General features: G+C 56.9%; 1 protein-coding gene and 1 long non-coding RNA gene across 2 annotated transcripts; one reads left to right on the forward strand and one right to left on the reverse strand.

Moving 5' to 3' along the window:
• Window positions 1-664: 664 nt before the first annotated feature.
• On the reverse strand, window positions 665-57,424 carry LOC141408703 (uncharacterized). The gene is made up of 5 exons (XM_074018069.1): window positions 57,282-57,424; window positions 45,156-45,324; window positions 44,385-44,868; window positions 30,010-30,044; window positions 665-1,065 (listed from the first exon to the last, which is right to left on the reverse strand). The coding sequence occupies exons 1-5, from the start codon at window positions 57,422-57,424 to the stop codon at window positions 880-882; spliced, it is 1,017 nt and encodes a 338-aa protein (XP_073874170.1). The 3' UTR covers window positions 665-879.
• LOC141408569 (uncharacterized) lies at window positions 16,624-17,748 on the forward strand. The gene is made up of 2 exons (XR_012423998.1): window positions 16,624-16,709; window positions 17,340-17,748. It is a non-coding gene; the product is annotated as an uncharacterized lncRNA (long non-coding RNA).
• Window positions 57,425-130,434: the final 73,010 nt, after the last annotated feature.

The following is a 130,434-nucleotide window of genomic DNA, read 5'->3' on the forward strand; positions in this document are numbered from 1 at the left end:
TAATGGTGAAATTTTAAAATTACTTTTGTACTTAAACACGTCCCCGAAGTGAAGCACAGCGGTTAACATCCATCATGGTGCCCAGCAGAGCGACCCGCCCTACTATGGCCGACACCCTGATTCCCGAGGGCTGCATCCCGGGGCTGTACTCGTGCAGAGAACGTTCAGGAAACAGACCAGGTGGCAGGAGGGGGTCTTGTCCTCAAGGAACCTCATGAGTCTTGCTAGGGGGACAAACAGCGAGAGAATGAAACCGGCAGCCACGGAATCTGGACAGCGATGCCCAGGCCCCGCCATGCATAACCCCTGGCTGGCACCTCCCTGAGACCCGTCTGGCACAGGCAGCGGCAGGGTCCGGCCCTTGGAGCGCAGGGATGGCAGAGCAGGGCCATCAAAGCGGGTGGCATGCCGACAGCGGCTTCTCCGCAAGAGCTCCTGGCTCTCAGGGAGCTGAGGGCTCCTCAATGGGAAATTCTGGCTGAGCTCCAGGGGAAAGCGGGTGGGAGGCCTGTCTCCTCTGCCCCCATCTCCTCTGCCCCAACCCTGGAAGAGGGTCAGATATCAATGCTAACTCTTGTGCTGACTCAATTAAATCAAACAATTCAGAAAACAAACTTGCTTTAAGTATTAATTTCCTAAAAAGAACTAACATGAATTCAAATAATTCACATAATTAAAATGATTTTAATTGTTAATTTAATTAAAACATCTCCGTTTTCACAGCATCATGTACCCTGGTACTTTCTCCTTATTGCATTTCCCATCTTCCAGGGCAGGTTTCCTTCCACCCAGGGCAGCAGCGACTCTGGTGTCTCGGGTATTCCCAGGCTTCCGTCAGCCCCTGGGGGGCTTACAGTTCTGCAGCGGTCTCCATCCTCATTAATCTGCATAAGAACATCCGTCCGCAGGGATGTCCTGTGGCCCCGTGGCCACATCTGACGTGCAGCTAAACGCTGGGCGTGTCGCCTGGTGACAGCAGATGACACAACTGTGGGCAAGGTAGCACCTCTGGGCGCCGACACTCTCGATGAGTTTTTTACAAGACCATTCTTTAATGGGTGAACCCTGAAAGGAAACACTAAAGATTGTTTTTAACTATTTTTATATCGAGACAAATCTTTGTCAAACGTTCACTCAATGCTAAATGTCACTTCTCCAGCCAACCCCTTTAAGAATACCTAAAACTTAAGACTGGAATGACGCTTTCAAACACATACTCTACTCATGCATTCCCGGGAGCAGAGAGCAGCTTAATGTTTTCACGCTACACAGGCATGAAGTTTGGCGAAGGCATTTTAATATTTTTACCTGAATATTTTAATAAAATCAAAAGATCATTTTCACTCTAATACTCTACTTAGAATCTAATTTTCCATTAAATAAACAGTCAATGTTCAGTAACCCACATGCTGATAAACTTTTGAAAACTTTAGAAAGTGTTAAGTATAATCAAAGATTACTTTTAATTTTCGAGCTGGTAAGAGCCTGTGTCAGGGAACAGAGTTGAGATTGAAGAGATAAAAGCACGATGATTTTCTTAAAGAAAAGCGAAATTCGTAAAAGAGACCAGGTGATTATATAAAGAAACACAGAATCCGTTTTCAGAAATGGCAAACATTGACCACAGAACACCAGTGTTGCCCGTGATGAGAGAAACAGTTAAAAGGAAGAATTCACGGTGGCCCAGCATAGATCAGGTGTGGGAGGACAGAGACGTGATGAAATGATCCTCCTTCTAACTTCCCAGAAAGGCACAAATGGCCAGCACTGTAACTGAAGACCACGCAGGCACCAGTGTGAACTCAGACTCCATGGCCAGCACCGTAACTGGAGACCACATGGGCAATGGTGTGAACTCAGACCCCACGGCCCGCACCGTAACTGGAGACCACACGGGCACCAGTGTGAACTTAGACCCGACGGCACGTGCCTGGGCTGCTCCAGCCACCACCAGAACCTGTTCTGCAGCTGAACTGGAAGCTGATTCTGGAAGGAACTGAGGAGCATGAGGACGAGATCCTTCTACCTCAACAGGGATCAATTTTTTAATGATTTCTTTCTTTTAGAAAACTGTTAATAAAATACTTTGTTCTAAAATGACCAGGATTTCAGCAGCCTCTACATTCCTTCATGTCAATCAAAGCTTAGGCACGTGGGTTACTTCACTGTTCGCGACACCCTTTTGAAATAAAACCCGGGGCCGCCTGTGTACCCAAGAGCCTGGGCACTGAACATTCAGACAAAACGTCCAGGGCGAGAATGTTCACGTCCCAGCGGTGCGGTAGAGTGGATGGGGGGAGTTCGAGCCACAGGTGGCCACGCCTCCCCTGCCTCCGGCCAGTGCCCACTGCTCACGCACTCCTTCCTCGGCCCATCCTGAGCCACGGGGCCCTCGCGTAACCAAGGCCACTGCGGTACCTCCAGGAACAAACTGGTTACAGGTGGACTGCTCTCTACGCAACGTACAAAGATTGTTTTTAAAACTGCTCGTCTCTGGAACTTATCCCAGTAACAGGCTAGATTAAGAAAACTGACTAAAAACAGTAGGTAGAAAAACTCACTCTACCCGTTGAGGCAAGAGAAATGCACACAGCCTCTGAAATAACTGCAGAGGAGTTTTCCTGGGTTAGGTACGCGGTGGGGTGACCCTACCCCATAGCGGGGCGATGGCACATGGTGGGAACCAAGGAACATCTCCGAGTAAATGTAGGAAAATGCACTCAACTCCCAAACAGAGAGAGAAACTGCCTTTTTCCTTAAAAGCTTCTCTCTTTTATTCTCAGAAAGACTCTCTTTGGTGTCTTGACTGCTGAAGGGACAAGCCTGTCATCCCCAGAAAGCAGCCCTGGACAGTCTCCAGATCCTATGGCCCTCAGGCCCACCTTGCCTACTGATGATCCCACATTACGAAACCTAATAATCAGAAAAAGCCTCCCAGTCCGCAGCTCACAAGTGACATTTTATTCAGGGAAATGCTAATAAAAACCTGGGGCTCTGTGTAAACGCTGTCCCCTAGGTACTGAGGCTCCACACAGATGGCACACAGGGAGACAGGCCTCACCCCTTCCTGGTGTCCCATGTCTCTCCTCACATTTTATTAGCTGAGTTTTGTGACGGTTTGTTACTTTTAACCTGACTGTCCAAGGCAGCTGCACTAAACTAATTGTCCAGGGCAGATCCACTCATAATGACCATCAGCTCAGAGTTGGAAGTAGCACTGGAGAATGAGGTGGTGTCAGGGCACTATGCTTCCCTGCCCTCTTTTCCAGGGATGCCAAGTAAGTTTCTGCCATGGCTGATGATGTCAGCACTACACTAACATTACTTCAACGGCAGGCCACCAATTAATACTTAATGAACAATGCCCTTAAGAGCAAAACCCCATCTCTGCCAAAAATACAAAAAATTAGCTGGACGTGGTGGTGAGCGCCTATAATCTCAGCTACTGGGGGACTGAGGCAGGAGAATTGTTTGAACCCAGGAGGCAGAGTTTGCAGTGAGCCGAGATTGCACCATTGCACTCCAGCCTGGGCAACAAGAGTGAGACTCCATCTCAAAAAAAAGAAAAAAAAAAAAAAAAAAAAAGAAAAGAAAGAAAGAAAGAAAGAAACGATTCTCATGACCCTGTCAACATCTTCAGTTTTTCCCAAGGATAGTGTAAAATTATCACACAAAACGTAAACCCAATTAGATCAACGTTCTCTCCTCACCAATCCATACCTAAATCCATATTTCAAAATGGTCCTCAATTGTTCACAATTTAAGAAGACTGAGAGGAATAACCATGAACAAGCAAGGTTTACACAGACGTCAGTCTTCCCAACTCTCGCTCAGGAGCTCACCCCAAACTCCTCCTGTGGAATCAGCCCGGATAACAGTTCCTGGTGGCCGCACAAGAACAGAGGGTCCCACGAACCCATGACAGACCCCACCATTCAGCCCCAGGCAGAGGAGGGAGGTGGACGGTCACGAAAGACAGAAAAGCAGGGAACTGTGATTCTTCTGAGTTAATGCAGGTGATTGGGCCAAAAAACAAGGCACATCCACCTGTGAATGGGGTGAGCTCCCAGCTGGCTGTGCAGAGGCTGTAGATATGAAGGAACTCACTTCCCTGCACACTGAAGTGCATGAGCATCTCCACATCGACCGCACCTGGGCTCTGCTCGCCCCTCACAAACTAAGATGACAGTGGCTGCTTCTGGACAGAATGTCAAGGACAGATGGACAGACATCCTGGACAGACACTGTACAGAGACCAGGGGCTGGGAAGGGGGAAGCGGCACAGCCTTGGGGCCAGCAGGGGCGAGGCCAGGAAGCCTCGGTGAAGGCCTGCATCTCCTCATCCAACAGAAGCAGGAGGGGCCACCCAGTGAGGGCTGCAGCTGCGGTGAAGTGGCCAGTGGGACATAGCAGGAGGCCGTGGCCAGCCTTACCCCCAGCCCAGGAGGAGGGGCCCAGCTGCGGGCACTGCCCCGGGAGCCAGAATCCTGAGCCCCCAGGGAAGGTGGGAAATTGCCCCTGGGCACTGGGTGCTCAGGCTGGAGGTGGTGAGACCTCGAGGCCCTGCAGTCGGGGAGGTGAGGGCAGAGATGGCCAAACTGCAGCTCAGTGAAGGGCTTTGTCAGGAAAGGCCCTCAGAGGCTGCCTCACCAGCCAGGGGGAGGTTACTTCCAGCCCAGAGGCTCAACAGGGCCCTCGGTGGTGATGCTTAACCTTGTCCTCTGACAGAGGACCATCGAGACAGAGTCACTCAAACCTCTGCCAAGCTCTGCACCCAAATGAAGCTGTTACCACAGACGCTGAGGCAGGTAGTGCTCATCTCAACTCTGTACAAGTGGTTTATTTAGCCAGTTCTCCAAATTCTTAATGACAAACCACACTAAACGTGTGTTTTCAGTATCACCTATGCTCATAGCTATGTATAAAATAACTACCACAAGGAAAACTAGGTGGTGAACCCAGGAGGAGGAAATCCCCACGACGAGTCGAGAGAACACCAACGGACCGTTGGCTCTTCCCGGCTGAACCCAAGAGCACTTGGCTGGGCTCACTTCCGTTCTAATTTCCAGATTTATTTTTACTTTCCCACATTTTCATTATGAAAATGTTCAAACATATTTAAAAAGTGGAAGAACAGTACAACGAGTGGTCAAGTTTTCTCCACGTGGAGCTCCAACAACTGCTAACATTTCGTTAGATTTGCTTTCTCACTCTCTCTGTAGATCAGACAGAGAGACAGATTTGTTTCTTCTCTGGAGCCACTTGAAGGTGAGAGGCTCCTGCTGCCTCACCGAGTCCTCAGGCACACGTTCCCTAGGAATAAAGGCCCCTCTGCAGCCGGAGTACCATCATCGGCAGACAAGAATGATTTCAGAGCATCGTTGTCCAGGTTATGTTCAGGTAGCACAATCGTTCCGAAAACGTCTTTTCTATCCGGGCCACACACTGTGCTGAGTGACTCTCCTTCCCCGTCTTAGTCAGGGACAGCCTCGCACCCCTTTTATCTGTGATCTTCACTTTTCGAGAAGATCATTGCATTGTCCTGCAGAATATCCCCTACCCCAGAGGCATCTGTTTCTAGGGCCATCATGAAATTCCCTGCTATGCACCTCCATTCCCTGTAAACAGGAAGTTTCAGTCTCGAGGCGCGATCACCTTCTGTCAAATGCTTCTCGGCAGCTTCCGGGTGAGGCTGCTGCTTCACGAGGGGCGCGAGCTCCTACTCCTGGTCACTGACGGCACGGCCGCGACCAGCACCACACCCCGAATCAGAAACGTCTGGAGGGGCCGCGGGCAGCCGAGACACCTGGAGGTGCGAACGGCACAGGCGTGGGGCAAGAACAAGGTCAAATCATAACGGAACGTCTGATTCCAGACACTTCCACCTGGGTAAGATGGTGACATCTCCCTAGCAAGTATCTGAAGCCAGAAAGCATGACAGAAAATTCACGACCTGCCTTCGTTCACCCAGGCTGCTCTAACAACACACCACAGGCTGGGCAGGGGCTGGCAAATGACACAAGTTCATTTCTCACAGCTCTCAGTCTCAGTCTCAGGCTGGGAAGTCCATAGTCAAGGCCTGACAGGTTTGCCTGGTGAGGGCTTCCTGGTTCATAGACGGCGCTTCTCACTGGGTCCGCACACCATGGAAGGAGCGAGGGAGCTCTCTGTAGTCCCTTTTCTGAGGGCACAAATCCCATTTATGAGACCCTCACGACCTCCTCACCGCCCAAAGCTCCCCCTCCTAGCACTATCTCCTCGCGGGTGAGGATTCCAACTTGTGAATCTTGGGGAGACACAAACATTACAAAAGCCCATCATTTAATTTTTTTTAAAGGCATTTTTGCTTCTGCAAAGTCTCAAGATAAAATCAAAAGAAAGAGGTCTGAGTCAATCCACACAGTTCTCCCAAAAAGGGAAGTGATCAATTGCCACCACTTTTTATCCGAGACCTGCTGGGTGCCCCGGTCTGCATGACTGATTCTAAAACGCCATCCTCTCCTCTGCCACTCAGAGGTCAGAGTCAGTCCAGAGCTTAACACCAAGGCAGAGCTGACTGAATGACACCAGCTAATCCAGTAAGACAAGCCAAGACTCCTGCCCAAGGCCTAATCCTTCCCCCAGGGAAACATGGAAGGGCCAGACACCTGGCAGCCCTTCCTTCCTGCTCTAAAGCCCCAGAGACACAGCGCCGGCCAGGTGTGTGCCTGGGGCAATGCACAGTAACGTCAGCTGGGCACCGAGTCTGAGAACATGTTATCAAGTAAAAATGAAAACAAGACTGCTGAGAAAAGTTCATGCTTAATCACCTCTGGGCTAAATTCTAAATACAATGTTATTTCAGAGCTAGGTGGAAGTAATTCCTTAAAAATATATATGAACAGTGACTAGCAACCAGGGTGATAAGTACTCAATATGTGTTTGATGAATAGATGAATTTTTAAAATTTATGAAAAGAGCACGCTCTATTTAGGAGAATTCTATTTAATTGGATGTCCTAACTAGACAGTGGTTCCTTCGTGCTGACAGCAGAGTTTGTTTCAGTTAACTCAAAAAATGGTAAGTCACTCTAACAGAAAACCAAAAGGCTTTACAGAGAGTCAAATTATGGTGCCAATTCAACCGTGCATGGCAATTTCACCTTAATATTTAAATTCTCGAAGCACCATACTCAGAAAACAAGACATAACATACATAAATGCATCGACTAAAGCACCATCATCTAGAATTTGACAAAGTTTGACTGTGAGTTTCAAGAAAAGGGCTGATGAGGCCAAGAAGTTCCTTCCCCTCTCCCCTTACCTCCCATTTTGGTGACCAACTTAACGCAGAGAAATTCCTGTTTCAGGTTTGCACACATTGGAACAATCCTGGTATCTATTCCCCCAAGACACCAACAGGCTGAAGTCTGCAGGGTGCACATATTGAAAAATCACAGGAGCACTAGAGTGGCGGAAAGAGGTGCCCGTGAAGACGTCATCCTTTCTAAGACAGGGTCTGATTCCGCCTCCGGGCCCTTTTGCAAAAAGCCATTGGTACAAATTCATAGCCACCAGGAGGAAACACGCAAAAGACCCCACTGCCCTCCTGGCTTCCCAGAAGGCCTCAGAAGGATGAGACATGGAGCCTGCGTGCAATCCTGGACCCTCCTCCCTGCATTCAGTTTGACATGTGTCACTTGTTTGACTGACGGAGGTCCCACAATGGGCACAAGGAGACCCGTCAGGTCAAGAGGGTGCTGCCCGGCTCATGGTCCACACATGCGGACCTGTCAGGTCAGGATGCCCGGCTCATGGCCCACACGTGGGGATGCGTCAGGTCGGGAGGGTGCTGCCCGGCTCACGGTCCACACATGGGCATGCGTCAGGTCAGGAGGGTGCTGCGCAGCTCTCAGTATCAGCCACATATGCACATTCTCCACTGAAGCCACTGCATGAAACCACTGCATGAAGCCACGCTGGAAGCACTTTCTGGCAGGTTTAGGAGGCTCGTGTCCAAGGTCATTAAACACATGGCAAGCTCGCCTTGGAGGCATTTTACTTTGCTTATGACAATGAAGCATTCTCATTGCACTGAATAGAGCACGCTTTCTTGTTCAGTGCCTCGTTGAAATAGGCATTTTGTACCTGTCTTACAGATTACATCAAGGCCCTAATACATTTAGACCCTTGTCTCAGGTACACACAAAGCAGCGGCATCTCTAGAACATGTTTTGGACCACGGGAGGAAACCAAATCGCAGCATTATCCATTGATGTTGCTTAAAGTGTATTTCCAAATGTGTCTCCCGAGCCCGGCCTGTGTTCACGGCTTCCGCTGACCACACGCCATCTGCTGGGCACTCTGTGCACTTTCTCTCACACCCGCCACGTCTGTGGTCCTGTGCCTATCCCGCCACACGTCCCCACGTGGCTAAATCTCCCACACTCACCACGCCTGTGGGCCTGTGCCTATCCCTCCAGGCGTCCGCACCTACCACGTGGCTAACGCACACTTCCTACAGGCGGCAAGTGCCTGAACATCCCCACGGCTGGAGGGGCTTTGGGTAGGTTCTACAGAACCCACACACAGGCATGGCCACCCCGCCCACGGCCACCAGAGGCTTTGCTTTGTCTCTAGAGGTGCCCTTCGATGAGGCGACATGGCAGATGACCCAGTGTTAGGTAATTAAGACTCAGGAAATCACGGCCGTCTTACCTTTAGAACTCACCTCTCTCCCCAGCACTATATCGCGAAGGGTGGGTCGCCAGAGTTGGGGAAGAGATGCCCAAGGCTCCCTCCTGCCCTGACAAGCTGGGACACTGCTCCCCTCTGTTGGTTTCTCACCGCACCTCAATAAACTGAGCTCACAGCAAGAGGCAGGCATGGGCTGAGTAGAAACACACAGCAGACCCCGGGTGGGCAGGACAGAGGACGAGGGTGCTCGCGGAGACGAGGGTGTGCCCCAGGAAGAACGTGCACGCGGGGTAGAGGGTGCGCGCGGGGAAGAGGGTGCACAGGCCCCGAGAACCTGGTGGCAGCAAGGCCGGTCAAGGCTGAACTCCAACAGAGGCAGCAGCAACGGTGTTGGGCAAGTCACAGAGAAAGCACCACCCAGAGGGGCTGCATGAACCAGCAGCGACCCCAACCCAACGTGCTCATCGGACTGGGCACACGCACACGCTGTGGACACGTGTGAATATGTTCCACTTAACGTGATGTTACATAATAATCAACAATGTTAAACCCACGACTTCATTACATGGCATCTGGCACATTGAGACTTTTTAGTCTGTCTCTCTTCCTATACAAAGAAGTGGAAAATAGGTCCAAGATCATTCACAACAAATTATTGCTAATTGAAACAAAAAAAAAAATTCCTACCCTCACCTTGGAGGATCTCAAGGCAACACCTCTTTCTTTGAGGTCATGGTTGGGACCCTCTCCGGACCCCTAGATGGGTCTGAAACTGCAAGGAATCCCCAAATGGGCAGTTTTGGGGCCAGCACAGATGCCAGCCACACATCCAGGCAGGTCTTGGCAGGTTGCTCCGTGACTTCGGCTGGGTCACTAACCTTTTCTTGCACTCAGAACCTGCCAGGAACGAGGGCACTGGCCCGCACGTCTCTGCTCCCAAGGATACATCCCCTATGTTCCGCTGCACTCTGGGTTCCATGCCTTAGATCCCAGGCACCTTAAAGTTGACGTTTCCCCACCAGCCCTCATGAAGTTGATACTCAGATAACGTCCTTCCTCTCCCACCTGGTCAGTACCCGGGGAGAAAGGAACCCGGGTCTCAGATTGATTTTCTGCCAGTCCATCGAAAAAACAACTGGCCAGCAGCACTGGTGCACAGCACTGCCAGGTTACCCGTGACGAAAACAAAGCAAAACGAGATATACTCAAGTCAGCTGCGGCAAGTGCTTCTACATCCCTGCTCCAACAAGGAAAGACAGGAGGCCAGGAGTGTGGCTCACGCCTCTTGTCATTCCTTGTTGGGTCAGGGGTACAGAAGCATTTTGGGAGACTGAGGCAGGACAAATGCTTGAATTTGAGACCACCCTGGGCAACATAGCAAGACTCGTCTCTACAAAAAAAAAAAAAAAAAAAAAAAATAGCCAGGTATGGTATCGTGCCTGTAGTCCCAGATACTCAGGGGGCTGAGGTGAGACGATCACCTGAGTCCAGGAGGCAGAGGTTGCAGGGAGCCAAGATTGCACCACTGCACTCCAGCCTGGGCATCAGGGTGAGACCCTGTATCAAAATAAAGAAAAAACAAAAAAAAAAGATAAGAAATACAGGAGACCACTAATAATTCCAAATAGTGCCTGCTAATTTGAAATCTTTTCCAGATATGGTGAAGGAAATCATTTTTCTTCCTACGCCCATTCTAAGGAAACGTTTCTATTTTTCTGCTATACAATGTGGTAACCTGCCATTTCAGATCCTGGCCTCTTTAAGCAGGACTTGCTGGAGTGCCAACAAAGCAGGGCTCTGAAACCTCAGCATCCTCAGCATCACCCTGGAGGGCAGGTGAAGGATGCTGGGCCTCCATCTCCAAAAGTCACACTGGGGTGGGGCAGATCTGGGGTGAGGCAGGGTTTGCATTTCTAGTCTAGGGCCACACCACCCTAAACACGCCCATCTCATCTAACACATACCAGAGGGAGAAGCCACGTAGGGCAAGTCACAGAGCAAGCGTCCAGGCACCAGGTCACCAGTTGTCTATTTAAATGCAAACCCGTCAAACAGCTTAAGTCAAACAGGTTCACCCTCCTAACACATTGGCCAACACAGCTAGTGATAAATATCACTGCTGTTAGACCTTCTGCTCACTGATGACCAGAGCAATGGCCTGAAACATCAAAGCTGAAGGGTGTGTGCCACGGTCAGGGCTCTGAACACCCCCATCCCAGGCCATCTCACACGGGTGCCTTCACTGGCACCGGGGTCTCACAGACCAGCTCCACGCTCACACTTACTGGGACGCAACCACCCTTTCAGCCTTTCATGCATCTGTACCCTACAGCAGTGTTCAAGGGAGGCTAATTTAAGTAAGAAATGTAATACGGACATCTGTGAACTCTTCCTCCATATCCACTGAGTGGCCGTCCAGAAACAGAAATATTAAAAAGAAAAAGAAGATTTAAGAGTCAAACACAGGGCCGGGTGCAGTGGCCCATGCCTGTAATCTCAGCACTTTGGGAGGCCAAGGCGGGTGGATCACATGGGGCCAACAGTTTAAGACCAGCCGACCAACATGGCAAAATCCTGTCTCTACTAAAAATACAAAAATCAGCCAGGCATGGTGGCACATGCCTGTAATCCCAGCTACTAGGGGGGCTGAGGCAAGAGAATTGCTCGAACTGAAAGGCAGAGGTTGCAGTGAGTGGAGGTTGCAGTGAGCCTAGATCATGACACTGCACTTCAATCTGGATGACAGAGCAAGACTCCGTCTCAAAAAAACAAAAACAGGCCAGGCACGGTGGCTCACGCCTGCAATCCCAGCACTTCAGGAGGCCAAGGCGGGTGGATCACAATGTCAGGAGATCGAGACCATCCTGGTTAACACTGTGAAACCTCGTCTCTACTAAAAATACAAAAAATTTAGCAGGGCGTGGTGTGGGCACCTGTAGTCCCAGCTACTCGGGAGGCTGAGGCAGGAGAATGGTGTGAACACGGGAGGTGGAGCTTTCAGTGAGCCTGGATCGCGCCACTGCACTCCAGCCTGAGTGACAGAGAGAGACTCCATCTCAAAAAAAATAACAACAACAACAACAACAAAAACAAAAACACAGAAACTCGTGGAACAAGCCCTTGCCCCACTCCATGTCAGCTGTGCTGTGCCACCCAGGAGCATGCCAAGCTCAAAGAGTCATCCACCTGCCTTGCGTAAACGATGTCAAAACTCAAATCACAGAGACTGAGATTCCCTAGCCCTCGCCATGTGCATGTCACTCACAAGCAGGCATGAGGACCCCCGCAATTCACAGGGAATCCCTCTGGCCATCTGATGACCATCCATTCATAAATAAAAAGCATTAATTCCAGCGGGGTTGCAGAGGTGTATACATCAATACTTGTTAGTGTTCACAAATGTTCCACTTGCGGATAGAGTGACGTTACAGAATTGGGAAGAACTTCACAGACATACGAGGGGTGCATTTAAGGAAAAAGTGTAAGGAAAAGGTGAGAAAATGGAATATGCTAACCTCTGTCTTTTCATCACCCTCTAAATCTTATGATTCCAGTTCTGTTCATTCTGCAGTGAAAAATAACAAGTGATTCACACTCAGACACAAGGTGGCTTAGGAAACTATGGCTGTTTTACAAAGATGAAACAATTTCGAAGATCAGGATTCCATGAACGTACTTACTTAAAGAGAGAAGAGACTGGGAGTTACACATCAACTTACCAAGGCTGTCCCGAAGTCCAGGAGCCCCTTAGGAGAACAGAGAATGTGCAGTCTCCACAGACCAATGCAGGTGGCTGGGCCCAAGAGTGGGGACGGGTAGGCTGCAGGAGGCTTGAAGAGGGAGCTGTACCACCAGCCTCTCGCAGAAATTCCTAATTAAACCCTGACAGCAACTCTGTTTAGTGAATTGTCTCCTGGTAACTAAGAAGAGTGAAGCTGTTGAAAGCCTACAGCCAACCCTCTGGATAACAGTTGAGATGTATTTTAGAGAAGGAAATGATCCTGTCACAATCCCAGTCCTGCCCACAGCTGCAAGCACGTCCTGGGAGTGCGGCTTCTTGCTCTGTCAGCACCAGAGCCCACTGTAGTGCCACACGGGTTCTGCCCGACCTTCCCACTTCAGGGAGTCTGGGCAGGTGCAGCTGAAACACCCAGGGGGCAACCCCCACCCTCACTTCTCAAAAGTACATGCAGAGGCAGACAGAATGAAACACGGCCCCCAAACCTCAGACGTACGGTTCAGCGGCACGGCCCACCATAGAGCCACATGGGATTTGCCCGACGCCCCCAATTCACAGAGTCTGGGCAGGTCCAGCTGAAACAGCACCTGGGGGGCAACCTCCAACCCCACTTCTCAAAAGTACATGCAGAGGCAGACAGAATAAAACACGGCCCTCGAGCCCCAGACATAAAGTTTGGCACGGGCATCTGTGAAACAAGAACAAAAGTCGCATGGGAAAGTGAGCACAAAAATGAAAAAAAATGACAGAATTACAGTGAAGATGGATGAGATGGGGAGGATTGCGAGGAAGTTGAGAAAGGGACTGAGGACCTGAAGGGGGACATAAGGGCTGGACATTCCCGACAAGGTAACAAACACACCTCTGGATGAGGTTGGACATCATCTTCATTATGGAAATAAAGGGGAAAAGCCTGAAAACATCAGTTTCCTACCAAGAAGCAAAAATCAAACTGGCTTCAGATTTCTCCTCTACAACACTGGGTTCCAAAAGATGAGGATGTGGCATCCGTGGGGTCTTGAGGGAGAGCTGGCACAAACGTCCCAGACCTGCCGTCTCCAGAAGCAGCTGAAACAGCCTCAGATCCAGCAAACTCTTGTCTTGAAAAATCTATCAGAGTACACCCCCTTATCAAAGGGACGCGTGGCTGCAGGGGTTGTGGTGTAAGGCAATTTAGAAATCTTACTCCGTGCAGACCCTAAACTTGGGAGGCTGCTGGTCACACCCTGGGAGGACCTCAGCCAGCGGGAAGCCCTGTGCCTCCTCTCTGCTCCATCTCTAATGCCAAGAAACATTTTATGCATAATATTACGTTATTTCCAATTTGTTAAATTGTATCTATTAAGTCCATAAAGAGACCAAGAAAATGTATAAAAACATTGATGACTTCACGGTGGTATTATAATTAATTTTTAAACAAAACATGTTGTCTAAATTTTCCAGACTGAAAAAATACTCTTTTTAGCAAGAAAGGTGCTTTTAAAGTCACCATAAACAATTATATATCCATCCTACGAACGTGGTCTTAAAACAAAAAGTGAAGAGCAAAAACAGCAGAAGGAAGGGCATGAATATGTTGATAACGTTTATCTCTGAATGGGGGCGCTGTTTTGCCTTCCATTTCCCTATGCTTGAAGTGTCACCTCTGTAATGTAATAATAGAGCAAACACCATAGTTGAGGAAACACTGCTGCCCACTAGGACATAAACCAAGTCTCCTCCACAATGCTGCGACCCCAACCTCTGATTTTATCTTTTAAATCAGCTAGGTTTTCTCCCCTAAAAAGAAGCATATTGTATCATTACTTTTTAAAGTTAGGTGACTTAACAGGCATACAGACTTAAACACCTTCTGGAAAGGTGATGTGTCAAGTTTAACTAAGATTTCTTTTGTTCTGAAAAGAGCAGGGGCACGTTCCCAGGTGAGGGGACTCCAGGAAACACTGGCTGTGTCCGATGGGCCCTCACCTGGAGAAACAAGCGCTCGACGCCTCCACTCTCCACCCGGACTCAGCAGGAAAGGGATGCAGAGCTGAAGACAGACTCATCTATAAAAACCCCAACGGCTGTTTCCAGGAGCTACTCACTGTCCCGTGCCGCTGCACCCTGCTCCCCTGTGCAGGTACCGGAGCTGCTGTCCAGGCTTCCCCAGGCTCTCCACGCCTCCTTCCACCCCACGTCAACCTGCACCACCCAACTACCCACCGTCTCTTACTGACCACCGGCCTCAATTCCCGCATAGCCTGGAAACTGCAAAGCTGCCTGGCAGCAAGAGGGGACGGGCAGCGAACGCACCAGCCAGGTGGCACCTGCTCCCACCAGACTGCAGGGTCACAGCCCCTGCCTCATGGAGCCGTTGTTATGCACAACTACACTGGGAAATCAATGCAGCTTTAGCTTTCCTTTGGTGCTAAATTAACTTTATAACACTTGGTTATAACATACATTAATTTTTACAGCAATTACTAAAATAACAACTCATAATGCATTCATTTACCATATTCAGAAAAGCAACTGAAAAACCAAACACACAGCAGAATTTTATAGGACTGTAGTAGTTTTTGTTAGGTTGTCAAATTATTTTAAGCTCAAAATTAAAGTAATTAAATCTGTGACTCTCAACTGGGGGAGGTGGGCACACACAGAGAGGGGAAGTTAAAATCCTTTTTTTCTTCCAAACCTCACACAGACCCACTCGGCTGGTCATTCCCATTGCTGGAATTATGTCCTGTTCCTTAGGTTAAAAACAACTGCCTTCATGCCTATTAAAAATAATGTTTCTTCCTTTCCTGAGTGATTGTGAAATGAGCCATGGTGGCAAGGTAGGCACGAACCGAGGGAAACTGAGTCCATGCCCACATTTGATGGTGGGCAAGAACAGAAGGAAATTGGGTCCATACCCACATTTGATGGTGGGTGAGAACAGAAGGTAACTAGGTCCACATCTATATTTGATGGTGGGCAAGAACAGAGGGAAACTGAATCCGTGTCCACATTTGATGGTGGGCAAGAACAGAGGGAAAGTGTGTCCAAGTCCACATTTGATGGTTAGCAAGAACAGGGGGAAGCTGGGTCCACGTCCACATTTGATGGTGGGAAAGAACGGGGGAAACTGGGTCCACGTCCACGTTTGATGATGGGCGAGAACACGGGGAAACTGGGTCAAAGTCCACATTTGATGATGGGCGAGACCAGGGGGAAACTGAGTCTACATCCACATTTGATGGTGGGAGAGAACAGGGGAAAACTCGGTCCACGTCCACATTTGATGGTGGCTTTTAATGCACTGCAGCCTGTGTCCCCTTGACCTTCACGAATTTTCAGGTAGTAAGAAAGCAATTTTTCTTACTGGAAAGGAGAAAACTAAGTGGCTGCAAAGTAATATAATTTCCTTAAAGCAAAACAACAGAGAACCAACTTTGACTTTTTCCACATTACCCAGTAATTCTAAGACTAAGGGTTTTGTCATGTTACAGCAAATGCCGTTCATTAGGGGGAAATTGGAAGTCAGAACAGTGTGTGCTATTCAAATTCTCAATGAATAATTAACTCAAATGGGTTCAGAGTGCTACAAAATGAAATTAATTTGTTTTTAGTTTAACCCCAAATCCCCAATCCCTTGCCAAATGATCCGCTATGTATCCTACATAAAGGACAGGGTCTTTCTGGCAGAAAACCATTAAAAGCTTTTATTTGCAGTAAGAGAAGCATGCCTTCTTATCAAACAGGTGCATGGCCCCCTTGCGGGGGGGTCACCCATCACCTGCATCCCCGTGTGTCACGGTGTTGCCGCACACCATTAACGCATCAAAATGGAAAAGGAAATGTAAGCAGTGTTTGCTGTCCAAAGTTCACGTCAACAACTCCTTATTATGAAGGCACTTCTGAGCCTTTCCTCCTGCATCTGGGAGCTGCCAGCAACCCAGTTCCAGGAGAGAAAATAGCTCGACACCTCCTGCAGCCCATGGAGTCCTCTTGTTGGGACAAGGTCCCCCCAGGAGAGAGGAGCCCCCAGCAGGGTCAACACTGGAGGTCCTGGGGGTGGGTGGTGCTGGGGAGGCCATGCGGGGAGGGCTGTTCCCTGTTCCCTTCCCCTCAGGAGACAGCTGGCCCAAGGTGACACAGGACCGGATGGGATTTCAGGGTCAGGGACCACGGAGCCCGGGGCTGTGGACCACACCAGCCCAAAGCCACTGCATGTCCCAGACCGGGGCTGTGGACCACACCAGCCCACGGCCACTGTATGCCCCAGACCAACACGAGAAGAGTGCAGACCAACAACATCTTCGTCTACGGTAGGTGTCACGGTTATCGTTCCTAAGAGAGTCCACGGCCACTTCTACCAGGTGCCCTCCACTCTTCCCCTGCCCCAGCTGGTCCCCCTGTGACAGCCGTGTCTTTGAGAACGGGGTGTGGAGCCAGGGGGAAAACACAAAATAAACCACCTGCTACTAGAAACAGCCTCGCTGTCCTCAGGGAGCCGGTCCCGGGGCCAGCCTCGCTGTCCTCAAGGAGTCGATCCCGGGGCCAGCCTCGCTGGACTCAGGGAGTCGGTTCCAGGACCCCATGGACACCAAATCCAGGCACATTCAAGCCCCACAGGTGGACCTGCCGAACCTGCGTGTACAAAGAGTCGGCCCTCCGACACGCGTTTCACATGGCAGGAACACTGTATTTTCTGCGTGTACAAAGAATCAGCCCTCCGACATGCGTTTCACGTGGCAGAACACTGTATTTTCTCCCTGAGTTTGGTTGAAAAAATCCACCTATAAGTTGACCCGCAAAGCTCAAGCTTGTGTTGGACAATAGTCAACTGTACGCAATTGACACTGATTCCTACCAACAATATCCAAATCTTACCATGACCAGCACGATAAAGAGAATGAGCAAAATTTAAAAACTAAAGCAGAGTTTTTTCCTGCTAGTTGGGGCACTGCGTATCCCCTGTGGGAAAGACAACACTGGCTGCTGACCAAACTCCATCGGCCTCTTCCTCCGTCCTGAGGGCATCTTCCTCCATCCTGACAGCAGCCTGGGCTTACCTCAGTCCCAGGGCGGGGGAGGAGGACGCACTGTGCACCCTCCCAGCTCTCCTCCGCCCCTTCCCTCAGGCTGGCCCAAGAGCAGCCTGAACAGTCAGGTGCTGGGAACACCGAGCTGCCCCTCCTCGGCCCACAACCTCAGGCCACCTGTCTCATTTGTGACGGAGAAACAGAGCTGCAGCTGCAGGCGGGAGGCGGGACACGCTGGGATCTACCCATGGCCAGGCCGAGCTACTCTGATCACTCAAGCTTCACTTTCATCACTTGCTCTACCAAATAAACTAGAATAAAATATGCCACTTCCTCCTTTGCACACACTCCCAAGCCTCCCATCCCACTTCCCGGCGCTGACCCCATAAGAACACTTTCTGTGCCTTTCCAGGTATTTTCTATCCTCCTCAAGCACAGAACCACATTCAGAGTGAATTTTTTTTTTTTTTTTTTTTTTTTTTTTTTTTTTTTTACAGAAATGGCACCAGGGCAGATGATTTTTTTTGTACCATTTCTTTGGTTTCTTGGGCATTTTCCGCACCAGGACAGATGGGCTCTGCTCTCCTTCCTCCCCACCGAAGGCTGCCTCACAGCAGCCACACACAGAGCCGTAAGCCCTCGCAAGACTGTGGGTGTCTCGGGGTGCCCCACGTCCCCAAAGACCAAGGGGTCACAGATCCACACTGTCCAACAACACTTCAGACATGGCCTCGAGCCTGGGAACCCTGCTGGCCAGCCCAGGCCAGCAACAGAATAGAGGTGTGAGAGGTAACATTTGCACTTCTTAAAAAAAAAAAAAAAAGGCAGATATTCAGTGCCACATTTAAAATGATCATGGCGGCCAGGCACAGTGGCTCATGTGTGTAATGTAAGCACTTTGGGAGGCCAAGGTTGGCAGATCCCTTGAGGTCAGGAGTTCAAGACCAGCCTGGCCAACACGGTGAGACCCCTGTCTCTACTAAAAATACAAAAATTAGCTGGGCATGGTGGCAGGCACATGTAATCCCAGCTACTTGGGAGGCTGAGACACAAGATTCTCTTGAACCCTGGAAGCAGAGGTTACAGTGAGCTGAGATTATGCCACTGCAATCCAGCCTGGGTGACAGAGCAAGACTCTGTCTCAAAAATAAAAATAATAAATAATAACAAAAGAAAAAATATATATGCATTCCTAGTCCCTTGGAGCTGCAGCAACAAAGCTGGTGATATATTTTGGGTGTTTCTAATCAATGTTTTCCATGAGCTACACTGCAAGTCTCAACCTTGACCCTGCTACAGTAATCATCTATTACAAATTAAAACAAGAGCCATAACTCTGTCTCCTACTAAAATATTCTAACTGAGACATGTTAACAGAATACATTTCTTTGGGTGAGAAAGTATCCACCAGGGTGGGGAACAGACGGCCCACCGATTGTGCTGTGGCCCTAACCACCAAGGACTCATGAATCATCCACAGCAAGGCTGGTGACTCAAAAAGAACACTAAATTGCTCTTTGACATCAATTCTTAAACCTTGAGAAACCAAAGTTCTCTTTGTAACAGACTTTAAAAAGGATGAAGTCAGAAGTAGCTCAGCAGAGATGCACCAACTCTTACCTGGGAGAGACACTCCTTGCTAATCACGTCTGGATTAACGGATGTGCTAAAAGCATCTCTTCCAACAGAGACACAAACTGAAAACAGGAATGCCATGAACACCTTCCCCAGATAACCCAGTCCTCACCCATCCACCCCTCAGGAGGTCCCCAGACAAGTCCAATAAGGAAATGACCCCACAGCAGATTCAGGTGCAGGCAGTGAGGGTAGTGGCGTCAGGGAATTCCGCCGTAAACCTTGGCAGCACGCAGGGAGGTGTACCCAGCTGGACAGGTGAAGTCAGAAGTGCAGGATGATCTGGCCATTCCAAATAAGCAGGGCATAACAATTTTGTTAAAATGAAACCCAGCCTTTGAAAAGGCCCGGACTTCCCACAATGTGTGGTATTTATAGTGTGGAGGGCACTGTAGAGAAGTTATCAGAGGGTTCACGACGGCAAGATCCACGGAGGCTCTGCCATGTGCCAGGCATGAGACAACAATTCACACAAAACACCTCATTTCACCCTACACAGAGTCCACAGACTGCTCCACAGTCTCCCAGGTAAGAGTTGGTGCATCTCTGCTGAGCTACTTCTGACTTCATCCTTTCTCAACTGCTTCATGTTTCACCCTACACAGAGTCCACAGACTGCTCCACATTTCACCCTACACAGAGTCCACAGACTGCTCCACATTTCACCCTACACAGAGTACAGAGACTGCTTCACAGAATACTACCAAAGGGGACCATCAAATGATCCCCAAGAAGTAATGAGCGCCTTAAAAGTAAGAAAGCCAACCTCCTCCCCCTCTATTAACTTCCTCTCCTCATTTCCGCAGAACCAAAGAAATATGAAGGGCCAGTGACGCCCCACTGAAGAACGCTCTCCTGGTGGTTACACTCTGTACATAGGGAGAACAACACTGCTCCGTGCTGCATGAGGCTACTATTCTATACTACACTAGTACGATCTGTTTGTTCTATTCTATACTATTCCATTCTCTATGATAGAATACTACAGCTTCACTCCATACTATAAAACGCTGTACTATCTGTTCTATTCTATTCTATTTTCTTCTATACAGAAAGGAGTTAGCCAGCTTGCTTTAGGCAGACAGTAAGGGAAGGGTCCCAGAGAGCCTCCAGCCCATGTTTTGTGCAGATAGGGGGACTTGCACGGGGGGGCCCTCCTAAACATGCTCACAGCAGACTAAAGGTCCCCATGCACACGAGGGAATGGGGTGGAACCACCAGATATTTGCTCCTTAGACAGCGAGACCAGCCCCATCAGCTTCTATATAAAAGCCCTTGTAGTCAACTGGGAAGGGGGCGACCAGCAATCTGCTCTCAGGACCCCTCTTTTCGCTGAGAGCTTAACTTTTAGCTTAACGAGTTCCACTGCACTCACTCTTCGATGTCCCCGTGCCTGTTTCTTCCTGGTCATTAGACAAGAACCTGGACCCAGCTGAGCTAAAGAGCAAAACTCCTGCATCAGTGCTACAGAACACTATCCTCTCTGTTCTGTGCCATGCGACTCTACTATTCCACACCACACTACGTAATATTAATACTATGCTGTGTGTTCTAATCTAGATTGTATTATGCTATGCAATACTACGTCATTAGTTCAACTGTATACTCTACAATACTATCCCACTTGTTCTATTCTAGACCATGTAATACGATTTTTCCTATTGTATACTATACTACATAATGTTACACTGTTTCTTCTGTTCTATGCTACCCTATATAACATTATGCTATTTGTTCTATTCTGCGCTACTCTATATAATTATATTCTGTTTGTTCCATTCTATACAACACCTTGCATCATTTTACCATGTTCTACGATACAAGAGTAGAGTCAGTTATACTTTCATAATCTTTTCCAAGCTCTTACCCAGTAAGAAATGTGATGTTTTACTATGCCTCACATAAATGCACATTTCATGATAATCAATGCCACTTCCTATGGTTGTAGAATTCTGTCTCTATGATTCTACTGATACGGCTTCTTTGGGCTTTTCTTTAAGTCCTTTGCAGTGTCTGGTTTCCTAGTGAAAAGATGACTAAGGTCCCGATAAGATCCTACAAAACCAGCATTCACACAGGCTCACCTGTGTGCACTCTGCTGGACTCCGTGTTGAAGGAGTGACAGGAAGACAGACGGCTGTCGGTGGATGGAAGGCAACAAGCACAGAGTAGATTCCAGAACTGAGACATGTACCAAGGCTCTGGCACAGCTGAGGGTCGATCCCAATTCTAGCCTCTCACAGAAAGGCAGAGGGGACTTAGCACAAAGAGCACGGAACTTTGCTTTAATAAAGCAAATGCTTACCATCCACTGTGAGGAGCTCAAGGAGAAATGGCAGTAGGCTCTACTAATGATACTGCTTTAAAAAATGGAAGGGAGAGGGTACATTTTCACATGGGCCATGTGGAAAGTTGGCTGGACCTGCCGCTGGACCTGACACTGGACCTGCTGCTGGACCTGCCCCTGGACCTGTCGCTGGACCTGCCGCTGAACCTGTTCCTGGACCTGATGCTGGACCTGCCGCTGGACCTGATGCTGGACCTGACGCTGGACCTGCCCCTGGACCTGCCACTCGGTCTGCTACTGGACTGCTAACAAATGCTGCAGATTTTTATGTAGAAAAAAGTACAATGCGTCTGAGAGCAGCTGTCCCAGCTCTGGATGAAGCCGGCAGAAAAAGGAAGCAGCAGAGACGCTGGTATCATTCAGTGGGCAGAGTCAATGACCCTCCTCTAAGTCCAGCAAAGCTCAACCTGCATGTCTGCAACTAGAAATACCAATCATAAGCCAGACCTCCTGGCAAATACCATTGACCTGCTGTAATTCTGTGTGGTGTATTATGTCCCATGTACAGGAAATCTTTCACAAAGCCTTTAACCAGGAAGTACTAACATGACTTTTAATGCAATATAACAGCTTTGCACCCATTTAACATATATTTAACCCCAGTGGTATATTTAAATATATATTTTATAGAACATCAGGCATGTTTACCTAATGGCTCGAACTTTCACAATGTCTCTCTCCCTGAGAGGACAGCGGAGGATCCCATGCACTGTCTCCAGGAACATGCCCCTCCCAGAGAGGATTCACAAATCAAATGTGCACATGCATGCATGCACAGACACATATCACACACACACACACACACATGGACACGCACACCTATATGCAATACATACATTCACACATGCACACACGTTCACATAATCACATAATACCACCACATAACAGACGCGTACACATACACACAACACTCAAACACACGCACACAAACATACAACACTCAAACACACACGCACAAGCATACACACAACACTCAAACACACATGCATATACATACACATTCTGACACACATACATACGTAAGTGTGTAGACATAACATGCACAAATATACATGTATAACTATATACACATGAGCATCCATGCATGCCTACTTGCACATATGTGCAGTCGTGCCTAAACACGTAACACATGCACACACATACATGCAACACAAATACACATGCACACATATACACATGCATGCACATGTACATTACACACAAAGGCACACATACATGCACAACACATATACATGCAATACACACTTTCATACACATAAATGCAAACACACATACATATATACATCCCTCAAAGACCCCATTATTCAATTCTAAACAAAGTGGTTTATCCCCCAAATGTACCTTCCCGTAATTAATAAGCTCTACTGCACATTTCTTGTTTCAAATAATGAGGTCTCACACACAGCACACACACATTTATACTCCAATACGTGTGAACATATAAATAGAAATAGGCACACGGGCACGAAGACCCTCTTCTGTAAAGGTATTCTCAAACTTGAACTGAACGAATTCTGCTAATTATAGTCAGAGTCAGCAAAGATATATATTTGACCTCGGAATGAATATACTCGTTCTTTTCGTTACCCCTGGCAACAGCAAGAATGTAAAACAGTTGTGCGATATCATGTCACTTATTCAATCCCACTTCCTGGGATCTGACCCACTTGGAATAGCGTTTCTGTCTGAGTGATTTCCTTCTGACTAAAATCATGAGACGATTCCTTCTCTTCCTGCTTTCTCTTTCCCAGGCCTTTTCACTGCCCTTTCATCATCTCAGAAATAAATCATACTTGTCAAAATGGAACGCAAAGAAACAGCCTTAGGAGAGAATCCCACAATGGAATGGACCCAAGAGAGGAAAAAATATTCTTTTTGAAAATGTACAAAAGGAAAAGTCAAGAGGCCTGGGTTCCCTCTCATGACAGAAACAGACGTCAGCATAGCAGGTCGCTCAGCACAGTTCAGCTCTGTGTATGAAACAGAGATTCTAGTCCTTGTCCCTGTTTCAAGCTCTGTGTATGAAATAGATTCTAGCCCTTGTCCCTGTTTCATGATGTTGCAGTGAAGGTAACAAAACAGACAAAGGGCACAGGCTGCAGAAAAGGATTTTAAAAGGATGACTTTTAAAATGTGAGCCTGCTTTTCAAGGGCACAATGAGGACATTTTCAAGTATATTAAAGCTGATTTATAAGAGATAGGTATAAAGACTCTACAAGGTCGTTAGACTTTAGACTTACAAAGAAAACAAATCACATTCTCCTAGCATCACCAGTCAGGTGTTCCACAAATACTAAGAATAGCCACTGCAACGGGGTCCACTATGAGGGGTCAAAACATAACCCATGAAGCATGGCCGAGAGCTCCTATAACCTGATTTCTAGGAATCTAATTTTAAACATCCTCACAGCTAGCACATCACAAAAATACAGAGCTCCAAATGCTGTAACACAAGTGCTAACAACACCTAGCCAAAAATATACGAGGCATTTCAGGCAAAAATCCCAGAATCAGAAGAACACAAGTTTCTAAGTTCTTCAAAAGCCGGTGCTGGTTGAGGCTCCTCTGCAGACTTCAACAAAAGTCACGCTAGAATTAGCCATTGACGGTAACCCTGAGTCAACACGCACAGTGTTCGGAAAAGCACAAGGCCTGCTCCGGCTTGAGACCCCTGGGAACTTTCTCTGGACCGCACCGAGTGGACGACTATGAGAACTCAAAATAACCAACAACCAGTCCATGAACAGAGAAAGAAGACTGCAGCCTCCCTGGGGACCTGGCTCCATGCCTGCCCCCTTTCTTCCGGATACCTTTGCCCTTCCTGGCTCCCTCCTCCACCTGGAGATGCTCTGGGTTCAGGCCCCTCTCCAGTTGTGTCTCGGTCCACAGCTGGCTACCTGTGTGAAGCACCAGGCCTTGAAGGACCATCTCCACCTGCTTCCTGCACTTCCCACCCACTTCCACCATGACACCCAGGCTCTGGCTGCTCTCAGGGATCAGGGCCGCTAGGCTCCCCCACAGGCTCCAACTGGAGTCCTGCCCCCTGGTTTTCAGCAACACTTGGGACTTTCTCCTGGAAACTCTCGGCTCTGGGCTTTAGTGAACTGCGCCATCCAGCTCTTCTCTGGATTCTAAGCAGGGCCTTCTCTGGGTCTTCCAACCCTTCCTCCATTTCCAAATGTGGGCTTTCCTTTGGCCTCCTCTCTCCAGACATGCACGCCTCACACTCTGGCTACTTGACCTGCACTTCTACCTAAGAGGCTCCCAAATGCTCCCTGCTCCAGATTTTCCCCAAGCCTCCTCCTGTATTTCCAAACTTGCAGCTTGCAGTGGTGTCTCTAAGTATCTCTGAGTCAGGTCCACACTTGCTTCTCCTGATTTCCGGCAAAGCGCAACGGCGACCTCGGGGTGCAGACTCGCAGCTTCATCCGCCTTCCTGTACTCCCTCTTCCCCTCCTGACCGAGGCACCGAATTGCTCAGCTCACTGGCTGCCTTCTCTCCTCCTCCGGCCACGGCGAGTGCCCTGCATGAGCCTGCCCTGTCACCCCCCGGCTCCACGGCATGCCGCACATCAGAGACACGATTCTCTCCGAAACCCTCAGTGGTTCCCTAGTATCCCACAGGTAAGGACTTCCACATTCTGGCCCCAATCTAACTTTCTGGCCTCAGATATGCACATGCATATTTTATCTGTGCAAAGAGAGTACAGGCCTCACACCCGCTCTCATTCCTGGGCTCCTAGTTCCTCTTAAAGGTGCTGTATGAGGTACCTATGCACTTTCCAAACACTAACTGAATATGCGCTTGGAGAACACTTACTTGATAATTTTGTGGCATTGCCGGATAACGTGGACAAAGTGAGAACTACGCAGGTGTGTGGACGCTGCCTTGCCCAGACCTCACTTACCCAGACACTCCCAGATGCTCAAGGTGACCAGCCCTATTGGCGCACAGGCAGGCGCAGGCTGCACCCCCACAGCTGGGCCCCGCGAGCTGAACTATAATTACGAAGCAGTTGTTTGCTCCTAAATCTGTTTATGCTGGTGCATTTGTTACACATTACTGAAACCAACAAAGTATGACTCCAAAGAGAGAATAATTGTATGAAAACTAAGTTGGATGCCTTTCAAAGACTTAATATAGGGGAATTTTTTTTTCATTTTAATCTTTTTAAAATTGCTATCAAATTAGGTATGGGCAAAAAATATATACAATGTTTGAGGAAATAATTTTTAACGGTTTCATATCTAACATACCTTGCTTCTCTTGTGTTGCCTATTCTCTTCTAGAAGAATAAAAACTGTGGCAGGCCTGCGATGGCTGTGGTTGAGGAAAGAGGCCACAGCCACAGCCAGCAGAACCATGCTCAGCAGCAGCCTAGCCCCGCGTGGAAGAGGCGTGAACACTCTCGGGAGAGGTGGATGTGAACTAACGGTTCCCAGCTCTGACCTCTTTATCTGAATGCGGTGATTGGTTTTATCTGAATGTCAGACAAAAGGGTGTCTACGTCCAGGAAAGACTCTAAACACTCTGGACGCTGCTGCGGCAGATGGTGACCGTGACCCAGTGATACCACTCTCCAGTGGGCAGCCAACCCAGTCTCCTAACCGTAAAGGACATTCATAGCAACACTACGAAAAAGAAACACTACTGTTCTGACCCAGAAAAGTGAAATGTAAAACATAAAATACACAGGTTCTAACTAAGAGGCAGACAGACCGGGCACGGTGGCTCACGCCTGTAATCCCAACCCCTTGGAAGGCCAAGGCGGGTGGATCACTTGAGGTCACGAGTTTGAGACCAGCCTGGTCAACATGGTGAAACCCCATCTCTACTAAAAATGCAAAAATTACCCGGATGTGGTGGCGGGCACCTGTAATCCCAGCTACTTAGGAGGCTGAAGCAGGAGAATTGCTTAAACCTGGGAGGTGGAGGTTGCAGTGAGCCGAGATCACGCCACCGCACTCTAGCCTGGGCAACTCCTTCTCAAATAAAATAAAATAAAATAAAATAAAATAAAATAAAATAAAATAAAAGGCAGAGAAACAAAGGAGATTTCCTCTGATCTTAAAAACAGAAGTATTTGTTTCACAGCGTGGATAATTGAAGATCTGCATAGAAATCACCTAGGGTCCCGCCCTCCCTCACAACAGACTGGGATAGAGGGAAGGAGGGCAGGAGGTGGGCCCCTTGTCCACGAGAGCCTCCTCCCACCCCATCCCCTTCCTCAGGAGGGCGGCCTGCCCAGTGCAGGCTCCCTTCTCCCCAGGTAAGACCCTGGCGTCTCTACAGGAACACCCACCTCCCTTCCCTGCAATCCACTCCAGCTGCTCACGGCCAGTCAAGGGGGGCGCTCTTCAGAGAGGAGCAAACGGTTTGGAGGACAGCCTGAACTCCAACGTCCCAGGTGTGGCTTGCCAGGAAGCACAGAGGAAGGATGCAGGTCCCCAGAAGGAGGAGGCGCAGGAGGACGATGAGAGAGAAGAGAGAGAGACAAGAGAGGCAGACTGCCCAGCCGGGGGCTGAGCACAGGATCTGGCTGAGGCCCCCTGGGGAGGGGCAGAGGCAAACAGGCTGCTGCTTCTAGGCTGCTCGGGAAGATACAAGCTTGAAGGGGCTGCAAGGCAGGACTCACTGAGGAGCAGTCATGTGGATGCCACGCCTCTCACATGGCACACACTGACAACATGCAACTCACATGCAACACAACACAACACGCATGTACAATGGGCTTATACAACACTGACAACACACACTGCACACAAACACACACAACCTATACAACACATACCCAATACATGTGACTCACAACACAATGTGCATTTATAACACACTCATACGACACATAACCAATACATGCAACTCACAACACAACATGTGCGTACAACACACTCATACACACATACAGCACACGTAACTTACATACAACACAACACGCACGTACAATGCACTCATACAGCACACACAACACACAACTCACATACAACACGCACATGCAACACACTCATACAACACACAACACTCATACAACACACAACACACGTAACTCACAACACAACATGCACACACAACACTCATACAACATACATACAATACATGCAACTCACAACATACACACACAACACACTCATACAGCTCACGTACAACACATGCAACTCACGTTCAACACAACATGCACGTACAACACACACAACACACGCAACTCAACACAACATTCACGTACAACACACTCATACAACACAACACTCATACAACGTACACACAATACATGCAACTCATAACACAACATACACATACAATACACTCATACAACACATACAACACATGCAACTCACGCATAACACAGCATGCACGTACAACACACTCATACAACATATAACACATACAACATGCACACAACACACGCAACTCAACACAAATACATGTACAATTCACTCACAACACACAACACTCATACAACACACAACACATGCAACCCATAAACACATGTACAACACACTCATACAACACACAACACTCATACATCACACACAATACATGCAACTCATATACGACATACACATACACACATACAACACACAACACTCATACAACATACAAAGCATGCAACTCACAAATACACGCACAACACACTCATACAACACACAACACTCAAACGTACAATAAGTGCAACTCAACACAATATGCACATACAACACACATACAACCCATGCAACTCACATACAACACAACACACTCATACAACACATTCATACAACACACACTATACAGATTCTAAGTATGAAATAGAAAACAGCACACTCACAGTTTCTAAATTTGATGAAAACTTTTTTCAAGAAAGTCGTCCAACATCCAAACTGGTACCATGTCCTCATTTTCAGTTGCTGTTCAGATTCAAGCATTTTTATCATCTACTCTATGAATTATAATAATACAGCATAAACCCATTTTTCATTTTACACCCACTTTGCTGTGGGGTGCTCCAAAACAGGGGCCAGGAGCCTCAGAGTCGTCCCTCGGAACAAAACACAACCGACACTCAGAGGCCAGGAAGGGAACTCGGGGGGTGACACACACTCTCTCATCTGCAGAGCTCTGCTTCAAATACTTTACACGTAACCAGGCTGGAACGGGTTGGTGAGGGTACAGACATGGCAAACTGAGAAGAAACTGGCAGGTGGAGAAAGATCAGTCAAAATCCAAGGAAAAATGCTGAACATTTTCCACAAATAGTTCACACAACAGATGATACTCAGGCTACTGAAAGTTTATTGAGAGGGGTCTTGCTCCAAAGAAAAAGTTCTCTCCCAAAGTTATCAAAGATTCACAGCAGGCACCTGCCCCCAACACACCATCTTCCGAGGGCCTAGGAGTCAAAAAGAAGGTAAGACAGTAGTAAGGGTACAGGGAGAGGAGAGCGGGAGGGGACCGAGAACTCGGAACCAAGAGATGGGCGGACACTGAATGCCTGACTCCAAGGTTATCACCCCAGAAAACAAGTCTGTTTAAGTCCGTAGTAACAGTGTTAGTACTTTCACTGAACCTGCACTCAACACTGGAGAACCTCCCTGTGTTATAAAGACGATCTGAAAAATAACATTAATTCACAATGTAGAGTGATGATTCAGCCACAGAAAATAAAACTGACATAATCCACTACAAGTCACACTATGTCTGTCTTTAAGACTGGTTTATGATGCAGAAAAGAGGCAGTTTGAGATCTAAAATACTTAAACTGGCAAACACCTTGTTTCCCTGAATTCTCACAACCGTGGCACCAGCTAGAGTAAGACAGAGTGGTTTTCAGAGCTTCCAGAACAGCAGAACAGATCAATCATAAATATGCAAAAGTGATCTGAAAACAGAATTAATTAATATTCCACGTTTTGGCTTAAACTAGTCATGTGATTTCCAATAAGTGGGAAACATTCACACCGATTTTTATAAGAAAGTTCAATGTGAACACATAGTACAGAACATTGCCTTTGTTTTGGAATTTATTTATTTAATATGATAATTTCATTTGTATTTAGTTATTCTTGATGTTGAATGCTCATCTTTATTAATGATGAGCTACCCATTTTCTGACTGAGGAAACAGAAAGTTGTCACTGCCTAACAGCAATACTCAAAACAGCCTGTATGAAAGGAAAAGGTATATCTGTGTGCACACAGATGCATACACATGCATACACGTACCTATACATGTACACACGCGTGTACATATGTGCATACACATACACACATACACATGTGTGCATGAGCACACATGCATGCACACATATACACATACATGCATACACACGCATATGCACATACACGTACACTCATATACACACGTACACATGCACACACATACATGCATATACACGTGCACATGGACACGTGGACACGCACATACACACGCATACACACATGCACACACATGCATGCGTACATGCATACGTAAGTATCATCTCAGGTACGTGGATTCAAAATTCTGATGCAAACAAGAATAATTACAAAACAAGGTAGGGTGTCAACAAGTGAGAATTGAGATGAAAGTTCTGATATGTTCCAGAGACGATACGGGAGGTCGTCACATCACATAAATATCTTACCCATTTTAAACGTGACAATTCCTGCCAACATCGGCCTGGATTAAGATGATTTCATTGACATAAGGAACAGAAAATATAGTATTTATTCTAATGAGATTCTGTAATCATTACATTATTTTCACAATTATAAGTAATCACTAAATAACTTCCTCCCAAGGGTCTAAAAATAAAAATAAGATAACAAAAGAAAGTCACAGTCCTGAGAGCTTTATCATGCAAATCACAACTGTGAAAATCAAGCATGTTTTTGAGACTATGCCCTCCTCAAATATCCTTCCTGGAATTTTGTACCAGTAATGGCTGGTAATTAATTGTTATACCAGCTGGAAAGTATATCATTGGGGGTACGTGAAGTAAACATGTAAAGAGAAATGAACACACACACTTGAACCCAGGCCTCATTTCACAACTGTTTCCTACTTTCGATTTGCTTAGTTTACCTCATGAGGTACCTCGAGGAGAGAAAGCAGAGCTGGGATCTGCCCCGAGGCTGCTTCGGGAAGAGCTGGGTGGGCACCAAGACCCTCAGACCGAGGGCTGAGCTGCGTGGCTATGACCCCATCACTGCAGCTCCCCAAGCGTGTGTCCCTGTGTGTCACGCAAACCCCTGCCACACAGGTGACACACGCCACACGCCTGACACAGGCTCAGCACACAGGGAGCGATCAGTAAGTGGTGACTAGAGAGAAGTGACGGCCTTCAGCGTGGATGGAGAAAACAGGCCACAGACTCACAGAGGAAACGCCACAGATCCACAGACGGAGAAAACACCACAGACGCACGGACGGAGGAAACACCACAGACGCATGGAGGGAAGAAAAGTGCCACAGACGCACGGAGGGAGGAAAAGTGCCACAGACGCAGGGACGAAAGAAACGCCACTGACGCACGGATGGAAGAAACGCCACAGACGCATGGACGGAGAAAACGTGCCACAGAGGCACACACGGAGAAAACAGTCCACAGATGCACGAACAGAGGAAACGCCACAGACGCACGGACGGAGGAAACAGGGCAGAGACGCCTATACACCAGTGTGGAACGTCGGACAGGAACGTCCCGGCCATGCACTGTCCACTCCCCCTAGAGACTTCCCACCCCAGAGCACTCAGGATGGCTGTGGAGCGCCTGCCACGCACCCCAGAGGCGAAGCTGGGGAGCCAGAGATGAGCAGGTTCACGTCCATCAAATGCAGCTGCAATCCCTGTAATAACTGGAGGTCACTATTAAACAGAAGGGCACTTCACTTGGAATAAAAGCACTCTGCATAAAAGAACTAAAGATTGGCTGGAGACAGCTTAGAAACCGTCACCATTATTCTTGTTAGTGACAGCGAAGCTTCAAGAGTGGTCACTTTTCCTGTAGAAATCCCACAGAGGTGATTCCTGGAACTCATTTAGAATATTTCTTTCCCAGAAACCACACAACCAAGAACTTAATAGTGCCGTCTCTTGACCAGAAAGATTCAGATTTCTGATGAAACTAAACCCTGTCCAGCCTCCTGATTCTAGAAGATGCTGTACAGAAAAGCTAACTCAAAGGGGTCTCATTTCTTTTGTCATCCACGACACATAAAAAATTTTTTTAAATATACAAAAAATGTAGGAATTGTACAGTGAATACCCATGTGTCTACCCCCTGGATCACAGACTAGATTTAAATGTAAAGTTCTAAAGGTTCCCAGCTAAGGAAATGTGCAGTGTAAGCCTCTACCTGGTTAGAACCAAGGGGAATGGAATGAGCTTTCCCCAGCCTTGCTGCTCAGCTGGGAGGGGCTGCCACAGCTCAGCCACCCCACCCCAGAGCACCCAGGATGGCTGTGGAGTTCCTGCCACCCACCCCAGAGGTGAGGCTGGATCCCCATTCGCGGTGTTAAGAATGAGCCAGCCTTTAGAGGCCATGTGGTCTATACTTGAATAGAAAATGTTCCAGGAAACTAAAGATTCCAATGCGTGCACTGAATTCCTAACCATTTGAAACCCAGGCTCCTCATCTATACACGAAGAACAACGCTCTCTCCTGGGAAAGCATTTCAGAAGGACGAAAAAGGATCCACATGAGAGCAGCTGAAAACTACAAGGCATCATGCAATTATAAGCCTTTTTCTATATCTTTGTTTCAAGGAATGTCAGCATTCTAAATATTGCAGTTCATCCCACATCACCTTTCAGGAGCAAATCATAACGATCAAAAGTATCAGCAGAATCACTACCAGCTCAGTCGCCATGTGCTTCTTCTTCCTGCATGACAATTCCTGCAGAACGATGGGACCATCCAAGAATGGCTCCCTGCCATCATGTGCCCATTCTCCTTCCCCAGGGGGCTATTCCTGTACTCACGGGGCATGGGAAACCTGTATAACGCCACCAGAAAGTCCTTGTTTGACTTACACACTTCCCAGAAGGGCTGATTTTATCCAGAATCCTAACTGTGTCAAACACTAAACCTAAGAAATCATCAAGAAACCAAGGAAATGTAAGGCCATGTCCTGCCCCGGGTGCATGGCTACTAGGGGAGAAATAGAAAATGAGACATGAAAGGAAACTTTTAAGATATTCAGACCATCACTGGATGATTCCAGGAACCCATTACAGATCATTGCTGTTCCTAATAACAGGAAAGAAATTCTAAAATCCCAACAGGCATGGTGAGTCCCTCACTTGCATGAAGTCAAAATAATAATCCATCACTCTCTTCAAAAGGACAAAAGAAAAACTCTACTTCCTCTTCATATTAATTTGTGTACAAGCGACTTAAGTGAGAAAATCTTAATGTCTGGACTGTGATATCAATAGCAAAATAATCCCAAGATTCCCAATTAAAAGATAGAGACGGCCTGAATGAATTTAAAACAAGAAAAACCGACTATATGCTGCCTACAAAAAACACAGTTCAGCTGCAAAGACACACATAGACTAAATGTGAAGGGATGGAAAAACACATTCCACATTAATGGAAATCAAAAGTAAGCAAGAGTAGCCATATTTATTTCAGATCAATCACAATTTAAGTCAAAAACTGTAAAAAGGAGAAAAAAAGGTAATTATATAATAAAGAGATCAAAATAGCAAAAGGATATAACAATTACGAGTATATGTGCACCCAACAACAAAGCACTCAGATATATAAAGCAAATATTAGTAGATCTAAATGGAGAGAGAGGTCGGGCGCGGTGCCTCACGCCCATAATCCCAGCATTTTGGGAGGGATGTGGAGGCAGGTGGATCACCTGAGGTCAGGAGTTTAAGACCAGCCTGGCCAATATGGTGAAACCCTGTCTCTACTAATACAAAAAATTAGCCCAGCATGGTGGCACATGCCTGTAATCCCAGCTACTTGGGAGGCTGAGGCAGGAGAATCACTTGAACTCAGGAGGTGGAGGTTGCAATGAGTTGAGATTGCACCTCTGCCCTCCAGCCTAGGCAACAAGAGCAAAACTCTGTCTCAAATAAATTTATATATACATATATATGTATAGAGAGAGACAGGGAGACACCAACACAACAATAGTAGGAGCTTCAAAATCCCACTGTCAGTACTGGAGGTCATCTAGACAAAAAATAACAACAAAACATCAAATTTAAAGTCCCGTGTAGACCAAATGGACCTAACAGACATTTACAGAACATTTCATCCAACAGATACAAAATGCACATTCTTCTCAGCACATGGAATATTCTCTAGAATCCACCACATGTTAGGCTACAAAAGAATTCTCAATACATTTTTTCTAAAATTGAAATAACATCTAGGATATTCTCAGACTCTAACAGAATAAAGCTATAAATCAACAACAAGGAACAGACACTTCTCAAAAGAAGACATTTATGCAGCCAATAGAGACATGAAAAAATGCTCATAATATAGAATGAGACCACCACTTCTCCTGTTGTCTTTCCCAGCTTTTCCCCGTCTCCCCTTTTCCCTAGTTTATAAGACAGGAGAAGGGGGAGAAAACAAAAAGTTAGAAAGAAACAGAAGGAAGATAAATAGCTAGAGGACCTTGGCACCACCACCTGGCCCTGGTGGTTAAAATAATAATAATAATATTAACCCCTGACCAAAACTACTAGTGTTATCTGTAAATTCCAGACATTGTTTGAGAAAGCAGTGTAAAACGTTTTGTTCTGTTAGCTGATACATGTAGCCTCCCATCATGTTTTGTCTGAGGCTAGTCCTGCTACAATAATCACTCGCCATCAGAGAAATGCAAATCAAAACCACAATGAGATACCATCTCACACCAGTTAGAATGGTGATCATTAAAAAGTCAGGAAACAACAGGTGCTGGAGAGGATGTGGAGAAATAGGAACACTTTTACACTGTTAGTGGGACGGTAAACTAGTTCAACCATTGTGGAAGACAGTGTGGTCATTCCTCAAGGATCTAGTACTAGAAATACCATTTGACCCAGCCATCCCAATACTGGGTATATACCCAAAGGATTATAAATCATGCTGCTATAAAGACACATGCACACGTATGTTTATTGCGGCACTATTCACAACAGCAAAGACTTGGAACTAACCCAAATGTCCATCAATGACAGACTGGATTAAGAAAATGTGGCACATATACACCATGGTATACTATGCAGCCATAAAAAAGGATGAGTTCATGTCCTTTGTAGGGACATGGATGCAGCTGGAAACCATCATTCTCAGCAAACTATCGCAAGGACAGAAAACTAAACACCGCATGTTCTCACTCATAGGTGGGAAATGAACAGTGAGATCACTTGGACACAGGAAAGGAAACATCACACACTGGGGCCTGTTGTGGGGAGGGGGGAGGAGGGAGGGGGGAGGGATAACATTAGGAGATATACCTAATGTAAATGATGCGTTAATGCGTGCAGCATACCAACTTGGCACGCGAATACATATGTAATAAACCCGCACATTGTGAACATGTACCCTAGAACACAAAGTTTAATTTTAAAAAAAATCAACAACGAGGAGAACTTTCAAAACTGTATGAATACATAGAAATTAAACAATATGCCCTTGAATAGCCAATGGGTCAATGAAGAAATGAAGAAGGAAATTTAAAAATTTCTTGAAATAAATGAAAACAGAAACACAACATATCAAAGTTTATGGTATACAGCAAAAGCAGTATTAAGAGGAAAGTTTATAACAATAAACTCCTACATTTAAAAAACAGATTTAAAATAAACAACCTAACAACGAACTGCAATGAGCTAGAAGAGCAAGAACAAATCAAATCCAAAAGTGGTAGAAGAAAAGACATAACAAAGATCAAAGAGGAACTAAATAAACTTGAAACTAACAAATATAAAAATGAAGAAAAAAATGTTGGTTTTTTGAAAAGATAAATAAAATAGACAAACCATTAGCTACACTAAGCAAACAAAAAGAAATCCGAAAGAAATAAAATTAGAAACAGAAAAGGAGAATGACAGTTGATACCACAGAAATACAAGGGATCATTACAGACTATTTTGAACAACTATATGTCAACAGATTGGAAAACCTAGAAGAAATGGATAAATTCCCGGACACGTACAACCTACCAAGATGGAACCAAGAAGAAACGGAAATCCTAAAACAGACCAATAATGAGTAACATGTATGACTAAGTAATAATAAAAAGTCTCCCAACAAAGAAAAGCCCAGAACTAGGTGACTTCGCAGCTGAATTCTACACATTTTTGTTTCAATTCTTCTCAAACTATTCCAAAAGTATTGAAGAGGAGGGAATCCTGCCAAGTTCATTCTTCAAGACCAGCATTACCCTGATACCAAAATAAGACAAGGACACAATAAAAAGAGAAAACTATAGGTCAATATCCCTGATGAACACAGATGCAAAAATCCTCAACAAAATACTAACAAACTGAATCCAACAGCAAATCAAAAAGATTATACACCATGATCAAGTGGGATTTATCCCAGGATGCAAGGATTGCTGAACAAACACAAATCAATAATCATGCTACATCACATCAACAGAATTAAGGACAAAAACCATAATATCATTTCGATAGATACAGAAAAAGCATTTGATAAAATTCAACGCTGCTTCATGATAGAAAGTCTCAACAAAAGAGGCACTGAAGGAAAAATACCTCAACACAATAAAGGCCATATGTGACAAACCCGCAGCTAACATAATGGGGAATGGGGAAACACTAAGAGCTTTTTCTCTGAGATCTGTAACAAGACAAGGACGCCCACTTGTGCCACGCCTATTCAACACAGCACTGAACGTCCTAGTCAAGAGCAGTCAGGCAAGAGAAAGAAATCAAGGGCACCCAAAGTAGAAAGGAGGCACTCTAATTGTCTGTTTTCAGACAATGTGCTCTTATATATTAAAAAAAAAAAAAAGACTCCAGCAAAAATCTCTTTGAACTGATAAACAAATTCAGTAAAGTTACAGAATACAAAATCAACATATAAAAATCAGTAGCATTTCTATAGACCAACAATGAGCCAGTGAAAAAAGAAATCAAGAAAGCAATCCCATTTAACTACAAAAATATAAAATAAAAATAAAAATACCTCAGAAGAAATCTAACCAAGAAGGTTAAAGATCTCTATGAGGAAAACGATATTCTACCCTCGGAAGGTAGAACAGTGGCTTCTAGAGACAGGAAAGGGCGGCGGGAAGGCAGAAAGGGAGAGGTTGTCTAATGGATACAAAATTACATCTAGATAGTAAAAATAAGGGTTAGTGTGCTATAGCCTTGTAGGGTGACTATAGTTTACAATTTATTGTATATTTTCAAGCAGCTAGAAGAGAGGATTTTAAATATTCCCAGCATTAAGAAATGACAAATGTTTGAGATGATGGACATGCTAATTACCCTGAGTTGCTAATTACACACGAAAAACATGTATTGAAATATCATACTGTATCCCATGGATATGTACTATAATGTGTCCATTAAAAATAATAATTGTTAAAAACCCAAGGGTCATTTCTCATGTGTCCTATGTCAGTGTTGTGGTCCATTGGTGGAGACCCAGCCATTTGCAAGTAAGACTATAGTCACTTGAGCTGAAAGCAAATGAATCGTCACAAAAATTACCACTGGCACCGAGTCTTCTTTCCAGAATTTCCTGCCCACAGCACTGCCACAGTCACTGTGGGCAGGAAAGACACACTAGCACCCAAGTTTCAACCCCAGTACAGTTGATGCTTTTATTTCTCTGGTTTGGAATAGGTGTGTGTGCATAATTTACGTTTACTCCAACTGTCCCCTTGCTTAAATAGCTTCTTAAGGATAACTTCCTCTTACTAAATCCCAACAGCTTCTGAGCATCCGTTATATTCTCCAAAGTAAATAAAAAGAGAAAACGTGTTGAAAGCCTGATAATGTTCACTTAAGAATCCAGCATGATGTACAGCTTGAAATGGCTACTCCACCTTGTTCCTTTACATGACTTTTAAAGTAGCCCCAGTTATTATACATAATTGAGGTCATAATTTCTGCAATACCATTAGGTCCACGAACGGTAGGGCCAGAGGACTTCAAAGTCTGTCTCCGATTTTTTTTTTTTAAAAAGGGAAAGCTCATGAGAGTAGGTAATGAAAATAAATATTCACACAACTCGGAACAGGGGATGGTGAAACATAAAACTCCAGCCTGGCACAGGTGTCCAGCCAGTGAGGGTGGGGACACAGACTCATAGGGTCCCCACAATCCCTCAAAAATGCCACAGACAGGTGGGTGGCCTGAGACAGAGCCAGGCTCCGAATTCCGGGAGCTGTCTGGCTCATGTGCACCTCATGTGGTCCACACTGCACGAGGATGCCCAACGTCACCAGTCCCGGTGCAGAACACAAGAATGCCCCATGGCATGAGCCCCCGCTGCACAGCATAGCCCGAAGGTGCCAGCTCAGACTCCTACACACGCTGGTCACCAAGGCACTGCCCTCCAGGAAGGAGGACCCCAGAGGTCGTGGCAGGGTGAGGTTCTGCTCTTCATCATCCGCGAGCAGAGGGGAAAGTCCCAGCAGACATTTGGGGAGCCTCTACACGTGGTTCTGGGACTCTGAGTGGAGGTTCAAAGATGTCCCCAGGTACGCCAGACTCAAACCTAAAAAAGACCCATTCTTCCAGATATGCCCAGACTGGAACCTATATAGGCCATCCTTCCTAGCTTTTCTCTGGAAAAGCAGGCTTAAAAGAGTATCGACTAAAAGGGGCCACCAGGAAGACAGAAGTCCTATCTTTAAAAAAAGATTTTTTTTTTTTTTTTTTTTTTTTTTTTTTTTTTTTTTAAAAAGAGGCACTGAGGCTCTGACCCATCTGAGCACAGAGTACATGCTCGGCAGCCTCTGTCAGAGCAGAGCAAGTACACACATGCTCTCCATGCCCTGTGCTCCCAGCACCCGTGCTCCCCGCACCCATGCTTCACACGCCCGTGCTCCCCGCACCCGTCCTCTCCACGCCCATGCTCCCTACACCTATCTGTGCTCCCCATGCCTATGCTCCCTGCAGCCGTGCTCCCCGCACTGTGCTCCCTTCGCCCATGTCTGCTCCTCGAGCTCTCTTCCACTGGTTTCCTCTGTACATCCCTCTTGATAGTCACTGTCACTGTCACCTCGAATCACCTGGCTAAATGGAGGTAAAGAAAAAGTCTAGAGTAGCACATTGGAGGACAGAGTGGAAGTGGCTATTTACCAAGCAGGGCTATGAGATGAGCGCATCTGATCCCCATTAATCCTGACGGTCAGTTGATTAGCCCTGTTCAACAGCTGGGGACACTGAGGTGTGGAAGGACGGGCTTGCTTACCCCAGACGATGCTGACAGTGTGGGCCCAGCCCAGTCCCACAGCCACCAGGAGGAGGCTCCTCACTGGGCAGGCGCGGATGTGCAGCCCAGAGAACGCTTGGGACCCTGGCACAGACTCCTCAGGAAGGAAACAGAGAAAGGCCCACAGAGACTCAAGCAGCACAGAAGAAGGTCATCCACAAGTTAAAAATAGATGTTTGTGCTTTACCGTCCCGGAGTGCTAAAAATCCAACCCACTCACACGCACAGCCTGACGTGAGCCTGGCCTCCTGCAGCACTGGGCTAAGCGAGAGACGTACCTGCCTCTCTCCCGACAATAGCAAACTTGGCAGCTATTCTTCAATGTACTTGACACGCTTCTGTGAGGATTAAGCGACACTCTGTCGACACTGGCTAAGGTTAATCCTGACACAGCCAACCATCTAGATCTGCAGTGAACAAACAACTTACTTTGGATGATTCTGCCACTAACAAAGACCCTGAATCTCCCACCAAAGCTTAGTGACACGACTTACCTTTCTGTTTTCATTTCAGGTACACTGGCCCACATGATCTAATTTACCTGCTGATAATGCCTTGGAAAGACCACCAGGGGGCCCCACACCATTTTCAGCTTTAGAGGGATGTGAATTTCCCTTTGATGAGAAAGGTGATGGGGAAATAAAACAAGGATCCAAAACAGATGCCTGTGTGTTTCCTGGGAGTGATAAAGTCAGGAACTGCCTCTGTGTGTCAGGCGAGGGAATAACAGAGACAATGGCACCAACTCCTGAGACAGAAGACCTGATGCATGGTGCAGCCACCGCCTGTGGCCAAGGAAATTCCAGGGAATGTAGACCCCAGTTGTATGGTACAGCCACCATGTGCGACCACAGAAATTCCAGGAATGCAGACCCTCAGTCACATGGTACAGCCACTATCTGCAGCCACAGAAATTCCAGAGAACGCAGACCCTCAGACACATGGTACAGCCACTATCTATGGCCATGGAAATTCCAAGGAATGCAGACCCTCAGTCACATGGTACAGCCACCATATATGGCCACGGAAATTCCGAGGAATGCATACCCCAGTCGCATGGTGCAGCCACAGCCTGCAGCCACAGAAATTCTGGAGAACGCAGACCCCAGTCGCATGGTACAGCCACTACCTATGGCCATGGAAATTCCAGAGAACAGAGACCCTCATTCCCATGGTACAGCCACCACCTATGGCCACGGAAATTCAGGGGAACGCAGACCCTCAGTTACATGGTACAGCTACCACCTGTGGTCACAGAAATCCTGGGGAACACAGACTCCAGTCGCATGGTGCAGCTACCACCTGTGGTCACAGAAATCCTGGGGAACACAGACTCCAGTCGCATGGTGCAGCCACCACCTGCAGTCACGGAAATTCCAGGGAATGCAGACCCCAGTCACATGGTACAGCCACCATCTATGGCCACGGAAATTCCAGGGAACATAGACACCAGTCGCATGGTGCGGCCACCACCTGTGGCCATGGAAATTCTGGGGAATGCAGGCCCCAGTCTCTAAAGTATGAACTTCACTGCAGTGAATGTGGAAGAGTTTCTCTCTGTGCAGAGCTCAGTATCCAGAAGGGGAGATGGCCCCAGGAATGCCTTCCTCCTCTTCAGAGCTCAGGGCCTAGGGCTGACACCCTTGGGAGGGGTCCTTGTTCAGCAATTGTGCCTGTGGAGGGTCCCCCAACACTCACCGTGCACCTCCTAGGAGCGGAGGCTACAAAAGGGAGCCAGAGACCAAGCTCTGCTCAGACAACAGTGAGCTGATGGCCTTCCACTCTAAGTTCAACAGGGACCCAGGGACCAAGCTCTGCTCAGACAACAGTGAGTTGATGGCCTTCCACTCTAAGTTCAACAGGGACCCAGGGACCAAGCTCTGCTCAGACAATAGTGAGCAGATGGCCTTCCACTCTAAGTTCAACAGGGACCCAGGGACAAAGTTCTGCTGAGACAACAGTGAACTGATGGCCTTCCACTCTAAGTTCCAACTGCATGGAATGTGTATTCCATGAATGCTTGTTAAATGAATGATTCATATAAGGTCATCTGTGCTGACCTTTGCTGGTCTGCTGAATGTGAGCTTCAGAGCATAGGCCTCATTCCTGGAGCAGCCAGCTCTTCCCAGAGCGACGGCCGCTGCAGGGCAAAGCCCAGAGCTTGTCCTGCAGCAACACACTCAGGACCCTGCGCTGGGCACGCTGGGGGCCTCTCCAGCAGAAGATCCCCAGCCCGGACCGTGCAATACCAGTGAACCCCAGGGGAGTCCCAAGTGCTCAAAATCATGTAAATGTCCATTGTGATTTAACATATCAATTTTAGAAGAAAGGGCATATTGCCACCTCTCTCCTCAAACTAGGGACTATAAATCGATCCATCACCCTAACTGAGACTCTGCCTTAAATTCTGCTAAAACTACCATCCAAACACTCAAATTTACATTAGCGTTAAGGGAAAAAAAAAACTAAACCAAACACCTGTAAGAAACGGTCAAGTAACCTGTGATACATCAACCCAAAGATTAAACATGAAAACAATGAAGTAGCAAGATATTAAAAGAATATAAACTCTATGTACATCATGGCCCAAGGTTCTAAAATTACACAGAAACAAAGACTGGAATGGAAGGGGGATACGTTTACAGATACATTTTTTATTTTTTAATTTTTAATATTACTTCTCTAATGTATGATTTGACTAACCAGATAATTCAGCAAAAAATAAAAAAATAAATTGTGCCTATAGATAAATATGTAAAGAATCCTTTTCTTTGATGCCAATGGAATTAGTTTGGGTCTGACCCACAGTCTTCAATCTTTTAATTAAGACACAAAAATCATCTTTCAAGCTGTTAGGAAAAAAAGAAGAAAAAGATTGAAAACCAGGAGCCCAGAAAAAAAGGACTCGCTATGTATCACAGCGTCTCTCCACACCTCTCCACCCCGGACAGTGCTCCCTCTTTCCCCATTTTCATACCTACTGCACAAAACACTTAGTAAAGAACTATCTCAATTCATGAGTCACACAGCACAAAGGGCCAGTGTCGCTGCCAAACATACCCTGCAGCCCCAAAACGAAGAGGCAACTGGTTCCTTCCTTCCTCAGTGAAGGAAGAATGAGAGGCTGCTGGTTGTCATTTTAAATCTCACACCTCAATGTCTTAGCACTTTCCTGCTTTGTTGGTTTCCAGGGCTTATTAAAATTAACCACCCCCCCCCCCCCCCCGCGGATATTGAAGAAAGAAAGCAGGAAGGTTGTGCAGGCTTCCAAGAGGCAGAGCCCTGCTTCCGCGGCCACCTCTGACTTTTTACCCACAGCAGCCGGGTTTACCAATTAGTCTCCCTTAAAGAGCAGTTTATGCTCATCGCGAACAAATGGATGCAATTGCTTCTTTTGAGATGCAGCAAGTTTTGGGCCCTCGACAAAAGAAAGAAAGAAAGAAAGAAAGAAAGAAAAGAAAGAAAGAAAGAAAAGAAAGAAAGAAAGAAAGAAAGAAAGAAAGAAAGAAAGAAAGAAAGAAAGAAAGAAAGAAAGAAAGAAAGAAAGAAAGAAAGAAAGAAAGAGAAAAAACAGGGCACTGGCACAACAGTCATAACCTCTGCGTGGCACACACACAGAAGGAAAGTTAAAGCCCTGGAGGCGGAGGCGTTCGGAAAGGGAAGGTGGAAGCAGGAAGGACGCCCACGGGATAGAGTGGTCAGAAACAGACCACCTCACCAAAGGGCGCCTTAGACGTTCCAGAGGACAAAATGCCCCTCTTTCCAGGGTAAACACCCATTTGCCAAACTCAGCCAGTGACGGCAAGCAGGAGTTTGCTTTTTTTTTAAGGCGTCTGAGTAACGATGACAAGAGCAAGAAATGAGCTTAATAATGGGACTGACAGGGCCCCGGGCTGGTGACTCAGCTGATGTGCACAGCATCAAAACCCAGGTTCCTCAATGCGCTCCCTCTGCAGTTCAGGACAGCACTACAACTCACCCCATCAATCACTGCTTAAAAAATCAGTTCTAAAAAAAGACGACCCATTTGAAAGCAGCCGGAGGAGGAAGACAGAGAGTGTCTCACAGAATCCAACCGCTTGTAGCCTCGGAACCATAACAAGAATATGAAACTAGCGGGTCCAGTGTGAGGCAGAACAGAGACGCCGTCACGGCTCTCAGGAGGCTGAGCAGGAAGCGCATGGCTCAGGCCCTGCAACGCCCTAAGGGCGCCTGGAGCAGCCCACAGGCCTGTGTCCTTCGTGTGGGTTCACCTTCCTAGTTTCCTGGGTAAATTCAATGTACAGCATTTATTCGCCAAGAAAAGAACATTCAAATCAAACTACTGTCATAACTCTGAAGGGCTCTTAACACTCCAGTCCACACGTTCAAAAGCCCACAAATATCAGTGCTGCCACTGTGCAGGTAACAATGTTTTGGATGCATCATGCACGTAACCAGTAACGACGTTTTCATGTTTTCCGTAGCCATCTCATTCAGGATACTAAAATGATCTGTGACGACTTGATACTTAGTTATCTGTGATTTTCAGATAGATTTAACAAGGCTACCTGGCCAAGAAGGCCTCACCCTCCTGAACCCGGGCACCGGTGCCCCTACGTGCACCCGGGGCCTGGGGAGTGCAGTCTCCACCACCTCTCGCTCTTCAATGTTAAATGTCCTCCCGGAGCGCCTGCGTCGTGGGCCCAGGCTCGGCCCCTCCTGGAGAGCCCTTTCCACATTACAGGACAGGGGAAGCCCAGAGCCCGCGCTGCGGCGCCGCTGACGTCCCGGAGTCCCCGCTTCCTGGCCCTTCCCGTCCGCGGAGGCTGGCGGGGAGGGCCTGGGACCCATTTTAGTTTTCGGTTTTGTCACGAGCCGGAAGGCGACAGCACATGCGAGCGCAGGAAACCCTTTTTTAAAATCTTCCAGCGGAAACGCGAGGGGCTGCCGGACTGCCTCGGAGACGCCAAGCGGGAACCCAGAGCACCCCTGCCATTTCCCGCATTGCAGCAGCCGGGACCCCGCCCACGCCGCGGGGGGCCCGAGGCGACAGGAGGCCCCCCGGGATCAGGCCGTTTCTTCCTCGACATGCTGGGGGGTGGCGTGGGGCGGAGTTGGGGGGCGGGGGCAACTTAAGAAGTGATCGCGCTGTACCCAGGATTCGGAGGGGAAGCCCGGCCCCATCCTACAGCTCAGAGGCAGAACGACCCCGGAAGGTGTTCCAGGCGACCCCCTCTACCAGGCTCAATTTAAAACATAAACCGGAGAGGGTGGAAAGCTCACTATTTTCCGAATGGAGGTTCCTACCGCCATGTTCCTTCCTCCTCCGCCCCACCCGGCAAGGACCCCGGGGCTGCCTTGCCGGCTCCCGCCGCCCCGCAGGTACCCCTGCCGCTCCCGGGCACGGGCTTCTCCCCAGTTCTTCCCATCGCTTCCCCGCTCTTCTCCCCAGTTCTTCCCATCGCTTCCCCACCTTTCCCCGGGTCCTCCCATCGCTTCCCCCTCTTCTGCCCGGTTCCCCCATCCCCTTCGCCCTGTTCTCCCCTTCTCCCTCTTCTCCCCTTCTCCGTCCGTCCCTCCCTCGCCGCCCGGAGGGGGGCGCGCACCTTGAGCATGTCCCCCGCTGGTCAGCACGCCGATGGCCTTGCCGGCCCCGGAGAGCTGCTCCAGGAACTTCCGCAAGGAGCCCTTGGGGGCCCGGGAGTCGTCCGCGTCCAAGGCGAGGAGGCCGAGGGCAGCCGCTAGTCCGGGTGCGCAGCAGGCAATGGAGACCCTGCCGGCGCGCGCCCGACTCGGAAACGCTGCCCCGCCCGCGCCCCCGCCCGGCCCTAGCGTCAAAGGGCCTTGACGGGCGGGGCCCAAGCGCACAGGAGGGGCTGCGGGGGTGGGGGCGCGGCTAGGGGCAGGGGCAGGGGCAGGGAAAGGGGCAGAGAAAGGGGCAGGGGCTGGCCGGGGGCGGGTGTGGGCAGGAGGACCTACGCGGGGGTCGTCGTAGGTGGCTGCCGCGCTAGAGGTGGGTGAGGTCGCGGAGGCGGGGGTAGCACCACAAGTGGGCGGAGTCCCTGGGGGTGGGGCCGCGTTGCCGGTGCGCTAGCCTCGCGGGTGGGTTGGAGGACTCTGGTTGGGGCCTTTAGAGATGCCCGGAGCGCCACAGGTGGGGGCAGGGGCAGCGACCGGGGGAGGGGAGACCGCAAGGGGGCGGGGTCACATCGTTCGCTGGGCGGGCCAAGGCAGGGCGGAATAGAACGCCGGGAGCATCTCCCGGGGGCGGGGGGGCAAGGGAGACCGTGAGTGGGCGCGAACGCCGGGGCCGGTGGAAACCCCGCACTTGCGGGGAGCGCCGATGGCGGGGCGGGGTGGAATTGGGGCGCGGAGACCCCACCTGGACGCGGAGGCTCGCGGCAGGCCCGGTAGATCCGGCTGTTGTCAGCGCCGAGCCCGGCCGCGCGCACAGCTTCTTGGTGGCGGCAGGATTCCTCCTGGGGCTGCGCTAGGAGCCTCTGCGCGCGGCTTCCTCGATCCCCGCCCCCACGTTTTCTCTGCAGCCTGAGGTCGGGAAGGACGCGCGGAGAGTGGATCCTCCAGGTGGTGGGAAAAGCTGAGCGCGGCGAGCTTAGCTATGACGAAGCAGCGATTTCCCGGGTCCACGGGGTCTGTGGCGCTCCCGGGCCCCCAGCTCGTCCCGTGGGGAGAAGAATCCTTGGGGTGGGGAAGAGTATCGGGGCGCTACACTCAGAGACGCATGGGCGCGCGAAAGTCAGAGTGGGATAGGAGGAGGCGCAACGGGACTGACCTGGCGGGGAGGCGGGACGACACTTCCTCCCTACGGACAGGCGCGCTGCTGTACGCTGTGCCGACCTCGGCTGACTTCACCGGCCAACTCCACGTGCTGAAATACGCACATTCAAAGCGCTGTGCCAGTTGCCCATCCACAGCTTAACAGCCTGGTGCCAGTTACCTGCGATGGGACAGGGAGCAGCCCCTACAAAAGCACGGGCTTATGGGATCCCGGTTCCTTCAGTGCTCACCCCACGAAGAAGGGCTCCCAAACGGCCCCACTCGAGGGCTTTCCGGAGGATGGTCCTGCGCAGTGGGTGTTTGTTGAACAGATAGGAAACAACAAAAGAGACTAAGAAGAGGTTTGTTCTATGAACCCGGGAAAGTGAAGCAATCGCAAAGGAGAGTCTCACCAAAGGGCAATCCTGGGGAAAAGATGGAGAGGCATGGATTTTTCTTGGATGTGTGCCTCATCCTGGGGCTCATCCCGCTGAGCATCAAATATTCATTGCAAAAGAGGAAAAAAAATATATGCTGCAGACAATGCTGGATGGTCTAATCTCTCCCTTGGCCAGAATTAACGGCGAAATTCCTAACCCCTCGTGGTCCTCAGAATCACCTGTCCTATGCACACCCCCATTAAACCACTGAAGTCCAGTTTCTGGGAGCTCAGCCAGGAAATGTGTAGTTTTAAACAAACCACCTAGGTTATCCTGATGAATGCAAAGTCAGAGAGCGCTGCTCTCATGCAGTGAACCTGAGCATTATTCTATTAATTAAAAGGGAGAGGCGAATCCTGGCTGTCTTAAGGTGGCAGTTGAGTGGCCTTTGCCTTCTGGCGGGCAGAAGAGCAGACCGAGGCTCTAAGCACCTGCACCCACAGTTGGGCTCAGGATCTGTGCTGGAGAATAGAAGGGCTAATTTAATTATTCATGCCTTTTTAGAGCACGTTACATGTGGAGAAGGTGGGCCACACTGAATTTTATTTTAGCCAAATACCCGTTATCTCCTTATACAATTGATATTTTTATATTGAACATTAGGGGATTGGTCATTTGTCATCAAATTGTCTGTAATACAGAAAATGATAGATACAACCTAACAGTTCAAACATGATGAGTTAAATAAATGATGGTAAAAATATGCGCTGCAATAATATTTAGTTGCTGTTACCGCTACAAAGATATGTGTCTACTGACATGGAAATATGTTCAGGACATACAAATAAGTGAAAAGGCAGGCCTAGACGCAGTGCGAGCCTGTGTGTGAGTGCGTGCGTGTGTGTGTGTGTGTGTGTGTGTGTGTGTGTGTGTGAGTCTGCATACATCTGTAAATGTTTCTGAGCATTTTATTTCCTTTCTTTTGCTTAGTATAGGCAATGCCATTTTTCTCTGCGATGAACAGGTATTGTTTAGGGACTAGAAATAGCTAATGAAAAACAATAAAATTTAGAGTGTCAAGACCCCCAAGGTTACGGATTATGTTCAAAAGTTTGTCTGTGTATAAGGGCTGGGGTCAGGGTGGTCACTGACGGTCCTCACACATCTGTTCTTATGAGTTTGGCCCCTTGCTCAGTCAGTCAGGGAATTAACATATATTAATATATACCTGTAGCAAAGATGGAAAAGAATAGCTATGGCTTTTTTTTTTTTTTTTTTGAAAGTCATGTATTTCAATGTTGCTACAACTAGAGGTTTTTTGTTTTTTTTTTTTTTTTAACTTTGGCCTTAGCAATGAATCTTCTAATTCAAGAGGAAGATATTACATGCCGTGCTGACCGTACAGCTTCCACCCAGTAGGACCTGAGGTGTGTGCTTGTTCTTTATTGTCCCTTGACAGATTACTCCAAAGGCCCACACCAGCACACACTTATACCCCAGGAATGATTACTCCTTGGGCCAGGAGTTCAGGCAGGCTTCACTGGGCCCTCTGCCCCAGGGGCTCTCCAGGGCTGCAGCAGGTGTCTGCCTAGGGCTGCTGTGTCTTCTGAAGGCTCAGGCTCATCAGGGGAGGAGCTGCTTCCATGCTCACTTCTGTGTTGCTGGCAGGATTCTGTTGCTTGCAGGCTGTTGGACTGAAGGCCCCAGTCTCTCTGTGGCATCAGCTTCAGGTTGCCCTCTGCCCTGGGCGGGTGACTGGCTTTGCCAGAACTAGCACCTACCAAGAGCCAGGGGGAGAGTTCCAGTGGACAGAACCTCAGCTCCTCCCAATCCAATCTCAGGAGAGACCACCATCTCTTTTGCCTGGTTCTATTCATCAGAAGTGAGCCGCTGAGTCCAGCCCTCTTCTAGGGTCTGGCTGTGAACACTAGAGACAGCGGCCAAGGGGAGCCACTTGGGAGGGTGGTGCTGCCTGGGACCTGCCTAGGACAAGGTGAAGGAGAACATGCATAGGGACAGCTGCCCTTCCCACTTCCCCTCAGTGGTGAGCGCAGGAGTTGCCGATGTGCCCTAAAGGAGTTCTGGCATCCCAGGAGGGAAGCAGCTCCCAGCCATGAGGACACCATGACCCAGTGCCCCAGCATGTGGGGCTGCACATCCCAGGGCTACCTGAGCTGCAGCCTCTTCCCCTTCTCTGCTGTCTCGGCCTGTGCATGGAGTGGGCATCTCAAATCTGCAGGGGCCAAACTGAGCTCAGGCCTCTGCACCCCCCACACAACCCCCCATCGCTCAGTCTTCCTTACCTCAGCTCCTGGTGACTCCATCCTCCCAGGGGCTCAGGCTGAAGCCTTGCAGTGCTCTTCCACCCTGGCATCTAAGTCCCTCAGGAAAGTCCCCATTGGCTCTTCATTGCATCTGGAGCCACTAGGGCCAGGCCACCACCTTTGACCTGGACCGGAACAGGCTCCCTCCTCATCCCCTGCTCTGCCCCAACCTCCACCCCACCTCCATGTCTCGGGTGTCCTCAGCTTCAAAGTCAGGGTGCACCTATCAGGATGTAATTCAGGCATCTTCTCTGCTGACTCGGAGTCACAGACCCCACACAAGCCACACTGGCCTGTCCTCTGGTCCCTTCAGATCCTGGTGCTGCCCAGAGGCCCATGCAGGCACCCGACAACCTCAGGCCTAGCCTGCTCTTTCCTCAACCCAGGCCCTCCTCTCCCTACCGACTCTGCCCACTTTCCACAGGTCTGTCCTGCAAGGTCTCCTGCACGGTGAGGCCTCCCCAGATCACCCTCTTAGAAATTTTGGGCTCCATGCACACTCCTGTTCCCTCCCTGCTGCTCTTAAAACATCCTCGTCAGTGTCACACATGGGGCATTTCACCTATCTGCTGGGCTTCTCGAAAGGTCCCCTGGCTGAACTCTGAATGCCGTGGATTCAGAGATCTTTGACTCTTCCCTGCTGCAGTCCCAGGGCAACAGCAGAGCCCAGGACAGAGTGAACCTGTCATGGGTGCTGCTGAATGAATGAATGAAGGAGGGAGGGAGTGAGTGAGTGAGTGAGTGAAGGAGTAAATGAGTGAGTAAATGAGTGAATGGGTGAGTGAGTGTCAGTCAGTGAATGAGTGAGTGAGTGGATGAGGGAAGGAGAAATGAGTGAGTGAGTGGGTAAATGACTGAATGAGTGACCGTGAGTGAGTGAATGAATTGCCAAGGGAGTCAATGAGTGAATGAGTGAGTGAGTGAATGGGTGAGTGAATAAGTGAGTAAGTGAATGAATGAGCGTCTTAGTGAATGAGTGAGTGAATAAGCAAGTGAATAAGTGAGTGAATGAGTGAGTGACCGAGGGAATAAATGAGTGATGACTGAGTGAGTGAGTGAATGAATGAGTGACTTAGTGAATGGGTGAGTGGGTGAATGAGTGAGTGAACAGATGAGTGGGTGAGTGAGTGAATGGGTGAGGGAAAGAGTGAGTGAATGAGTCAGTGAGCGAACAAGTGAATGAGGGAGTGAAGAATTGAGTGAGTGAATGAACGAGTGAGTGAATGAGTCAATAAATGAGTGAGTGTGTGAGTAAAGGATGAGTGAATGAGTGAGTGAAGAGGTGAATGAGTGAGTGAATGAGTGAATGATTTGAGTGAGTGAATGATTGAGTGAATGAATGAGGAAATGAGTGAGTGAGTGAATAAGTGAGTGAATGAGTGAGTGAATGAGTGAATGGGTGAGTGAGTGAAAGGGTGAGTTAGGGAATGACTGAGTGAGTGAATGGGTGAGTGAATGAGTGAGTGCGTGAGTGAATGGGTCAGTGAATGAGTGAGTGAATGAGTAAATGAATGAGCAAGTGAGTAAAAGGGTGAGTGAATGAGTGAGTGAGCGAGTGAAGGAGTGAATGAGTGAATGAGTGAGTGAGTGAATGAGTTAACGAGTGAATGAATGAGTGAGTGAATGAGTGAGTGGGTCGCTCAGAGGAGATGAGGACAGGAGTTGCCCTCTGACTGCTACAGTAGACAGGAGCTGAAGGAGTCTGAAGGGTGGGATGTGCTCACTCGGTACATACACCCTGCTCCACACATCCCCAGAGAAACCTAGTCTCACCAGAGTGGTCGCTTGAGAATTATTAGTAACAACCTTTTTCCCAATATTTCATATATGCAGGATGATTTCTTACTTTCCTTGAAAATGCCAATCGTTTTTTGGACTTGGAATTCTCCACTGCTGGTCCACGCCACTGTATTCTCCCATAGGGGTATCCCCCGAGTTGGAGAAAGAGTCATTCCCAGGAATGGATAAAAGCCAGAAGGGCATCATCAGGTGGGGCACCTTCTCCTATCATCCTCCCCTTCCTGTCTGGGTTACCCTGAGTGACTTGGTTTGGAGGTCTACAAAATGCGGACATATCAATTTTAGATAAAAGCCTAAGCAGTTTAAGAGGTTGCAGTGCTAGCAGGAAGGTCTTTGGCTCCCGGCACCCTCCTCCTGTCCAGTCTCTGCTGGACCCAGGACTCTGACTCCACCTTCGGCCTTGGGGGTTTCCTCCCTTCCTTCCCAGCCACTGAGCCGGCTTGGGCTAATCTGCAACCGCAGAGGTGCAGCCCTCCTCCTTTCCTCCTGCCTCTTCCTCTCTTCTCACTTTCCTTCTGCTTCTTTCAGGACTTTGGAAAGTCCAAGAATAAGCAAAACTGTAGACCAGAAAACGCTGCCTTGAGCCCATTCCCCTCCCAGCAGCTTCCCTTCAGACTCCTTGATCTTGAAAACTTATTTTGCTTCGTATCTAGATGCTAAACTTTATATAGAAAACAGGTGGGGTTGGTTTCTTGGCCGGGTACAGTGACTCACACCTATAACCCCAGTGCTTTAGAGGCCAAGGGGGAACGATTGCTTGAGGTCACATGTTTGAGACTAGCCTGGGCAACACAGGGAGACCTCGTCTCTACAAAAATTAAAAAAAAAAAAAAAATTACCTGGAGCGATGGCACATCTGTAGTCCCAGGTACTTGGGAGGTCGAGGCAGGAGGATCACTTGAACTCAGGAGCTTGAGATAACAGTGAGCTATGATTATATCACTGCACTCCAGCTTGAGTAAGAGAGTGAGACACTATCTCCTAAAAAAATAAAAATAAAAAGTGCTGGAGTCCAAGCCCACAGCCAATTGCGACATGTAGATCTTTCATTTTTACAATCCGCCTCTCTTGTCTAAGTGCCAAATGACACTTTCATTGTGTGCAACTACTTCCACTTTTGACTGGCTTCTCTTTCCTTATGTATTAAGAATCAGGTTGCATAGAGTTCTGAGAAAATAAACTAATAAATCAGCTGCGTGCCATGGCTCATGTCTATAATCTCAGCACTTTAGGAGGCTGACACAAGGATTGCTTGAGACCAGGAGTTTGAGACCCGCTTTGGCCACATAACGAGATCCTGTCTCTACAAAAAATAAAAAAATAAAAATAAAACGTTAGCAGGACATGGTGGCACACCTGCAGTCCCAGCTACTCAGGTGGTGGAGGCCTGAGGATTGGCTCGAGCCTGGGAGGTTGAGACTGCAGTGAGCCGTGATCATACCACTACACTTTGGCCTGAGTGACACAGTGAGACTCTATTTCTAAATAATATAATATAATATAATATAATATAATATAATATAATATAAAAACAGATGGAAGCTTCCCAAGACTTTGATGCAGAAACAGGTCGCCCTGAACCAATTAAAATTCATGTCCAAAAACCGGAGAGAGATGAAAGAAAGAAGTTGGATTATTTCTGTAAAGTATGAGGCCACTACAAGTTTTACTTTCTCTAGGACGTTTTCTCAGTGGTGTCAACTGAAGTCCACTTCACAGAATGACTTCATCTCCTGAGCACGTTGGAGAACGATGATTAAAGAGACTTCCTGGCACTCCCGATATTTTTAGTGTCACATGGAAGCAGCAAGAGTCATATGTGTGAAATAGGTGGTATTAAAGCGGAAGACACTGGTTTGTTCTTTCATGAACATCATCGGAACATTTCTCTAACGACTAGCGTTATGTCAGAAAATGGGGAGAGAGAGATGGTTGTTTATTGGCAAATAAGTTACATAAATTTCCCAGTTAGAAAAACAATCATGATTTTAGCCTTGTCAGATGAAGTCAGATATGCCCTATGCTTCAGTTATGGAATGCTACCTCTGTATATTGATTGACCAGTATCTTCCACAGACCTGTGATCTGTCGCTGTGTATAAGCTTGAATTCATAACTACCAGTCCTTGAAGCTCCCTTGCTTCCTGCGCTGAACTGAAGTGGCTCCCAACTGAGGCATTCAAGGGAAAACTCACTGAAATATTTGAAACCACCGCCATGAACAAGAATGCTCTTCCTGTATGCTAGGATGTACACCCAGAGCGTTATCTCATTAGTTGTATATGCCAGCATCCCGCAGGATCTTTTACCTTTTTTGGGTGTCAACTTCGAGATTCTGATGTAAGCTGCAGACCTCTTCCTCTTCCAGGCGGGCTGGAGGAGAAGGCTGGGCTGGAGAGGAAGGCTGGGCTGGAGGAAAAGAGTGGGCAGGAGGGAAGGGTGGGCTGGAGGGGAAGGGTGGGCTGGAGGAAAATGGTGGGCAGGAGGGGAGAGAGGGAACCTGTGGTCTTCCTCAGGTTGCAAGAGAAAGAGAGCAGATGGGGAAGGATCAGTTACGTCTTCATCTCACATGCGGTAAATCAGTCCTCTACATAAGCCTTTATATAAGATAAGGTGAACATAGACCAGCTTCCTGTGGAGATGTAGCTATCTGTAACTATCTGCTTAGGAACAAAAGGAAAGGCAGTTTCTTGCATGATTCAGCTTCCAACTTAATGATTTTTTTCCGTTTTGGCTGTGAGTTGGGGTCTCAAGGCTTTATTTTTCCCTGTACACTATATTGTATGTGAAAACTGTTGTTTGGGACCTAAAGTTGTTTACTTACTCCACCTGCATCCGTTAGCTCCATTTCCATTTGGAGTGGCTTCTGGAAGGCTGGAATTGAAATCCACCAGTGCCCATTTCAAGGTATTCCCAACATTGCCTGGGAAAAAGGAGCCCGGATACGCTTCCCTGTGGATGCAGGTCAGTCATCATAACGCACAGAAACAGCGTTGACCTCAGCCTGGAGCCATCGTCCTGAAAGGGGATTCTTCTCAGCTCGGGCCCGAGACTGATCCCTGAGAAGCGGCCGCTCCATCCCTGAACCCTTCCTGCTTATGTCTCCTTACTTCCTAGTGATCACGACATTCAGGCTCAGAATGCCGCAGGCCTATCCCACTGGAAGCTGCCGAGGTGCCTCCTGCCACTCAGGACGCCCGGCACAGCAGCAGGATCAAGGGACCAGCAGGGAAGAGGCTGCAGTGATTTGGGGGAACAGCCCGAAAATCACCTGGAGCCTGGTGGCAGGTGGTCCCACCTCCTCCCCAATATTAGGTCCCAGAGAAAATGACAATATGAGCAGCTCACGTCACCATTATTAGCAGAGTCTTTTTATTCTTTCCTTAATTTTTTGCCATTAAATGGAGCTCTATAGGCCCATTTTCTTTTTTCTTTTTTTTTTTTTTAGACAGAGTCTTGTTCTGTTGCCCAGGCTGGAGTGCAGTGAAGCGATATCGGCTCACTACAAGCTCGGCCTCCCGGGTTCACGCCATTCTCCTGCCTCAGCCTCCCGAGTAGCTGGGACTACAGGGCCCCATCACCATGTATGGCTAATTTTTTGTATTTTTAGTAGAGACGGTGTTTCACTGTGTTAGCCAGGATGGTCTCGATCTCCTGACCTCGTGATCCACCTGCCTCAGACTCCCAAAGTGCTGGGATTACAGGCATGAGCCACCCCGCCAGGCCTATAGGCCCATTTTATGCTTTTAATGCCACCAATACATGAAATTCCAGAGCTGCTTCTGTGAAACATACTTTCATTTTCATTATTTTATTATTCATTACATTAATTCTAGTATTTTATTCTCTTTGTTTTTTTAAGAAGAACTTCAGCGAGAGAGGGGCTATCCCTGCTGCCTTGTGGCTGCAGAAGGAGAGAGAAGGAGCCTCTCCTAAAAAGGGTTTCATGAAAGCCCTGAGGCGAGATACTCACTTCAGAGGGTTCAGGACAAGGACACTCACTTTGTTCTGTGCGGTGTGGAGACACGGGTGAGCGTTCCTCAGTGACACCAACTGGTTCCCTCTTGTCCTCAGCTGCCAGTGCCCTGGGACGTGTCATTTGGACAAAACCATTTTCCATGTCCTGCCATCCATTCCACGGAGGCAGGAGAAAAGGGTCTGGAGGCAGGAACATAAGGCCGATTCACCTTGACTTCCGAGAACGAAATCAAATGGAAACTCTTGCGGTATGACAAGAAATATCCTCTCCATTTACACAGGGCTTACACCGAGTACATGACTTTGTAATTTTACTTCATCCTCTTCATTTACGTAGGGTACACACCAAGTAACCAATGGAAACCTCGAGAGGGGATTTAAGCCCTAGAAACTTCAGTAACGGGCCCCCTGTGCTCAGGCGCTCTCACCCTGTGGAGCGTGCTTTCATTTTCCGTAAATGTCTGCTTTGCTGCTTCATTCTTTCCTTGCTCCATTTTTGCATTGCGTCCAATTCTTGGTTCAAGGCACCAACAACCTGGACACTTTCAACCAGTAACATTATCTTAATATCTTGTTTTAAAACTGAATTCTGTTTTTCATCTGTTCACCTAGTTTTTAGAAAATAACAATGAAATACCAATTGGAGCTTACCACAGCTTAATAGGAGGGTCACTATGAGCTATACAACAGGTTTGATGTTTAAAAGTTTGCAACAATTTTTATTGCTCTTTCATTTACAAACTACAGTAAACATTTAGTTTTTTATGTTTAATTATGAAATATATGACACCTAAGAGTCTATAAAATTTGGCTGGGCATGGTGGCTCATGTCTGTAAGCCCAGCACTTTCGGAGGCTGAGGCGGGTGGATCATTTGAGGTCAGGTGTTTAAGACCAGCCTGGCCAATGTGGTGAAACCCGTCTCTACTAAAAAAATACAAAAAGTTAGCTGAGCATCATGGCAGGCACCTGTGATCCCAGCTACTCGGGAGGCTGAGGTGGGAGAGTTGTTTGAACCCAGGAGATAGAAGTTGCAGCGAGCCGAGATCGTGCCATTACACTCTAGCCTGGGCTACATGAGCAAAACTCCGCCTCAAAAGCAAACAAACAAACAAACAAAACTGAATGCATAATCTGATAGATTAATAATTGCGCTGTTGTCATCATGCATTAGCATCGAGTGTCTTGAAAGGCTACAATGCGCCCTTCTTTCATCACCTGGGTCTCCCTTCTTCACCCAGACATAGGACTAATGTGTTAATGTTTGTCTTGCTTTTCATAAGTTATATCATTTCTCTGTATATTATTCAGCCATGTCATATGTTATAGTTTGTGAACTGTATGTGGAATAGCAGTGTATTTTTCAGTAATTTCCTTTGTTCACTGTAATTTTTCATTGCTGATGCTTCTAACGGCAGTTCATTTTCACAGCTGTATCATATTCCACAATGTGACTATGCCAGCTTTTTTCCTTGATAGAGATGTATTTGGGTGGCTTTCAAGTGTTTTCTATGTCTACAATCACTGCCTAAATATTCTTGCCCCGTATGTGTCTCTTGGAGAAGGCAGTGCAAAGGCATTTCTGGGGCAGACATGCCTGAGAAGGCAAGTGTGAGGCCACAGAGGGGCGTGTCTAGCTTTTTATGAAATACAGTCTCTTAACGGGAGCAACAGCAGTGGATACTTTGCCAGCAGTTGATCTTTTCCACATTTTGGATTTTTGTGACTCTGCTCAATTTGTTTCTTGAATTATTGGATGTATCCACAGTACTTTGTTTACTTATGTTTTGTAACTTTTTGCACGGGGACTTATCTTTCTTGGAATTTTAAGTGGGGAGATATTTTGAGGACAGGGTTGCATTGTTTCAGCAAAGATGTTCACTCACATGGGGTAGAGGTGAAGTTAGCAGCCGCCTGGTGCCACGTCGATTTGACCCATGCTCTCGAGGTCTTCCAGCATGAACTCCTGGAGGACTGTTTCTCATCGGTTCTCAGGGTCAGTGGTTTTCCCTCCACCCAGCACCAATGCAGGGACAGCTGCTCTCCTTGCTGCTCCTGCTCTGAGGTGGGCTTTTATTTTAAGTCTAAGATGTCAGATTTCTGACCTCATTTTGGAGAGACATCCGGTTTTGTTTCTGATGCCCCATCCTCTGTGCAACTGTCTAAACAGAAAAATAAATTCCACTTTGGTTCCCGCCAATTCCTTATCGACTGCTGTGGATTCCATCCTTCAATGCCAGCCCAGTAATGCACTTACAAAGATGCATTTTTGTAGGTTTTACCCAACATCTCAGTTGTTTTCGTTGGGAAAGCTATTTAGTGTCCCTTATGTTGAAAGTTGGAAGCGCCTGGCAGCACTATAGGTGAGAGAGCTGCTCTTCCCCCTTTTCATCATCTTCACGCTGGGTCCAGGCCTTCTTCACTCTGTGATTAAGATGCCACAATGGGCCGGGCATGGTGGCTCATGCCTGTAATCTTAGCACTTTAGGAGGCCAAGGTGGGTGAATCACCCGAGGCCAGGGGTTCAAGACCAACCTTGCCAACATGGTGAAACTCCGTCTCTACTAAGAGTACCAAAAATTAGCCCGGCATGGTGGTGGGTGCCTGTAATCCCAGCTACTCTGGAAGCTGAGGCAGGAGAATCGCTTGAACCAAGGAGGTGGAGGTTGCAGTGAGCTGAGATCACGCCATTGCACTCCAGCCTGGGCAACAGAGTGAGACTCCATCTCAAAATAAATAAATAAATAAACAAAAAAATAAATAGCTGCTATGGCCTCTGAGCTGCTTGCTCTGCCTCTGGCATCCATTCTCATGCCCCACATTAGCAGAGATGCACTCACACCCAGTGGGAAGGCAGGGCGACTGAAGGACTGTTATTATTAACAAGAAAGATAAAATAATTCTGAGGATAATGTATAATTCTGTTTCCTAGAAATATAAAAATGCTCTGATAAATTATTAGAATTAACAAAATTCAGTTTAGCACTCATGTTCCAAATGATCACCAACTTTAATATGCCAACAGTAGCAAGACTAAATAATAAGAGGGAGTGAGGGGGTTCACTCACAAGGGCCAGGCCTCTGCAGAGAGGGCAAGAAGGTCGACTCACTCTGCAGCTTCCTGGCCCATCATCGTTTTCCATGGTGAGAGGCTTATGGGGCCTGGCCCTCCCTCTCCTGCCTGGGGACTCCAGCTTATTCTCAGGGCTGGGCAAGGAATAAGCCCCATTTAGCTCATTTCCTCACTTGACCTTCTTCTGGACTGAAACGCATTTGCTTTCCGAGTGCTCATCAGGGAGCCGCACATAGAAGCCCTTGTTTTCTCCCCACTGCTGACTGATTCTGGGTTCGAAGATGCCCCCATTCCCCTGACTCCTTGGACACTGCATCTTTGGCTTTCACTCCAAGATTTTGACCTCAGTTAAGGGTTCAGAAACTCTCTTTTTAAACTTTATTCTCAGATTGGTTTTCTAAAAGTCAGGCCAAAAAAAAAAAAAAAAAAGACACATAAAGTGGGTGAGTCAAGTGTGAGTGTAAAGTTCCGCGGATGAAGCCGAGCATACACGAACCTCTGTGAGGGTGGCGTCTGTGCTCAGGAGTCATGTTCATCCCAGAGCTTCCCAGGACACAGACCTAAACAAAAGAAAAAAAAGGAGGATAACAGAAGTAAATGCTAAGATTCTCCATAAAATCCCATTTTTTTGGTGAATGGGTTTTCCTCTTAATTTCTAGGCATTTGGCATCATGGAAATAGAACAGCAGCATCTTCTACCTGCATGGCCGAGCTTTTTCAGGTGGGCAGAATAAACCAGGACAGTATACAGATCAGAGGGCAGGTTGGCAGGTGTGGATGGCCACAGAGGATGTGGGATGATCCTAAGGGGCCTTTCTACCATGATGTGTATGGGGTGCAGGGAGGGGACAGAGAAGCAGGCAGGGAGACAGGGGGCGGGGGAGAGTGGGAGAGAGAGAGAGAGAGAGAGAGAGAAAGGGGGAGATAGAGAGGGAGAAAGGGAGGGAGGGAGAGACAGAGAGAGGGAGAGAGAGAGAAAGGGATGGATAGAGGGATGGAGGGAAGGACATAGAGAGGGAAAAAGAGAGAGGGAGAGAGAGAGGGAGAGAGGACCAATTCACCACTTTTGTCCAAAAAACCAGGACAAAGGTCTGGAGCCCGAGCGTACCTTCTCTAAAGGGTTTTGGAGCATATTGTTTTTAATTCCCTTATTCCTACAGCTCTTCTAGAATATGACCATCTTCTGACTGTTCTATTCTTTTCTTTCTTTTTTTCTTTTAGTAAATACACTCCTATAATTTGAGCTTGTTGTCCTATCTTGTAAGCTATATCCTGGCAACATTCCAGGAATGAGTCTAATTTTATTGTTTTATTTATTTATTTAAACATTTTGCTTTTTCTTTAAGAAAGATTCAAGAAGTGGAATTTCTTGCCCATGGATGCAATTGTGAGGACATTTGTGAAGCTCTTGTCCAATGCCAGTCCAGAAGGCTGGTCCCGAGAAGGCTCCTTGAGAAAGAGGGGGTCTGCTGCACAGCTCCCGGTAGGCACCTGTGCCATTGATCTGGGTTGGCAGGATGCCAAGCTCCACAGGTGGCCTCACAGCCTGGGACCTGGGTGTCCTAGAACAGCCCTGAGGTCCTACTTTGCCCCTCCTGCCACTGTTTCTTCTTCCCTGATGTCATTCTGCTTCTAGGAGGACTTCCTTTTGGTTCCTGTGACCTGGCCTTCGGTTTGATTCGTTACTGAGCAGTCTTAGTTCATTCAGGCTGCTATGACAAAGTGCCATAGACTGGGAGGTTTATTTTATTTATTATTTATTTATTTATTTATTTATTTATTTATTTATTTATTTTGAAATGGAGCCTTGCTCTGTTGCCCAGGCAGGAGAGCAGTGCTGTGATCTCAGTTCACTGCAAGTTCCAACTCCCGAGTTCAAGTGATTTTCCTGCCTCAGCCTCCCGAGGAGCTGGGACTACAGGTGCCCACAACCATACCTGGCATTTTCTCTCTTTTTTTGTATTTTTAGTAGACATTTCGGGGCGATGGGGCTCCCAGGGGCCAGGGGGGCGGTCCGGGGGTGGCGGCCGGGAGCCCGATCGCGGGGGGTGCCTGCACCCCCGGCGATGGGGCTCCCAGAAGCCAGGGGGGCGGGCCGGGGGTGGCGGCCAGCAGCCCGATGGCGAGGGTTGCCTGCACCCCCGGCGCTGGGGCTCCCAGAAGCCAAGGGGGCGGGCCGGGGGTGGCGGCCGGCAACCCGATCGCGGGGGGTGCCTGCACGCCCGGCGATGGGGCTCCCAGAAGCCAGGGGGGCGGGCCGGGGGTGGCGGCTGGGAGCCCGATCGGGGGGCGTGCCTGACCACCCGGCGATGGGGCTCCCAGAAGCCAGGGGGGCGGGCCGGGGGTGGCGGCTGGGAGCCCGATCGCGGGGGGTGCCTGACCCCCCGGCGATGGGGCTCCCAGAAGCCAGGGGGGCGGGCCGGGGGTGGCGGCTGGTTGCCCGATCGCAGGGGGTGCCTGACCCCCCCGCGATGGGGCTCCCAGAAGCCAGGGGGGCCGTCCGGGGGTGGCTCCTGGCAACCTGATCTGGATATTTGGAAGAGTATCACAAGGGGTTGTCCAGTGTCTGTGATACTGAGATTAATATCTGTCTCTCGGCTTTGGAATATTGAGAAGGATGAAACAGGGTGAATGTCCACCCTGTGCCACATTGCGAGTAATATCAGCCTGTCCCCTCCATGGATATTAGGAACAATATCCCAGACTGGGTGTACGCCTCCTGCTGTACAGAGTGCAATATCATCCTCTCCCTCCCAGGATAGTAATTACAATATCACTGGGCGGGAGCACACAGCCTGTGAATTATTATCATCCTCTCCAACTCCGTATACTAGGAACTATATCTCAGAAAAACTGTCCCCTCAGTGCCATATTCGGACTAATAGCAAAGTCTTCTTCCGGGAATATTAGGAGCAATATTACCGCGTAGCTATCCATCCATTGCTATAATTGGAGTCATGTGATACTCTACCCCCGTTCATATTAGGATCAGTGTCACGTGGTGAGTGTACACCTGCTGCCATATTAAAACTAAAGTCCTGCTTTCCGACCCTGGTTATTAAGAACAGCATCACAAGTAGGTTTACACTTCCTGTGGAATGAGGAATAATAATATGATTATTAATCATCAATGATCGATTTTAAGAATTATCAATGATACTAAAAATTCATAAGATACCATTATTAATTATGGATAATGATTTTCAATACATGATTATGCCTGCTTTCAATTAATTATTAATATTAATGTCATCAAATAATATTATTAGTTCCTAATACTAATCATTATTGTATTCCCAGCATCACTGGGTATTGATTTAAGTCACATTAATTGCTAATATCATAATATTATTATTAATAGTGATATTACTAATAATTATGATTACAAATGGTTAACCTTTTAAACCTGTATTCATTATTACTCTCTTTATTGTGATCATTAATATCAATAATTATAATTAATATTAATATAATTATTAATATTAATGATTAATAGACTTGCTCCTGATGTAAACCCGGGAGAGGACGATGTTAATTTCTATATCACAACGGTGTACACCCGCAGTGACAGAGTTTCCAAGTTCTGCTTGGGAGAGGAGGATAGGACAATCAGTTTCACTGGAAGTAGAAACAACGGTGGGATACTGTTCTGAATATTCAGGGAGGAAGAGGCTGATGTGACTCCTAATACAGAGGGGGTTACTCCCTCTGAGGGTGTGCACACTGGTGGTGTACAATCGTCTGAGAAGGAGTTGAAAATTTTCCGATGGGGAGATGATATTCCTCAGAATATGAGAAAGAGGCAGGGGGTCCACAAGGCTCCCAGAAGCCAGGGGGGCGGGCCGGGGGTGGCGGCTGGGAGCCCGATCGCGGGGGGTGCCTGCACCCCCGGCGATGGGGCTCCCAGAAGCCAGGGGGGGCGGGCCGGGGGTGGCGGCTGGGAGCCCGATCGCGGGGGGTGCCTGCACCCCCGGCGATGGGGCTCCCAGAAGCCAGCGGGGGCGGGCCGGGGGTGGCGGCTGGGAGCCCGATCGCGGGGGGTGCCTGCACCCCCGGCGATGGGGCTCCCAGAAGCCAGCGGGGGCGGGCCGGGGGTGGCGGCTGGGAGCCCGATCGCGGGGGGTGCCTGCACCCCCGGCGATGGGGCTCCCAGAAGCCAGCGGGGGCGGGCCGGGGGTGGCGGCTGGGAGCCCGATCGCGGGGGGTGCCTGCACCCCCGGCGATGGGGCTCCCAGAAGCCAGCGGGGGCGGGCCGGGGGTGGCGGCTGGGAGCCCGATCGCGGGGGGTGCCTGCACCCCCGGCGATGGGGCTCCCAGAAGCCAGCGGGGGCGGGCCGGGGGTGGCGGCTGGGAGCCCGATCGCGGGGGGTGCCTGCACCCCCGGCGATGGGGCTCCCAGAAGCCAGCGGGGGCGGGCCGGGGGTGGCGGCTGGGAGCCCGATCGCGGGGGGTGCCTGCACCCCCGGCGATGGGGCTCCCAGAAGCCAGCGGGGGCGGGCCGGGGGTGGCGGCTGGGAGCCCGATCGCGGGGGGTGCCTGCACCCCCGGCGATGGGGCTCCCAGAAGCCAGCGGGGGCGGGCCGGGGGGTGGCGGCTGGGAGCCCGATCGCGGGGGGTGCCTGCACCCCCGGCGATGGGGCTCCCAGAAGCCAGCGGGGGCGGGCCGGGGGTGGCGGCTGGGAGCCCGATCGCGGGGGGTGCCTGCACCCCCGGCGATGGGGCTCCCAGAAGCCAGCGGGGGCGGGCCGGGGGTGGCGGCTGGGAGCCCGATCGCGGGGGGTGCCTGCACCCCCGGCGATGGGGCTCCCAGAAGCCAGCGGGGGCGGGCCGGGGGTGGCGGCTGGGAGCCCGATCGCGGGGGGTGCCTGCACCCCCGGCGATGGGGCTCCCAGAAGCCAGCGGGGGCGGGCCGGGGGTGGCGGCTGGGAGCCCGATCGCGGGGGGTGCCTGCACCCCCGGCGATGGGGCTCCCAGAAGCCAGCGGGGGCGGGCCGGGGGTGGCGGCTGGGAGCCCGATCGCGGGGGGTGCCTGCACCCCCGGCGATGGGGCTCCCAGAAGCCAGCGGGGGCGGGCCGGGGGTGGCGGCTGGGAGCCCGATCGCGGGGGGTGCCTGCACCCCCGGCGATGGGGCTCCCAGAAGCCAGCGGGGGCGGGCCGGGGGTGGCGGCTGGGAGCCCGATCGCGGGGGGTGCCTGCACCCCCGGCGATGGGGCTCCCAGAAGCCAGCGGGGGCGGGCCGGGGGTGGCGGCTGGGAGCCCGATCGCGGGGGGTGCCTGCACCCCCGGCGATGGGGCTCCCAGAAGCCAGCGGGGGCGGGCCGGGGGTGGCGGCTGGGAGCCCGATCGCGGGGGGTGCCTGCACCCCCGGCGATGGGGCTCCCAGAAGCCAGCGGGGGCGGGCCGGGGGTGGCGGCTGGGAGCCCGATCGCGGGGGGTGCCTGCACCCCCGGCGATGGGGCTCCCAGAAGCCAGCGGGGGCGGGCCGGGGGTGGCGGCTGGGAGCCCGATCGCGGGGGGTGCCTGCACCCCCGGCGATGGGGCTCCCAGAAGCCAGCGGGGGCGGGCCGGGGGTGGCGGCTGGGAGCCCGATCGCGGGGGGTGCCTGCACCCCCGGCGATGGGGCTCCCAGAAGCCAGCGGGGGCGGGCCGGGGGTGGCGGCTGGGAGCCCGATCGCGGGGGGTGCCTGCACCCCCGGCGATGGGGCTCCCAGAAGCCAGCGGGGGCGGGCCGGGGGTGGCGGCTGGGAGCCCGATCGCGGGGGGTGCCTGCACCCCCGGCGATGGGGCTCCCAGAAGCCAGCGGGGGCGGGCCGGGGGTGGCGGCTGGGAGCCCGATCGCGGGGGGTGCCTGCACCCCCGGCGATGGGGCTCCCAGAAGCCAGCGGGGGCGGGCCGGGGGTGGCGGCTGGGAGCCCGATCGCGGGGGGTGCCTGCACCCCCGGCGATGGGGCTCCCAGAAGCCAGGGGGGGCGGGCCGGGGGTGGCGGCTGGGAGCCCCATCGCGGGGGGTGCCTGACCCCCCGGCGATGGGGCTCCCAGAAGCCAGGGGGGCGGGCCGGGGGTGGCGGCTGGTTGCCCGATCGCGGGGGGTGCCTGTCCCCCCCGCGATGGGGCTCCCAGAAGCCAGGGGGGCCGTCCGGGGGTGGCTCCTGGCAACCTGATCTGGATATTTGGAAGAGTATCACAAGGGGTTGTCCAGTGTCTGTGATACTGAGATTAATATCTGTCTCTCGGCCTTGGAATATTGAGAAGGATGAAACAGGGTGAATGTCCACCCTGTGCCACATTGCGAGTAATATCAGCCTGTCCCCTCCATGGATATTAGGAACAATATCCCAGACTGGGTGTACGCCTCCTGCTGTACAGAGTGCAATATCATCCTCTCCCTCCCAGGATAGTAATTACAATATCACTGGGCGGGAGCACACAGCCTGTGAATTATTATCATCCTCTCCAACTCCGTATACTAGGAACTATATCTCAGAAAAACTGTCCCCTCAGTGCCATATTCGGACTAATAGCAAAGGCTTCTTCCGGGAATATTAGGAGCAATATTACCGCGTAGCTATCCATCCATTGCTATAATTGGAGTCATGTGATACTCTACCCCCGTTCATATTAGGATGAGTGTCACGTGGTGAGTGTACACCTGCTGCAATATTAAAACTAAAGTCCTGCTTTCCGACCCTGGTTATTAAGAACAGCATCACAAGTAGGTTTACACTTCCTGTGGAATGAGGAATAATAATATGATTATTAATCATCAATGATCGATTTTAATAATTATCAATGATACTAAAAATTCATAAGATACCATTATTAATTATGGATAATGATTTTCAATACATGATTATGCCTGCTTTCAATTAATTATTAATATTAATGTCATCAAATAATATTATTAGTTCCTAATACTAATCATTATTGTATTCCCAGCATCACTGGGTATTGATTTAAGTCACATTAATTGCTAATATCATAATATTATTATTAATAGTGATATTACTAATAATTATGATTACAAATGGTTAACCTTTTAAACCAGTATTCATTTTTACTCTCTTTATTGTGATCATTAATATCAATAATTATAATTAATATTAATATAATTATTAATATTAATGATTAATAGACTTGCTCCTGATGTAAACCCGGGAGAGGGCGATGTTAATTTCTATATCACAACGGTGTACACCCGCCGTGACAGAGTTTCCAAGTTCTGCTTGGGAGAGGAGGATATGACAATCAGTTTCACTGGAAGTAGAAACAACGGTGGGATACTGTTCTGAATATTCAGGGAGGAAGAGGCTGATGTGACTCCTAATACAGAGGGGGTTACTCCCTCTGAGGGTGTGCAGACTGGGGGTGTACAATCGTCTGAGAAGGAGTTGAAAATTTTCCGATGGGGAGATGATATTCCTCAGAATATGAGAAAGAGGCAGGGGGTCCACAAGGCTCCCAGAAGCCAGGGGGGCGGGCCGGGGGTGGCGGCTGGGAGCCCGATCGCGGGGGGTGCCTGCACCCCCGGCGATGGGGCTCCCAGAAGCCAGGGGGGCGGGCCGGGGGTGGCGGCTGGGAGCCCGATCGCGGGGGGTGCCTGCACCCCCGGCGATGGGGCTCCCAGAAGCCAGGGGGGCGGGCCGGGGGTGGCGGCTGGGAGCCCGATCGCGGGGGGTGCCTGCACCCCCGGCGATGGGGCTCCCAGAAGCCAGGGGGGCGGGCCGGGGGTGGCGGCTGGGAGCCCGATCGGGGGGCGTGCCTGACCCCCCGGCGATGGGGCTCCCAGAAGCCAGGGGGGCGGGCCGGGGGGTGGCGGCTGGGAGCCCGATCGGGGGGCGTGCCTGCACCCCCGGCGATGGGGCTCCCAGAAGCCAGGGGGGCGGGCCGGGGGGTGGCGGCTGGGAGCCCGATCGCGGGGGGTGCCTGACCCCCCGGCGATGGGGCTCCCAGAAGCCAGGGGGGCGGGCCGGGGGTGGCGGCTGGGAGCCCGATCGGGGGGCGTGCCTGACCCCCCGGCGATGGGGCTCCCAGAAGCCAGGGGGGCGGGCCGGGGGTGGCGGCTGGTTGCCCGATCGCGGGGGGTGCCTGTCCCCCCCGCGATGGGGCTCCCAGAAGCCAGGGGGGCCGTCCGGGGGTGGCTCCTGGCAACCTGATCTGGATATTTGGAAGAGTATCACAAGGGGTTGTCCAGTGTCTGTGATACTGAGATTAATATCTGTCTCTCGGCCTTGGAATATTGAGAAGGATGAAACAGGGTGAATGTCCACCCTGTGCCACATTGCGAGTAATATCAGCCTGTCCCCTCCATGGATATTAGGAACAATATCCCAGACTGGGTGTACGCCTCCTGCTGTACAGAGTGCAATATCATCCTCTCCCTCCCAGGATAGTAATTACAATATCACTGGGCGGGAGCACACAGCCTGTGAATTATTATCATCCTCTCCAACTCCGTATACTAGGAACTATATCTCAGAAAAACTGTCCCCTCAGTGCCATATTCGGACTAATAGCAAAGGCTTCTTCCGGGAATATTAGGAGCAATATTACCGCGTAGCTATCCATCCATTGCTATAATTGGAGTCATGTGATACTCTACCCCCGTTCATATTAGGATGAGTGTCACGTGGTGAGTGTACACCTGCTGCAATATTAAAACTAAAGTCCTGCTTTCCGACCCTGGTTATTAAGAACAGCATCACAAGTAGGTTTACACTTCCTGTGGAATGAGGAATAATAATATGATTATTAATCATCAATGATCGATTTTAATAATTATCAATGATACTAAAAATTCATAAGATACCATTATTAATTATGGATAATGATTTTCAATACATGATTATGCCTGCTTTCAATTAATTATTAATATTAATGTCATCAAATAATATTATTAGTTCCTAATACTAATCATTATTGTATTCCCAGCATCACTGGGTATTGATTTAAGTCACATTAATTGCTAATATCATAATATTATTATTAATAGTGATATTACTAATAATTATGATTACAAATGGTTAACCTTTTAAACCAGTATTCATTTTTACTCTCTTTATTGTGATCATTAATATCAATAATTATAATTAATATTAATATAATTATTAATATTAATGATTAATAGACTTGCTCCTGATGTAAACCCGGGAGAGGGCGATGTTAATTTCTATATCACAACGGTGTACACCCGCCGTGACAGAGTTTCCAAGTTCTGCTTGGGAGAGGAGGATAGGACAATCAGTTTCACTGGAAGTAGAAACAACGGTGGGATACTGTTCTGAATATTCAGGGAGGAAGAGGCTGATGTGACTCCTAATACAGAGGGGGTTACTCCCTCTGAGGGTGTGCACACTGGGGGTGTACAATCGTCTGAGAAGGAGTTGAAAATTTTCCGATGGGGAGATGATATTCCTCAGAATATGAGAAAGAGGCAGGGGGTCCACAAGGCTCCCAGAAGCCAGGGGGGCGGACCGGGGGTGGCGGCTGGGAGCCCGATCGCGGGGGGTGCCTGCACCCCCGGCGATGGGGCTCCCAGAAGCCAGGGGGGCGGGCCGGGGGTGGCGGCTGGGAGCCCGATCGCGGGGGGTGCCTGCACCCCCGGCGATGGGGCTCCCAGAAGCCAGGGGGGCGGGCCGGGGGTGGCGGCTGGGAGCCCGATCGCGGGGGGTGCCTGCACCCCCGGCGATGGGGCTCCCAGAAGCCAGGGGGGCGGGCCGGGGGTGGCGGCTGGGAGCCCGATCGCGGGGGGTGCCTGCACCCCCGGCGATGGGGCTCCCAGAAGCCAGGGGGGCGGGCCGGGGGTGGCGGCTGGGAGCCCGATCGCGGGGGGTGCCTGCACCCCCGGCGATGGGGCTCCCAGAAGCCAGGGGGGCGGGCCGGGGGTGGCGGCTGGGAGCCCGATCGCGGGGGGTGCCTGCACCCCCGGCGATGGGGCTCCCAGAAGCCAGGGGGGCGGGCCGGGGGTGGCGGCTGGGAGCCCGATCGCGGGGGGTGCCTGCACCCCCGGCGATGGGGCTCCCAGAAGCCAGGGGGGCGGGCCGGGGGTGGCGGCTGGGAGCCCGATCGCGGGGGGTGCCTGCACCCCCGGCGGTGGGGCTCCCAGAAGCCAGGGGGGCGGGCCGGGGGTGGCGGCTGGGAGCCCGATCGCGGGGGGTGCCTGCACCCCCGGCGGTGGGGCTCCCAGAAGCCAGGGGGGCGGGCCGGGGGTGGCGGCTGGGAGCCCGATCGCGGGGGGTGCCTGCACCCCCGGCGGTGGGGCTCCCAGAAGCCAGGGGGGCGGGCCGGGGGTGGCGGCTGGGAGCCCGATCGCGGGGGGTGCCTGCACCCCCGGCGGTGGGGCTCCCAGAAGCCAGGGGGGCGGGCCGGGGGTGGCGGCTGGGAGCCCGATCGCGGGGGGTGCCTGCACCCCCGGCGGTGGGGCTCCCAGAAGCCAGGGGGGCGGGCCGGGGGTGGCGGCTGGGAGCCCGATCGCGGGGGGTGCCTGCACCCCCGGCGATGGGGCTCCCAGAAGCCAGGGGGGCGGGCCGGGGGTGGCGGCTGGGAGCCCGATCGCGGGGGGTGCCTGCACCCCCGGCGATGGGGCTCCCAGAAGCCAGGGGGGCGGGCCGGGGGTGGCGGCTGGGAGCCCGATCGCGGGGGGTGCCTGCACCCCCGGCGATGGGGCTCCCAGAAGCCAGGGGGGCGGGCCGGGGGTGGCGGCTGGGAGCCCGATCGCGGGGGGTGCCTGCACCCCCGGCGATGGGGCTCCCAGAAGCCAGGGGGGCGGGCCGGGGGTGGCGGCTGGGAGCCCGATCGCGGGGGGTGCCTGCACCCCCGGCGATGGGGCTCCCAGAAGCCAGGGGGGCGGGCCGGGGGTGGCGGCTGGGAGCCCGATCGGGGGGCGTGCCTGACCCCCCGGCGATGGGGCTCCCTGAAGCCAGGGGGGCGGGCCGGGTGTGGCGGCTGGTTGCCCGATCGCGGGGGGTGCCTGTCCCCCCCGCGATGGGGCTCCCAGAAGCCAGGGGGGCCGTCCGGGGGTGGCTCCTGGCAACCTGATCTGGATATTTGGAAGAGTATTTGTCCAGTGTCTGTGATACTGAGATTAATATCTGTCTCTCGGCCTTGGAATATTGAGAAGAATGAAGCAGGGTGAATGTCCACCCTGTGCCACATTGCGAGTAATATCAGCCTGTCCCCTCCATGGATATTAGGAACAATATCCCCGACTGGGTGTACGCCTCCTGCTGTACAGAGTGCAATATCATCCTCTCCCTCCCAGGATAGTAATTACAATATCACTGGGCGGGAGCACACAGCCTGTGAATTATTATCATCCTCTCCAACTCCGTATACTAGGAACTATATCTCAGAAAAACTGTCCCCTCAGTGCCATATTCGGACTAATAGCAAAGTCTTCCTCCGGGAATATTAGGAGCAATATTACCGCGTAGCTATCCATCCATTGCTATAATTGGAGTCATGTGATACTCTACCCCCGTTCATATTAGGATGAGTGTCACGTGGTGAGTGTACACCTGCTGCAATATTAAAACTAAAGTCCTGCTTTCCGACCCTGGTTATTAAGAACAGCATCACAAGTAGGTTTACACTTCCTGTGGAATGAGGAATAATAATATGATTATTAATCATCAATGATCGATTTTAATAATTATCAATGATACTAAAAATTCATAAGATACCATTATTAATTATGGATAATGATTTTCAATACATGATTATGCCTGCTTTCAATTAATTATTAATATTAATGTCATCAAATAATATTATTAGTTCCTAATACTAATCATTATTGTATTCCCAGCATCACTGGGTATTGATTTAAGTCACATTAATTGCTAATATCATAATATTATTATTAATAGTGATATTACTAATAATTATGATTACAAATGGTTAACCTTTTAAACCAGTATTCATTTTTACTCTCTTTATTGTGATCATTAATATCAATAATTATAATTAATATTAATATAATTATTAATATTAATGATTAATAGACTTGCTCCTGATGTAAACCCGGGAGAGGGCGATGTTAATTTCTATATCACAACGGTGTACACCCGCCGTGACAGAGTTTCCAAGTTCTGCTTGGGAGAGGAGGATATGACAATCAGTTTCACTGGAAGTAGAAACAACGGTGGGATACTGTTCTGAATATTCAGGGAGGAAGAGGCTGATGTGACTCCTAATACAGAGGGGGTTACTCCCTCTGAGGGTGTGCACACTGGGGGTGTACAATCGTCTGAGAAGGAGTTGAAAATTTTCCGATGGGGAGATGATATTCCTCAGAATATGAGAAAGAGGCAGGGGGTCCACAAGGCTCCCAGAAGCCAGGGGGGCGGGCCGGGGGTGGCGGCTGGGAGCCCGATCGCGGGGGGTGCCTGCACCCCCGGCGATGGGGCTCCCAGAAGCCAGGGGGGCGGGCCGGGGGTGGCGGCTGGGAGCCCGATCGCGGGGGGTGCCTGCACCCCCGGCGATGGGGCTCCCAGAAGCCAGGGGGGCGGGCCGGGGGTGGCGGCTGGGAGCCCGATCGGGGGGCGTGCCTGACCCCCCGGCGATGGGGCTCCCTGAAGCCAGGGGGGCGGGCCGGGTGTGGCGGCTGGTTGCCCGATCGCGGGGGGTGCCTGTCCCCCCCGCGATGGGGCTCCCAGAAGCCAGGGGGGCCGTCCGGGGGTGGCTCCTGGCAACCTGATCTGGATATTTGGAAGAGTATTTGTCCAGTGTCTGTGATACTGAGATTAATATCTGTCTCTCGGCCTTGGAATATTGAGAAGAATGAAACAGGGTGAATGTCCACCCTGTGCCACATTGCGAGTAATATCAGCCTGTCCCCTCCATGGATATTAGGAACAATATCCCCGACTGGGTGTACGCCTCCTGCTGTACAGAGTGCAATATCATCCTCTCCCTCCCAGGATAGTAATTACAATATCACTGGGCGGGAGCACACAGCCTGTGAATTATTATCATCCTCTCCAACTCCGTATACTAGGAACTATATCTCAGAAAAACTGTCCCCTCAGTGCCATATTCGGACTAATAGCAAAGTCTTCCTCCGGGAATATTAGGAGCAATATTACCGCGTAGCTATCCATCCATTGCTATAATTGGAGTCATGTGATACTCTACCCCCGTTCATATTAGGATGAGTGTCACGTGGTGAGTGTACACCTGCTGCAATATTAAAACTAAAGTCCTGCTTTCCGACCCTGGTTATTAAGAACAGCATCACAAGTAGGTTTACACTTCCTGTGGAATGAGGAATAATAATATGATTATTAATCATCAATGATCGATTTTAATAATTATCAATGATACTAAAAATTCATAAGATACCATTATTAATTATGGATAATGATTTTCAATACATGATTATGCCTGCTTTCAATTAATTATTAATATTAATGTCATCAAATAATATTATTAGTTCCTAATACTAATCATTATTGTATTCCCAGCATCACTGGGTATTGATTTAAGTCACATTAATTGCTAATATCATAATATTATTATTAATAGTGATATTACTAATAATTATGATTACAAATGGTTAACCTTTTAAACCAGTATTCATTTTTACTCTCTTTATTGTGATCATTAATATCAATAATTATAATTAATATTAATATAATTATTAATATTAATGATTAATAGACTTGCTCCTGATGTAAACCCGGGAGAGGGCGATGTTAATTTCTATATCACAACGGTGTACACCCGCCGTGACAGAGTTTCCAAGTTCTGCTTGGGAGAGGAGGATATGACAATCAGTTTCACTGGAAGTAGAAACAACGGTGGGATACTGTTCTGAATATTCAGGGAGGAAGAGGCTGATGTGACTCCTAATACAGAGGGGGTTACTCCCTCTGAGGGTGTGCAGACTGGGGGTGTACAATCGTCTGAGAAGGAGTTGAAAATTTTCCGATTGGGAGATGATATTCCTCAGAATATGAGAAAGAGGCAGGGGGTCCACAAGGCTCCCAGAAGCCAGGGGGGCGGGCCGGGGGTGGCGGCTGGGAGCCCGATCGCGGGGGGTGCCTGCACCCCCGGCGATGGGGCTCCCAGAAGCCAGGGGGGCGGGCCGGGGTGGCGGCTGGGAGCCCGATCGCGGGGGGTGCCTGCACCCCCGGCGATGGGGCTCCCAGAAGCCAGGGGGGCGGGCCGGGGGTGGCGGCTGGGAGCCCGATCGCGGGGGGTGCCTGCACCCCCGGCGATGGGGCTCCCAGAAGCCAGGGGGGCGGGCCGGGGGTGGCGGCTGGGAGCCCGATCGGGGGGCGTGCCTGACCCCCCGGCGATGGGGCTCCCAGAAGCCAGGGGGGCGGGCCGGGGGTGGCGGCTGGGAGCCCGATCGGGGGGCGTGCCTGCACCCCCGGCGATGGGGCTCCCAGAAGCCAGGGGGGGCGGGCCGGGGGTGGCGGCTGGGAGCCCGATCGCGGGGGGTGCCTGACCCCCCGGCGATGGGGCTCCCAGAAGCCAGGGGGGCGGGCCGGGGGGTGGCGGCTGGGAGCCCGATCGGGGGGCGTGCCTGACCCCCCGGCGATGGGGCTCCCAGAAGCCAGGGGGGCGGGCCGGGGGTGGCGGCTGGTTGCCCGATCGCGGGGGGTGCCTGTCCCCCCCGCGATGGGGCTCCCAGAAGCCAGGGGGGCCGTCCGGGGGTGGCTCCTGGCAACCTGATCTGGATATTTGGAAGAGTATCACAAGGGGTTGTCCAGTGTCTGTGATACTGAGATTAATATCTGTCTCTCGGCCTTGGAATATTGAGAAGGATGAAACAGGGTGAATGTCCACCCTGTGCCACATTGCGAGTAATATCAGCCTGTCCCCTCCATGGATATTAGGAACAATATCCCAGACTGGGTGTACGCCTCCTGCTGTACAGAGTGCAATATCATCCTCTCCCTCCCAGGATAGTAATTACAATATCACTGGGCGGGAGCACACAGCCTGTGAATTATTATCATCCTCTCCAACTCTGTATACTAGGAACTATATCTCAGAAAAACTGTCCCCTCAGTGCCATATTCGGACTAATAGCAAAGGCTTCTTCCGGGAATATTAGGAGCAATATTACCGCGTAGCTATCCATCCATTGCTATAATTGGAGTCATGTGATACTCTACCCCCGTTCATATTAGGATGAGTGTCACGTGGTGAGTGTACACCTGCTGCAATATTAAAACTAAAGTCCTGCTTTCCGACCCTGGTTATTAAGAACAGCATCACAAGTAGGTTTACACTTCCTGTGGAATGAGGAATAATAATATGATTATTAATCATCAATGATCGATTTTAATAATTATCAATGATACTAAAAATTCATAAGATACCATTATTAATTATGGATAATGATTTTCAATACATGATTATGCCTGCTTTCAATTAATTATTAATATTAATGTCATCAAATAATATTATTAGTTCCTAATACTAATCATTATTGTATTCCCAGCATCACTGGGTATTGATTTAAGTCACATTAATTGCTAATATCATAATATTATTATTAATAGTGATATTACTAATAATTATGATTACAAATGGTTAACCTTTTAAACCAGTATTCATTTTTACTCTCTTTATTGTGATCATTAATATCAATAATTATAATTAATATTAATATAATTATTAATATTAATGATTAATAGACTTGCTCCTGATGTAAACCCGGGAGAGGGCGATGTTAATTTCTATATCACAACGGTGTACACCCGCCGTGACAGAGTTTCCAAGTTCTGCTTGGGAGAGGAGGATATGACAATCAGTTTCACTGGAAGTAGAAACAACGGTGGGATACTGTTCTGAATATTCAGGGAGGAAGAGGCTGATGTGACTCCTAATACAGAGGGGGTTACTCCCTCTGAGGGTGTGCACACTGGGGGTGTACAATCGTCTGAGAAGGAGTTGAAAATTTTCCGATGGGGAGATGATATTCCTCAGAATATGAGAAAGAGGCAGGGGGTCCACAAGGCTCCCAGAAGCCAGGGGGGCGGGCCGGGGGTGGCGGCTGGGAGCCCGATCGCGGGGGGTGCCTGCACCCCCGGCGATGGGGCTCCCAGAAGCCAGGGGGGCGGGCCGGGGGTGGCGGCCGGGAGCCCGATCGCGGGGGGTGCCTGCACCCCCGGCGATGGGGCTCCCAGAAGCCAGGGGGGCGGGCCGGGGGTGGCGGCCGGGAGCCCGATCGCGGGGGGTGCCTGCACCCCCGGCGATGGGGCTCCCAGAAGCCAGGGGGGCGGGCCGGGGGTGGCGGCCGGGAGCCCGATCGCGGGGGGTGCCTGCACCCCCGGCGATGGGGCTCCCAGAAGCCAGGGGGGCGGGCCGGGGGTGGCGGCCGGGAGCCCGATCGCGGGGGGTGCCTGCACCCCCGGCGATGGGGCTCCCAGAAGCCAGGGGGGCGGGCCGGGGGTGGCGGCCGGGAGCCCGATCGCGGGGGGTGCCTGCACCCCCGGCGATGGGGCTCCCAGAAGCCAGGGGGGCGGGCCGGGGGTGGCGGCCGGGAGCCCGATCGCGGGGGGTGCCTGCACCCCCGGCGATGGGGCTCCCAGAAGCCAGGGGGGCGGGCCGGGGGTGGCGGCCGGGAGCCCGATCGCGGGGGGTGCCTGCACCCCCGGCGATGGGGCTCCCAGAAGCCAGGGGGGCGGGCCGGGGGTGGCGGCCGGGAGCCCGATCGCGGGGGGTGCCTGCACCCCCGGCGATGGGGCTCCCAGAAGCCAGGGGGGCGGGCCGGGGGTGGCGGCCGGGAGCCCGATCGCGGGGGGTGCCTGCACCCCCGGCGATGGGGCTCCCAGAAGCCAGGGGGGCGGGCCGGGGGTGGCGGCCGGGAGCCCGATCGCGGGGGGTGCCTGCACCCCCGGCGATGGGGCTCCCAGAAGCCAGGGGGGCGGGCCGGGGGTGGCGGCCGGGAGCCCGATCGCGGGGGGTGCCTGCACCCCCGGCGATGGGGCTCCCAGAAGCCAGGGGGGCGGGCCGGGGGTGGCGGCCGGGAGCCCGATCGCGGGGGGTGCCTGCACCCCCGGCGATGGGGCTCCCAGAAGCCAGGGGGGCGGGCCGGGGGTGGCGGCCGGGAGCCCGATCGCGGGGGGTGCCTGCACCCCCGGCGATGGGGCTCCCAGAAGCCAGGGGGGCGGGCCGGGGGTGGCGGCCGGGAGCCCGATCGCGGGGGGTGCCTGCACCCCCGGCGATGGGGCTCCCAGAAGCCAGGGGGGCGGGCCGGGGGTGGCGGCCGGGAGCCCGATCGCGGGGGGTGCCTGCACCCCCGGCGATGGGGCTCCCAGAAGCCAGGGGGGCGGGCCGGGGGTGGCGGCCGGGAGCCCGATCGCGGGGGGTGCCTGCACCCCCGGCGATGGGGCTCCCAGAAGCCAGGGGGGCGGGCCGGGGGTGGCGGCCGGGAGCCCGATCGCGGGGGGTGCCTGCACCCCCGGCGATGGGGCTCCCAGAAGCCAGGGGGGCGGGCCGGGCGTGGCGGCGGGAGCCCGATCGCGGGGGGTGCCTGCACCCCCGGCGATGGGGCTCCCAGAAGCCAGGGGGGCGGGCCGGGGGTGGCGGCCGGGAGCCCGATCGCGGGGGGTGCCTGCACCCCCGGCGATGGGGCTCCCAGAAGCCAGGGGGGCGGGCCGGGGGTGGCGGCCGGGAGCCCGATCGCGGGGGGTGCCTGCACCCCCGGCGATGGGGCTCCCAGAAGCCAGGGGGGCGGGCCGGGGGTGGCGGCCGGGAGCCCGATCGCGGGGGGTGCCTGCACCCCCGGCGATGGGGCTCCCAGAAGCCAGGGGGGCGGGCCGGGGGTGGCGGCCGGGAGCCCGATCGCGGGGGGTGCCTGCACCCCCGGCGATGGGGCTCCCAGAAGCCAGGGGGGCGGGCCGGGGGTGGCGGCCGGGAGCCCGATCGCGGGGGGTGCCTGCACCCCCGGCGATGGGGCTCCCAGAAGCCAGGGGGGCGGGCCGGGGGTGGCGGCCGGGAGCCCGATCGCGGGGGGTGCCTGCACCCCCGGCGATGGGGCTCCCAGAAGCCAGGGGGGCGGGCCGGGGGTGGCGGCCGGGAGCCCGATCGCGGGGGGTGCCTGCACCCCCGGCGATGGGGCTCCCAGAAGCCAGGGGGGCGGGCCGGGGGTGGCGGCCGGGAGCCCGATCGCGGGGGGTGCCTGCACCCCCGGCGATGGGGCTCCCAGAAGCCAGGGGGGCGGGCCGGGGGTGGCGGCCGGGAGCCCGATCGCGGGGGGTGCCTGCACCCCCGGCGATGGGGCTCCCAGAAGCCAGGGGGGCGGGCCGGGGGTGGCGGCCGGGAGCCCGATCGCGGGGGGTGCCTGCACCCCCGGCGATGGGGCTCCCAGAAGCCAGGGGGGCGGGCCGGGGGTGGCGGCCGGGAGCCCGATCGCGGGGGGTGCCTGCACCCCCGGCGATGGGGCTCCCAGAAGCCAGGGGGGCGGGCCGGGGGTGGCGGCCGGGAGCCCGATCGCGGGGGGTGCCTGCACCCCCGGCGATGGGGCTCCCAGAAGCCAGGGGGGCGGGCCGGGGGTGGCGGCCGGGAGCCCGATCGCGGGGGGTGCCTGCACCCCCGGCGATGGGGCTCCCAGAAGCCAGGGGGGCGGGCCGGGGGTGGCGGCCGGGAGCCCGATCGCGGGGGGTGCCTGCACCCCCGGCGATGGGGCTCCCAGAAGCCAGGGGGGCGGGCCGGGGGTGGCGGCCGGGAGCCCGATCGCGGGGGGTGCCTGCACCCCCGGCGATGGGGCTCCCAGAAGCCAGGGGGGCGGGCCGGGGGTGGCGGCCGGGAGCCCGATCGCGGGGGGTGCCTGCACCCCCGGCGATGGGGCTCCCAGAAGCCAGGGGGGCGGGCCGGGGGTGGCGGCCGGGAGCCCGATCGCGGGGGGTGCCTGCACCCCCGGCGATGGGGCTCCCAGAAGCCAGGGGGGCGGGCCGGGGGTGGCGGCCGGGAGCCCGATCGCGGGGGGTGCCTGCACCCCCGGCGATGGGGCTCCCAGAAGCCAGGGGGGCGGGCCGGGGGTGGCGGCCGGGAGCCCGATCGCGGGGGGTGCCTGCACCCCCGGCGATGGGGCTCCCAGAAGCCAGGGGGGCGGGCCGGGGGTGGCGGCTGGGAGCCCGATCGCGGGGGGTGCCTGCACCCCCGGCGATGGGGCTCCCAGAAGCCAGGGGGGCGGGCCGGGGGTGGCGGCTGGGAGCCCGATCGCGGGGGGTGCCTGCACCCCCGGCGATGGGGCTCCCAGAAGCCAGGGGGGCGGGCCGGGGGTGGCGGCTGGGAGCCCGATCGCGGGGGGTGCCTGCACCCCCGGCGATGGGGCTCCCAGAAGCCAGGGGGGCGGGCCGGGGGTGGCGGCTGGGAGCCCGATCGCGGGGGGTGCCTGCACCCCCGGCGATGGGGCTCCCAGAAGCCAGGGGGGCGGGCCGGGGGTGGCGGCTGGGAGCCCGATCGCGGGGGGTGCCTGCACCCCCGGCGATGGGGCTCCCAGAAGCCAGGGGGGCGGGCCGGGGGTGGCGGCTGGGAGCCCGATCGCGGGGGGTGCCTGCACCCCCGGCGATGGGGCTCCCAGAAGCCAGGGGGGCGGGCCGGGGGTGGCGGCTGGGAGCCCGATCGCGGGGGGTGCCTGCACCCCCGGCGATGGGGCTCCCAGAAGCCAGGGGGGCGGGCCGGGGGTGGCGGCTGGGAGCCCGATCGCGGGGGGTGCCTGCACCCCCGGCGATGGGGCTCCCAGAAGCCAGGGGGGCGGGCCGGGGGTGGCGGCTGGGAGCCCGATCGCGGGGGGTGCCTGCACCCCCGGCGATGGGGCTCCCAGAAGCCAGGGGGGCGGGCCGGGGGTGGCGGCTGGGAGCCCGATCGCGGGGGGTGCCTGCACCCCCGGCGATGGGGCTCCCAGAAGCCAGGGGGGCGGGCCGGGGGTGGCGGCTGGGAGCCCGATCGCGGGGGGTGCCTGCACCCCCGGCGATGGGGCTCCCAGAAGCCAGGGGGGCGGGCCGGGGGTGGCGGCTGGGAGCCCGATCGCGGGGGGTGCCTGCACCCCCGGCGATGGGGCTCCCAGAAGCCAGGGGGGCGGGCCGGGGGTGGCGGCTGGGAGCCCGATCGCGGGGGGTGCCTGCACCCCCGGCGATGGGGCTCCCAGAAGCCAGGGGGGCGGGCCGGGGGTGGCGGCTGGGAGCCCGATCGCGGGGGGTGCCTGCACCCCCGGCGATGGGGCTCCCAGAAGCCAGGGGGGCGGGCCGGGGGTGGCGGCTGGGAGCCCGATCGCGGGGGGTGCCTGCACCCCCGGCGATGGGGCTCCCAGAAGCCAGGGGGGCGGGCCGGGGGTGGCGGCTGGGAGCCCGATCGCGGGGGGTGCCTGCACCCCCGGCGATGGGGCTCCCAGAAGCCAGGGGGGCGGGCCGGGGGTGGCGGCTGGGAGCCCGATCGCGGGGGGTGCCTGCACCCCCGGCGATGGGGCTCCCAGAAGCCAGGGGGGCGGGCCGGGGGTGGCGGCTGGGAGCCCGATCGCGGGGGGTGCCTGCACCCCCGGCGATGGGGCTCCCAGAAGCCAGGGGGGCGGGCCGGGGGTGGCGGCTGGGAGCCCGATCGCGGGGGGTGCCTGCACCCCCGGCGATGGGGCTCCCAGAAGCCAGGGGGGCGGGCCGGGGGTGGCGGCTGGGAGCCCGATCGCGGGGGGTGCCTGCACCCCCGGCGATGGGGCTCCCAGAAGCCAGGGGGGCGGGCCGGGGGTGGCGGCTGGGAGCCCGATCGCGGGGGGTGCCTGCACCCCCGGCGATGGGGCTCCCAGAAGCCAGGGGGGCGGGCCGGGGGTGGCGGCTGGGAGCCCGATCGCGGGGGGTGCCTGCACCCCCGGCGATGGGGCTCCCAGAAGCCAGGGGGGCGGGCCGGGGGGTGGCGGCTGGGAGCCCGATCGCGGGGGGTGCCTGCACCCCCGGCGATGGGGCTCCCAGAAGCCAGGGGGGCGGGCCGGGGGTGGCGGCTGGGAGCCCGATCGCGGGGGGTGCCTGCACCCCCGGCGATGGGGCTCCCAGAAGCCAGGGGGGCGGGCCGGGGGTGGCGGCTGGGAGCCCGATCGCGGGGGGTGCCTGCACCCCCGGCGATGGGGCTCCCAGAAGCCAGGGGGGCGGGCCGGGGGTGGCGGCTGGGAGCCCGATCGCGGGGGGTGCCTGCACCCCCGGCGATGGGGCTCCCAGAAGCCAGGGGGGCGGGCCGGGGGTGGCGGCTGGGAGCCCGATCGCGGGGGGTGCCTGCACCCCCGGCGATGGGGCTCCCAGAAGCCAGGGGGGCGGGCCGGGGGTGGCGGCTGGGAGCCCGATCGCGGGGGGTGCCTGCACCCCCGGCGATGGGGCTCCCAGAAGCCAGGGGGGCGGGCCGGGGGTGGCGGCTGGGAGCCCGATCGGGGGGCGTGCCTGCACCCCCGGCGATGGGGCTCCCAGAAGCCAGGGGGGCGGGCCGGGGGTGGCGGCTGGGAGCCCGATCGCGGGGGGTGCCTGCACCCCCGGCGATGGGGCTCCCAGAAGCCAGGGGGGCGGGCCGGGGGTGGCGGCTGGGAGCCCGATCGCGGGGGGTGCCTGCACCCCCGGCGATGGGGCGCCCAGAAGCCAGGGGGGCGGGCCGGGGGTGGCGGCTGGGAGCCCGATCGCGGGGGGTGCCTGCACCCCCGGCGATGGGGCGCCCAGAAGCCAGGGGGGCGGGCCGGGGGTGGCGGCTGGGAGCCCGATCGCGGGGGGTGCCTGCACCCCCGGCGATGGGGCTCCCAGAAGCCAGGGGGGCGGGCCGGGGGTGGCGGCTGGGAGCCCGATCGCGGGGGGTGCCTGCACCCCCGGCGATGGGGCTCCCAGAAGCCAGGGGGGCGGGCCGGGGGTGGCGGCTGGGAGCCCGATCGCGGGGGGTGCCTGCACCCCCGGCGATGGGGCGCCCAGAAGCCAGGGGGGCGGGCCGGGGGTGGCGGCTGGGAGCCCGATCGCGGGGGGTGCCTGCACCCCCGGCGATGGGGCTCCCAGAAGCCAGGGGGGCGGGCCGGGGGTGGCGGCTGGGAGCCCGATCGCGGGGGGTGCCTGCACCCCCGGCGATGGGGCTCCCAGAAGCCAGGGGGCGGGCCGGGGGTGGCGGCTGGGAGCCCGATCGCGGGGGGTGCCTGCACCCCCGGCGATGGGGCTCCCAGAAGCCAGGGGGGCGGGCCGGGGGTGGCGGCTGGGAGCCCGATCGCGGGGGGTGCCTGCACCCCCGGCGATGGGGCTCCCAGAAGCCAGGGGGGCGGGCCGGGGGTGGCGGCTGGGAGCCCGATCGCGGGGGGTGCCTGCACCCCCGGCGATGGGGCTCCCAGAAGCCAGGGGGCGGGCCGGGGGTGGCGGCTGGGAGCCCGATCGCGGGGGGTGCCTGCACCCCCGGCGATGGGGCTCCCAGAAGCCAGGGGGGCGGGCCGGGGGTGGCGGCTGGGAGCCCGATCGCGGGGGGTGCCTGCACCCCCGGCGATGGGGCTCCCAGAAGCCAGGGGGGCGGGCCGGGGGTGGCGGCTGGGAGCCCGATCGCGGGGGGTGCCTGCACCCCCGGCGATGGGGCTCCCAGAAGCCAGGGGGGCGGGCCGGGGGTGGCGGCTGGGAGCCCGATCGCGGGGGGTGCCTGCACCCCCGGCGATGGGGCTCCCAGAAGCCAGGGGGGCGGGCCGGGGGTGGCGGCTGGGAGCCCGATCGCGGGGGCGTGCCTGACCCCCGGCGATGGGGCTCCCAGAAGCCAGGGGGGCGGGCCGGGGGTGGCGGCTGGGAGCCCGATCGCGGGGGGTGCCTGCACCCCGGCGATGGGGCTCCCAGAAGCCAGGGGGGCGGGCCGGGGGTGGCGGCTGGGAGCCCGATCGGGGGGGCGTGCCTGCACCCCCGGCGATGGGGCTCCCAGAAGCCAGGGGGGCGGGCCGGGGGTGGCGGCTGGGAGCCCGATCGCGGGGGGTGCCTGCACCCCCGGCGATGGGGCTCCCAGAAGCCAGGGGGGCGGGCCGGGGGTGGCGGCTGGGAGCCCGATCGCGGGGGGTGCCTGCACCCCCGGCGATGGGGCTCCCAGAAGCCAGGGGGGCGGGCCGGGGGTGGCGGCTGGGAGCCCGATCGCGGGGGGTGCCTGCACCCCCGGCGATGGGGCTCCCAGAAGCCAGGGGGGCGGGCCGGGGGTGGCGGCTGGGAGCCCGATCGCGGGGGGTGCCTGCACCCCCGGCGATGGGGCTCCCAGAAGCCAGGGGGGCGGGCCGGGGGTGGCGGCTGGGAGCCCGATCGCGGGGGGTGCCTGCACCCCCGGCGATGGGGCTCCCAGAAGCCAGGGGGGCGGGCCGGGGGTGGCGGCTGGGAGCCCGATCGCGGGGGGTGCCTGCACCCCCGGCGATGGGGCTCCCAGAAGCCAGGGGGGGCGGGCCGGGGGTGGCGGCTGGGAGCCCGATCGCGGGGGGTGCCTGCACCCCCGGCGATGGGGCTCCCAGAAGCCAGGGGGGCGGGCCGGGGGTGGCGGCTGGGAGCCCGATCGCGGGGGGTGCCTGCACCCCCGGCGATGGGGCTCCCAGAAGCCAGGGGGGCGGGCCGGGGGTGGCGGCTGGGAGCCCGATCGCGGGGGGTGCCTGCACCCCCGGCGATGGGGCTCCCCGAAGCCAGGGGGGCGGGCCGGGGGTGGCGGCTGGGAGCCCGATCGCGGGGGGTGCCTGCACCCCCGGCGATGGGGCTCCCAGAAGCCAGGGGGGCGGGCCGGGGGTGGCGGCTGGGAGCCCGATCGCGGGGGGTGCCTGCACCCCCGGCGATGGGGCTCCCAGAAGCCAGGGGGGCGGGGCCGGGGGTGGCGGCTGGGAGCCCGATCGCGGGGGGTGCCTGCACCCCCGGCGATGGGGCTCCCAGAAGCCAGGGGGGCGGGCCGGGGGTGGCGGCTGGGAGCCCGATCGCGGGGGGTGCCTGCACCCCCGGCGATGGGGCTCCCAGAAGCCAGGGGGGGCGGGCCGGGGGGTGGCGGCTGGGAGCCCGATCGCGGGGGGGTGCCTGCACCCCCGGCGATGGGGCTCCCAGAAGCCAGGGGGGCGGGGCCGGGGGTGGCGGCTGGGAGCCCGATCGCGGGGGGTGCCTGCACCCCCGGCGATGGGGCTCCCAGAAGCCAGGGGGCGGGCCGGGGGTGGCGGCTGGGAGCCCGATCGCGGGGCGTGCCTGCCCCCCCGGCGATGGGGCTCCCAGAAGCCAGGGGGGCGGGCCGGGGGGTGGCGGCTGGGAGCCCGATCGCGGGGCGTGCCTGCCCCCCCCGGCGATGGGGCTCCCAGAAGCCAGGGGGGCGGGCCGGGGGGTGGCGGCTGGGAGCCCGATCGCGGGGGGTGCCTGCACCCCCGGCGATGGGGCTCCCAGAAGCCAGGGGGGCGGGCCGGGGGTGGCGGCTGGGAGCCCGATCGCGGGGGGTGCCTGCACCCCCCGGCGATGGGGCTCCCAGAAGCCAGGGGGGCGGGCCGGGGGTGGCGGCTGGGAGCCCGATCGCGGGGGGTGCCTGCACCCCCGGCGATGGGGCTCCCAGAAGCCAGGGGGGCGGGCCGGGGGTGGCGGCTGGGAGCCCGATCGCGGGGGGGTGCCTGCACCCCCGGCGATGGGGCTCCCAGAAGCCAGGGGGGCGGGCCGGGGGGTGGCGGCTGGGAGCCCGATCGCGGGGGGTGCCTGCACCCCCGGCGATGGGGCTCCCAGAAGCCAGGGGGGCGGGCCGGGGGTGGCGGCTGGGAGCCCGATCGCGGGGGGTGCCTGCACCCCCGGCGATGGGGCTCCCAGAAGCCAGGGGGGCGGGCCGGGGGTGGCGGCTGGGAGCCCGATCGCGGGGGGGTGCCTGCACCCCCGGCGATGGGGCTCCCAGAAGCCAGGGGGGCGGGCCGGGGGTGGCGGCTGGGAGCCCGATCGCGGGGGGTGCCTGCACCCCCGGCGATGGGGCGCCCAGAAGCCAGGGGGGCGGGCCGGAGGTGGCGGCTGGGAGCCCGATCGCGGGGGGGTGCCGGCACCCCCCGGCGATGGGGCTCCCAGAAGCCAGGGGGGCGGGCCGCGGGTGGCGGCTGGGAGCCCGATCGCGGGGGGTGCCGGCACCCCCCGGCGATGGGGCTCCCAGAAGCCAGGGGGGCGGGGCCGGGGGTGGCGGCTGGGAGCCCGATCGCGGGGGGGTGCCTGCACCCCCGGCGATGGGGCTCCCAGAAGCCAGGGGGGCGGGCCGGGGGTGGCGGCTGGGAGCCCGATCGCGGGGGGTGCCTGCACCCCCGGCGATGGGGCTCCCAGAAGCCAGGGGGGCGGGCCGGGGGTGGCGGCTGGGAGCCCGATCGCGGGGGGTGCCTGCACCCCCGGCGATGGGGCTCCCAGAAGCCAGGGGGGCGGGCCGGGGGTGGCGGCTGGGAGCCCGATCGCGGGGGGGTGCCTGCACCCCCGGCGATGGGGCGCCCAGAAGCCAGGGGGGCGGGCCGGGGGGTGGCGGCTGGGAGCCCGATCGCGGGGGGTGCCTGCACCCCCGGCGATGGGGCTCCCAGAAGCCAGGGGGGGGCGGGCCGGGGGTGGCGGCTGGGAGCCCGATCGCGGGGGGTGCCTGCACCCCCGGCGATGGGGCTCCCAGAAGCCAGGGGGCGGGCCGGGGGTGGCGGCTGGGAGCCCGATCGCGGGGGGTGCCTGCACCCCGGCGATGGGGCTCCCAGAAGCCAGGGGGGCGGGCCGGGGGTGGCGGCTGGGAGCCCGATCGCGGGGGGGTGCCTGCACCCCCGGCGATGGGGCTCCCAGAAGCCAGGGGGGCGGGCCGGGGGTGGCGGCTGGGAGCCCGATCGCGGGGGGTGCCTGCACCCCCGGCGATGGGGCTCCCAGAAGCCAGGGGGCGGGCCGGGGGTGGCGGCTGGGAGCCCGATCGCGGGGGGTGCCTGCACCCCCGGCGATGGGGCTCCCAGAAGCCAGGGGGGCGGGCCGGGGGTGGCGGCTGGGAGCCCGATCGCGGGGGGTGCCTGCACCCCCGGCGATGGGGCTCCAGAAGCCAGGGGGGCGGGGCCGGGGGTGGCGGCTGGGAGCCCGATCGCGGGGGGTGCCTGCACCCCCGGCGATGGGGCTCCCAGAAGCCAGGGGGGCGGGCCGGGGGTGGCGGCTGGGAGCCCGATCGCGGGGGGTGCCTGCACCCCCGGCGATGGGGCTCCCAGAAGCCAGGGGGGGCGGGCCGGGGGTGGCGGCTGGGAGCCCGATCGGGGGCGTGCCTGACCCCCCGGCGATGGGGCTCCCAGAAGCCAGGGGGGGCGGGCCGGGGGTGGCGGCTGGGAGCCCGATCGCGGGGGGTGCCCGCACCCCCGGCGATGGGGCTCCAGAAGCCAGGGGGGCGGGCCGGGGGTGGCGGCTGGGAGCCCGATCGCGGGGGGTGCCTGCACCCCCGGCGATGGGGCTCCCAGAAGCCAGGGGGGCGGGCCGGGGGTGGCGGCTGGAGCCCGATCGCGGGGGGTGCCTGCACCCCCGGCGATGGGGCTCCCAGAAGCCAGGGGGGCGGGCCGGGGGTGGCGGCTGGGAGCCCGATCGCGGGGGGTGCCTGCACCCCCGGCGATGGGGCTCCCAGAAGCCAGGGGGGCGGGCCGGGGGTGGCGGCTGGGAGCCCGATCGCGGGGGGTGCCTGCACCCCCGGCGATGGGGCTCCCAGAAGCCAGGGGGGCGGGCCGGGGGTGGCGGCTGGGAGCCCGATCGCGGGGGGTGCCTGCACCCCCGGCGATGGGGCTCCCAGAAGCCAGGGGGCGGGCCGGGGGTGGCGGCTGGGAGCCCGATCGCGGGGGGTGCCTGCACCCCCGGCGATGGGGCTCCCAGAAGCCAGGGGGGGCGGGCCGGGGGTGGCGGCTGGGAGCCCGATCGCGGGGGGTGCCTGCACCCCCGGCGATGGGGCTCCCAGAAGCCAGGGGGGCGGGCCGGGGGTGGCGGCTGGGAGCCCGATCGCGGGGGGGGGTGCCTGCACCCCCGGCGATGGGGCTCCAGAAGCCAGGGGGGCGGGCCGGGGGTGGCGGCTGGGGAGCCCGATCGCGGGGGGTGCCTGCCCCCCCGGCGATGGGGCTCCCAGAAGCCAGGGGGGGCGGGCCGGGGGTGGCGGCTGGGAGCCCGATCGCGGGGGGTGCCTGCACCCCCGGCGATGGGGCTCCCAGAAGCCAGGGGGGGCGGGCCCGGGGGTGGCGGCTGGGAGCCCGATCGCGGGGGGTGCCTGCACCCCCGGCGATGGGGCTCCCAGAAGCCAGGGGGGCGGGCCGGGGGGTGGCGGCTGGGAGCCCGATCGCGGGGGGTGCCTGCACCCCCCGGCGATGGGGCTCCCAGAAGCCAGGGGGGCGGGCCGGGGGTGGCGGCTGGGAGCCCGATCGCGGGGGGGTGCCTGCACCCCCGGCGATGGGGCTCCCAGAAGCCAGGGGGGCGGGCCGGGGGTGGCGGCTGGGAGCCCGATCGCGGGGGGTGCCTGCACCCCCGGCGATGGGGCTCCCAGAAGCCAGGGGGGGCGGGCCGGGGGGGTGGCGGCTGGGAGCCCGATCGCGGGGGGTGCCTGCACCCCCCGGCGATGGGGCTCCCAGAAGCCAGGGGGGCGGGCCGGGGGTGGCGGCTGGGAGCCCGATCGCGGGGGGTGCCTGCACCCCCCGGCGATGGGGCTCCCAGAAGCCAGGGGGGGCGGGCCGGGGGTGGCGGCTGGGAGCCCGATCGCGGGGGGTGCCTGCACCCCCGGCGATGGGGCGCCCAGAAGCCAGGGGGGCGGGCCGGGGGTGGCGGCTGGGAGCCCGATCGCGGGGGGTGCCTGCACCCCCGGCGATGGGGCGCCCAGAAGCCAGGGGGGCGGGCCGGGGGTGGCGGCTGGGAGCCCGATCGCGGGGGGTGCCTGCACCCCCCGGCGATGGGGCCCCCAGAAGCCAGGGGGGCGGGCCGGGGGGTGGCTGGGAGCCCGATCGCGGGGGGTGCCTGCACCCCCGGCGATGGGGCTCCCCAGAAGCCAGGGGGGCGGGCCGGGGGTGGCGGCTGGGAGCCCGATCGCGGGGGGGTGCCTGCACCCCCGGCGATGGGGCTCCCAGAAGCCAGGGGGGCGGGCCGGGGGGTGGCGGCTGGGAGCCCGATCGCGGGGGGTGCCTGCACCCCCGGCGATGGGGCTCCCAGAAGCCAGGGGGGCGGGCCGGGTGTGGCGGCTGGGAGCCCGATCGCGGGGGGTGCCTGCACCCCCGGCGATGGGGCTCCCAGAAGCCAGGGGGGCGGGCCGGGGGTGGCGGCTGGGAGCCCGATCGCGGGGGGTGCCTGCACCCCCGGCGATGGGGCTCCCAGAAGCCAGGGGGGCGGGCCGGGGGTGGCGGCTGGGAGCCCGATCGCGGGGGGTGCCTGCACCCCCGGCGATGGGGCTCCCAGAAGCCAGGGGGGCGGGCCGGGGGTGGCGGCTGGGAGCCCGATCGCGGGGGGTGCCTGCACCCCCGGCGATGGGGCTCCCAGAAGCCAGGGGGGCGGGCCGGGGGTGGCGGCTGGGAGCCCGATCGCGGGGGGTGCCTGCACCCCCGGCGATGGGGCTCCCAGAAGCCAGGGGGGCGGGCCGGGGGTGGCGGCTGGAGCCCGATCGCGGGGGGTGCCTGCACCCCGGCGATGGGGCTCCCAGAAGCCAGGGGGGGCGGGGCCGGGGGTGGCGGCTGGGAGCCCGATCGCGGGGGGTGCCTGCACCCCCGGCGATGGGGCTGCCAGAAGCCAGGGGGGCGGGCCGGGTGTGGCGGCTGGGAGCCCGATCGCGGGGGGTGCCTGCACCCCCGGCGATGGGGCTCCCAGAAGCCAGGGGGGCGGGCCGGGGGTGGCGGCTGGGAGCCCGATCGCGGGGGGTGCCTGCACCCCCGGCGATGGGGCTCCCAGAAGCCAGGGGGGCGGGCCGGGGGTGGCGGCTGGGAGCCCGATCGCGGGGGGTGCCTGCACCCCCGGCGATGGGGCTCCCAGAAGCCAGGGGGGCGGGCCGGGGGTGGCGGCTGGGAGCCCGATCGCGGGGGGTTGCCTGCACCCCCGGCGATGGGGCTCCCAGAAGCCAGGGGGGCGGGCCGGGGGTGGCGGCTGGGAGCCCGATCGCGGGGGGTGCCTGCACCCCCGGCGATGGGGCTCCCAGAAGCCAGGGGGGCGGGCCGGGGGTGGCGGCTGGGAGCCCGATCGCGGGGGGTGCCTGCACCCCCGGCGATGGGGCTCCCAGAAGCCAGGGGGGCGGGCCGGGGGTGGCGGCTGGGAGCCCGATCGCGGGGGGTGCCTGCACCCCCGGCGATGGGGCTCCCAGAAGCCAGGGGGGCGGGCCGGGGTTGGCGGCTGGGAGCCCGATCGCGGGGGGTGCCTGCACCCCCGGCGATGGGGCTCCCAGAAGCCAGGGGGGCGGGCCGGGTGGGTGGCGGCTGGGAGCCCGATCGCGGGGGGTGCCTGCACCCCCGGCGATGGGGCTCCCAGAAGCCAGGGGGGCGGGGCCGGGGGTGGCGGCTGGGAGCCCGATCGCGGGGGGTGCCTGCACCCCCGGCGATGGGGCTCCCAGAAGGCAGGGGGGCGGGGGCCGGGGGTGGCGGCTGGGAGCCCGATCGCGGGGCGTGCCTGCCCCCCCGGCGATGGGGCTCCAGAAGCCAGGGGGGCGGGCCGGGGGGTGGCGGCTGGGAGCCCGATCGCGGGGGGTGCCTGCACCCCCGGCGATGGGGCTCCCAGAAGCCAGGGGGGCGGGCCGGGGGTGGCGGCTGGGAGCCCGATCGCGGGGGGGTGCCTGCACCCCCGGCGATGGGGCTCCCAGAAGCCAGGGGGGCGGGCCGGGGGTGGCGGCTGGGAGCCCGATCGCGGGGGTGCCTGCACCCCCGGCGATGGGGCTCCCAGAAGCCAGGGGGGCGGGCCGGGGGTGGCGGCTGGGAGCCCGATCGCGGGGGGTGCCTGCACCCCCGGCGATGGGGCTGCCAGAAGCCAGGGGGGCGGGCCGGGTGTGGCGGCTGGGAGCCCGATCGCGGGGGGTGCCTGCACCCCCGGCGATGGGGCTCCCAGAAGCCAGGGGGGCGGGCCGGGGGTGGCGGCTGGGAGCCCGATCGCGGGGGGGTGCCTGCACCCCCGGCGATGGGGCTCCAGAAGCCAGGGGGGGCGGGCCGGGGGTGGCGGCTGGGAGCCCGATCGCGGGGGGTGCCTGCACCCCCGGCGATGGGGCTCCCAGAAGCCAGGGGGGCGGGCCGGGGGTGGCGGCTGGGAGCCCGATCGCGGGGGGTGCCTGCACCCCCGGCGATGGGGCTCCCAGAAGCCAGGGGGGCGGGCCGGGGGTGGCGGCTGGGAGCCCGATCGCGGGGGGTGCCTGCACCCCCGGCGATGGGGCTCCCAGAAGCCAGGGGGGCGGGCCGGGGGTGGCGGCTGGGAGCCCGATCGCGGGGGGTGCCTGCACCCCCGGCGATGGGGCTCCCGAAGCCAGGGGGGCGGGCCGGGGGTGGCGGCTGGGAGCCCGATCGCGGGGGGTGCCTGCACCCCCGGCGATGGGGCTCCCCGAAGCCAGGGGGGCGGGCCGGGGGTGGCGGCTGGGAGCCCGATCGCGGGGGGTGCCTGCACCCCCGGCGATGGGGCTCCCAGAAGCCAGGGGGGCGGGCCGGGGGGTGGCGGCTGGGAGCCCGATCGCGGGGGGGTGCCTGCACCCCCGGCGATGGGGCTCCCAGAAGCCAGGGGGGCGGGCCGGGGGTGGCGGCTGGGAGCCCGATCGGGGGGCGTGCCTGCCCCCCCCGGCGATGGGGCTCCCAGAAGCCAGGGGGGCGGGGCCGGGGGTGGCGGCTGGGAGCCCGATCGCGGGGGGGTGCCTGCACCCCCGGCGATGGGGCTCCCAGAAGCCAGGGGGGCGGGCCGGGGGTGGCGGCTGGGAGCCCGATCGCGGGGGGTGCCTGCACCCCGGCGATGGGGCTCCCAGAAGCCAGGGGGGCGGGCCGGGGGGTGGCGGCTGGGAGCCCGATCGCGGGGGGTGCCTGCACCCCCGGCGATGGGGCTCCCAGAAGCCAGGGGGGCGGGCCGGGGGTGGCGGCTGGGAGCCCGATCGCGGGGGGTGCCTGCACCCCCGGCGATGGGGCTCCCAGAAGCCAGGGGGGCGGGCCGGGGGGTGGCGGCTGGAGCCCGATCGCGGGGGGTGCCTGCACCCCCGGCGATGGGGCTCCCAGAAGCCAGGGGGGCGGGCCGGGGGGTGGCGGCTGGGAGCCCGATCGCGGGGGGGTGCCTGCACCCCCGGCGACGGGGGCTCCCAGAAGCCAGGGGGGCGGGCCGGGGGTGGCGGCTGGGAGCCCGATCGCGGGGGGTGCCTGCACCCCCGGCGATGGGGCTCCCAGAAGCCAGGGGGGCGGGCCGGGGGTGGCGGCTGGGAGCCCGATCGCGGGGGGTGCCTGCACCCCCGGCGATGGGGCTCCCAGAAGCCAGGGGGGCGGGCCGGGGGTGGCGGCTGGGAGCCCGATCGCGGGGGGTGCCTGCACCCCCGGCGATGGGGCTCCCAGAAGCCAGGGGGGCGGGCCGGGGTGGCGGCTGGGAGCCCGATCGCGGGGGGTGCCTGCACCCCCGGCGATGGGGCTCCCAGAAGCCAGGGGGGCGGGCCGGGGTGGCGGCTGGGAGCCCGATCGCGGGGGGTGCCTGCACCCCCGGCGATGGGGCTCCCAGAAGCCAGGGGGGCGGGCCGGGGGTGGCGGCTGGGAGCCCGATCGCGGGGGGTGCCTGCACCCCCGGCGATGGGGCTCCCAGAAGCCAGGGGGGCGGGCCGGGGGTGGCGGCTGGGAGCCCGATCGCGGGGGGGTGCCTGCACCCCCGGCGATGGGGCTCCCAGAAGCCAGGGGGGCGGGCCGGGGGGTGGCGGCTGGGAGCCCGATCGCGGGGGGGTGCCTGCACCCCCGGCGATGGGGCTCCCAGAAGCCAGGGGGGCGGGCCGGGGGTGGCGGCTGGGAGCCCGATCGCGGGGGGTGCCTGCACCCCCGGCGATGGGGCTCCCAGAAGCCAGGGGGGCGGGCCGGGGGTGGCGGCTGGGAGCCCGATCGCGGGGGGTGCCTGCACCCCCGGCGATGGGGCCCCAGAAGCCAGGGGGGCGGGCCGGGGGTGGCGGCTGGGAGCCCGATGGCGGGGGGGTGCCTGCACCCCCGGCGATGGGGCGCCCCAGAAGCCAGGGGGGCGGGCCGGGGGGTGGCGGCTGGGAGCCCGATCGCGGGGGGTGCCTGCACCCCCGGCGATGGGGCGCCCAGAAGCCAGGGGGGCGGGCCGGGGTGGCGGCTGGGAGCCCGATCGCGGGGGGTGCCTGCACCCCCGGCGATGGGGCTCCCAGAAGCCAGGGGGGCGGGCCGGGGGTGGCGGCTGGGAGCCCGATCGCGGGGGGTGCCTGCACCCCCGGCGACGGGGGCTCCCAGAAGCCAGGGGGGCGGGCCGGGGGTGGCGGCTGGGAGCCCGATCGCGGGGGGTGCCTGCACCCCCGGCGATGGGGCGCCCAGAAGCCAGGGGGGCGGGCCGGGGGTGGCGGCCTGGGGAGCCCGATCGCGGGGGGTGCCTGCACCCCCGGCGATGGGGCGCCCAGAAGCCAGGGGGGCGGGCCGGGGGTGGCGGCTGGGAGCCCGATCGCGGGGGGTGCCTGCACCCCCGGCGATGGGGCGCCCAGAAGCCAGGGGGGCGGGCCGGGGGTGGCGGCTGGGAGCCCGATCGCGGGGGGTGCCTGCACCCCCGGCGATGGGGCGCCCAGAAGCCAGGGGGGCGGGCCGGGGGTGGCGGCTGGGAGCCCGATCGCGGGGGGTGCCTGCACCCCCGGCGATGGGGCGCCCAGAAGCCAGGGGGGGCGGGCCGGGGGGTGGCGGCTGGGAGCCCGATGGCGGGGGGGTGCCGGCACCCCCGGCGGACGGGGCCCCAGAAGCCAGGGGGGCGGGCCGGGGTGGCGGCTGGGAGCCCGATCGCGGGGGGTGCCTGCACCCCCGGCGATGGGGCTCCCAGAAGCCAGGGGGGCGGGCCGGGGGTGGCGGCTGGGAGCCCGATCGCGGGGGAGTGCCTGCACCCCCGGCGATGGGGCTCCCAGAAGCCAGGGGGGCGGGCCGGGGGTGGCGGCTGGGAGCCCGATCGCGGGGGTGCCTGCACCCCCGGCGATGGGGCTCCCAGAAGCCAGGGGGGCGGGCCGGGGGTGGCGGCTGGGAGCCCGATCGCGGGGGGTGCCTGCACCCCCGGCGATGGGGCTCCCAGAAGCCAGGGGGGCGGGCCGGGGGTGGCGGCTGGGAGCCCGATCGCGGGGGGGTGCCTGCACCCCCGGCGATGGGGCTCCCAGAAGCCAGGGGGGCGGGCCGGGGGTGGCGGCTGGGAGCCCGATCGCGGGGGGTGCCGGCACCCCCCGGCGATGGGGCTCCCAGAAGCCAGGGGGGCGGGCCGGGGGTGGCGGCTGGGAGCCCGATCGCGGGGGGTGCCTGCACCCCCGGCGATGGGGCTCCCAGAAGCCAGGGGGGGCGGGCCGGGGGTGGCGGCTGGGAGCCCGATCGCGGGGGGTGCCTGCACCCCCGGCGATGGGGCTCCCAGAAGCCAGGGGGGCGGGCCGGGGGTGGCGGCTGGGAGCCCGATCGCGGGGGGGTGCCTGCACCCCCCGGCGATGGGGCTCCCAGAAGCCAGGGGGGGCGGGCCGGGGGTGGCGGCTGGGAGCCCGATCGCGTGGGGGTGCCTGCACCCCCGGCGATGGGGCTCCCAGAAGCCAGGGGGGCGGGCCGGGGGTGGCGGCTGGGAGCCCGATCGCGGGGGGTGCCTGCACCCCCGGCGATGGGGCTCCCAGAAGCCAGGGGGGGCGGCCGGGGGTGGCGGCTGGGAGCCCGATCGCGGGGGGGTGCCTGCACCCCCGGCGATGGGGCTCCCAGAAGCCAGGGGGCGGCCGGGGGGTGGCGGCTGGGAGCCCGATCGCTGAGGGTGCCTGCACCCCCGGCGATGGGGCTCCCAGAAGCCAGGGGGGCGGCCGGGGGGTGGCGGCTGGGAGCCCGATCGCGGGGGGTGCCTGCACCCCCGGCGATGGGGCTCCCAGAAGCCAGGGGGGCGGGCCGGGGGTGGCGGCTGGGAGCCCGATCGCGGGGGGTGCCTGCACCCCCGGCGATGGGGCTCCCAGAAGCCAGGGGGGCGGGCCGGGGGTGGCGGCTGGGAGCCCGATCGCGGGGGGTGCCTGCACCCCCGGCGATGGGGCTCCAGAAGCCAGGGGGGCGGGCCGGGGGGTGGCGGCTGGGAGCCCGATCGCGGGGGGGTGCCTGCACCCCCGGCGATGGGGCTCCCAGAAGCCAGGGGGGCGGGCCGGGGGTGGCGGCTGGGAGCCCGATCGCGGGGGGTGCCTGACCCCCCCGGCGATGGGGCTCCCAGAAGCCAGGGGGGCGGGCCGGGGGTGGCGGCTGGAGCCCGATCGCGGGGGGTGCCTGCACCCCCGGCGATGGGGCTCCCAGAAGCCAGGGGGGCGGGCCGGGGTGTGGCGGCTGGGAGCCCGATCGGGGGGGTGCCTGCACCCCCGGCGATGGGGCTCCCAGAAGCCAGGGGGGCGGCCGGGGGTGGCGGCTGGGAGCCCGATCGCGGGGGGTGCCTGCACCCCCGGCGATGGGGCTCCCAGAAGCCAGGGGGGGCGGGCCGGGGGTGGCGGCTGGGAGCCCGATCGCGGGGGGGTGCCTGCACCCCCGGCGATGGGGCTCCCAGAAGCCAGGGGGGCGGGCCGGGGGTGGCGGCTGGGAGCCCCGATCGCGGGGGGTGCCTGCACCCCCGGCGATGGGGCTCCCAGAAGCCAGGGGGGCGGGCCGGGGGTGGCGGCTGGGAGCCCGATCGCGGGGGGTGCCTGCACCCCCGGCGATGGGGCTCCAGAAGCCAGGGGGAGCGGGGCCGGGGGGTGGCGGCTGGGAGCCCGATCGCGGGGGGGTGCCTGCACCCCGGCGATGGGGCTCCCAGAAGCCAGTGGGGGCGGGCCGGGGGTGGCGGCTGGGAGCCCGATCGCGGGGGGTGCCTGCACCCCCGGCGATGGGGCTCCCAGAAGCCAGGGGGGCGGGCCGGGGGTGGCGGCTGGGAGCCCGATCGCGGGGGTGCCTGCACCCCCGGCGATGGGGCTCCAGAAGCCAGGGGGGCGGGCCGGGGGTGGCGGCTGGGAGCCCGATCGCGGGGGGTGCCTGCACCCCCGGCGATGGGGCTCCCAGAAGCCAGGGGGGGCGGGCCGGGGGGTGGCGGCTGGGAGCCCGATCGCGGGGGGGTGCCTGCACCCCCGGCGATGGGGCTCCCAGAAGCCAGGGGGGCGGGCCGGGGGTGGCGGCTGGGAGCCCGATCGCGGGGGGTGCCTGCACCCCCGGCGATGGGCTCCCGAAGCCAGGGGGGCGGGCCGGGGTGGCGGCTGGGAGCCCCGATCGCGGGGGGGTGCCTGCCCCCCGGCGATGGGGCTCCCAGAAGCCAGGGGGGGGGCGGGCCCGGGGGTGGCGGCTGGGAGCCCCGATCGCGGGGGGTGCCTGCCCCCCCGGCGATGGGGGCTCCCAAGAAGGCAGGGGGGGCGGGCCGGGGGTGGCGGCTGGGGAGCCCGATCGGGGGCGTGCCTGCCCCCCCGGCGATGGGGCTCCCAGAAGCCAGGGGGGCGGGCCGGGGGTGGCGGCTGGAGCCCCGATCGCGGGGGGTGCCGGCACCCCCGGCGATGGGGCTCCCAGAAGGCCAGGGGGGGCGGGCCGGGGGTGGCGGCTGGGAGCCCGATCGCGGGGGGCAGAAAAACTGTCCCCTCAGTGCCATATTCGGACTAATAGCAAAGGCTTCTTCCGGGAATATTAGGAGCAATATTACCGCGTAGCTATCCATCCATTGCTATAATTGGAGTCATGTGATACTCTACCCCCGTTCATATTGGGATCAGTGTCACGTGGTGAGTGTACACCTGCTGCGATATTAAAACTAAAGTCCTGCTTTCCGACCCTGGTTATTAAGAACAGCATCACAAGTAGGTTTACACTTCCTGTGGAATGAGGAATAATAATATGATTATTAATCATCAATGATCGATTTTAATAATTATCAATGATACTAAAAATTCATAAGATACCATTATTAATTATGGATAATGATTTTCAATACATGATTATGCCTGCTTTCAATTAATTATTAATATTAATGTCATCAAATAATATTATTAGTTCCTAATACTAATCATTATTGTATTCCCAGCATCACTGGGTATTGATTTAAGTCACATTAATTGCTAATATCATAATATTATTATTAATAGTGATATTACTAATAATTATGATTACAAATGGTTAACCTTTTAAACCAGTATTCATTTTTACTCTCTTTATTGTGATCATTAATATCAATAATTATTATTAATATTAATATAATTATTACTATTAATGATTAATAGACTTGCTCCTGATGTAAACCCGGGAGAGGGCGATGTTAATTTCTATATCACAACGGTGTACACCCGCCGTGACAGAGTTTCCAAGTTCTGCTTGGGAGAGGAGGATATGACAATCAGTTTCACTGGAAGTAGAAACAACGGTGGGATACTGTTCTGAATATTCAGGGAGGAAGAGGCTGATGTGACTCCTAATACAGAGGGGGTTACTCCCTCTGAGGGTGTGCACACTGGGGGTGTACAATCGTCTGAGAAGGAGTTGAAAATTTTCCGATGGGGAGATGATATTCCTCAGAATATGAGAAAGAGGCAGGGGGTCCACAAGGCTCCCAGAAGCCAGGGGGGCGGGCCGGGGGGTGGCGGCTGGGAGCCCGATCGCGGGGGGTGCCTGCACCCCCGGCGATGGGGCTCCCAGAAGCCAGGGGGGCGGGCCGGGGGTGGCGGCTGGGAGCCCGATCGCGGGGGGTGCCTGCACCCCCGGCGATGGGGCTCCCAGAAGCCAGGGGGGCGGGCCGGGGGTGGCGGCTGGGAGCCCGATCGCGGGGGGTGCCTGCACCCCCGGCGATGGGGCTCCCAGAAGCCAGGGGGGCGGGCCGGGGGTGGCGGCTGGGAGCCCGATCGCGGGGGGTGCCTGCACCCCCGGCGATGGGGGCTCCCAGAAGCCAGGGGGGCGGGCCGGGGGGTGGCGGCTGGGAGCCCGATCGCGGGGGGTGCCTGCACCCCCGGCGATGGGGCTCCCAGAAGCCAGGGGGGCGGGCCGGGGGTGGCGGCTGGGAGCCCGATCGCGGGGGGTGCCTGCACCCCCGGCGATGGGGCTCCCAGAAGCCAGGGGGGCGGGCCGGGGGTGGCGGCTGGGAGCCCGATCGCGGGGGGTGCCTGACCCCCCGGCGATGGGGCTCCCAGAAGCCAGGGGGGCCGTCCGGGGGTGGCTCCTGGCAACCTGATCTGGATATTTGGAAGAGTATCACAAGGGGTTGTCCAGTGTCTGTGATACTGAGATTAATATCTGTCTCTCGGCCTTGGAATATTGAGAAGGATGAAACAGGGTGAATGTCCACCCTGTGCCACATTGCGAGTGATATCAGCCTGTCCCCTCCATGGATATTAGGAACAATATCCCAGACTGGGTGTACGCCTCCTGCTGTACAGAGTGCAATATCATCCTCTCCCTCCCAGGATAGTAATTACAATATCACTGGGCGGGAGCACACAGCCTGTGAATTATTATCATCCTCTCCAACTCCGTATACTAGGAACTATATCTCAGAAAAACTGTCCCCTCAGTGCCATATTCGGACTAATAGCAAAGGCTTCTTCCGGGAATATTAGGAGCAATATTACCGCGTAGCTATCCATCCATTGCTATAATTGGAGTCATGTGATACTCTACCCCCGTTCATATTAGGATCAGTGTCACGTGGTGAGTGTACACCTGCTGCAATATTAAAACTAAAGTCCTGCTTTCCGACCCTGGTTATTAAGAACAGCATCACAAGTAGGTTTACACTTCCTGTGGAATGAGGAATAATAATATGATTATTAATCATCAATGATCGATTTTAATAATTATCAATGATACTAAAAATTCATAAGATACCATTATTAATTATGGATAATGATTTTCAATACATGATTAGGCCTGCTTTCAATTAATTATTAATATTAATGTCATCAAATAATATTATTAGTTCCTAATACTAATCATTATTGTATTCCCAGCATCACTGGGTATTGATTTAAGTCACATTAATTGCTAATATCATAATATTATTATTAATAGTGATATTACTAATAATTATGATTACAAATGGTTAACCTTTTAAACCAGTATTCATTTTTACTCTCTTTATTGTGATCATTAATATCAATAATTATTATTAATATTAATATAATTATTAATATTAATGATTAATAGACTTGCTCCTGATGTAAACCCGGGAGAGGGCGATGTTAATTTCTATATCACAACGGTGTACACCCGCCGTGACAGAGTTTCCAAGTTCTGCTTGGGAGAGGAGGATATGACAATCAGTTTCACTGGAAGTAGAAACAACGGTGGGATACTGTTCTGAATATTCAGGGAGGAAGAGGCTGATGTGACTCCTAATACACAGGGGGTTACTCCCTCTGAGGGTGTGCACACTGGGGGTGTACAATCGTCTGAGAAGGAGTTGAAAATTTTCCGATGGGGAGATGATATTCCTCAGAATATGAGAAAGAGGCAGGGGGTCCACAAGGCTCCCAGAAGCCAGGGGGGCGGGCCGGGGGTGGCGGCTGGGAGCCCGATCGCGGGGGGTGCCTGCACCCCCGGCGATGGGGCTCCCAGAAGCCAGGGGGGCGGGCCGGGGGTGGCGGCTGGGAGCCCGATCGCGGGGGGGTGCCTGCACCCCCGGCGATGGGGCTCCCAGAAGCCAGGGGGGCGGGCCGGGGGTGGCGGCTGGGAGCCCGATCGCGGGGGGGTGCCTGCACCCCCGGCGATGGGGCTCCCAGAAGCCAGGGGGGCGGGCCGGGGGGTGGCGGCTGGGAGCCCGATCGCGGGGGGTGCCTGCACCCCCGGCGATGGGGCTCCCAGAAGCCAGGGGGGCGGGCCGGGGGTGGCGGCTGGGAGCCCGATCGCGGGGGGGTGCCTGCACCCCCGGCGATGGGGCTCCCAGAAGCCAGGGGGGCGGGCCGGGGGTGGCGGCTGGGAGCCCGATCGCGGGGGGTGCCTGCACCCCCGGCGATGGGGCTCCCAGAAGCCAGGGGGGCGGGCCGGGGGTGGCGGCTGGGAGCCCGATCGCGGGGGGTGCCTGCACCCCCGGCGATGGGGCTCCCAGAAGCCAGGGGGGGCGGGCCGGGGGTGGCGGCTGGGAGCCCGATCGCGGGGGGTGCCTGCACCCCCGGCGATGGGGCTCCCAGAAGCCAGGGGGGCGGGCCGGGGGTGGCGGCTGGGAGCCCGATCGCGGGGGGGTGCCTGCACCCCCGGCGATGGGGCTCCCAGAAGCCAGGGGGGCGGGCCGGGGGTGGCGGCTGGGAGCCCGATCGCGGGGGGTGCCTGCACCCCCGGCGATGGGGCTCCCAGAAGCCAGGGGGGCGGGCCGGGGGGTGGCGGCTGGGAGCCCGATCGCGGGGGGGTGCCTGCACCCCCGGCGATGGGGCTCCCAGAAGCCAGGGGGGCGGGCCGGGGGTGGCGGCTGGGAGCCCGATCGCGGGGGGGTGCCTGCACCCCCGGCGATGGGGCTCCCAGAAGCCAGGGGGGGGCGGGCCGGGGGTGGCGGCTGGGAGCCCGATCGCGGGGGGTGCCTGCACCCCCGGCGATGGGGCTCCCAGAAGCCAGGGGGGCGGGCCGGGGGTGGCGGCTGGGAGCCCGATCGCGGGGGGTGCCTGCACCCCCGGCGATGGGGCTCCCAGAAGCCAGGGGGGCGGGCCGGGGGTGGCGGCTGGGAGCCCGATCGCGGGGGGGTGCCTGCACCCCCGGCGATGGGGCTCCCAGAAGCCAGGGGGGCGGGCCGGGGGTGGCGGCTGGGAGCCCGATCGCGGGGGGTGCCTGCACCCCCGGCGATGGGGCTCCCAGAAGCCAGGGGGGCGGGCCGGGGGTGGCGGCTGGGAGCCCGATCGCGGGGGGTGCCTGCACCCCCGGCGATGGGGCTCCCAGAAGCCAGGGGGGCGGGCCGGGGGTGGCGGCTGGGAGCCCGATCGCGGGGGGTGCCTGCACCCCGGCGATGGGGCTCCCAGAAGCCAGGGGGGCGGGCGGGGGTGGCGGCTGGGAGCCCGATCGCGGGGGGGTGCCTGCACCCCCGGCGATGGGGCTCCCAGAAGCCAGGGGGGCGGGCCGGGGGTGGCGGCTGGGAGCCCGATCGCGGGGGTGCCTGCACCCCCGGCGATGGGGCTCCCAGAAGCCAGGGGGGCGGGCCGGGGGTGGCGGCTGGGAGCCCGATCGCGGGGGGTGCCTGCACCCCCGGCGATGGGGCTCCCAGAAGCCAGGGGGGCGGGCCGGGGGTGGCGGCTGGGAGCCCGATCGCGGGGGTGCCTGCACCCCCGGCGATGGGGCTCCCAGAAGCCAGGGGGGCGGGCCGGGGGTGGCGGCTGGGAGCCCGATCGCGGGGGTGCCTGCACCCCCGGCGATGGGGCTCCCAGAAGCCAGGGGGGCGGGCCGGGGGTGGCGGCTGGGAGCCCGATCGCGGGGGGTGCCTGCACCCCCGGCGATGGGGCTCCCAGAAGCCAGGGGGGCGGGCCGGGGGTGGCGGCTGGGAGCCCGATCGCGGGGGGTGCCTGCACCCCCGGCGATGGGGCTCCCAGAAGCCAGGGGGGCGGGCCGGGGTGGCGGCTGGGAGCCCGATCGCGGGGGGTGCCTGCACCCCCGGCGATGGGGCTCCCAGAAGCCAGGGGGGCGGGCCGGGGTGGCGGCTGGGAGCCCGATCGGGGGGCGTGCCTGACCCCCCGGCGATGGGGCTCCCAGAAGCCAGGGGGGCGGGCCGGGGGTGGCGGCTGGGAGCCCGATCGCGGGGGGTGCCTGACCCCCCGGCGATGGGGCTCCCAGAAGCCAGGGGGGCCGTCCGGGGGTGGCTCCTGGCAACCTGATCTGGATATTTGGAAGAGTATCACAAGGGGTTGTCCAGTGTCTGTGATACTGAGATTAATATCTGTCTCTCGGCCTTGGAATATTGAGAAGGATGAAACAGGGTGAATGTCCACCCTGTGCCACATTGCGAGTAATATCAGCCTGTCCCCTCCATGGATATTAGGAACAATATCCCAGACTGGGTGTACGCCTCCTGCTGTACAGAGTGCAATATCATCCTCTCCCTCCCAGGATAGTAATTACAATATCACTGGGCGGGAGCACACAGCCTGTGAATTATTATCATCCTCTCCAACTCCGTATACTAGGAACTATATCTCAGAAAAACTGTCCCCTCAGTGCCATATTCGGACTAATAGCAAAGGCTTCTTCCGGGAATATTAGGAGCAATATTACCGCGTAGCTATCCATCCATTGCTATAATTGGAGTCATGTGATACTCTACCCCCGTTCATATTAGGATCAGTGTCACGTGGTGAGTGTACACCTGCTGCAATATTAAAACTAAAGTCCTGCTTTCCGACCCTGGTTATTAAGAACAGCATCACAAGTAGGTTTACACTTCCTGTGGAATGAGGAATAATAATATGATTATTAATCATCAATGATCGATTTTAATAATTATCAATGATACTAAAAATTCATAAGATACCATTATTAATTATGGATAATGATTTTCAATACATGATTAGGCCTGCTTTCAATTAATTATTAATATTAATGTCATCAAATAATATTATTAGTTCCTAATACTAATCATTATTGTATTCCCAGCATCACTGGGTATTGATTTAAGTCACATTAATTGCTAATATCATAATATTATTATTAATAGTGATATTACTAATAATTATGATTACAAATGGTTAACCTTTTAAACCAGTATTCATTTTTACTCTCTTTATTGTGATCATTAATATCAATAATTATTATTAATATTAATATAATTATTACTATTAATGATTAATAGACTTGCTCCTGATGTAAACCCGGGAGAGGACGATGTTAATTTCTATATCACAACGGTGTACACCCGCCGTGACAGAGTTTCCAAGTTCTGCTTGGGAGAGGAGGATATGACAATCAGTTTCACTGGAAGTAGAAACAACGGTGGGATACTGTTCTGAATATTCAGGGAGGAAGAGGCTGATGTGACTCCTAATACAGAGGGGGTTACTCCCTCTGAGGGTGTGCACACTGGGGGTGTACAATCGTCTGAGAAGGAGTTGAAAATTTTCCGATGGGGAGATGATATTCCTCAGAATATGAGAAAGAGGCAGGGGGTCCACAAGGCTCCCAGAAGCCAGGGGGGCGGGCCGGGGGTGGCGGCTGGGAGCCCGATCGCGGGGGGTGCCTGCACCCCCGGCGATGGGGCTCCCAGAAGCCAGGGGGGCGGGCCGGGGGTGGCGGCTGGGAGCCCGATCGCGGGGGGTGCCTGCACCCCCGGCGATGGGGCTCCCAGAAGCCAGGGGGGCGGGCCGGGGGTGGCGGCTGGGAGCCCGATCGCGGGGGGTGCCTGCACCCCCGGCGATGGGGCTCCCAGAAGCCAGGGGGGCGGGCCGGGGGTGGCGGCTGGGAGCCCGATCGCGGGGGGTGCCTGCACCCCCGGCGATGGGGCTCCCAGAAGCCAGGGGGGCGGGCCGGGGGTGGCGGCTGGGAGCCCGATCGCGGGGGGTGCCTGCACCCCCGGCGATGGGGCTCCCAGAAGCCAGGGGGGCGGGCCGGGGGTGGCGGCTGGGAGCCCGATCGCGGGGGGTGCCTGCACCCCCGGCGATGGGGCTCCCAGAAGCCAGGGGGGCGGGCCGGGGGTGGCGGCTGGGAGCCCGATCGCGGGGGGTGCCTGCACCCCCGGCGATGGGGCTCCCAGAAGCCAGGGGGGCGGGCCGGGGGTGGCGGCTGGGAGCCCGATCGCGGGGGGTGCCTGCACCCCCGGCGATGGGGCTCCCAGAAGCCAGGGGGGCGGGCCGGGGGTGGCGGCTGGGAGCCCGATCGCGGGGGGTGCCTGCACCCCCGGCGATGGGGCTCCCAGAAGCCAGGGGGGCGGGCCGGGGGTGGCGGCTGGGAGCCCGATCGCGGGGGGTGCCTGCACCCCCGGCGATGGGGCTCCCAGAAGCCAGGGGGGCGGGCCGGGGGTGGCGGCTGGGAGCCCGATCGCGGGGGGTGCCTGCACCCCCGGCGATGGGGCTCCCAGAAGCCAGGGGGGCGGGCCGGGGGGTGGCGGCTGGGAGCCCGATCGCGGGGGGTGCCTGCACCCCCGGCGATGGGGCTCCCAGAAGCCAGGGGGGCGGGCCGGGGGTGGCGGCTGGGAGCCCGATCGCGGGGGGTGCCTGCACCCCCGGCGATGGGGCTCCCAGAAGCCAGGGGGGCGGGCCGGGGGGTGGCGGCTGGGAGCCCGATCGCGGGGGGTGCCTGCACCCCCGGCGATGGGGCTCCCAGAAGCCAGGGGGGCGGGCCGGGGGTGGCGGCTGGGAGCCCGATCGCGGGGGGTGCCTGCACCCCCGGCGATGGGGCTCCCAGAAGCCAGGGGGGGCGGGCCGGGGGTGGCGGCTGGGAGCCCGATCGCGGGGGGTGCCTGCACCCCCGGCGATGGGGCTCCCAGAAGCCAGGGGGGCGGGCCGGGGGTGGCGGCTGGGAGCCCGATCGCGGGGGGTGCCTGCACCCCCGGCGATGGGGCTCCCAGAAGCCAGGGGGGCGGGCCGGGGGTGGCGGCTGGGAGCCCGATCGGGGGGCGTGCCTGACCCCCCGGCGATGGGGCTCCCAGAAGCCAGGGGGGCGGGCCGGGGGTGGCGGCTGGGAGCCCGATCGCGGGGGGTGCCTGACCCCCCGGCGATGGGGCTCCCAGAAGCCAGGGGGGCGGGCCGGGGGGTGGCGGCTGGTAGCCCGATCGGGGGGCGTGCCTGACCCCCCGGCCATGGGGCTGCCAGAAGCCAGGGGGGCGGGCCGGGGGTGGCGGCTGGTTGCCCGATCGCGGGGGGTGCCTGTCCCCCCCGCGATGGGGCTCCCAGAAGCCAGGGGGGCCGGCCGGGGGTGGCTCCTGGCAACCTGATCTGGATATTTGGAAGAGTATCACAAGGGGTTGTCCAGTGTCTGTGATACTGAGATTAATATCTGTCTCTCGGCCTTGGAATATTGAGAAGGATGAAACAGGGTGAATGTCCACCCTGTGCCACATTGCGAGTGATATCAGCCTGTCCCCTCCATGGATATTAGGAACAATATCCCAGACTGGGTGTACGCCTCCTGCTGTACAGAGTGCAATATCATCCTCTCCCTCCCAGGATAGTAATTACAATATCACTGGGCGGGAGCACACAGCCTGTGAATTATTATCATCCTCTCCAACTCCGTATACTAGGAACTATATCTCAGAAAAACTGTCCCCTCAGTGCCATATTCGGACTAATAGCAAAGGCTTCTTCCGGGAATATTAGGAGCAATATTACCGCGTAGCTATCCATCCATTGCTATAATTGGAGTCATGTGATACTCTACCCCCGTTCATATTAGGATCAGTGTCACGTGGTGAGTGTACACCTGCTGCAATATTAAAACTAAAGTCCTGCTTTCCGACCCTGGTTATTAAGAACAGCATCACAAGTAGGTTTACACTTCCTGTGGAATGAGGAATAATAATATGATTATTAATCATCAATGATCGATTTTAATAATTATCAATGATACTAAAAATTCATAAGATACCATTATTAATTATGGATAATGATTTTCAATACATGATTATGCCTGCTTTCAATTAATTATTAATATTAATGTCATCAAATAATATTATTAGTTCCTAATACTAATCATTATTGTATTCCCAGCATCACTGGGTATTGATTTAAGTCACATTAATTGCTAATATCATAATATTATTATTAATAGTGATATTACTAATAATTATGATTACAAATGGTTAACCTTTTAAACCAGTATTCATTTTTACTCTCTTTATTGTGATCATTAATATCAATAATTATTATTAATATTAATATAATTATTACTATTAATGATTAATAGACTTGCTCCTGATGTAAACCCGGGAGAGGGCGATGTTAATTTCTATATCACAACGGTGTACACCCGCCGTGACAGAGTTTCCAAGTTCTGCTTGGGAGAGGAGGATATGACAATCAGTTTCACTGGAAGTAGAAACAACGGTGGGATACTGTTCTGAATATTCAGGGAGGAAGAGGCTGATGTGACTCCTAATACAGAGGGGGTTACTCCCTCTGAGGGTGTGCACACTGGGGGTGTACAATCGTCTGAGAAGGAGTTGAAAATTTTCCGATGGGGAGATGATATTCCTCAGAATATGAGAAAGAGGCAGGGGGTCCACAAGGCTCCCAGAAGCCAGGGGGGCGGGCCGGGGGTGGCGGCTGGGAGCCCGATCGCGGGGGGTGCCTGCACCCCCGGCGATGGGGCTCCCAGAAGCCAGGGGGGGCGGGCCGGGGGTGGCGGCTGGGAGCCCGATCGCGGGGGGTGCCTGCACCCCCGGCGATGGGGCTCCCAGAAGCCAGGGGGGCGGGCCGGGGGTGGCGGCTGGGAGCCCGATCGCGGGGGGTGCCTGCACCCCCGGCGATGGGGCTCCCAGAAGCCAGGGGGGCGGGCCGGGGGTGGCGGCTGGGAGCCCGATCGCGGGGGGTGCCTGCACCCCCGGCGATGGGGCTCCAGAAGCCAGGGGGGCGGGCCGGGGGTGGCGGCTGGGAGCCCGATCGCGGGGGGTGCCTGCACCCCCGGCGATGGGGCTCCCAGAAGCCAGGGGGGCGGGCCGGGGGGTGGCGGCTGGGAGCCCGATCGCGGGGGGTGCCTGCACCCCCGGCGATGGGGCTCCCAGAAGCCAGGGGGGCGGGCCGGGGGTGGCGGCTGGGAGCCCGATCGCGGGGGGTGCCTGCACCCCCGGCGATGGGGCTCCCAGAAGCCAGGGGGGCGGGCCGGGGGTGGCGGCTGGGAGCCCGATCGCGGGGGGTGCCTGCACCCCCGGCGATGGGGCTCCCAGAAGCCAGGGGGGCGGGCCGGGGGTGGCGGCTGGGAGCCCGATCGCGGGGGGTGCCTGCACCCCCGGCGATGGGGCTCCCAGAAGCCAGGGGGGCGGGCCGGGGGTGGCGGCTGGGAGCCCGATCGCGGGGGGTGCCTGCACCCCCGGCGATGGGGCTCCCAGAAGCCAGGGGGGCGGCCGGGGTGGCGGCTGGGAGCCCGATCGCGGGGGGTGCCTGCACCCCCGGCGATGGGGCTCCCAGAAGCCAGGGGGGCGGGCCGGGGGTGGCGGCTGGGAGCCCGATCGCGGGGGGTGCCTGCACCCCCGGCGATGGGGCTCCCAGAAGCCAGGGGGGCGGGCCGGGGGTGGCGGCTGGGAGCCCGATCGCGGGGGGTGCCTGCACCCCCGGCGATGGGGCTCCCAGAAGCCAGGGGGGCGGGCCGGGGGTGGCGGCTGGGAGCCCGATCGCGGGGGGTGCCTGCACCCCCGGCGATGGGGCTCCCAGAAGCCAGGGGGGCGGGCCGGGGGTGGCGGCTGGGAGCCCGATCGCGGGGGGTGCCTGCACCCCCGGCGATGGGGCTCCCAGAAGCCAGGGGGCGGGCCGGGGGTGGCGGCTGGGAGCCCGATCGCGGGGGGTGCCTGCACCCCCGGCGATGGGGCTCCCAGAAGCCAGGGGGGCGGGCCGGGGGTGGCGGCTGGGAGCCCGATCGGGGGGCGTGCCTGCCCCCCCGGCGATGGGGCTCCCAGAAGCCAGGGGGGCGGGCCGGGGGTGGCGGCTGGGAGCCCGATCGCGGGGGGTGCCTGACCCCCCGGCGATGGGGCTCCCAGAAGCCAGGGGGCGGGCCGGGGGTGGCGGCTGGTAGCCCGATCGGGGGGCGTGCCTGACCCCCCGGCGATGGGGCTGCCAGAAGCCAGGGGGGCGGGCCGGGGGTGGCGGCTGGTTGCCGATCGCGGGGGGTGCCTGTCCCCCCCGCGATGGGGCTCCCAGAAGCCAGGGGGGCGGGCCGGGGGTGGCTCCTGGCAACCTGATCTGGATATTTGGAAGAGTATCACAAGGGGTTGTCCAGTGTCTGTGATACTGAGATTAATATCTGTCTCTCGGCCTTGGAATATTGAGAAGGATGAAACAGGGTGAATGTCCACCCTGTGCCACATTGCGAGTGATATCAGCCTGTCCCCTCCATGGATATTAGGAACAATATCCCAGACTGGGTGTACGCCTCCTGCTGTACAGAGTGCAATATCATCCTCTCCCTCCCAGGATAGTAATTACAATATCACTGGGCGGGAGCACACAGCCTGTGAATTATTATCATCCTCTCCAACTCCGTATACTAGGAACTATATCTCAGAAAAACTGTCCCCTCAGTGCCATATTCGGACTAATAGCAAAGGCTTCTTCCGGGAATATTAGGAGCAATATTACCGCGTAGCTATCCATCCATTGCTATAATTGGAGTCATGTGATACTCTACCTCCGTTCATATTGGGATCAGTGTCACGTGGTGAGTGTACACCTGCTGCAATATTAAAACTAAAGTCCTGCTTTCCGACCCTGGTTATTAAGAACAGCATCACAAGTAGGTTTACACTTCCTGTGGAATGAGGAATAATAATATGATTATTAATCATCAATGATCGATTTTAATAATTATCAATGATACTAAAAATTCATAAGATACCATTATTAATTATGGATAATGATTTTCAATACATGATTAGGCCTGCTTTCAATTAATTATTAATATTAATGTCATCAAATAATATTATTAGTTCCTAATACTAATCATTATTGTATTCCCAGCATCACTGGGTATTGATTTAAGTCACATTAATTGCTAATATCATAATATTATTATTAATAGTGATATTACTAATAATTATGATTACAAATGGTTAACCTTTTAAACCAGTATTCATTTTTACTCTCTTTATTGTGATCATTAATATCAATAATTATTATTAATATTAATATAATTATTACTATTAATGATTAATAGACTTGCTCCTGATGTAAACCCGGGAGAGGGCGATGTTAATTTCTATATCACAACGGTGTACACCCGCCGTGACAGAGTTTCCAAGTTCTGCTTGGGAGAGGAGGATATGACAATCAGTTTCACTGGAAGTAGAAACAACGGTGGGATACTGTTCTGAATATTCAGGGAGGAAGAGGCTGATGTGACTCCTAATACAGAGGGGGTTACTCCCTCTGAGGGTGTGCACACTGGGGGTGTACAATCGTCTGAGAAGGAGTTGAAAATTTTCCGATGGGGAGATGATATTCCTCAGAATATGAGAAAGAGGCAGGGGGTCCACAAGGCTCCCAGAAGCCAGGGGGGCGGGCCGGGGGTGGCGGCTGGGAGCCCGATCGCGGGGGGTGCCTGCACCCCCGGCGATGGGGCTCCCAGAAGCCAGGGGGGCGGGCCGGGGGTGGCGGCTGGGAGCCCGATCGCGGGGGGTGCCTGCACCCCCGGCGATGGGGCTCCCAGAAGCCAGGGGGGCGGGCCGGGGGTGGCGGCTGGGAGCCCGATCGCGGGGGGTGCCTGCACCCCCGGCGATGGGGCTCCCAGAAGCCAGGGGGGCGGGCCGGGGGTGGCGGCTGGGAGCCCGATCGCGGGGGGTGCCTGCACCCCCGGCGATGGGGCTCCCAGAAGCCAGGGGGGCGGGCCGGGGGTGGCGGCTGGGAGCCCGATCGCGGGGGGTGCCTGCACCCCCGGCGATGGGGCTCCCAGAAGCCAGGGGGGCGGGCCGGGGGTGGCGGCTGGGAGCCCGATCGCGGGGGGTGCCTGCACCCCCGGCGATGGGGCTCCCAGAAGCCAGGGGGGGCGGGCCGGGGGTGGCGGCTGGGAGCCCGATCGCGGGGGGTGCCTGCACCCCCGGCGATGGGGCTCCCAGAAGCCAGGGGGGCGGGCCGGGGGTGGCGGCTGGGAGCCCGATCGCGGGGGGTGCCTGCACCCCCGGCGATGGGGCTCCCAGAAGCCAGGGGGGCGGGCCGGGGGTGGCGGCTGGGAGCCCGATCGCGGGGGGTGCCTGCACCCCCGGCGATGGGGCTCCCAGAAGCCAGGGGGGCGGGCCGGGGGGTGGCGGCTGGGAGCCCGATCGCGGGGGGTGCCTGCACCCCCGGCGATGGGGCTCCCAGAAGCCAGGGGGGCGGGCCGGGGGTGGCGGCTGGGAGCCCGATCGCGGGGGGTGCCTGCACCCCCGGCGATGGGGCTCCCAGAAGCCAGGGGGGCGGGCCGGGGGTGGCGGCTGGGAGCCCGATCGCGGGGGGTGCCTGCACCCCCGGCGATGGGGCTCCCAGAAGCCAGGGGGGCGGGCCGGGGGTGGCGGCTGGGAGCCCGATCGCGGGGGGTGCCTGCACCCCCGGCGATGGGGCTCCCAGAAGCCAGGGGGGCGGGCCGGGGGTGGCGGCTGGGAGCCCGATCGCGGGGGGTGCCTGCACCCCCGGCGATGGGGCTCCCAGAAGCCAGGGGGGCGGGCCGGGGGTGGCGGCTGGGAGCCCGATCGCGGGGGGTGCCTGCACCCCCGGCGATGGGGCTCCCAGAAGCCAGGGGGGCGGGCCGGGGGTGGCGGCTGGGAGCCCGATCGCGGGGGGTGCCTGCACCCCCGGCGATGGGGCTCCCAGAAGCCAGGGGGGCGGGCCGGGGGTGGCGGCTGGGAGCCCGATCGGGGGGCGTGCCTGACCCCCCGGCGATGGGGCTCCCAGAAGCCAGGGGGGCGGGCCGGGGGTGGCGGCTGGGAGCCCGATCGCGGGGGGTGCCTGACCCCCCGGCGATGGGGCTCCCAGAAGCCAGGGGGGGCCGTCCGGGGGTGGCTCCTGGCAACCTGATCTGGATATTTGGAAGAGTATCACAAGGGGTTGTCCAGTGTCTGTGATACTGAGATTAATATCTGTCTCTCGGCCTTGGAATATTGAGAAGGATGAAACAGGGTGAATGTCCACCCTGTGCCACATTGCGAGTGATATCAGCCTGTCCCCTCCATGGATATTAGGAACAATATCCCAGACTGGGTGTACGCCTCCTGCTGTACAGAGTGCAATATCATCCTCTCCCTCCCAGGATAGTAATTACAATATCACTGGGCGGGAGCACACAGCCTGTGAATTATTATCATCCTCTCCAACTCCGTATACTAGGAACTATATCTCAGAAAAACTGTCCCCTCAGTGCCATATTCGGACTAATAGCAAAGGCTTCTTCCGGGAATATTAGGAGCAATATTACCGCGTAGCTATCCATCCATTGCTATAATTGGAGTCATGTGATACTCTACCCCCGTTCATATTAGGATCAGTGTCACGTGGTGAGTGTACACCTGCTGCAATATTAAAACTAAAGTCCTGCTTTCCGACCCTGGTTATTAAGAACAGCATCACAAGTAGGTTTACACTTCCTGTGGAATGAGGAATAATAATATGATTATTAATCATCAATGATCGATTTTAATAATTATCAATGATACTAAAAATTCATAAGATACCATTATTAATTATGGATAATGATTTTCAATACATGATTATGCCTGCTTTCAATTAATTATTAATATTAATGTCATCAAATAATATTATTAGTTCCTAATACTAATCATTATTGTATTCCCAGCATCACTGGGTATTGATTTAAGTCACATTAATTGCTAATATCATAATATTATTATTAATAGTGATATTACTAATAATTATGATTACAAATGGTTAACCTTTTAAACCAGTATTCATTTTTACTCTCTTTATTGTGATCATTAATATCAATAATTATTATTAATATTAATATAATTATTACTATTAATGATTAATAGACTTGCTCCTGATGTAAACCCGGGAGAGGGCGATGTTAATTTCTATATCACAACGGTGTACACCCGCCGTGACAGAGTTTCCAAGTTCTGCTTGGGAGAGGAGGATATGACAATCAGTTTCACTGGAAGTAGAAACAACGGTGGGATACTGTTCTGAATATTCAGGGAGGAAGAAGCCCGATCGCGGGGGGTGCCTGCACCCCCGGCGATGGGGCTCCCAGAAGCCAGGGGGGCGGGGCCGGGGGTGGCGGCTGGGAGCCCGATCGCGGGGGGTGCCTGCACCCCCGGCGATGGGGCTCCCAGAAGCCAGGGGGGGGCGGGCCGGGGGTGGCGGCTGGGAGCCCGATCGCGGGGGGTGCCTGCACCCCCGGCGATGGGGCTCCCAGAAGCCAGGGGGGCGGGCCGGGGGTGGCGGCTGGGAGCCCGATCGCGGGGGGGTGCCTGCACCCCCGGCGATGGGGCTCCCAGAAGCCAGGGGGGCGGGCCGGGGGGTGGCGGCTGGGAGCCCGATCGCGGGGGGTGCCTGCACCCCCGGCGATGGGGCTCCCAGAAGCCAGGGGGGCGGGCCGGGGGGTGGCGGCTGGGAGCCCGATCGCGGGGGGTGCCTGCACCCCCGGCGATGGGGCTCCCAGAAGCCAGGGGGGCGGGCCGGGGGTGGCGGCTGGGAGCCCGATCGCGGGGGGTGCCTGCACCCCCGGCGATGGGGCTCCCAGAAGCCAGGGGGGCGGGCCGGGGGGTGGCGGCTGGGAGCCCGATCGCGGGGGGTGCCTGCACCCCCGGCGATGGGGCTCCCAGAAGCCAGGGGGGCGGGCCGGGGGTGGCGGCTGGGAGCCCGATCGCGGGGGGTGCCTGCACCCCCGGCGATGGGGCTCCCAGAAGCCAGGGGGGCGGGCCGGGGGTGGCGGCTGGGAGCCCGATCGCGGGGGGTGCCTGCACCCCCGGCGATGGGGCTCCCAGAAGCCAGGGGGGCGGGCCGGGGGTGGCGGCTGGGAGCCCGATCGGGGGGCGTGCCTGACCCCCCGGCGATGGGGCTCCCAGAAGCCAGGGGGGCGGGCCGGGGGTGGCGGCTGGGAGCCCGATCGCGGGGGGTGCCTGACCCCCCGGCGATGGGGCTCCCAGAAGCCAGGGGGGCCGTCCGGGGGTGGCTCCTGGCAACCTGATCTGGATATTTGGAAGAGTATCACAAGGGGTTGTCCAGTGTCTGTGATACTGAGATTAATATCTGTCTCTCGGCCTTGGAATATTGAGAAGGATGAAACAGGGTGAATGTCCACCCTGTGCCACATTGCGAGTGATATCAGCCTGTCCCCTCCATGGATATTAGGAACAATATCCCAGACTGGGTGTACGCCTCCTGCTGTACAGAGTGCAATATCATCCTCTCCCTCCCAGGATAGTAATTACAATATCACTGGGCGGGAGCACACAGCCTGTGAATTATTATCATCCTCTCCAACTCCGTATACTAGGAACTATATCTCAGAAAAACTGTCCCCTCAGTGCCATATTCGGACTAATAGCAAAGGCTTCTTCCGGGAATATTAGGAGCAATATTACCGCGTAGCTATCCATCCATTGCTATAATTGGAGTCATGTGATACTCTACCCCCGTTCATATTAGGATCAGTGTCACGTGGTGAGTGTACACCTGCTGCAATATTAAAACTAAAGTCCTGCTTTCCGACCCTGGTTATTAAGAACAGCATCACAAGTAGGTTTACACTTCCTGTGGAATGAGGAATAATAATATGATTATTAATCATCAATGATCGATTTTAATAATTATCAATGATACTAAAAATTCATAAGATACCATTATTAATTATGGATAATGATTTTCAATACATGATTAGGCCTGCTTTCAATTAATTATTAATATTAATGTCATCAAATAATATTATTAGTTCCTAATACTAATCATTATTGTATTCCCAGCATCACTGGGTATTGATTTAAGTCACATTAATTGCTAATATCATAATATTATTATTAATAGTGATATTACTAATAATTATGATTACAAATGGTTAACCTTTTAAACCAGTATTCATTTTTACTCTCTTTATTGTGATCATTAATATCAATAATTATTATTAATATTAATATAATTATTACTATTAATGATTAATAGACTTGCTCCTGATGTAAACCCGGGAGAGGGCGATGTTAATTTCTATATCACAACGGTGTACACCCGCCGTGACAGAGTTTCCAAGTTCTGCTTGGGAGAGGAGGATATGACAATCAGTTTCACTGGAAGTAGAAACAACGGTGGGATACTGTTCTGAATATTCAGGGAGGAAGAGGCTGATGTGACTCCTAATACAGAGGGGGTTACTCCCTCTGAGGGTGTGCACACTGGGGGTGTACAATCGTCTGAGAAGGAGTTGAAAATTTTCCGATGGGGAGATGATATTCCTCAGAATATGAGAAAGAGGCAGGGGGTCCACAAGGCTCCCAGAAGCCAGGGGGGCGGGCCGGGGGTGGCGGCTGGGAGCCCGATCGCGGGGGGTGCCTGCACCCCCGGCGATGGGGCTCCCAGAAGCCAGGGGGGCGGGCCGGGGGTGGCGGCTGGGAGCCCGATCGCGGGGGGTGCCTGCACCCCCGGCGATGGGGCTCCCAGAAGCCAGGGGGGCGGGCCGGGGGTGGCGGCTGGGAGCCCGATCGCGGGGGGTGCCTGCACCCCCGGCGATGGGGCTCCCAGAAGCCAGGGGGGCGGGCCGGGGGTGGCGGCTGGGAGCCCGATCGCGGGGGGTGCCTGCACCCCCGGCGATGGGGCTCCCAGAAGCCAGGGGGGCGGGCCGGGGGTGGCGGCTGGGAGCCCGATCGCGGGGGGTGCCTGCACCCCCGGCGATGGGGCTCCCAGAAGCCAGGGGGGCGGGCCGGGGGTGGCGGCTGGGAGCCCGATCGCGGGGGGTGCCTGCACCCCCGGCGATGGGGCTCCCAGAAGCCAGGGGGGCGGGCCGGGGGTGGCGGCTGGGAGCCCGATCGCGGGGGGTGCCTGCACCCCCGGCGATGGGGCTCCCAGAAGCCAGGGGGGCGGGCCGGGGGTGGCGGCTGGGAGCCCGATCGCGGGGGGTGCCTGCACCCCCGGCGATGGGGCTCCCAGAAGCCAGGGGGGCGGGCCGGGGGTGGCGGCTGGGAGCCCGATCGCGGGGGGTGCCTGCACCCCCGGCGATGGGGCTCCCAGAAGCCAGGGGGGCGGGCCGGGGGTGGCGGCTGGGAGCCCGATCGCGGGGGGTGCCTGCACCCCCGGCGATGGGGCTCCCAGAAGCCAGGGGGGCGGGCCGGGGGTGGCGGCTGGGAGCCCGATCGCGGGGGGTGCCTGCACCCCCGGCGATGGGGCTCCCAGAAGCCAGGGGGGCGGGCCGGGGGTGGCGGCTGGGAGCCCGATCGCGGGGGGTGCCTGCACCCCCGGCGATGGGGCTCCCAGAAGCCAGGGGGGCGGGCCGGGGGTGGCGGCTGGGAGCCCGATCGCGGGGGGTGCCTGCACCCCCGGCGATGGGGCTCCCAGAAGCCAGGGGGGCGGGCCGGGGGTGGCGGCTGGGAGCCCGATCGCGGGGGGTGCCTGCACCCCCGGCGATGGGGCTCCCAGAAGCCAGGGGGGCGGGCCGGGGGTGGCGGCTGGGAGCCCGATCGCGGGGGGTGCCTGCACCCCCGGCGATGGGGCTCCCAGAAGCCAGGGGGGCGGGCCGGGGGTGGCGGCTGGGAGCCCGATCGGGGGGCGTGCCTGACCCCCCGGCGATGGGGCTCCCAGAAGCCAGGGGGGCGGGCCGGGGGTGGCGGCTGGGAGCCCGATCGCGGGGGGTGCCTGACCCCCCGGCGATGGGGCTCCCAGAAGCCAGGGGCGCGGGCCGGGGGTGGCGGCTGGTAGCCCGATCGGGGGGCGTGCCTGACCCCCCGGCGATGGGGCTGCCAGAAGCCAGGGGGGCGGGCCGGGGGTGGCGGCTGGTTGCCCGATCGCGGGGGGTGCCTGTCCCCCCCGCGATGGGGCTCCCAGAAGCCAGGGGGGCCGTCCGGGGGTGGCTCCTGGCAACCTGATCTGGATATTTGGAAGAGTATCACAAGGGGTTGTCCAGTGTCTGTGATACTGAGATTAATATCTGTCTCTCGGCCTTGGAATATTGAGAAGGATGAAACAGGGTGAATGTCCACCCTGTGCCACATTGCGAGTGATATCAGCCTGTCCCCTCCATGGATATTAGGAACAATATCCCAGACTGGGTGTACGCCTCCTGCTGTACAGAGTGCAATATCATCCTCTCCCTCCCAGGATAGTAATTACAATATCACTGGGCGGGAGCACACAGCCTGTGAATTATTATCATCCTCTCCAACTCCGTATACTAGGAACTATATCTCAGAAAAACTGTCCCCTCAGTGCCATATTCGGACTAATAGCAAAGGCTTCTTCCGGGAATATTAGGAGCAATATTACCGCGTAGCTATCCATCCATTGCTATAATTGGAGTCATGTGATACTCTACCTCCGTTCATATTGGGATCAGTGTCACGTGGTGAGTGTACACCTGCTGCAATATTAAAACTAAAGTCCTGCTTTCCGACCCTGGTTATTAAGAACAGCATCACAAGTAGGTTTACACTTCCTGTGGAATGAGGAATAATAATATGATTATTAATCATCAATGATCGATTTTAATAATTATCAATGATACTAAAAATTCATAAGATACCATTATTAATTATGGATAATGATTTTCAATACATGATTAGGCCTGCTTTCAATTAATTATTAATATTAATGTCATCAAATAATATTATTAGTTCCTAATACTAATCATTATTGTATTCCCAGCATCACTGGGTATTGATTTAAGTCACATTAATTGCTAATATCATAATATTATTATTAATAGTGATATTACTAATAATTATGATTACAAATGGTTAACCTTTTAAACCAGTATTCATTTTTACTCTCTTTATTGTGATCATTAATATCAATAATTATTATTAATATTAATATAATTATTACTATTAATGATTAATAGACTTGCTCCTGATGTAAACCCGGGAGAGGGCGATGTTAATTTCTATATCACAACGGTGTACACCCGCCGTGACAGAGTTTCCAAGTTCTGCTTGGGAGAGGAGGATATGACAATCAGTTTCACTGGAAGTAGAAACAACGGTGGGATACTGTTCTGAATATTCAGGGAGGAAGAGGCTGATGTGACTCCTAATACAGAGGGGGTTACTCCCTCTGAGGGTGTGCACACTGGGGGTGTACAATCGTCTGAGAAGGAGTTGAAAATTTTCCGATGGGGAGATGATATTCCTCAGAATATGAGAAAGAGGCAGGGGGTCCACAAGGCTCCCAGAAGCCAGGGGGGCGGGCCGGGGGTGGCGGCTGGGAGCCCGATCGCGGGGGGTGCCTGCACCCCCGGCGATGGGGCTCCCAGAAGCCAGGGGGGCGGGCCGGGGGTGGCGGCTGGGAGCCCGATCGCGGGGGGTGCCTGCACCCCCGGCGATGGGGCTCCCAGAAGCCAGGGGGGCGGGCCGGGGGTGGCGGCTGGGAGCCCGATCGCGGGGGGTGCCTGCACCCCCGGCGATGGGGCTCCCAGAAGCCAGGGGGGCGGGCCGGGGGTGGCGGCTGGGAGCCCGATCGCGGGGGGTGCCTGCACCCCCGGCGATGGGGCTCCCAGAAGCCAGGGGGGCGGGCCGGGGGTGGCGGCTGGGAGCCCGATCGCGGGGGGTGCCTGCACCCCCGGCGATGGGGCTCCCAGAAGCCAGGGGGGCGGGCCGGGGGTGGCGGCTGGGAGCCCGATCGCGGGGGGTGCCTGCACCCCCGGCGATGGGGCTCCCAGAAGCCAGGGGGGCGGGCCGGGGGTGGCGGCTGGGAGCCCGATCGCGGGGGGTGCCTGCACCCCCGGCGATGGGGCTCCCAGAAGCCAGGGGGGCGGGCCGGGGGTGGCGGCTGGGAGCCCGATCGCGGGGGGTGCCTGCACCCCCGGCGATGGGGCTCCCAGAAGCCAGGGGGGCGGGCCGGGGGTGGCGGCTGGGAGCCCGATCGCGGGGGGTGCCTGCACCCCCGGCGATGGGGCTCCCAGAAGCCAGGGGGGCGGGCCGGGGGTGGCGGCTGGGAGCCCGATCGCGGGGGGTGCCTGCACCCCCGGCGATGGGGCTCCCAGAAGCCAGGGGGGCGGGCCGGGGGTGGCGGCTGGGAGCCCGATCGCGGGGGGTGCCTGCACCCCCGGCGATGGGGCTCCCAGAAGCCAGGGGGGCGGGCCGGGGGTGGCGGCTGGGAGCCCGATCGCGGGGGGTGCCTGCACCCCCGGCGATGGGGCTCCCAGAAGCCAGGGGGGCGGGCCGGGGGTGGCGGCTGGGAGCCCGATCGCGGGGGGTGCCTGCACCCCCGGCGATGGGGCTCCCAGAAGCCAGGGGGGCGGGCCGGGGGTGGCGGCTGGGAGCCCGATCGCGGGGGGTGCCTGCACCCCCGGCGATGGGGCTCCCAGAAGCCAGGGGGGCGGGCCGGGGGTGGCGGCTGGGAGCCCGATCGCGGGGGGTGCCTGCACCCCCGGCGATGGGGCTCCCAGAAGCCAGGGGGGCGGGCCGGGGGTGGCGGCTGGGAGCCCGATCGCGGGGGGTGCCTGCACCCCCGGCGATGGGGCTCCCAGAAGCCAGGGGGGCGGGCCGGGGGTGGCGGCTGGGAGCCCGATCGCGGGGGGTGCCTGCACCCCCGGCGATGGGGCTCCCAGAAGCCAGGGGGGCGGGCCGGGGGTGGCGGCTGGGAGCCCGATCGCGGGGGGTGCCTGCACCCCCGGCGATGGGGCTCCCAGAAGCCAGGGGGGCGGGCCGGGGGTGGCGGCTGGGAGCCCGATCGCGGGGGGTGCCTGCACCCCCGGCGATGGGGCTCCCAGAAGCCAGGGGGGCGGGCCGGGGGTGGCGGCTGGGAGCCCGATCGCGGGGGGTGCCTGCACCCCCGGCGATGGGGCTCCCAGAAGCCAGGGGGGCGGGCCGGGGGTGGCGGCTGGGAGCCCGATCGCGGGGGGTGCCTGCACCCCCGGCGATGGGGCTCCCAGAAGCCAGGGGGGCGGGCCGGGGGTGGCGGCTGGGAGCCCGATCGCGGGGGGTGCCTGCACCCCCGGCGATGGGGCTCCCAGAAGCCAGGGGGGCGGGCCGGGGGTGGCGGCTGGGAGCCCGATCGCGGGGGGTGCCTGCACCCCCGGCGATGGGGCTCCCAGAAGCCAGGGGGGCGGGCCGGGGGGTGGCGGCTGGGAGCCCGATCGCGGGGGGTGCCTGCACCCCCGGCGATGGGGCTCCCAGAAGCCAGGGGGGCGGGCCGGGGGTGGCGGCTGGGAGCCCGATCGCGGGGGGTGCCTGCACCCCCGGCGATGGGGCTCCCAGAAGCCAGGGGGGCGGGCCGGGGGTGGCGGCTGGGAGCCCGATCGCGGGGGGTGCCTGCACCCCCGGCGATGGGGCTCCCAGAAGCCAGGGGGGCGGGCCGGGGGTGGCGGCTGGGAGCCCGATCGCGGGGGGTGCCTGCACCCCCGGCGATGGGGCTCCCAGAAGCCAGGGGGGCGGGCCGGGGGTGGCGGCTGGGAGCCCGATCGCGGGGGGTGCCTGCACCCCCGGCGATGGGGCTCCCAGAAGCCAGGGGGGCGGGCCGGGGGTGGCGGCTGGGAGCCCGATCGCGGGGGGTGCCTGCACCCCCGGCGATGGGGCTCCCAGAAGCCAGGGGGGCGGGCCGGGGGTGGCGGCTGGGAGCCCGATCGCGGGGGGTGCCTGCACCCCCGGCGATGGGGCTCCCAGAAGCCAGGGGGGCGGGCCGGGGGTGGCGGCTGGGAGCCCGATCGCGGGGGGTGCCTGCACCCCCGGCGATGGGGCTCCCAGAAGCCAGGGGGGCGGGCCGGGGGTGGCGGCTGGGAGCCCGATCGCGGGGGGTGCCTGCACCCCCGGCGATGGGGCTCCCAGAAGCCAGGGGGGCGGGCCGGGGGTGGCGGCTGGGAGCCCGATCGCGGGGGGTGCCTGCACCCCCGGCGATGGGGCTCCCAGAAGCCAGGGGGGCGGGCCGGGGGTGGCGGCTGGGAGCCCGATCGCGGGGGGTGCCTGCACCCCCGGCGATGGGGCTCCCAGAAGCCAGGGGGGCGGGCCGGGTGTGGCTCCTGGCAACCTGATCTGGATATTTGGAAGAGTATCACAAGGGGTTGTCCAGTGTCTGTGATACTGAGATTAATATCTGTCTCTCGGCCTTGGAATATTGAGAAGGATGAAACAGGGTGAATGTCCACCCTGTGCCACATTGCGAGTGATATCAGCCTGTCCCCTCCATGGATATTAGGAACAATATCCCAGACTGGGTGTACGCCTCCTGCTGTACAGAGTGCAATATCATCCTCTCCCTCCCAGGATAGTAATTACAATATCACTGGGCGGGAGCACACAGCCTGTGAATTATTATCATCCTCTCCAACTCCGTATACTAGGAACTATATCTCAGAAAAACTGTCCCCTCAGTGCCATATTCGGACTAATAGCAAAGGCTTCTTCCGGGAATATTAGGAGCAATATTACCGCGTAGCTATCCATCCATTGCTATAATTGGAGTCATGTGATACTCTACCCCCGTTCATATTAGGATCAGTGTCACGTGGTGAGTGTACACCTGCTGCAATATTAAAACTAAAGTCCTGCTTTCCGACCCTGGTTATTAAGAACAGCATCACAAGTAGGTTTACACTTCCTGTGGAATGAGGAATAATAATATGATTATTAATCATCAATGATCGATTTTAATAATTATCAATGATACTAAAAATTCATAAGATACCATTATTAATTATGGATAATGATTTTCAATACATGATTATGCCTGCTTTCAATTAATTATTAATATTAATGTCATCAAATAATATTATTAGTTCCTAATACTAATCATTATTGTATTCCCAGCATCACTGGGTATTGATTTAAGTCACATTAATTGCTAATATCATAATATTATTATTAATAGTGATATTACTAATAATTATGATTACAAATGGTTAACCTTTTAAACCAGTATTCATTTTTACTCTCTTTATTGTGATCATTAATATCAATAATTATTATTAATATTAATATAATTATTAATATTAATGATTAATAGACTTGCTCCTGATGTAAACCCGGGAGAGGGCGATGTTAATTTCTATATCACAACGGTGTACACCCGCCGTGACAGAGTTTCCAAGTTCTGCTTGGGAGAGGAGGATATGACAATCAGTTTCACTGGAAGTAGAAACAACGGTGGGATACTGTTCTGAATATTCAGGGAGGAAGAGGCTGATGTGACTCCTAATACAGAGGGGGTTACTCCCTCTGAGGGTGTGCACACTGGGGGTGTACAATCGTCTGAGAAGGAGTTGAAAATTTTCCGATGGGGAGATGATATTCCTCAGAATATGAGAAAGAGGCAGGGGGTCCACAAGGCTCCCAGAAGCCAGGGGGGCGGGCCGGGGGTGGCGGCTGGGAGCCCGATCGCGGGGGGTGCCTGCACCCCCGGCGATGGGGCTCCCAGAAGCCAGGGGGGCGGGCCGGGGGTGGCGGCTGGGAGCCCGATCGCGGGGGGTGCCTGCACCCCCGGCGATGGGGCTCCCAGAAGCCAGGGGGGCGGGCCGGGGGTGGCGGCTGGGAGCCCGATCGCGGGGGGTGCCTGCACCCCCGGCGATGGGGCTCCCAGAAGCCAGGGGGGCGGGCCGGGGGTGGCGGCTGGGAGCCCGATCGCGGGGGGTGCCTGCACCCCCGGCGATGGGGCTCCCAGAAGCCAGGGGGGCGGGCCGGGGGTGGCGGCTGGGAGCCCGATCGCGGGGGGTGCCTGCACCCCCGGCGATGGGGCTCCCAGAAGCCAGGGGGGCGGGCCGGGGGTGGCGGCTGGGAGCCCGATCGCGGGGGGTGCCTGCACCCCCGGCGATGGGGCTCCCAGAAGCCAGGGGGGCGGGCCGGGGGTGGCGGCTGGGAGCCCGATCGCGGGGGGTGCCTGCACCCCCGGCGATGGGGCTCCCAGAAGCCAGGGGGGCGGGCCGGGGGTGGCGGCTGGGAGCCCGATCGCGGGGGGTGCCTGCACCCCCGGCGATGGGGCTCCCAGAAGCCAGGGGGGCGGGCCGGGGGTGGCGGCTGGGAGCCCGATCGCGGGGGGTGCCTGCACCCCCGGCGATGGGGCTCCCAGAAGCCAGGGGGGCGGGCCGGGGGTGGCGGCTGGGAGCCCGATCGCGGGGGGTGCCTGCACCCCCGGCGATGGGGCTCCCAGAAGCCAGGGGGGCGGGCCGGGGGTGGCGGCTGGGAGCCCGATCGCGGGGGGTGCCTGCACCCCCGGCGATGGGGCTCCCAGAAGCCAGGGGGGCGGGCCGGGGGTGGCGGCTGGGAGCCCGATCGGGGGGCGTGCCTGACCCCCCGGCCATGGGGCTGCCAGAAGCCAGGGGGGCGGGCCGGGGGTGGCGGCTGGTTGCCCGATCGCGGGGGGTGCCTGTCCCCCCCGCGATGGGGCTCCCAGAAGCCAGGGGGGCCGTCCGGGGGTGGCTCCTGGCAACCTGATCTGGATATTTGGAAGAGTATCACAAGGGGTTGTCCAGTGTCTGTGATACTGAGATTAATATCTGTCTCTCGGCCTTGGAATATTGAGAAGGATGAAACAGGGTGAATGTCCACCCTGTGCCACATTGCGAGTGATATCAGCCTGTCCCCTCCATGGATATTAGGAACAATATCCCAGACTGGGTGTACGCCTCCTGCTGTACAGAGTGCAATATCATCCTCTCCCTCCCAGGATAGTAATTACAATATCACTGGGCGGGAGCACACAGCCTGTGAATTATTATCATCCTCTCCAACTCCGTATACTAGGAACTATATCTCAGAAAAACTGTCCCCTCAGTGCCATATTCGGACTAATAGCAAAGGCTTCTTCCGGGAATATTAGGAGCAATATTACCGCGTAGCTATCCATCCATTGCTATAATTGGAGTCATGTGATACTCTACCCCCGTTCATATTAGGATCAGTGTCACGTGGTGAGTGTACACCTGCTGCAATATTAAAACTAAAGTCCTGCTTTCCGACCCTGGTTATTAAGAACAGCATCACAAGTAGGTTTACACTTCCTGTGGAATGAGGAATAATAATATGATTATTAATCATCAATGATCGATTTTAATAATTATCAATGATACTAAAAATTCATAAGATACCATTATTAATTATGGATAATGATTTTCAATACATGATTATGCCTGCTTTCAATTAATTATTAATATTAATGTCATCAAATAATATTATTAGTTCCTAATACTAATCATTATTGTATTCCCAGCATCACTGGGTATTGATTTAAGTCACATTAATTGCTAATATCATAATATTATTATTAATAGTGATATTACTAATAATTATGATTACAAATGGTTAACCTTTTAAACCAGTATTCATTTTTACTCTCTTTATTGTGATCATTAATATCAATAATTATTATTAATATTAATATAATTATTACTATTAATGATTAATAGACTTGCTCCTGATGTAAACCCCGGAGAGGGCGATGTTAATTTCTATATCACAACGGTGTACACCCGCCGTGACAGAGTTTCCAAGTTCTGCTTGGGAGAGGAGGATATGACAATCAGTTTCACTGGAAGTAGAAACAACGGTGGGATACTGTTCTGAATATTCAGGGAGGAAGAGGCGATGGGGCTCCCAGAAGCCAGGGGGCTCCCAGAAGCCAGGGGGGCGGGTCGGGGGTGGCGGCTGGGAGCCCGATCGCGGGGGGTGCCTGCACCCCCGGCGATGGGGCTCCCAGAAGCCAGGGGGGCGGGCCGGGGGTGGCGGCTGGGAGCCCGATCGCCGGGGGTGCCTGCACCCCCGGCGATGGGGCTCCCAGAAGCCAGGGGGGCGGGCCGGGGGTGGCGGCTGGGAGCCCGATCGCGGGGGGTGCCTGCACCCCCGGCGATGGGGCTCCCAGAAGCCAGGGGGGCGGGCCGGGGGTGGCGGCTGGGGGCCGGGGGTGGCGGCTGGGAGCCCGATCGCCGGGGGTGCCTGCACCCCCTGCGATGGGGCTCCCAGAAGCCAGGGGGGCGCGCCGGGGGTGGCGGCTGGGAGCCCGATCGCGGGGGGTGCCTGCACCCCCGGCGATGGGGCTCCCAGAAGCCGGGGGGCGGGCCGGGGGTGGCGGCTGGGAGCCCGATCGCGGGGGGTGCCTGCACCCCCGGCGATGGGGCTCCCAGAAGCCGGGGGGGGGGCCGGGGGTGGCGGCTGGGAGCCCGATCGCGGGGGGTGCCTGCACCCCCGGCGATGGGGCTCCCAGAAGCCAGGGGGGCGGGCCGGGGGTGGCGGCTGGGAGCCCGATCGCGGGGGGTGCCTGCACCCCCGGCGATGGGGCTCCCAGAAGCCAGGGGGGCGGGCCGGGGGTGGCGGCTGGGAGCCCGATCGCGGGGGGTGCCTGCACCCCCGGCGATGGGGCTCCCAGAAGCCAGGGGGGCGGGCCGGGGGTGGCGGCTGGGAGCCCGATCGCGGGGGGTGCCTGCACCCCCGGCGATGGGGCTCCCAGAAGCCAGGGGGGCGGGCCGGGGGTGGCGGCTGGGAGCCCGATCGCGGGGGGTGCCTGCACCCCCGGCGATGGGGCTCCCAGAAGCCAGGGGGGCGGGCCGGGGGTGGCGGCTGGGAGCCCGATCGCGGGGGGTGCCTGCACCCCCGGCGATGGGGCTCCCAGAAGCCAGGGGGGCGGGCCGGGGGTGGCGGCTGGGAGCCCGATCGCGGGGGGTGCCTGCACCCCCGGCGATGGGGCTCCCAGAAGCCAGGGGGGCGGGCCGGGGGTGGCGGCTGGGAGCCCGATCGGGGGGCGTGTCTGACCCCCCGGCCATGGGGCTGCCAGAAGCCAGGGGGGCGGGCCGGGGGTGGCGGCTGGTTGCCCGATCGCGGGGGGTGCCTGTCCCCCCCACGATGGGGCTCCCAGAAGCCAGGGGGGCCGTCCGGGGGTGGCTCCTGGCAACCTGATCTGGATATTTGGAAGAGTATCACAAGGGGTTGTCCAGTGTCTGTGATACTGAGATTAATATCTGTCTCTCGGCCTTGGAATATTGAGAAGGATGAAACAGGGTGAATGTCCACCCTGTGCCACATTGCGAGTGATATCAGCCTGTCCCCTCCATGGATATTAGGAACAATATCCCAGACTGGGTGTACGCCTCCTGCTGTACAGAGTGCAATATCATCCTCTCCCTCCCAGGATAGTAATTACAATATCACTGGGCGGGAGCACACAGCCTGTGAATTATTATCATCCTCTCCAACTCCGTATACTAGGAACTATATCTCAGAAAAACTGTCCCCTCAGTGCCATATTCGGACTAATAGCAAAGGCTTCTTCCGGGAATATTAGGAGCAATATTACCGCGTAGCTATCCATCCATTGCTATAATTGGAGTCATGTGATACTCTACCCCCGTTCATATTAGGATCAGTGTCACGTGGTGAGTGTACACCTGCTGCAATATTAAAACTAAAGTCCTGCTTTCCGACCCTGGTTATTAAGAACAGCATCACAAGTAGGTTTACACTTCCTGTGGAATGAGGAATAATAATATGATTATTAATCATCAATGATCGATTTTAATAATTATCAATGATACTAAAAATTCATAAGATACCATTATTAATTATGGATAATGATTTTCAATACATGATTATGCCTGCTTTCAATTAATTATTAATATTAATGTCATCAAATAATATTATTAGTTCCTAATACTAATCATTATTGTATTCCCAGCATCACTGGGTATTGATTTAAGTCACATTAATTGCTAATATCATAATATTATTATTAATAGTGATATTACTAATAATTATGATTACAAATGGTTAACCTTTTAAACCAGTATTCATTTTTACTCTCTTTATTGTGATCATTAATATCAATAATTATTATTAATATTAATATAATTATTACTATTAATGATTAATAGACTTGCTCCTGATGTAAACCCCGGAGAGGGCGATGTTAATTTCTATATCACAATGGTGTACACCCGCCGTGACAGAGTTTCCAAGTTCTGCTTGGGAGAGGAGGATATGACAATCAGTTTCACTGGAAGTAGAAACAACGGTGGGATACTGTTCTGAATATTCAGGGAGGAAGAGGCTGATGTGACTCCTAATACAGAGGGGGTTACTACCTCTGAGGGTGTGCACACTGGGGGTGTACAATCGTCTGAGAAGGAGTTGAAAATTTTCCGATGGGGAGATGATATTCCTCAGAATATGAGAAAGAGGCAGGGGGTCCACAAGGCTCCCAGAAGCCAGGGGGGCGGCCGGGGGGTGGCGGCTGGGAGCCCGATCGCGGGGGGTGCCTGCACCCCCGGCGATGGGGCTCCCAGAAGCCAGGGGGGCGGGCCGGGGATGGCGGCTGGGAGCCCGATCGCGGGGGGGTGCCTGCACCCCCGGCGATGGGGCTCCCAGAAGCCAGGGGGGCGGGCCGGGGGTGGCGGCTGGGAGCCCGATCGCGGGGGGTGCCTGCACCCCCGGCCATGGGGCTCCCAGAAGCCAGGGGGGCGGGCCGGGGGTGGCGGCTGGGAGCCCGATCGCGGGGGGTGCCTGCACCCCCGGCCATGGGGCTCCCAGAAGCCAGGGGGGCGGGCCGGGGGTGGCGGCTGGGAGCCCGATCGCGAGGGGTGCCTGCACCCCCGGCCATGGGGCTCCCAGAAGCCAGGGGGGCGGGCCGGGACTGGCGGCTGGGAGCCCGATCGCGGGGGGTGCCTGCACCCCCGGCCATGGGGCTCCCAGAAGCCAGGGGGGCGGGCCGGGGGTGGCGGCTGGGAGCCCGATCGCGGGGGGTGCCTGCACCCCCGGCCATGGGGCTCCCAGAAGCCAGGGGGGCGGGCCGGGGGTGGCGGCTGGGAGCCCGATCGCGGGGGGTGCCTGCACCCCCGGCGATGGGGCTCCCAGAAGCCAGGGGGGCGGGCCGGGGGTGGCGGCTGGGAGCCCGATCGCGGGGGGTGCCTGCACCCCCGGCGATGGGGCTCCCAGAAGCCAGGGGGGCGGGCCGGGGGTGGCGGCTGGGAGCCCGATCGCGGGGGGTGCCTGCACCCCCGGCGATGGGGCTCCCAGAAGCCAGGGGGGCGGGCCGGGGGTGGCGGCTGGGAGCCCGATAGGGGGGCGTGCCTGACCCCCCGGCGATGGGGCTCCCGGAAGCCAGGGGGGCGGGCCGGGGGTGGCGGCTGGTTGCCCGATCGCGGGGGGTGCCTGTCCCCCCCGCGATGGGGCTCCCAGAAGCCAGGGGGGCCGTCCGGGGGTGGCTCCTGGCCACCTGATCTGGATATTTGGAAGAGTATCACAAGGGGTTGTCCAGTGTCTGTGATACTGAGATTAATATCTGTCTCTCGGCCTTGGAATATTGAGAAGGATGAAACAGGGTGAATGTCCACCCTGTGCCACATTGCGAGTAATATCAGCCTGTCCCCTCCATGGATATTAGGAACAATATCCCCGACTGGGTGTACGCCTCCTGCTGTACAGAGTGCAATATCATCCTCTCCCTCCCAGGATAGTAATTACAATATCACTGGGCGGGAGCACACAGCCTGTGAATTATTATCATCCTCTCCAACTCCGTATACTAGGAACTATATCTCAGAAAAACTGTCCCCTCAGTGCCATATTCGGACTAATAGCAAAGGCTTCTTCCGGGAATATTAGGAGCAATATTACCGCGTAGCTATCCATCCATTGCTATAATTGGAGTCATGTGATACTCTACCCCCGTTCATATTAGGATCAGTGTCACGTGGTGAGTGTACACCTGCTGCGATATTAAAACTAAAGTCCTGCTTTCCGACCCTGGTTATTAAGAACAGCATCACAAGTAGGTTTACACTTCCTGTGGAATGAGGAATAATAATATGATTATTAATCATCAATGATCGATTTTAATAATTATCAATGATACTAAAAATTCATAAGATACCATTATTAATTATGGATAATGATTTTCAATACATGATTAGGCCTGCTTTCAATTAATTATTAATATTAATGTCATCAAATAATATTATTAGTTCCTAATACTAATCATTATTGTATTCCCAGCATCACTGGGTATTGATTTAAGTCACATTAATTGCTAATATCATAATATTATTATTAATAGTGATATTACTAATAATTATGATTACAAATGGTTAACCTTTTAAACCAGTATTCATTTTTACTCTCTTTATTGTGATCATTAATATCAATAATTATTATTAATATTAATATAATTATTACTATTAATGATTAATAGACTTGCTCCTGATGTAAACCCGGGAGAGGACGATGTTAATTTCTATATCACAACGGTGTACACCCCCCGTGACAGAGTTTCCAAGTTCTGCTTGGGAGAGGAGGATATGAAAATCAGTTTCACTGGAAGTAGAAACAACGGTGGGATACTGTTCTGAATATTCAGGGAGGAAGAGGCTGATGTGACTCCTAATACAGAGGGGGTTACTCCCTCTGAGGGTGTGCACACTGGGGGTGTACAATCGTCTGAGAAGGAGTTGAAAATTTTCCGATGGGGAGATGATATTACTCAGAATATGAGAAAGAGGCAGGGGGTCCACAAGGCTCCCAGAAGCCAGGGGGGCGGGCCGGGGGTGGCGGCTGGGAGCCCGATCGCGGGGGGTGCCTGCACCCCCGGCGATGGGGCTCCCAGAAGCCAGGGGGGCGGGCCGGGGGTGGCGGCTGGGAGCCCGATCGCGGGGGGTGCCTGCACCCCCGGCGATGGGGCTCCCAGAAGCCAGGGGGGCGGGCCGGGGGTTGCGGCTGGGAGCCCGATCGCGGGGGGTGCCTGCACCCCCGGCGATGGTGCTCCCAGGAGCCCGGGGGGCGGGCCAGGGGTGGCGACTGCATGCCCGATCGTGGGAGATGCCTGCTATTAATCCCAATATAGCACAGAGGGTACAGCTCTTCTGAGATATTGTTCCTAGTATACGGAAGGGGAGAGGATGATAATGATACGCAGGTTGTGTGCTCCCACCCGGTGATATTGTTATTACTATCCTGGAAGGGAAAGGATGATATTGCACTCTGTACATCTGGAGGCATACACCCAGTCTGGGATATTGTTCCTAATGTCCATGGAGGGGACAGACTGATATTACTCGCAATGTGGCACATGGTGGACATCCACCCTGTTTCATCCTTCTCAATATTCCAACACCGAGAGACTGATATTACTCTCCGTATCACAGACACTGTACAACCCCTTGTGATACTCTTCCAAATATCCAGATGATGTTCCCCGCTCCCAACCCGTCCGGCCCCCCCTGGCTTCTGGGAGTCCCATCGCCAGGGGTGCAGGCACCCCCCGCGATCGAGCTCCCAGCCGCCACCCCCGGCTCGCCGCCGTGGCTTCTGGGAGCCCCATCGCTGGGGTTGCAGGCACGCCCCCCGATCGGGCTCTCCGCCGCCACTTCCGGCCCGCCCCCCTTAGTTCTGGGAGCCCCATCACCGGCGGGTGAGGCACCCCCTGCGTTCGAGCCCTTGGCAGCCACCCCTGGCCCGCCCCCCTGGCTTCTGGGAGCCAGAATGAGATTAGTAAAAGGGACCATGGAAAGCTGACTTGCTCCTGAACCGTGGGAGGGTGGTGTGAGATGGTTCCTTTGATGAAGCAGAAAGCAGCCCTCGCCAGACACTAAGTCTGCCACTCCATTGACCTTGGACTCTCAGCCTCCAGACTGTGAGAAATTAGTATCCGTTGTTCATAAATCACTCAGTCTAGGTCAGGCACAGTGGCTCACGCCTGTAATCACAGCACTTTGGAAGGCTAAGCCAAGTGGATCAAGAGGTCAAAAAATCGAGACCATCCTGGCCAACATGATGAAACCAAATCTCTACTAAAAATACAAAAAAAAAAAAAGAAAATGCCAGGTATGGTGGTGGGCACCTGTAGTCCCAGCTACTCAGGAGGCTGAGGCAGGAAAATCACTTGAACTCGGGAGGTGGAGCTTGCAGTGAACCGAGATCGCACCATGCTCTCCAGCCTGAGCAACAGAGCAAGGCTCCATTTCAAAATAAATAAATAAATAAATAAATAAATAAATAAATAAATAATAAATAATTAAAATAAACGTCCCAGTCTATGGCACTTTGTCATAGCAGCCTGAATGAACTAAGACAGCTCAGTATGAATCAAACAGAAGGCCAGGTCACAGGAACCTAAAGGAAGTCCTCCTAGAAGCAGAATGACATCAGGGAAGAAGGAACAATGGCAGGAGGGGCAAAATAGGACCTCAGGGCTGTTCTAGGACACCCACGTCCCAGGCTGTGAGGCTACCTGTGGTGCTTGGCATCCTGCCAACCCAGATCAGTGGCACAGGTGCCTACCGGGAGCTGTGCAGCAGACCCCCTCTTGCTCAAGGAGCCTTCTTGGGACCAGTCTTCCGGACTGGCATTGGACAAGAGCTTTACAAATGTCCTCACAATTGCATCCATGGGCAAGAAATTCCACTTCTAGAATCATTCTTAAAGAAGAAGAAAAATGTTTAAATAAATAAATAAAACAATAAAATGAGACTCATTCTTGGAATGTTGCCAGGATATAGCTTACAAGATAGGAAAACAAGCTCAAATTATAGGAGTGTATTTAATAAAAGAAAAAAAGAAAGAAAAGAATAGAACAGTCAGAAGATGGTCATATTCTAGAAGAGCTGCAGGAATAAGGGAATTAAAAACAATATGCTCCAAAACCCTTTAGAGAAGGTATGCTTGGGCTCCAGACATTTGGCCTGGTTTTTTGGACAAAAGTGGTGAATTGGTCCTCTCTCCCTCTCTCTCTCCCTCTCTCTCTTTCTCCCTCTCTATGTCCTTCCCTCCATCCCTCTATCCATCCCTTTCTCTCTCTCTCCCTCTCTCTGTCTCTCCCTCCCTCCCTTTCTCCCTCTCTATCTCCCCCTTTCTCTCTCTCTCTCTCTCCCACTCTCCCCCGCCCCCTGTCTCCCTGCGTGCTTCTCTGTCTCCTCCCTGCATCCCATACACATCATGGTAGAAAGGCCCCTTAGGATCATCCCACATCCTCTGTGGCCATCCACACCTGCCAACCTGCCCTCTGATCTGTATACTGTCCTGGTTTATTCTGCCCACCTGAAAAAGCTCGGCCATGCAGGTAGAAGATGCTGCTGTTCTATTTCCATGATGCCAAATGCCTAGAAATTAAGGGGAAAAGGCATTCACCAAAAAAATGGGATTTTATGTTGAATCTTAGCATTTACTTCTGTTATCCTCCTTTTTTTTCTTTTGTTTAGGTCTGTGTCCTGGGAAGCTCTGGGATGAACATGACTCCTGAGCACAGACGCCGCCCTCACAGAGGTTCGTGTATGCTCGGCTTCATCCGCGGAACTTTACACTCACACTTGACTTGCCCACTTTACGTGTCTTTTTTTTTTTTTTTTTTTTTTGGCCTGACTTTTAGAAAACCAATCTGAGAATAAAGTTTAAAAAGAGAGTTTCTGAACCCTTAACTGAGGTCAAAATCTTGGAGTGAAAGCCAAAGATGCAGTGTCCAAGGAGTCAGGGGAATGGGGGCATCTTCGAACCCAGAATCAGTCAGCAGTGGGGAGAAAACAAGGGCTTCTATGTGTGGCTCCCTGATGAGCACTCGGAAAGCAAATGCGTTTCAGTCCAGAAGAAGGTCAAGTGAGGAAATGAGCTAAATGGGGCTTATTCCTTGCTCAGCCCTGAGACTAGGCTGGAGGCCCCAGGCAGGAGAGGGAGGGCCAGGCCCCATAAGCCTCTCCCCACGGAAAATGATGATGGGCCAGGAAGCTGCAGAGTGAGTCGACCTTCTTGCCCTCTCTGCAGAGGCCTGGCCCTTGTGAGTGAACCCCCTCACTCCCTCTTATTATTTAGTCTTGCTACTGTTGGCATATTAAAGTTGGTGATCATTTGGAACATGAGTGCTAAACTGAATTTTGTTAATTCTAATAATTTATCAGAGCATTTTTATATTTCTAGGAAACAGAATTATACATTATCCTCAGAATTATTTTATCTTTCTTGTTAATAATAACAGTCCTTCAGTCGCCCTGCCTTCCCACTGGGTGTGAGTGCATCTCTGCTAATGTGGGGCATGAGAATGGATGCCAGAGGCAGAGCAAGCAGCTCAGAGGCCATAGCAGCTATTTATTTTTTTGTTTATTTATTTATTTATTTTGAGATGGAGTCTCACTCTGTTGCCCAGGCTGGAGTGCAATGGCGTGATCTCAGCTCACTGCAACCTCCACCTCCTTGGTTCAAGCGATTCTCCTGCCTCAGCTTCCAGAGTAGCTGGGATTACAGGCACCCACCACCATGCCGGGCTAATTTTTGGTACTCTTAGTAGAGACGGAGTTTCACCATGTTGGCAAGGTTGGTCTTGAACCCCTGGCCTCGGGTGATTCACCCACCTTGGCCTCCTAAAGTGCTAAGATTACAGGCATGAGCCACCATGCCCGGCCCATTGTGGCATCTTAATCACAGAGTGAAGAAGGCCTGGACCCAGCGTGAAGATGATGAAAAGGGGGAAGAGCAGCTCTCTCACCTATAGTGCTGCCAGGCGCTTCCAACTTTCAACATAAGGGACACTAAATAGCTTTCCCAACGAAAACAACTGAGATGTTGGGTAAAACCTACAAAAATGCATCTTTGTAAGTGCATTACTGGGCTGGCATTGAAGGATGGAATCCACAGCAGTCGATAAGGAATTGGCGGGAACCAAAGTGGAATTTATTTTTCTGTTTAGACAGTTGCACAGAGGATGGGGCATCAGAAACAAAACCGGATGTCTCTCCAAAATGAGGTCAGAAATCTGACATCTTAGACTTAAAATAAAAGCCCACCTCAGAGCAGGAGCAGCAAGGAGAGCAGCTGTCCCTGCATTGGTGCTGGGTGGAGGGAAAACCACTGACCCTGAGAACCGATGAGAAACAGTCCTCCAGGAGTTCATGCTGGAAGACCTCGAGAGCATGGGTCAAATCGACGTGGCACCAGGCGGCTGCTAACTTCACCTCTACCCCATGTGAGTGAACATCTTTGCTGAAACAATGCAACCCTGTCCTCAAAATATCTCCCCACTTAAAATTCCAAGAAAGATAAGTCCCCGTGCAAAAAGTTACAAAACATAAGTAAACAAAGTACTGTGGATACATCCAATAATTCAAGAAACAAATTGAGCAGAGTCACAAAAATCCAAAATGTGGAAAAGATCAACTGCTGGCAAAGTATCCACTGCTGTTGCTCCCGTTAAGAGACTGTATTTCATAAAAAGCTAGACACGCCCCTCTGTGGCCTCACACTTGCCTTCTCAGGCATGTCTGCCCCAGAAATGCCTTTGCACTGCCTTCTCCAAGAGACACATACGGGGCAAGAATATTTAGGCAGTGATTGTAGACATAGAAAACACTTGAAAGCCACCCAAATACATCTCTATCAAGGAAAAAAGCTGGCATAGTCACATTGTGGAATATGATACAGCTGTGAAAATGAACTGCCGTTAGAAGCATCAGCAATGAAAAATTACAGTGAACAAAGGAAATTACTGAAAAATACACTGCTATTCCACATACAGTTCACAAACTATAACATATGACATGGCTGAATAATATACAGAGAAATGATATAACTTATGAAAAGCAAGACAAACATTAACACATTAGTCCTATGTCTGGGTGAAGAAGGGAGACCCAGGTGATGAAAGAAGGGCGCATTGTAGCCTTTCAAGACACTCGATGCTAATGCATGATGACAACAGCGCAATTATTAATCTATCAGATTATGCATTCAGTTTTGTTTGTTTGTTTGTTTGCTTTTGAGGCGGAGTTTTGCTCATGTAGCCCAGGCTAGAGTGTAATGGCACGATCTCGGCTCGCTGCAACTTCTATCTCCTGGGTTCAAACAACTCTCCCACCTCAGCCTCCCGAGTAGCTGGGATCACAGGTGCCTGCCACGATGCTCAGCTAACTTTTTGTATTTTTTTAGTAGAGACGGGTTTCACCACATTGGCCAGGCTGGTCTTAAACACCTGACCTCAAATGATCCACCCGCCTCAGCCTCCGAAAGTGCTGGGCTTACAGACATGAGCCACCATGCCCAGCCAAATTTTATAGACTCTTAGGTGTCATATATTTCATAATTAAACATAAAAAACTAAATGTTTACTGTAGTTTGTAAATGAAAGAGCAATAAAAATTGTTGCAAACTTTTAAACATCAAACCTGTTGTATAGCTCATAGTGACCCTCCTATTAAGCTGTGGTAAGCTCCAATTGGTATTTCATTGTTATTTTCTAAAAACTAGGTGAACAGATGAAAAACAGAATTCAGTTTTAAAACAAGATATTAAGATAATGTTACTGGTTGAAAGTGTCCAGGTTGTTGGTGCCTTGAACCAAGAATTGGACGCAATGCAAAAATGGAGCAAGGAAAGAATGAAGCAGCAAAGCAGACATTTACGGAAAATGAAAGCACGCTCCACAGGGTGAGAGCGCCTGAGCACAGGGGGCCCGTTACTGAAGTTTCTAGGGCTTAAATCCCCTCTCGAGGTTTCCATTGGTTACTTGGTGTGTACCCTACGTAAATGAAGAGGATGAAGTAAAATTACAAAGTCATGTACTCGGTGTAAGCCCTGTGTAAATGGAGAGGATATTTCTTGTCATACCGCAAGAGTTTCCATTTGATTTCGTTCTCGGAAGTCAAGGTGAATCGGCCTTAT

This window comes from Macaca fascicularis, chromosome 15 (genome assembly GCF_037993035.2).
Source record: "Macaca fascicularis isolate 582-1 chromosome 15, T2T-MFA8v1.1".
Lineage (NCBI taxonomy): Eukaryota > Metazoa > Chordata > Mammalia > Primates > Cercopithecidae > Macaca > Macaca fascicularis.

Bases quoted from the DNA above. Each gene is read 5' to 3' on its own strand.
- LOC141408703 (XM_074018069.1), bottom strand. From the start codon at position 57,424: ATGCAGTGTCCAAGGAGTCAGGGGAATGGGGGCATCTTCGAACCCAGA. The intron at 45,325-57,281 runs GTGAGGAAATGA...TCCCGACCTCAG, and splicing joins TCAGTCCAGAAGAAGGTCAA to GCTGCAGAGAAAACGTGGGG. The intron at 30,045-44,384 runs GTGCGCGCCCCC...ATCTTAATCCAG, and splicing joins CAGCGGGGGACATGCTCAAG to GCCGATGTTGGCAGGAATTG.